This window comes from Ranitomeya variabilis, chromosome 1, assembly GCF_051348905.1.
Source record: "Ranitomeya variabilis isolate aRanVar5 chromosome 1, aRanVar5.hap1, whole genome shotgun sequence".
In the NCBI taxonomy this organism is placed as follows: Eukaryota; Metazoa; Chordata; class Amphibia; order Anura; family Dendrobatidae; genus Ranitomeya; species Ranitomeya variabilis.
Window position 1 is genome coordinate 322,754,242 of NC_135232.1, and position 144,179 is coordinate 322,898,420.

At 42.2% G+C, this 144,179-nt stretch overlaps 1 protein-coding gene across 2 annotated transcripts; it reads right to left on the reverse strand.

Moving 5' to 3' along the window:
- Positions 1-6,428: 6,428 nt before the first annotated feature.
- On the reverse strand, positions 6,429-120,618 carry ADCY4 (adenylate cyclase 4). 2 transcript variants are annotated; one of them, XM_077298198.1, is made up of 26 exons: positions 120,415-120,618; positions 90,067-90,433; positions 48,232-48,429; positions 47,972-48,136; positions 45,118-45,267; positions 44,572-44,717; positions 44,338-44,449; positions 44,088-44,215; positions 34,005-34,163; positions 33,780-33,912; positions 31,682-31,861; positions 31,471-31,514; positions 27,861-27,941; positions 27,706-27,775; positions 19,366-19,463; positions 18,876-18,960; positions 14,545-14,682; positions 14,116-14,205; positions 13,494-13,678; positions 13,184-13,268; positions 12,562-12,720; positions 12,319-12,465; positions 9,752-9,859; positions 9,551-9,665; positions 8,486-8,610; positions 6,429-7,737 (listed from the first exon to the last, which is right to left on the reverse strand). In XM_077298198.1, exons 2-26 carry the CDS (start codon positions 90,247-90,249, stop codon positions 7,585-7,587), a joined length of 3,237 nt encoding a protein of 1,078 aa, XP_077154313.1. In that variant the 5' UTR covers positions 90,250-90,433; positions 120,415-120,618; the 3' UTR covers positions 6,429-7,584. The 2 variants fall into 2 exon arrangements, with proteins under 2 accessions (XP_077154313.1, XP_077154320.1); XM_077298205.1 differs by lacking the exon at positions 120,415-120,618 and adding an exon at positions 102,473-102,769.
- Between the last annotated feature and the right edge of the window lie 23,561 nt (positions 120,619-144,179).

A 144,179-nucleotide genomic window follows, 5' to 3' on the forward strand; every position in this document is an offset into this window, starting at 1 on the left:
CCACTGGCCTTAACCACTGGACCCCTGATGACAAATGCTCTCTTTCTGTCCACCAAGACAGGGAGTCTCCTATTGCCAAAGAGAGATGTAACTTTCCCTCTAAATGCACTTTTAACTACCTCTGTGCCAACAGTACCTCCCATTGTAGCTGCCTCAGGTGAAATTGGGCACATCTTACTGCCGGTATACAAGATGTTAGGGATCATAGCAAGGACACTGCTTTTCTTATTGTCATTTTTGGCTGATGTATTGCAGAGAGTGCCAGGGCCATTATTTTGGGTACTTTGTTCTCTGACAGATCTGGTGTTCGGAGTCCAGAACCAACCCCAGGAAGGATTGTATCCGTTCCGATTTTAGCCTTCATTTGAGAGTATTTACCATCCAGCCCAGCTCCTCCACTTCCCTCATCTGCTCTGCACAGTGATCTTTTGACCTTCCGACTAAACGGAAGTCGTCCAGGTACAGGATGGTAACTGTGTTCTGAGAACGAAGGTAGGCCATCACCTCTGATATTACCTTGGTAAATACTTTCAGAGCAACTGACAGTCTGAATGGAAGGGTAGTATACTGGTAATGCCTGACCGGTCCCTGGACATACAGAGCCACCCTCATGAATTTCTGATGGTCCCAATGGATTGGGATGTGGTAATAGGCATCCTTTAAGTCGATGACCGCCATGAAACAATCCTGGAATAACAGCTGTATATAGCTGTGTTCACTGACTACATCTTGAAGGAATAATTCACAATCCATCGGTTGAGCTTCCTCAGGTTGATGATAGTCCTTGGAGAACCATCCGGCTTCTTTAGCAAAAAGAGGGGGGAATAAAATCCCCTTCCTTTCTTCCACTGGGACTTTGAACAGAACTCGTTTTTGTAAGAGTCCCAAGATCTCTGCCTCCAGGGCCAGCTGTTCCACAGGTGACTTTCTGCGGGGTGTTAATATGAAGGTCTGGCGAGATGGATGGACAAAGTCTATCTTCAGACTGTCTTTGATGACCCTCAAGATCCAGTGACGGGGGAGAAGTTCACTTAGGCAGGAAAAAGAGAGAGGGAAAGCCTCCCCGTACCGCTGACCTGATGTCATTGGGAGGGCTTTTTTTGAAGATGTGGAGGGCCGTATGAACATATATCCGGACCCCTTTGTATCCTTGAAGTCCCAGCTCTTCCTTTCTCCCAGAGGACTTACCCGATTAAACTCCCTCCTCCGAAAAGAAGGCTTCTTAGCTTCCACCGAGAAACGAGGGAATCCTTTCTTCTTAAGAAAAAAGGAATATAGTCAGCTTACCGGTCTTAGACGAAATCCCCAGACCTGCCAACGCCCAGCACGGTTCGGGGTGAGCGCCCACAGCAAATGAAGACAAAAAGAGAAATGATCCAGCTGGAGGTGGAGGCAGTTCAAACTTTGTGAGACTTTATTAGACAACTAAAGCGATAAATAGTTCTTCAAAATGAAAAATCTTTACATAGCAAACACCTGGCACACCAGTGAGGATCAACGCGTTTCAACTATGAAGTCTTACTCATGATCTACCATGATCCTTTCTTCTTGTCGCCTGTCTTCTGCAAAATGTCTTCTAGCTTCTGCTTGATGAGAAACTGGCCATCACATGGGATGGAGCAGAGTCTATTTTTTGAAGGCAGGTCTCCTGGTAACCCCTTCAGCCACATTGGATAGGCTCGCTGACCTAGCTGCTAACCTCACGGAGTCTGCTGAGAAGTCTGGTAGAAAGGCTCCTGCTCACTGCAACAGAGACATATTGGACAAGATCTCATCTTTCAGAACCTTAATCCTATGTTGCTCCTCCATCTGTTGCAGTCAGACCATCAGGGAGTGGGCAGAACAAGTCCCAGCTATTGCCGACTTCAAACTCTGTGCGGCTGCCTCCCAGGTGTGTCTCAGGAACCCATCAGCTTTCTTAGGCTGGGGTCACACATGCGAGTTTTACGGACGTAAGAGCGCAGAAACTACGTCCGTAAAACTCGCATTACATACGGCACAATTATTCTCAATGGGGCTGCTCCTATTAGCCGTATATTACGGTTCAGTATTATACGGCTTTCTACGGCCGTACAAAATCGCAGCATGCTGCGTTTGTCAGCGTACTGCGCAAATAATACGCCAATGAAAGTCTATGGGGGCGCGAAAAATACGGATTCCACACGGACCTGCAGTGTGACTTGCGAGAAATACGCAGCGCTGTTAGTGAAAAGTCGGTAATTCAATTGCCGGCTTTTCATTTCTCCTGCACAAACCCGACAGGATATGAGACATGGTTTTCATACAGTAAACCATCTCATATCCCCTTTTTTGTTGCATATTCCACACTACTAATGTTAGTAGTGTGTATGTGCAAAATTTCAGCGCTGTAGCTGCTGAAATAAAGGGTTAAATGGCGGAAAAAATTGGCGTGGGCTCCCGCGCAATTTTCTCCGCCAGAGTGGTAAAGCCAGTGACTGACGGCAGATATTAATAGCCAGGAGAGGGTCCATGGTTATTGGCCCCCCCGTGGCTAAAAACATCTGCCCCCAGCCACCCCAGAAAAGGCACATCTGGAAGATGCGCCAATTCTGGCACTTGGCCACTCTCTTCCCACTCCCTGTAGCGGTGGGATATGGGGTAATGAAGGGTTAATGCCACCTTGCTATTGTAAGGTGACATTAAGCCAGATTAATAATGGAGAGGCGTCAATTATGACACCTATCCATTATTAATCCAATTGTAGGAAAGGGTTAAAAAACACACACACACATGATTACAAAGTAGTTTAATGAAATAAACACAGCGGTTGTTGTAATAATTTATTGTTCTCCCATTCCATTTCCAGGACCTCGCTTGGCAACATAATAAACGCACAAGATACATACCTTCTGCTGTCAGATCTCGTCCCACGAAGTAATCCATCTGAAGGGGTTAACTAATATTACAGGCAGGAGCCCTGCAAATGCAGCTGTGCTCCGTGCTTGTAATCCCCGGGGAATGAATGAAATGTAGGTCATTGACCTACATTTCCTTCAGTCGCGGTGATGCGCCCCTGCTGGATGTTCTCATGAACTGCAGCCTGGGAACTTTTTCCCACGCTCCAGGTCATATGAGGACATCCACCAGGGGGCGCATCACCGCGACTGAAGGAAATGTAGGTCAATGACCTACATTTCATTCATTCCCCGGGGATTACAAGCACGGAGCACAGCTGCATTTGCAGGGCTCCTGCCTGTAATATTAGTTAACCCCTTCAGATGGATTACTTCGTGGGACGAGATCTGACAGCAGAAGGTATGTATCTTGTGCGTTTATTATGTTGCCAAGCGAGGTCCTGGAAATGGAATGGGAGAACAATAAATTATTACAACAACCGCTGTGTTTATTTCATTAAACTACTTTGTAATCATGTGTGTGTGTGTGTGTTTTTTAACCCTTTCCTACAATTGGATTAATAATGGATAGGTGTCATAATTGACGCCTCTCCATTATTAATCTGGCTTAATGTCACCTTACAATAGCAAGGTGGCATTAACCCTTCATTACCCCATATCCCACCGCTACAGGGAGTGGGAAGAGAGTGGCCAAGTGCCAGAATTGGCGCATCTTCCAGATGTGCCTTTTCTGGGGTGGCTGGGGGCAGATGTTTTTAGCCACGGGGGGGCCAATAACCATGGACCCTCTCCTGGCTATTAATATCTGTCCTCAGTCACTGGCTTTACCACTCTGGCGGAGAAAATTGCGCGGGAGCCCACGCCAATTTTTTCCGCCATTTAACCCTTTATTTCAGCAGCTACAGCGCTGAAATTTTGCACATACACACTACTAACATTAGTAATGTGGAATATGCAAAAAAAAAGGGGATATGAGATGGTTTACTGTATGTAAACCATGTCTCATATCCTGTCGGGTTTGTGCAGGAGAAATGAAAAGCCGGCAATTGAATTAGCGGCTGTTCACAGATATCGCGCTGAATGAAATCTAAATACAGAATATATATATATGTGTCTCAATGACATATATATATATATATACTGTATATATGTTTTCCCTAACATTTGAGCACATAAATCCATTAGATGTCGGTTTTGCAAGCCTGCGCGAAAATCTCGCAGTACGGATGCCATACGGATTACATACGGAGGATGCCATGCGCAAAATACGCTGAAACACCCTGACTACGGATCAATATTTTGGGGACATTTCTCCGTATTACGGCCGTAGTACGGACGTATAATACGTGGCGTATTTTCTTACGCCATGTGTGACCCCAGCCTTATTCAGAGGGTCTAGGTGTGCCGGAATCCTCAATGGGGAGGGATGACTTTTTAGAGGACTTCGCTACTGCCCCGTCAATCTTAGGAATTTTATCCCAACTCTCAGAGTCCTTCTCCTCAAAGGGGTATCTCCTTTTTGAAGATGATGGCAGGCTACCAGATCTCTCCAGCTTCTTCTACTTCTTATCTATGAGCGCCTTTATCCTGAAATTAACAGGAAAAGTGTGCTTCCTCCAGGGCCCCAAACATAAGATCCTCTAGGGATTCAGGTGCTTTTTCCTCCTTTAGGGCTCATACCCCCATATGGGAAGAAAAAAAAACAGTCCGTAATCTGGACTGGAAAACGGACGAGTGACATGCGAGTGTCCTGCAAGTACAATGCGATTTTCACGCCTAGCATCCGATTTACATCTGAGTGCATTGCGATTGCTATCCGATTGCAATGCGTTTTTAACATAAGCTTTTACATACAGCAGTTCTGTCATTTACACATCGTTTTCAAAGGAAATATTAGTCAAAACACACACATACACAGGCTATTAATATCAGCCTGCAGCTGTCTGCATAGCCTTTGCTGGTTATTAATTATAGGGGGACCCCACCATTTTTTTTTTGGGGGGAGGGCTCCCCTATTTTAATAGCCAGTAAAAGCTAAGTATACAGCTGCGAGCTGATAATAATAGCCTGGGAAGCTCCATGGGTATTACCCCCTTCCAGGCTATAAACTTCTGCCCCCAGTCATTGGTTTTCTCTCTACTGGTTACGAAAACTGTGCAGGGAGCACTTCCCCTTTTTTCCCCAAAATAATCTTTTATTAATTAAATACATGTCCAGTAATTTGCACACACACTGTACTAATTGTATTTGTTACTGACATCTATATTTCTACCTATTTTATTTGTATTTACTGTATGTAATCCATCTCTTCTATCCTGTCAGCTCCTGCAGTGATTTTACAGAAGCCAGCAGATGAATTACAGGCTTTTCTTCTACCTAATATTTATATATGTGTGTGTGTGTCACGGACATCTACAGCTCTGGCAAAAATTAAGAGACCACCACATAAAAAAAACCCTGTCATGGGCAGCCCAATTTCCAGACCTGAATCCCATTGAAAGCCTCTGGAATGTAATCAAGAGGATGATAGATAGTCAAAAGCCATCAAACAAAGAAGAACTGCTTACATTTTTGCGCCAGAAGCAGTGTGAAAGACTGGTGGAAAGCATGCCAAGACGCATGAAAGCTGTGATTAAAAATCATGGTTATTCCACAAAATATTGATTTCTGAACTCTTCCTGAGTTAAAACATTAGTATTTTTGTTGGTAAATTATTATGAACTTGTTTTCTTTGCATTATTTGAGGTCTGAAAGCACTGGGTTTTTTTCAATTTCTCCTTTTTCAGAAAAAAATTCAAAATTTATTGCTTGGAAATTCAGAGACATGTTGTCAGAAGTTTAAAGAATAAATGAACAATTTACATTTTACTTAAAAATATACCTATAAAGAGAAAAATCAGACAAACTGAACATTTTGCAGTGGTCTTTTAGACAGGTTTCAGACAGTCACATATATGCTGTATTTAATGTAGACCACTGCTGTTTTATTGAACTGAATTTCATAGAAGATTCTTCATCTGGATCGTGTAGCTATATAATGCCATGCCTCATGCAGGTTACCTGTACATTACATGGGCCACATAATAACATCCAAATTGAGGTGACAAGCAATGCTGGTAATGCACTTCCCAGAACTGGCGGTTGTTCATCATTTTGTCTTTGCACAACTTGTTCTGATTTTTTATTTTGTGTGAGGATATTAACTGATGAACTAGTGTCCAGGGTCTAATGTTCTGTTCAGTTAGCTGACTATATGATTTCTATATAATTATAGACCTGCTTTTGTCTGTGCCCCTCATAAAATAGTCTTCTGGGCGCTGATAAATAGCAAGGAAGACTCAGTCAGTGGCTCTTGCGGAGATCAATAGGAACTTTGCAGCATAGGCGTCACTATTGTATATAGCACTCTCTGTCATATCTTTATTTTGTGAGGTCTGTAGTGTCATGTTAAAAGGATAGGGATAAAGTCTCTGCATAAGTATGTTCATTGAAGTTAATTTTTTTATGGAGTGTTAGGCAATCTTGGAAGCTGTGAGATGAAAATAATACCAATTAGGAAAATACAGTCCTTTATTGTAAATACCAATGAACAGTATTGGCAATGGAATGTAAACAAGAATGTAAGACAACCTGCAAACAGTAATTGGTCCGTACATTGTAGGTAGAGCGTAAACATTATGCCCTGGAATAAGGGATCGCTACATTCAGGGTACATGGGCACACATTTTACAGAAACTTTATTTGAGTTATATTTGCTCGACCAGCTTTTCTGTATGGCATTGTTCACATTTAGGCAGCCTTCCATTCTACATAGGGGAATGGAGACATTTCTACATGGATTCCTTCAAGCCACATGAAGTTATATAGAACAAATGTAATGCAAATAATCTGCATTGATAACAGATATGAAGCTGGTTTGTATGCGGTGATAATTGGGACCTCCTACAATGACACTTTTCCAAAGCCTGGCAGTCCTAAAGTAATATTGTTTTCAATACATTAATACATTTTTGTTCTTTTGGCTGCTCCCAAACATACAAAACAAGGGCTTATTAACAAGAGTTTATTAAGATGAATAAATACAACGGAAATGATGCTGCGGTATATAAATATATCTATGTACAGTGCTGTACTGAATGGTATTACAATACAGTAAACACCTCTCTAGTAGTCAGTAGTGCGCCAGTCCCAGCTCTCTTATTTTCTTTCACATTTCCAGTTATCTAGAAGGGTTGTATCAGAGATGAAGGACAAGGTTTATCTTGTAGCAGTACACTTAGTCCCCACATGGGGGAGTGACAACACTGTCCTTTGGCAGATTCCTAGCAGTTCTAGGTCAGGTTACTCTGCAAGTTACAGCATGTAATGCAAGGTCAATGGAGTTCTGAGAATGCAACATGAGCCTAGTGGTTCTTGGTTTAAGCTATATGGCAGTGCCCGCTGAATCTGTGCTCATATGAAGTTGCACAATTTATCGTTCCTGATCCACAGCTAGGAACTGATCTTGGCTTCCAATGGCACTGACATTTCATGGTTGTCCTATAAGTTTTTTGGTTTCAGTTAGGCATGTTCAGGTCACTTATTTTATCTTTTAGTAGCAGAGGACTAAAAAACAAAACAAAAATAAACAACATACTTTTCTGAGCATTCCTGTTTAGTGCTTTTGCTGTAGATAATTCACTGTGCCGGTCCAATTACATTGCAAAATCTAATTAAGAACATTTCCCTGGGAACTTGAACGTGCCATATCAGTGGAAACAAAATAGGTGCACAGCTGACCCTTGCCTTTAACCTTGATGACGCCTCTGCGGTCACATGTGTAGCCTAGCTTCTGAAGGACTTTGCTGGTTTCTTCAGTGACCTGAGAGAACACGTTTGTTGTTAATAGGGAAAGGTGGTGATATACAATAATTAACAACAGGATTCCTAACCATTTGCATCATTATCTAGGATATGGAAATTCTTCATTGAAACCAGCGCAATAAATAAAGTACAATCCGCCCAGATCTCCATTCTCTCTCTGCTCATGAAGTGCATCCGGTGCTAATGGGAACAGTGAAAACAATACCCCGATGGTGATTAAAAACAGCACCATTAAATAATGCAGCATGCTTTTTAGCACTCAAAAATGGCCGAGACACTATAGCTCACAAAGAAAAATTGCACTCGTAAGCAAAGATAGAGCTAAATGACAACACTTCATTAACAATTAAACTTTTATAAGTGTGATGCAATTTACAGGATAAAAGTGTTTCTCCGGCAGCCAGTGTCAATTAAGAAATTCAGTATAACATGGAATATTAAAATGATTACAAATATTCACTAGAATATCATATGGCGAGTAGATGTGGGCTCAGGTGAGGTGAGTCCTCTATAGAGAGGGCCTGCTGCAGAGGAGGGGTGGTCCTACTGTGATTACTGGAGGACTGGAAGCAGGACATTTTTTGCATACATCAAAAATCACTGACATCTGAATGAATCCTCTAATTCAAGCAACCAATTCCGGGACGGTTTCTGAAAGTGAGGTTTGGAAATTAAATAGAACATCTTCCTACTATAAACATTCTGGTCCCTCTATTCACTGCGGTCAGTACGTATATCTCAATTACCTGAATTTTCCCAAGTATGCCCGTGCTGTCCATTCGGCTTGCCACATTGACTGTATTACCCCAGATGTCATATTGAGGCTTTTGGGCTCCGATAACCCCAGCAACTACAGGTCCATGGTTAATACCTTAATGGTGGGACAGAGAAGGATTGATAGTGAAAATATGTGAAAAGCTGAAAGAATCATTTGAGTAACCGTCATTTTAATTTTTTATGTCATAAATCAACTGTACACATGAAAATAAAAACCTTGTAACATATTGTCTCATCAGAGAAATCCGCTTCTTTCTCCACCAGGACTGATGTTTGATTGTGAAAATTCTAAATTCACAGTTAGAATGTGCATTCAGTGAGGATAAAACATTATGATCACCAAAAAGGGGTGGAGGCGCTCTGCCTCTAGTTCTTCCCCCCTCCTCGCCCTCTAAATAGAACATTATGAGCACCAAGAAGGGGGAGGAGGCGCTCTGCCTCTAGTTCTTCCCCCCTCCTCGCCCTCTAAATAGAACATTATGAGCACCAAGAAGGGGGAGGAGACGCTCTGCCTCTAGTTCTTCCCCCCTCCTCGCCCTCTAAATAGAACATTATGAGCACCAAGAAGGGGGAGGAGGCGCTCTGCCTCTAGTTCTTCCCCCCTCCTCGCCCTCTAAATAGAACATTATGAGCACCAAGAAGGGGGAGGAGGCGCTCTGCCTCTAGTTCTTCCCCCCTCCTCGCCCTCTAAATAGAACATTATGAGCACCAAGAAGGGGGAGGAGACGCTCTGCATCTAGTTCCTCCCCCCTCCTCGTCCCCTCTAAATAGAACGTTATGAGCACCAACCGTCATCTCCTATCTCAGTAATGAACACAGATTTTATCCACGAACCGAGAATTTTTAAAATTAATGATCAGAGGGAAAAAGAAGTAGAATTTCTTGATAAAAATGGGAAATTGTGTAATACATATCATCTTATGTGTACGACTGATTTATTAAATAAATATTACAACCACTGTTACTTTAAGTACAAGGCAGAATGTAGAAAACAAGGAATACAGGGGATGTGTAAGAAGATGTGACTAACTCACCTACACGCAGCTTGAAATTGTTAAAAGAGTGTTTATTGATCAAGTCCAGCTTTCCTATAAGGGCAGTTGCAAATTCTACCATGATGCCAATATGATTATAATTTCTGTCTCCATCCTAAAGAAACAAGGATAATTCAGAAATGTAGGGAGAGGTTTTCATACAAGTTTCTGTGTAAAATGGCTTTAGGGGAGGTTCAATACCTGTGGGTTTTCTTGTCCTGATGTAGCATTTAATCCTGTGGCTGCCATGTACGCACTCCCGATGGTCTTAATTTTTTCAACACTGCTGAATTTTGGTTTTGAAAGAAGCTGGAAAAGAATCAAGTGTATTAAATGCTGACTACTCATCTCTTAGATTTGTCAAATTACACAGCCGCTCCCCCTACTTCTAATAACTATGAATGTGGTCAATGATCCTAGTGACCCAAATTCATACACATCTACCAATTATATTTCATTTCAGACTATTTTCTCTATTTTACAACAGAATAATATCACAAGTTGATGTGTTTTTTTTTAGTGGATGAACAGAGGAAAATATGATATAGGATGAGGTGATCCTAAATTCTGGAATCAGTTTGGCCCATTTGGCCTAGGCAGTATTTTTTTCCTCACATTCTAGGAGCCATCTTTTTTTTTTATGGCGACGTAGCCATATGAGGCTTATTTTTAGCCTGGAGGAGTTACATTTCTTAAATGTCAAGATTTTGGGATGACTATTTTTTTTCTACTCTATGAGGGAGAATGGAAAAAAAACTGCTAATGTGTCTTTTTTAGGTCTTGAATTTTTTGCCATTTATCATCTTAATTTTTGGGGTCAGTATAAGTAGAGCACTTTATATGGTCAGAAAATATTTATATATTTTTTTGTACTACTGCTGCTGCTACTACTGCTACTACTACGATAAACTTTAAAACAATCATTTGTGTTTGAGTCACCATATTCTTAGAGTCATAACCTTTTCATATAATTTTCATATAACATTGTTGTATTATCTCCGATATTTGCTTTGCGATGCTTTCTTTTGACATATGTTGCCCTTTATGGTGCTGTAGGCTAGTATATAGGGTATATGGTGCAGGTGACTTTTTATTTTTCTGTCAACAAAGGTGTGTAAGGGTTTGTATTTTATGGGACAAGCTGTAGGTTATACAGTAGGATTGTGAAAACACATTTATGCAACCATGCTACATGGTATTGTATGATTGAATAAATATATTTGCATCAGGCTGCTAGTTATTTATTGCATGATTAACTGCAGCAACCAAGCCAATCGTAAAAACTGTGGCAGAAGCCCTGGTGTGTAGTACCACCCATCCCTGGTGAGATCACCTTGACGGAAAAGAAAATAAAGTTTACTTCATAGAGTGGGATATAGCAACAAACCATGTTGGCCTTTTTGATTATGGCTTGTCAGGGGGTTAAAGTTTAGTTCCTGTAATAAGTGGGGTTACGATTTATACAGAGCAAAGGCTGGGGGCACTGGATCACTTCCTACACCACCCACTGTGAATAGGTAGTTTAAGCAGGTTATCTGATGAAGAGCAGACATCAGTGTGTATACAGAGTAACAGGTAGCTGTCAATGTTGGATAACCATCTGGGTTGGGGTTTCAGTCCTTTCATCTCGTACAACTGCTCTGTCTGTGCGGCATACTCAAGACAAGGTAGAACAATATTTTAAGGTTTTTTTTTTAATACTAGTTCTACTTTTACAGACTATTGATATATCCATGATTGTGGTATCTATTAACACTTGTGGATAAATCTGCACAAGTTTTGGTGGTGTGTATAGAACGCCTAAAAATGTTCAGTAACAAGAGGTCATATTGGTTCTCCAGGACAGTCTTTCCCAAAATCTGGTCCTCACGGCCCCCAACATGTCATGTTTTCAGGATTTCCTTCATGGTGGAATTATTATCAAGACATCAGAAATTGCCACAAGTTCTCTTACCTGTGCAATACTATGGAAATCCTGAAAACGTGATCTCTTAGGGGCCATGTGGACTGGAGTTTGGAAAATCTTGCTCTAGGAGGCTTAAAGGGTGAAAATATGACCTACAGCAGAAATGAGGGCTAAAACTGGATTAGAATTGAATTTATTCAGCCATCCCCCTCTTACCTCAGCAGAGAGAGAAGTAAGGACTCTGGTAAGACCCTTTATAACGTCATCTAAGTAATATCCGTGTCAGACCCCAGGAGAAGCCAAGTGTATTGCAGATCTGTCCATATTTCCTGCGGCGTTCTCCTCCACCAGAAGCAATCAGACATCCAACCCATAAGATGTATTTTATACCATTTTTGCCTGTATGTATGTCCTTTTATTAGTCCATCTTTTGTAACCTATAAGCACTGTACTTCTGGTTGTATATGAAATAAAAAATGTAATAAGTTTGTCCCTCGTTGCTCTAACGTACCCACGATCTTGAGGAGAGAAAATAGCTTGGTTGTGTTACCTTGTAGCCAGACTGCAAGTAGTGAGCCATTCAGGAGCTTGGGAAAGCTGGGTGTGCATGTGTACTAGTGTATTGCTCAGTGCAGGCGTCTCTCTGGCCTGGTAAAATGGTGGCAGCATAAAGTGTGTCGTATATGTGGGGACCATCTGTGGACTGCGCTTAGCTCATTATTGGCCTATTGTGATAGGTAAGTGGACGCCCCTTTTTAAGGTAGCATCCAAGGCACGTGTTGCAAGTGAGTGGTGTTCATGACCAGACTAAATTCAGATTTTCTAAACAAATCCTAATACAGTACAATCTTTTTTTCTTCACCTCATCAAAATCTGCTATTATTTCATTAAGCAGTCGGAGACATTCCAGGCCTTCGTGGTTTTCATCACATTCTGTGTAAAATTCCTTGAAGTCAGGTATTGATGCAAACATGACACAGACACAGTCATAATACTGGTGATACAGGTCCTACAGGTACAAAAGGCATGATTATAAGATAAATAGATAAACACATACACACTTAAGAGATAAAATAGTAGTTGGAGCAAATGTATTTATTGTTACCTCATTCCTAAGGTTTTGCCCAATAAACTGCTGGGCTACATCAGCTGGAAGGACATTTTCCAGCAGAACACGATTGAGATTCTCCATGGTCTCAATACGTTCACGCTCCATTTTAAACTTCCTCTTCCAAAGAAAGTCAAGTCGACAATAAAATTCATTCTGCAAAAATGTGAACACAAAAAGTAGAGATAACACATAAAGTACTATTAAAGAAACAGAAAAACTTGTGATACAATGAACTTTCATTCCGACAAAATATAATATATATATATTTCTATAAATCTGATATATATTCATATTTATAGAATCATATTTATATATACACACACAGATCTATATCCGCTCTTGAATTCCAGTTTTGTGGCTCAATGTTACATTCATTATTCCCCAATTTGTGGGAGTCACCGTCCTCTGTTTGCAGAATAGGATTTGCCATTGTTTAAACCTCAGTGGTATAAATATACAAATAGGGAAGCTAACAGAACAGAGAAGCCACCACTCTATCTATTAAAACATTTTTAATTCATGAAAACACTCAGCCAATGGATTAGGGATAGTAAAAGCAGAGTGGGTTTCCCATCTGTTTCTCCGTAGCATACTCTACACAATGACGAGGACTCACCTGTCTGGCCAGTGCCAAAAGGGTGGAGAAGAAAATAAACAATGAAACGCTGCCCATAACTTTCGGCTCCTTCAGGATGCCTGGCCTAATGTGCGAAAAGCATACATTTAATATAAAGTATTTTCTGCAAAGTGAACATGAGCATGTTTATTTTGACTTCCTAATCTATAACACCGATCATGTTTCAACATCTCTTATTGACAGAAAAGAAGCAACCTGAACACTGCACTGTATGCGGTGTACTAGATTAGCTGTAATGGCAGAGGCTGCAGATGCCTGCAGTAACATAAGGCCGGCGGCTTCAGCGTACCTGGAAATGTTCTGGTTCACAGCCAGCCAATCAATGTAACAGTCAGATAGCCAGCTGTGAGTGTGCAAGAAGATTATATTGTATATCACCAGGGCAATGCTCAGCAGGATCAGCTTGACTTCAAAGTTCATGAGCAGGAATGCGGAGCAAGCCAGCAGCCCCAGAATACAGCAGTACATGTAATACTAGAAAGGAGGAGAAGGCGATTATTGATGGATTTATCATATGTCACCAACACCAGCACTTTCTAACGATTTCATTACATTCTCACCCATATTCATAACCTCCATTAAGGACTAAAAAGTCTTTGCATTTCATGTAATGCAGCTGTTGGTCTGTTCTCCTAGAAGCCAAAACAGCGTAAAAACAAACCTTTTCTGCCATTTGGCTAATAGGAATACAGCTGTGAGTCAGCCTGTGCAAACAAGAAATTGCGTTATTAAAAAAAAAAAAAAAACTAGGACCCATGGCATACAACAGAGTAGCATTAACCATACAAGGAAATAATGACAATAATTTTACAATAAATGAATAAGCAATAATGACTGTGTATCAATGTGTATACACACACTGTAGAATATCATTAAAGACACACATTTCTGTGTATTGTATTTCTACTGACCGGCAGACTATACAGGATTTGGGTCTCAGTCGCTGAAGTTAGTGATGTATTCATGGAGACATCTGGACACAATTTTTCTGGTAAAAAGAACTGAATGAAAAAGCTCCATAAGTGATCATCTTTATGAAACACAAAAAAAAAGATAATTCTGAATAAAGCCTGTAGACCAAGAGGCTGGCGTGTCACATAGCAGACTGAGGGCACAGAACACCTGGCATGGCTGGTCAGCAATAATGGTACTGCTGGTGTCCCATAGTGCTCTACTTTTGGACACTTCGGTAATCTGCCCACACACATTCTAATGTCTTATTCTTGCAAAAGGTAAGCCTGCCAGGTATTATTTCAATATTTGTATCTAGCTGTATCACAAGTGAAGTGATCTTCCTGCCGATTATTGAAATATACATAAAAACAAAAGTGATCAATTACCAAGTTAAAAACTGCCATAAACAAAACCGTGAGAACGGTAAGGATTCCAAAGGGCACTCGCAACCAGGGCCGGCTGGAGAGAGCGGAGGAGAGGGAAGGAACCCAATGGAGAAGCTGTGGTCCTTTCAGGATACATTTCTGTTGGGAGTAATAAACATAAAAGATCGTTACTGAACACATAATGAAGCACTAAATATTCACTGGCCCTTCTGTGGCCATAGACATGAGGACTTATTTTAGCCGTTGTAATAATTACAACTGGGCTGAAGAGCTTGAATGGTCTAAGTTCATAAGCTGCGATTATCATCATAGAGGTTAATAAACATCAACAATAAAAATCACCGATGGGGCCAATACTCATAGAATTAAAGCATTACTATGACCCAGGAGGAGCGAGAGATCACCAACAGTTAATGAACAATTAGTAGAACTTCTGACTAGGGAACAGTTAATGAACTATTAGTAGAACTTCTGACTAGGGATAATGTTGCTGCCTTACTTTTTTTTTTTTTTCTTATTAGTGGTTTAGATGCTTTCATTTATAATTACTGGTAGTATCCTGGCCGTGAAAGATCTTTATATGTACTGACATCCTGGCGAGTCTGCGCTTATGCCCAGCTTTTTATCTGAACAAGCAGTGCTGCAGTGTAAAGCATGAGAACACTCCAGCAGTCTGAATTCATGATGACATAAGGAGTGTTTACCGGTATATTTGTGGATCAAAGCTACAGTCACTGATCAGAGTTATGCAGTAATGGAACAAACTAAACATCTATACTGCAGACCTGGGCTGGGAAGACACGAGTGCTTAGTAACGCCCAAAGCACTTCAGCCTCATTTGTATATCTAATATATAAAGCTGAATGTGTGTATGTGTGTATGTGTGTATGTATGTATGTCCGGGATTGGCATCTGAACCGTCGCAGCTACAGCCACAAAATTTTGCATAGTCACACGTCTGGACCCCGAGAGCGTCATAGGCTATGTTGTGAGGTGAAATTTTAACCCTGCGCTTTCCAATTCACCAAACAATTTTGCCCCTATCTACATAATGGGGAAAAAGTGAAAGGAAAAGTGTTGGAGGCAAATTAACAGCTGCCAGATGTGAACAAGGGGGACTTAAAGAATGACAGCGATGGCGCCAAAGAGTATATACTGTACAGTTGCTAAGGTGGGGCCCCAACATGGGATAATCACCACACCACCACGGGGATATGAACACACACACAAAATGCGCCACACACTACCACGTGCTCGAACACATATACGACCCTCAGCGCACATTTCACCACACATACACCAACCTCGCCACATAAAAGTCGAAACACAAAAGTCGCCGCTCAAAACTCGCCACGCGCAAAACTCGCCACACGTGCAAAACTCACCTCATGGAAAACTCGCCACACGCAAAACTTGCACACGCGGAAAAATTGCCACATGCACAAAAGTTGCAACACATGCAAAAGTTGCCTCACACAAAACTTGCACATACTCAAAAGGCACCACACATAAAACTCGCCACGCGCAAAACTCGCCATGTGCAAAACTTGCTGCACACAACTTGCTACACTAACCTGTCACATGCAACTCGACACACAAAAAGTTGCTACACGCATGTCGCCACACAAAACTCATCTCACAAAAGTCGCTACATGCATGTCACCACACGCAACTCAACACACACAACTTGACACACGAAACTCGCCCTAAAACACACACAAGTCTGGTATTATCCTTCAAAAATAAAAATCTGATTAATAAGCTGAAAAACTACAAGAGCAACAAATGTACCATATAGGAATCCGGCAGCTGTCAGTCACATGACCAGTCTATTATGTGTATGTGTGAGCTAATATATACTGCCAGGGGGTGGGCTTACTGTTGGCTGGGGATTTATCAGGCTGCCAATTTAGCTTACAAATACTGAGGTTAAAATATTGACCAAATAACGTGTGAACGAGGGCTAATACAGGAGGAGATGACATACAGATATATACTATATACAGGAGGAGATGACACACAGGTATATACTATTTACAGGGGAGATGACACACAGGTATATACTATATACAGGAGATGACACAGATATATACTATATACAGGAGAGATGACACACAGGTATATACTATATAGAGGAGGAGATGACATACAGGTACATACTACATACAGGAGGAGATGACATACAGGTATATACTATATACAGGAGGAGATGACACACAGGTATATACTATATACAGGAGCAGATTACCTACAGGTATATAGTATATACAGGAGGAGATGACATACAGGTATATGCTATGTATAGGAGGAGATGACACACAGATATATACTATATATAGGTGAGATGACACACAGGTATATACTATATACAGGAGATTACATACAGGTATATCTAATATATAAAGCTGAATGTGTGTATGTATGTATGTATGTATGTATGTGTATATGTCCGGGATTGGCATCTGCACCGTCACAGCTACAGCCACAAAATTTTGCACAGTCACACGTCTGGACCCCGAGAGCGTCATAGGCTATGTTGTGAGGTGAAATTTTAACCCCGCGCGTTCCAATTCACCAAACAATTTTGCCCCTATCTACATAATGGGGAAAAAGTGAAGGGAAAAGTGTTGGAGAAAAATTGACAGCTGCCAGATGTGAACAATGGGGACTTAAAGAATGAGAGCGATGGCGCCAAAGAGTATATACCGTACAGTTGCTAAGGTGGGGCCCCGACATGGGATACTCACCACACACGGGGATATGAACACAAACACAAAATGCGCCACACACTACCACGTGCTTGAACACATATACGACCCTCAGCGCACATTTCACCACACATACACCAACCTCGCCACATAAAAGTCGAAACACAAAAGTCACCACTCAAAACTTGCCACGCGCAAAACTCGCTACATGCAAAACTCGCCATATGCAAAACTAGGCTCACGCAAAACTCACCACACGCAAAACTCACCTCATGGAAAACTCACCTCATGCAAAACTTGCACACACAGAAAAATTGCCACATGTACAAAAGTTGCACCACATGCAAAAGTTGCCTCACACAAAACTTGCACATACTCAAAACGCACCACACATAAAACTCGCCACGCGCAAAACTCGCCATGCTCAAAACTTGCTGCACACAACTTACTATACTAACCTGTCACATGCAACTCGACACACAAAATGTTGCTACACGCATGTCACCACACAAAACTCATCTCACAAAAGTCACTACATGCATGTCGCCACACGCAACTCAACACACACAACTTGATACATGAAACTTGCCCTGAAACACACACAAGTCTGGTATTGTCCTTCAAAAATAAAAATCTGATTAATAAGCAGACAAACTACAAGAGCAACAAATGTACCATATAGGAAATACGGCAGCTGTCAGTCACATGACCTGTCTATTATGTGTATGTGTGAGCTAATATATACTGCCAGGGGGTGGGCTTACTGTTGGCTGGGGATTTATCAGGCTGCCAATAGTAACCAATCACAGCTCAGCTTCTATTTTGCTACAGTTAATTAATCTGAGCTCTGATTGGTTAATATAGGCAACAAAGACATTCTCAGTATAACAAAGCTAATATATGTTGTGAAATTCTTCTATTAGCTTAGTTTTTGCCTTTTAATAATTACATTTCTATCTATTTGTTTTGTGGTTTTTGTGTGCAGAATACATTTTTGTTAACACATTCTATTTTGCTAACAGCAGTCATTAACCCGGGCGAAGCCGGGTAGTACAGCTAGTTGACTATAAACGTGATATCTCGGGAACAGAGGAAGTACCGGCTAGCTACAGTTATGGATGGACTTGTCTTTACAAGAGCTGCTGTTTAGGCACATAAACGGTTTAGGTCATGAAATCAATCTGATAGACTTTTGCCACTTTCACGCCAGCTTGGCCAAAATGGGTGGGGTAGAGCATGATGATGCTCAGTCGTTTAGCTCATGACAAGTTATGGCATATCTTATGCTTCTATACATCAGTCCCTTAATTAATCAGGACTCTCTTAAAAGTAAGAGGAGTGTGTTTCTAAATTAATCAGGAGTTTTTGACTTTCTAAGCCTTACTAAGGCTGGAATGAAAATCGGTCTCAATGAATCCAGGCCTAAATGCCCAGTCCTCAGAACTCATTTAAGAAGATCTAAACCATCCTGCCCACACATATACACACGACCCAATTATAGTTTAAATTCAACAAAAATTGCCATCGCAATGCAACGGAATAATCAAATATGATTTTATACATTTACACATTTAAGTAATAGGTAAATAATGTATAACAAAATAAGCCCCATTAGCCACTTACAGAGAGATGTCCAGCAAAGCAGGCAAATAGGAAAAGTAGAAATAAAAAGAATGAAATGCCATATGAGATGCCAAGGGCTGTGTTCCTAAAAAGAGAATACAGGTTAGGGTATGGCAGGGGCAGTGTTGGTCACTGTCCAAAACAAGTTGTCAAAAACTCCTGTAGGACTAGTTTACATCATTCAGCTTTATAAGCAGAAAGGTCTCATTCCACAGGCCCCCATTTTAATGAGCCTGCCTTCTAATAAAGCACACAAATCTTCATCAAAACATGCACATTACCATATAATTACAGAATAAGAAGTATAGCATTAATGTGCATTACCATCATTTATAAATGCCGTGTTCACATGACGTACTGCCTCATACTGTCATATCACTGAAAGGCCTGCATTTATCCAAAACTGTGTAATATCACAAGATATGAGGACCTATTTGATAGAGAATACTGTAGCCCCTTGGAATATAGCAACAATGTAATGATCACTTACTTGGGAGATACCAACATCTGGACTATAAAGTTACAAACGAAGATGAAGAAGCAACAGGCGGTGTAATATTTGAAAGATGGCAGGTCAGAAAGTCGGTACTGTGGAAAATAAGACTTATTACAGGTCAGCAGCTTTCTTAGAAAGCAAAAACATTTTTTTTTTAAACTAGTACATTATATCCTAAACTAGCTTAACTTTTTTTTTTTTTAAAGTTGACACCACACACTGGACAGTGCGGAGGCAGAGAAGAGCATGACTGGTCTCCTTAGGACACACAGAGAAGATTGCTATATAGATGTTTCCATTTTATTTTTAATAAGATAACATTTAAAAGGAAAGGAACAGATTTTGAGAATTGGTGCCATTTTACCATAAATGTACTGAAAATCATGAAAAATAAATAAATGCAGTGAAAACTAGTTAAAAAAAAATAATCATTCCATCATTTGTTTTAAAATAGTTTTTAGGGTATTGTTTGTATGGCATTCAGTGTGCGGTAAAAAAAAACCTGGCAAAATAATTCTTCAGGTCTGTACATTTACTGGGATGCCCAACTAGCATAGTTCTCTTCTTCATATTTCCGTGATTCACAAAAGGTCAGAATGTTGTAAATAACTGTTTATGCCGGAAACACTGAACTTTTTTTTTTTATTGTCATCACTTTGGTGTACATCTGACATTTTGATCACTTAGAAGTGCACTTTTTAGAGGAGTTTTGGAAACAAAAAAAACAGCAATTCTGGAATTGCAATTTTTTTTTGCTTTGTGACATTTATCATACAGGTGATTTTTTTCTTTTTTTCTCCCATTTGGTTTCTTCCCCTAAGGGACATAAGATAATTTTTCAACAAATTCTAGAAACAGCACTCCAAGAAGCACAATGGTGGTGGTAATGTGGGCCTTAAAAATACCCTTGGCTGACATGTCAATCCATCGGCACCAGCAATCACATTGAGGGGTGGGGCAATGAGTACCAGAGTTGACATGCCATCAGGATCAAGAAATCTTGAATGACACGGTCACTCAAAGTGTAATTTAAATGCTGATTTCACTCTGAAAGCATCATTAAAGTGGTTAAACAGCAGCAGTTGGAGGTAGCTCGGTTGCTGCTGTCACGGCAAGTATTTGCCCAATTCATCAAGATGGGGGCATTGCTCATGCCATCTTGATGGGGAGGTGTGCAGGAGTTAGATGCTCTTAATTCATAAAGAGGTGAGTGGCATACACCTCTGTGAGTGCCTCTCCAGAAACCCTACTCCAGTCCTTGCCAGAGTAATATTTTTGACAAGTTCTGATCGCCACACCCCCATCCCACCACATCTCGTCGGAGCAGGGTGAAAAGGACATGAGAACGCCAAAAGTCACATAATTTTAGTGCAGCCTCAAGAACAATACCCCGAAACTCAACATTGCACAGAAGATTCAAGAAATAAATAGGTCTATAATATGTACCGAATATATTACAGCCTGACTTCCCAGTCAGGATGTGGCATCTCTCCTAGTTTTTGCTGGGCGTGAAGTAATAGCTGATCTGAATGAACACTGAATAGTTGCTGCTGCAATAATTGGCTTCAGATATTTTCCACATCTCTGCAAAACCATTCACATTTTCCCGAATGCGAGGAAAAAATACCTCACCGTAATTTAAAAGAAAAAAAATTGTAGCTTCATGTGTCAAATGACTTTAGTAGAGAGTATTGCTGGCACCATATTTACTCTTAATCCTTAGAAACAGCTGCACAATGTAATAATCGGTAAGGAATAAAATCACAAAAACTACCGACAATCATACAGGTTCTGGGGCATTTAGTATATTTCAGACATTTTGGATTTCAGATGGTGTTTCAGAAAAGAGATATTTTACAACTACTATCAATAACATCCTGTGGCTTCTCAGGACTTGTCACTTGCCATAAATATGTAAGTTTTTTCTTTAAAGACACATGCCACGATTAGGAAATAGAATCATACAATGTTAGGGTATGTGCACACGTTGTGGATCCTCTGCGGATCCGCAGCGGTTTTTGCAGTGCAGAAACACTGCAGATCAGCAATTGATTTACAGTACAATGTAAATCAATGAGAAAAAAAAATGCTGTGCACACTTTGCGGAAAATCTGCTGCGGAAACGCTGCGGTTTAAAAGAAGTAGCATGTTACTTCTTTTTTGTGAATCTGCAGCGTTTTTGTACCCATTCCATTATAAAAAACCGCAGGGCTAAAAACCGCAGCAAGTCCGCAAGAGAACCGCAGCAAAAACGCACAAAAAAACGCTGCGGAACCGCACAAAAAACCGCAGGTGCGTTTTCTGCCAGGAGAGACAGAATCCGCACCAGAAATTCCTAAGCCTAATCCGCAACATGTGAACATAGCCTTAAAGTTGGAAGGGACCTCAAAGGTCATTATGTCCAACCCCGTTCTATGCAGTGCAGAATTCACTTTACCATCTCAGATAGATGTCTGTCCAGCCTCTGTTTGAAGACTTCCATTGAAGGAGAACTCACCACCTCTCATGGCAGCCTGTTTCACTCATTGATCACCCTCACTGTCAAAATGTTTTTTCTAATATCTAATCTGCATCTTCTCCCTTTCAATATCATTACATTGCTTTTCATGCTTCATGTGCAAATGAGAACGATGATTTCTCTACACTGTGACATCCCTTCTGATATTTGTAGACAGCTATTAAGTCTCCTCTTAGCCTTCTTTTTTGCAAGCTAAACATTCCCAGATCCTTCAACCGATGCTTGTAGGACATAATTTGCAGTCCGCTCACCATACTAAACCCAATAGCAATGTGTTAAAAACCAATTCTCACTCTCTCATTATTCTGGCATTTGGCAAATATTAATAACTATGGTAATCCTAAAATGAGAAAGGTTTATTGTCATTTCATGTCAGATATTGAGAAAAACATGCAGATGTGTCAGTGTATGTAAACTTCTAGCTTCAACTCTATTCTTGTTAGCTATAGGGTGTGGTCCTCAACTCTTTGTTGATGTCTTCATAAAGGAAAATGTCACCTTGGCTAATCAGACTAGATTTACATCTAAGGAAGAGGTGACCATATCTCAAGAATGGAGATTCAGGAGAACAGTGGCATTTAGGTAATACAATTACATATTTATAGTGAAATGTTTAAGAATTTATGCTGGGTTTTCATATTGGGGAGCCTATACCCCCAATCAAAGCTGAATCAAAGACAGCATGCTACGCACTGATTAAATTTGCTGATGACACAAAGCTAGGAGGGATAGCTAATACTAGGGAAGAGAGAGGATTCAAGAAGATATAAATAAACTGGAGCAGTGGGCAGCAACTAAAAGAATGATTTTTAACAGGGAAAAATGCAAAGTACTACATCTGGGCAATAAAAATGAAAACAGCATATACAGAATGGGAGGAATATGGCTAAGCAACAGCACATGTGAAAAAGACTTGGGTATACGAATAGATCATAAATTGAACATGAGTCAACAGTGAGATGCAGCAGCAAAAAAGGCAAATGCAATTCTGGGATGTATTAACAGAAGCATACAGTCTAGATCATATGAAGTCATTATTGCCTTCTACTCCTCTTTGGTCAGACCTCATCTGGAATACAGTGTCCAGTTTTGGGCACCACATTTTAACCCCTTTCTGCCATTGGACGTACTATTCCGTCCATGTGGGGTGGGCCCTAATTCCCAAGGACGGAATAGTATGTCCAGCACGACCGGTCGCTCTCACGGGGGGAGCGCGGCCGAGTGTCAGCTGCCTATCGCAGCTGACATCCGGCACTATGTGCCAGGAGCGGTCACGGACCGCCCCCGGCACATTAACCCCCGGCACACCACGATCAAACATGATCGCGGTGTGCCGGCGGTACAGGGAAGCATCGCGCAGGGAGGGGGCTCCCTGCGGGCTTTCCTGAGACCCCTGGAGCAACGCGATATAATCGTGTTGCTGCGACGGTCTCTTACCTCCTATCCCTGCAGGCCCCGGATCCAAAATGGCAGCGGGGCTGCATCCGGGTCCTGCAGGGAGTACTTCCGGGTGCCGTGCAGGCGCTGGTAAGCCTGCACGGCTGTATGTCAGATCGGTGATCTGACAGAGTGCTGTGCAAACTGTCAGATCATTGATCTGTGATGTCCCCCCCCCGGGGCAAAGTAAAAAAAGTAAAAAAAAAAAAATTCCCACATGTGTAAAAAAAAAAAAAAAAAAAATCCTAAATAAAGAAAAAAAAAAAATATTATTCCCATAAATACATTTCTATATCTAAAAAAAAAATCAAACAATAAAAGTACACATTTAGTATCGCCGTGTCCGTAACAACCCCACCTATAAAACTGTATCACTAGTTAACCCCTTCAGTGAACACGGTTAAAAAAAAAAAAAAAAGAGGCAAAAAACAACGCTTTATTCTCATACTGCCAAACAAAAAGTGGAATAACACGCGATCAAAAAGGCGGATATAAATAACCATGGTACCGCTGCAAACGTAATCTTGTCCCGCAAAAAACGAGCCGCCATACAGCATCAGCGAAAAAATAAAAAAGTTAGTCCTCAGAATAAAGCGTTGCCAAAATAATTATTTTTTCTATAAAATAGTTTTTATCGTATAAAAGCGCCAAAACATAAACAAAATGATATGAGATATCGCTGTCATCGTACTGACCCGAAGAATAAAACTGCTTTATCCATTTTACCAAACGCGGAACGGTATAAACGCCTCCCCCAAAAGAAATTCATGAATAGCTGGTTTTTGGTCATTCTGCCTCACAAAAATTGGAATAAAAAGCGATCAAAAAATCTCCCGTGCCCGAACATGTTACCAATAAAAACGTCAACTCGTCCCGCAAAAAACAAGACCCCACATGACTCTGTGGACTCAAATATGGAAAAATTATAGCTCTCAAAATGTGGTAACGCAAAAAATATTTTTTGCAATAAAAAGCGTCTTTCAGTGTGTGACGGCTGCCAATCATAAAAATCCGCTAAAAAACCCGCTATAAAAGTAAATCAAACCCCCCTTCATCACCTGCTTAATTAGGGAAAAATTCAAAAATTTAAAAAATGTATTTATTTCTATTTTCCCAATAGGGTTAGGGCTAGGGTTAGGGCTCGGGTTAGGGTTAAGGCTACAGTTAGGGTTGGGGCTAAAGTTAGGGTAAGGGTTTGGATTACATTTACGGTTGGGAATAGGGTTGGGATTAGGGTTAGGGGTGTGTCTGGGTTAGAGGTGTGGTTAGGGTTACCGTTGGGATTAGGGTTAGGGGTGTGTTTGGATTAGGGTTTCAGTTATAATTGTTGGGTTTCCACTGTTTAGGCACATCAGGGGCTCTCCAAACGCGACATGTCGTCCGATCTCAATTTCAGCCAATTCTGCGTTGAAAAAGTAAAACAGTGCTCCTTCCCTTCCGAGCTCTCCCGTGCGCCCAAACAGGGGTTTACCCCAACATATGGGGTATCAGCGTACTCGGAACACATTGGAGAACAACTTTTGAGGTCCAATTTCTCCTGTTACCCTTGGGAAAATACAAAACTGGGGGCTAAAAAATAATTTTTGTGGAAAAAAAAATATTTTTTATTTGCACAGCTCTGCATTATAAACTGTAGTGAAACACTTGGGGGTTCAAAGCTCTCACAACACATCTAGATGAGTTCCTTAGGGGGTCTACTTTCCAAAATGGTGTCACTTGTGGGGGGTTTCTACTGTTTAGGTACATTAGGGCCTCTGCAAACGCAATATGACGCCTGCAGACCATTCCATTTAAGTCTGCATTCCAAATGGCGCTCCTTCCCTTCCGAGCCCTCCCATGCGCCCAAACGGTGGTTCCCCCCCACATATGGGGTATCAGCGTACTCAAGACAAATTGGACAACAACTTTTGGGGTCCAATTTCTCCTGTTACCCTTGGGAAAATACAAAACTGGGGGATAAAAAATATTTTTTTGGGGAAAATTTTTTTTTAATTATTTTCACGGCTCTGCGTTATAAACTGTAGTGAAACACTTGAGAGTTCAAAACTCTCACAACACATCTAGATGAGTTCCTTAGGGGGTCTACTTTCCAAAATGGTGTCACTTGTGGGGGGTTTCAATGTTTAGGCACATTAGTGACACTCCAAACGCAACATGGCGTCCCATCTCAATTCCTGTCAATTTTGCATTGAAAAGTCAAACGGCGCTCCTTCCCTTCCGAGCTCTCCCATGCGCCCAACCAGTGGTTTACCCCCACATATGGGGTATCAGCGCACTCAGGATAAATTGTACAACAACTTTTGGGGTCCAATTTCTTCTCTTACCCTTGTGAAAATAAAAAATTGGGGGCGAAAAAGATAATTTTTGTGAAAAAATATGATTTTTTATTTTTACGGTTCTGCATTATAAACTTCTGTGAAGCACTTGGTGAGTCAAAGTGTTCACCACACCTCTAGATAAACTCCTTAGGGGGTCTACTTTCCAAAATGGTGTCACTTGTGGGGGGTTTCAATGTTTAGGCACATCAGGGGCTCTCCAAATGCAACATGGCGTCCCATCTCAATTCCAGTCAATTTTGCATTGAAAAGTCAAATGGCGCTCCTTCGCTTCCGAGCTCTGTCATGCGCCCAAACAGTGGTTTACCCACACATATGGGGTATCGGCGTACTCAGGACAAATTGTACAACATCTTTTGGGGTCCATTTTCTCCTGTTACCCTTGGTAAAATAAAACAAATTGGAGCTGAAGTAAATTTTGTGTGAAAAAAAGTTAAATGTTCATTTTTATTTAAACATTCCAAAAAAACCTGTGAAACACCTGAAGGGTTAATAAACTTCTTGAATGTGGTTTTGAGCACCTTGAGGGGTGCAGTTTTTAGAATGGTGTCACACTTGGGTATTTTCTATCATATAGACCCCTCAAAATGACTTCAAATGAGATGTGGTCCCTAAAAAAAAATGGTGTTGTAAAAATGAGAAATGGCTGGTCAACTTTTAACCCTTATAACTCCCTAACAAATGTATGTATGATGTATGCTGATGTAAAGTAGACATGTGGGAAATGTTACTTATTAAGTATTTTGTGTGACATATCACTGTGATTTAATTGCATAAAAATTCAAAGTTGGAAAATTGCGAAATTTTCGCCAAATTTCCGTTTTTTTCACAAATAAACGTAGGTAATATCAAAGAAATGTTACCACTATCATGAAGTACAATATGTCACGAGAAAACAGTGTCAGAATCACTGGGATCCGTTGAAGCGTTCCAGAGTTATAACCTCATAAAAGGACAGTGGTCACAATTGTAAAAATTGGCCTGGTCATTAACGTGCAAATCACCCTTGGGGGTGAAGGGGTTAAAAAAGACATCAACAAACTGGAGCAAGTTCAGAGACGAGCGACTAGAATGGTGACCGGACTGCAAACTATATCTTATTAGGAACGGTTACAGGATTTGGGAATGTTTAGCTTGCAATAAAGAAGACTGAGAGGAGACTTAATAGTTGTCTACAAATATCTCAAGGGCTGTAGAAGGATCATCTTTATTCTCATTTACACAAGGAAAGACTAGAAGCAATGGGATGAAACTGAATGGCAGGAGGCACAGATTAGATATTAGAAAAAACTTTTTGACAGTTAGGGTGATCAATGAATGGAATGGGCTGCCATGAGAGGTGGCGAGTTCTCCTTCCATGGAAGTCTTCAAACAGAGGCTGGACAGACATCTGTCTGGGATGATTTAGTGAATCCTGCTTTGAGCAGGGGGTTGGACCAGATGACCCAGGAGGTCCCTTCCAACTCTAACATTGTATAATTCTATGAGACATTCAACATTTCAATAAACTGCTTCTATGGAAAACTGTACATGTAAATCATTTTACCAAACTTTTTTTTTAATTCTTTTCATGAACAGCAGTAGGGATTTTGTAACAAAACACTGAGCGCTGCAATGCTAGAAACCTAAACATTGTAGATTATGTAAAAAATTAAGCAAATAACGCAGGTGAACCCATTGCTAGAACTACAATGCTCTATAATTAACAATAATGAGACTTCATCATCTCTGTAAAAGGTTTGAATTCATAATATGGTGAGAATTGTAGAATGTAAGTCCGCAAGGACAGGGTCCTCTCCCCTCTGTACCAGTCTGTCATTGTAAATGTATTTTCTGTTAACAATATCTATAACCCTGTATGTAACCCCATTCTCATGTACAGCACCATGGAATTAATGGTGCTATATAAATAATAATTGTAAATTTATTAGGGATAGTTTACAACAGCTTGGATTTGTGTGTCCTGCATGATAACGCTTAGATTCTGGCCTGATGAACACTAATAAAATATGTTAGACTAAATAGTAAAGTTTAACATCATACCTCTTTTTCTATGGCTTTCTGGTTGAAATACAGAGTAACTCGATTAAAATCATCAGATTTCTTCCATTGCCTGGTCAGGAACAAACCGTATTTAAAATTAGACTCCGCTACTATTATACAGGCACAGACAAGATAATTTCTCAACATTATTGTACCTCAAGGATTTTAGCTCTTCCAAAATACTGGAAATACTATTATCATTTGAGGTCTCGGTTGTCTCTTTTGGGGAACAAAACCTTAATAAAAAAAAATAGAACTTGATGAAAGGATGTAAGGGAGAATCACAGAAATGTTCATGTATACAGATATTTGAAGTGAGTATGTCTCCAAACATTAGTAAGAACAATCAAAGTAACAACAGTAAAAGGTCTATAACTACTTATAGACAGTAGATATCGAGAAAATGAGGATTTGACATGTTTAATGTTAGATATTGTATTTTGCTTGGAGATAAGCCACTGTCACATGTGCCTTCTCTCATTTTCTTACTGAATATACTTTTTTTTAATTGTGGTCAGACAGGCAACTGACAGCTATCCTATGGCCTTCCTTAGAGAGTTGAATCTGGGGAGTGCAACTAGTGGGATGACCTGGCTTCAGAGCTGTATATCCCCAAAAACCTAGTTTTAGGGTGTAGGACTCGGATATATAGTGTAAGCCACCGAGCATATTGTAAAGAAGTGATGTGAGCAGAGCCTCTTAGACAGGCTGATAATGGGGAACAAGCCTGTCTCAACAGGCCGGCAATTGCGATGAATGAGCAAAATACTCCTTCGCTGGATGAGATGACTTATAGTAAACTTTAACAAACGTACACTTTAAATCAATAGATCAGGTCATATTAAAGAAGTTCCACATTTGGATGTGTTTACAAAAGAAAAGGGAAAAAAAAGTTCTTCTGCAGAGATAAACATAAAGTTGTCCTGTGTAACCAGTGGTGCCTGACCATATAGACAAGCTGCTGCTGGTAGTAGTGCATATACAGCTTCTAGGGAGGAAATATAAGCAAGTATATGGATGCCATCAGCAAGGAGTCTTCCAGCTGCTTCTGTGTGCGAGACAGGGGCGGACATATAGCCAATGCATGTAATAAACTAAAGAACATGGAGCACAAGAACACTAACAAATTTCAAGAATAAAAGGAATAATTTTATTGATACATTATAAAATATGCAAAATACAAAGACAGCCCAAACAATGGGCAATCTACAAATAAGAGGAAAAAGTAAGGAACCTGCTAGCACAGCAGGCAAAGACGGACCAAAAAAGGTAAATATTGCAAGGGCTAGTCTGGCAAAACCAAAACCAAAAGAGGGGGGAGGAGAAAATAAATTCCAAATAAGTCCCAAATAAGACCAAGGACCAGGCTCTGTACATGAGGCCCTATGTATATCACCACCAATGAAACCCCTCAAAACCCCCTGCACACATCAATAGGTTGCCAACACTCACCCATAGTTACAGGTATCCTCGGTCACGCCTGCGGTGACCCCTTGACGCGCGTTTCGCGTAAGTGCTTCTTTAACTCCCCTTCTTGAAGAAGCACTTACGCGAAACGCGCGTCAAGGGGTCACAGCAGGCGTGACCGAGGATACCTGTAACTATGGGTGAGTGTTGGCAACCTATTGATGTGTGCAGGGGGTTTTGAGGGGTTTCATTGGTGGTGATATACATAGGGCCTCATGTACAGAGCCTGGTCCTTGGTCTTATTTGGGACTTATTTGGAATTTATTTTCTCCTCCCCCCTCTTTTGGTTTTGGTTTTGCCAGACTAGCCCTTGCAATATTTACCTTTTTAGGTCCGTCTTTGCCTGCTGTGCTAGCAGGTTCCTTACTTTTTCCTCTTATTTGTAGATTGCCCATTGTTTGGGCTGTCTTTGTATTTTGCATATTTTATAATGTATCAATAAAATTATTCCTTTTATTCTTGAAATTTGTTAGTGTTCTTGTGCTCCATGTTCTTTAGTTTATTACATGCTTTGGGAGTAGTACACGCATGACCAGTGTGGTTTCATTTATGTATATACGGAGAGAGCAGGGCTTCGGCCCCTCTCAGTCTGGATATTTTGTTATATTTGTTGTGATTTCTGTTATAAATATAGCCAATGCAGTTGCGCCAGCGCCTGGAGGTGGAGAGGGGGCCCATGATCAGATTGCCCTCATCATGTGCGGTATGCAGGGTCGGGAGTTATCCTGCAGCTACACTGCTTACAAGAGAAAATGGCAGCGGAGCTGAAGGATCCCATTCTCGGCTTCGTGCCCAGCGCTTTGATGACGTCAGCATGTAGTGCACGCATGTGTCATTTACAAACTTGCCTGCGACGAACAAACGGACGGAGATGTGAGTGTGCTTTTATTCTCTAATACACTGCAATCACTTTTTCATACAGGGCTGTGTAGATTTGGATTTCTTTTTCGATTAATAATAAAGACCTTCATTTCAAAAAACGAATTTTGTGTTTACTTGTGTTATATTTGTCTAACAATTAAAATTGTTTGGTGACCTGAAACATTTAAGTGTGACAAACATGCAAAATAGGAAATTAGGAAGGGGGGGCACTTTTTCACACAACTGTATATGTCTATATTTCTCGTCATAAGGGGAGGGGGTGGGGTGCAGACATTTCTTTCACAGGAGCCCCAAGATGTCAGTGTCTGCTGCTGATTTGGATAAACATTTCTCTGCTGGTTTGATTTAGAGTGAATGAACTACGTTAAACTGCGTGTTCCTTTCATCTGAGAACCAACCGTACATGCCATTTTACCAGACTTTTGACTGGCTCTGTATCTCTGTGGCTGCACTCCGTGACGTCTCAGCTTTCACTGTAATAAGCTGTGCGCTCAGTTTAGGTGTCCAGCCGGTCGCTGAGCTCTTCACTGACTTCATTGATTTAGAGGAGCTTATAGGACCAGTGAAACAACAGATACACTTGCTCCTTTGATAAAACAAACAGTGAAATGTGTTACCTCATACAAAGAAGCAAATGGAAGAGTTCTTGCCCATGGCATCCATATATTCACTTATGCTTCCTCCCCTTGTAGAAGCAGTGCAAACAGGACACAAGAAGCAGATGTGTAAACAGGACATATGCAGCAGATACAATAATGTTCAAGGTGCACAAAAAAGTGGTATTAATGCTTGGTGACCAGTCTAAAGTGGCTATTAAACGTACGCTGATAAGCTGGTATCTAACGGATTGAAAGTCACCTAGTGTATATGGAACTTTTATTTTTAATTATGCAGTCATGGGAGTTTTTTTTAACAGTTAGGGTATGTGTCCACGTTCAGGATTGCATCAGGATTTGGTCAGGATTTTTCATCAGTATTTGTAAGCCAAAACCAGGAGTGGAACAATTAGAGGAAAAGTATAAAAGAAACATATGCACCACTTCTGTATTTATCACCCACTCCTGGTTTTGACTTACAAATACTGATGAAAAATCCTGACCAAATCCTGATGCAATCCTGAACGTGGACACATACCCTTATATACCGAAAACATTAACAAAGCCCCCTCATATTATTTCAAGCAAACGGGATAACATCTCCCAACAGTTCTAAGAATCGAGCACACTGCAGACAAGAGGACAAAGATAGATAGTCTCTTCTCACAAGAAGCTGTGCGGACATCAGACACATGGAAGCCACACGACAGAAGAGCCAAGCAGGTAAACATGGAGCAGATTCTATAAAGAGGGAATCTGACATCACAAGGACATGGAGCAAGCATTAAGCAGCAAAGGAGAAGAAGATTCCTGCTCCTACTTGTCAGGATTTCCAATTTGAGGCATAGCAGACATTGGGAGATCCTAGAAAAGACAAAACAATGATATATCAAAGAAAGGCATTGACTACAGAAAGTAATCTACATGTTCATCTTTGCGTGGCAATATAGGCCTTCTAATAACTGGCAGGTTTCTGGGGCTGCTTCATTTTTCCAGTCTCTTTTACAAGTAACAGATTTATGGACACTTACCATTATGCGGGAGGTGCTGAGGTTTTCTGGTATCAGACTGTCTCTATGATTAAGGTGGGCAAATGGTTTAGCAGCTCCCCAAGATTCCAGATAGCGCGTCATACGGACAGACGCTCTTGTCTTGGTGACCTCAGCAGACCTTGTAGGCAGAATGTCATCTTCCTCACTGTCCTCACTAGCCTGTTGGGAACAGACAGCTGGAGTTTTATTCCCGGTTGTCATTATATTTGAATGGACAAGAAAGCATTTGGATAAAGTAACTATTAGTTTTTCTCAAATGCAAAGGAACAGTTGGGTGAACTGAGGTAGTAAGTTTACTTTACACCGTAAAATAAGCATGATGGACATAACTAGCATGTTTTAATAATACGATTCTTTCACACTAGCTAAACTCAAGGATCAACACAAGCGCTCTTCCAACAATCTGAACAGGCATTACATAACTCCACTCAATATGTCAGCAACTTTAATGGTTATTGTTGGTGATTTCAAACTTCAAATTTAGAAAACCCTTCTTAACTCTTTTACCCCCGAGACGGTTTTCACCTTCATGACAAGGTCAATTTTTTTCAATTCTGACCAGTGACACTTTATGAGGTAATAACACAGGAATAACATCATCAAGACCTGGATAGGAATAAAGGGCGTCCACAATCAGATTCAAGTCCCCCAGATTCATGAGTAGGGGGCTAATAAGGTTGCCCCAAGTTCGCCCTGTCCATGCAGGCAGTTCTGACATATTGCCAAGAAGTCAAGTTCTGCTGGACAAGGATAGTCAAGACAGGTACCTGGCCTTTGGGAATCAACCCTGGCTCAAGACAGGGTGAGGAAATCACCATAGGAAATGGCTAATAGCCTCTTTTCCATAGGTACAAACCTTTCAAAATGAAATCGTAGAAATGTGACACTAAAAAACTACTTTCACACTTGCGTCGGTACGGGGCCGTCGCTATGCGTCGGCCTGATGTACCGACAGACGGTGTGAAATAAATGCACAACGGGGGCAGCGGATGCAGTTTTTCAACGCATCCGCTGCCCCATTGTAATGTCCGGGGAGGAGGGGGGTGGAGTTTTTTTTATGCCGACGGTCCGCCAAAACACGACGCATCCGTCGCACGACGGATGCGACGTGTGGCAATCCGTCGCAATGCGTCGCTAATACAAGTGTATGGAGAAAAAACGCATCCTGCGGGCAACTTTGTAGGATGCGTTTTTTCTCCTAAACGACGCATTGCGACGTACGTCACACGATGCAAGTGTGAAAGTAGCCTAAGGCCTCTTTCACACTAGCGTCATACGACGCACGTTGCAATGCGTCGTTTTGGAAAAAAAACGCATCCTGCAAAATTACTTGCAGAATGCGTTTTTTCTCCATAGACTAACGTTAGCGACGCATTGCCACACGTCGCAACCGTCGTGCGACGATTGCGTCGGACCATCGGCACAAAAAAAAATTGCATGTAACGTTTTTTGGTGCGTCGTGTCCAGCATTTCCGACCGCGCATGCGCGGCCAGAACTCCGCCCCCGCCTCCCCACACATCACAATGGGGCAGCGGATGCGTGGAAAAACTGCATCCGCTGCCCCTGTTGTGCGGCGCTTTCACAGTATGCACGTTACAACGCTAGTGTGAAAGTAGCCTAAGCTAAACTGAATAGCTGGCTGTCAGCTGGCCAGGCTGTTGAGGAGTCAGCTTTTTTTTTTTTTTTCAAAAACATATTCTTCGTGTCAGCCTCCAGGTGGCAGCACATATACCCATGGCTCCTGTGCCCCCCCAATGAATCATCCGAGAAAAGACCATTTAACTACATGGTCAAATAGAGGGTGTAGCCCTGTAAAAAAAATACTTTTAGCTTAATACCTATTGCCTTTGATGTGCACAAAAAGCAGCAAGTTTGATAAGCAAATTAGGTTGTTCGGTGCTCCCTTGGCATGGTGGACAGCGCTCAGTATGATTTAGCTTATTGTTAAGGGACCCTTCTAAGAATTAATATGTAGTTACTCACCGTTTATCACATTACTTATATCGATCATGCACGTATATAATTATACAAATCATTTATAAAACATTTCAAGATGTATCTGTGGAAAAGACTCACTCTGGGGTCTATGACCAAGTATGTTTTTATGTTATTTTCTTTAAGATAAGGATCTCTCTGTCCATGTGTTACGTCTTCAACTTCATAGTCCCCTCTAAGGTGTGATAGAGTAGCTTCCGTAATATGCACTCTCCTAAAGAATGATGCATAAAGCAATAACATTAAGTTGGTGGTATGCACCGTGCATGAAATACGAGGAGAAATGCATTACAATGCCAAGCTTACCCCGGCACTCCTCCTGCTTCCATGTGGTTGGCCAGTGTTACGTCATGTGACCAGACATCATACTGCCATTTCTGGAGCCCAATCACCCCACACAACACATTTCCGGAATGGACCCCAACACGCATATTAATATCCACCCCTGTGGCTTTGCGCAATTTCCTGGAGAAACAGTAAAAACAAGTGTTCAATTCAGTAGATTACGTGTAGTCAGCAAAGCACAGCTGTACATCTGCAGGGCAGAAAAAAATAACTACATTCATTCCACATTTAATAAAATCATGTTTTCAGGCACAGATGGTCATATTATTGTGGGAAATTGCCCATTGGTCTGACATTGGAAAAGCATTATATGTAAAATGATAAGAGGCGTCCTGGAAGAAACTGGGGCGACCGGGCAAAGCGGCACCTTGACTGTGCACATTCCTCACACGACTTTCTTCAGCCAGTGTGATAATATTGTACAAGCAGAACACATTCTTCTTGTGCCATTAGGAATATACATTTCTTTTAAGAATAGTACAAATATGAAAAAATATCCTTTAAGGGAGAATTCGTTATTTTCTGTGTGTTCTGAAACAATTCCATCAAATATGGAGCAGTGCAGTGTTAGCCACACTGTCTAGGAGGTATAATAAAGTCATAGGTAAACCTGTAAAAGGTATTTCTTCTGAGTCTGGCAGGGACTATGAGTCAGTGACAGAATGTATGATGCTCAGCCAGGAAATGCTCACTTTTCCAGCCAGTAAGCGGCTATATTGCATCTACAGTAAGCTAGACATTACCCTTCAACCACAAACTACAGTATAATATTTATTGACAACTATAACGAAACCGTTAATATCACACTTAGTTAGCGCAAAAATACAAACATCTGTCAAAAAACTGTTTTCAAACACCCCATTAAAAACCCATGTAGAACAGTGTGTTCATAAAAGGTCCAGTAGAAAGCGCAATACCAACTTCATCACGCGCAATGTAAAAATCATAGCAATGGATACAGAATATATTATTCACAAAGTCATAAGAGAGTCTTCATTAACAATACATAAACCACTAGAAAGGCCATTACCAAGCACTCTACAAATTAACACACACTCACCACTCTCACACACTGTCCAGTATCCCACATCAGCAGACCACTAGACAATCACTGCACAATACCCCATATGTCTCGAGGTTACCACAACGGAGCGGAGCCAGAAGACAGTAGAGTCTGGTTGCTCCTACTCCAGCGCCGAGAAGAAGCACTTCTCCGGTTTATTAAACTTATTTTTTACTTAAGCTTATTTCTTCCAGCAGAACAGGGGTTAATCGGCCATGTTGGAAATCCCGGTGTTCAGCTGTGTTCGGTTAGCCACTACTTTTCCCTATAAAATCTGGGCTCTCTTACCAAGTCCTTGTCAGAGTTAGCTCTTGCTGCATGACAAAAGGAGGGAGAGAAGTTGGTTTGAGAGCTGGAGGTGTTATAGGCCACTGTTTGGTTTGTACACTTGATAATCCCTTATCTTTCCCGGTTTTGCCTTCTTCCCCTTCCTGGACACCCTGCTGGATCCCTCTGTTATATATGAGTGAATATTTTGTGTGTGTGGAGTTTTCAGTATCCCCTGGCATTTGTTGCCCTGTTTGTCGGGTTGGTGTACTGTGGTGTACACAGTAGCACCCCCTCTTCCCTGGGTGGGGGAAGGAGACAGACGAAGGGCTAACTTAGGAGATAAGGCAAGGGCGGAGGCCCCAGGGTATTCGCCATCTGAAATATCCCGGGGCACAGCGCAAGCTAGGGCGCCGCCCAGTGTTCAGGCCAGGAATGGAGCCCCTGGTCCCAGATCACTTGACAACTGTGTCGTGACGCCATATCAGCGGACCACTAAACACACAATGCCCAATACCCTATATCAGTGGAGCACTAGAGGCACATTGACCAATACCTCTTATCAGCGAACCACTAGAGACACACTGCCCAGTACCCCATATCAGCGGACCACTAAACACACAATACCCATTACCCCATATCAGTGAACCACTAGAGACACACTGCCCAGTACCCCATATCAATGGACCACTAGACACACTGCCCAGTACCCAATATCAGCGGACCACTAAACACACAATGCCCAGTACCCCATATCAGCGGACCACTAAACACACAATGCCCAGTACCCCATATCAGCGGACCACTAGACACATAATGCCCAGTACCCTACATCAGAGGAGCTTAGAGACACACTGTCCAATACCCCATATCAGCGAACCACTAGACACACACTGCCCAGTACCCCATATCAGCGGACCACTAAACACACAATGCCCAGTATCCCATATCAGTGAACCACTAGACACACACCGCTTTGACAGAGGGTGAGGGTCTTTACGTAACTTGAGCACTTGTTGGACACAGGTGGGTTGCAATGGTAACTGGTGGCCTGGAAAAGGCCTAAAGGCCCATCAAGTCTGTGTCAAGTTTACTATCCACATGCTTTGGCCCCAGTCCATCAAGATCGGCATTCTTCGATGTGGTATTAGTAAGGGGACTTGCTGGAGTAAAATGCCTTTTAATTAATCAAGTGCATCAGAAAGATTTGTGGAGTAGGGAAAGCCATTATGAGTTTGACAAGTGGGGTTTGCCATGCTCTGTACTACCTTGACCCACGTTGTTAGAGCCAGGACAAAATGGAGTGAGAATTCTGGTGTAAAAGCTTTCATGAAATAGGCCCAATGTATTTTTTTACTTGAGATAATCCTGGAAACAATTTTTTGATCTGTGTGAATTGAATGTGAACAGGAAGATTCTCACGTGAATGAGCGTTGAGAGCATTCGGTACTATATATATTATGCATACATCTCAGGTGGCCCTTGTCCGAGAGCTTTTTTCTTACTCGGGTTCGTGTAATTAATTGTGCATATGTTCTCAATAGTGGGGAGTAATAAAGTGCTGGAAACCAACAGCCATCTCCCATTTGACTAAAAAGACAGGGCATGTTAACAAATCCAACATGCCAGACACTTCTCCCCACTTTCTGCCTCTCAATGTCAAAAGAGAGCAGGGACACCTCGCTAGACATTTGAAGGGTAGCAGTGTATGGTCCCCTATACACAGTCTATGATTGAAAATTTAGAAGAAAATAGATTTTGTTCGGGAATTAGTTGTGCTGATTTATCGGAGTTTTAGTAAATTAAAAAAAAATAATCCAATACTGTGAAGGAGGGGAGAAAACGAAGGGAAATGCACAGAATTATTCAGTTCCAATTCCTTGAGAGTTGCCATGGTAACACAACTGACCTGCACAAATTGGTGGATTTACACACAGTTACATAATGGCAAAAGTATGAAGCGAAGTGGCCATGCATCCCCTACTTTACAAGAAAGATATTTTTAGATCTTATGCTTAAGTCTAGAAACTACATTGAATTATTGCTAAAAATACAGTTAAATTGGAGGAGATGAATGTTTGCATTATAATAATAATTTTTATTTCTATAGCGCTGACATATTCCGCAGCACTTTACATTCTAGAGGGAACTTGTACAGACAATAGACATAGACAATAGACATTACAGCGTAACAATAAACACTGATCAAAACAGATACAAAGAGGAAGCTTACAATCTATGAGGAAAAGGGGAGACACGAGAGGTGGATGGTAACAATTGCTTTCGTTGTTCGGACCAGCCATAGTGTAAGGCTCGGGTGTTCATGTAAAGCTGTATGAACCGGTTATCAGCCGAAATATGTAACAGCACAGACACAGAGGGCTATAAATGCATAAAGCATGTAAGAACATGATGCGAGGAACCTGGTTATGGTAAAAAAATTGTGAATTGGCAACACAGGGATAGTTAGATTAATGTATTGAAGTGGTAGGCCATTCTGAAGAAATGCGTTTTTAGGACATGCTTAAAACTGTGGGTATTGGGGATTAATCAAATTATTCTGGTGTGAGGTAGCACTCACTGAATGTGTTGGGGGACACTCACTTGGCAACGGGATTAAGGCACACAGGAACGGTTTCTCACAAAAACAGTCCATCCGGTTCATTTACTCAGCATAAACCGCATAAGGTAAAGTCCATTTCATTACATCCACGACCATATCATGACTACCAGTTCATACAGAAGCTACACCTGTCTGCTTTTCTTACAACCCCCTTGTCCAAGGATACCTTCCAGGAGCTCCACTCCACACACTGACTCCTAGTCAGTCCTGACTGGGACCACTGACCCGTACTATGACTTGCTCGACAAGCTCAAACCTGTCAGTTCCAGACTCTCAGAAGGACGGTGTCTACCCCAAGTCAGAGAGCAGTCATGGACTCTGCAGCCACATGACCTCCTCCATGTGCTTCCAGGAAAGCCTGTCCTCTTCAAGGACCTTCCAACACAGAGACCATGTGACCAAGTAACAGTCTCATTATATCTCATGAGACACACCCATTGTTTAGCCCATCCCTCAAACTAAACAAAGCTCCCAGAGAAACATTCAGGCTTACAGCACAGAGGACCTCCGCCTCTGCGACACATACCAGCCATTCACAATAACGCCAGTCACTGTCTCACACTGGGTAGTGCATATGTGCATTATGCAAGTTGTTGGACGACAACACTCCTCAGCGCTATTAAACAGCACCACATCAAAGAATATAGGCATGCAGGGTTTTAACCTTTTAGTGCCATATGTTGTAAAGAGCACATTACATACTGTACGTAAATCTGATCACTCAGTAAAGCTTCTGTCCTGTTGTGATCAGCTGCAGTCAGGCTACTGCGTTCTCTCCAATCTAGCAATTTAACCCCTTGCATGCCACGGTTCTTAGCAACAGCAGCGCATGAGGAGTTTGACAGAGGTAAAGCCTCAGTGTGTGCCACACACTAAGGGTATGTGCACACGTAGAATGGTCCACTGCGGATTTTTCCACAGTGGATTTGATAAATCTGCAGGGCAAAAAAGCTGCGTTTTTGCTGCAGATTTATCGTGGATTTACTGCGGATTTCACTGCGGTTTTACAACTGCAGTTTTCTATTGGAGCAGGTGTAAAACCGCTGCGGAATCTGCAGAAAGTGACATGCTGCGGAATGTAAACCGCTGCGTTTCCGCGCATTTTTTTCCGCAGCATGTGCACAGCGTTTTTTGGTTTACATTGTAATGTAAACTCATGGGAAACTGCTGCGGACCCGCAGCAAAATCCGCAGCGTGTGCACATACCCTAAGGCTAATAAGATACTGCCGAAGGCTGACAGTCAAGAGCTGACAGGACAGTGTAACACACAGCACTGCTAAGGTAGTGTTGTGTATCACCTGTACGAGCACTAAAGAAGGTTTTTAAAAAGGAAAAATCCCTCCCAAAATACAAATCAAAAAAAGGTTTAAATCAGGAAAGAAAAACATGGCTTAACCCGTCAGTGACCAAGCCAATTTGGTACTTAATGACCAAGCCAATTTTTACAATTCTGACCACTGTCACTTTATGAAGTTATAGATCTAGAACGCTTCAATGGATCCCACTGATTCTGAGAATGTTTTTTTCATGACATATTGTACTTCATTTTAGTGGTAAAACTTCTTCGATATAACTTGTGTATATTTATAAAAAAAAACGGAAATTTGGCAAAAATTTTGAACATTTTGCAATTTTCAAACTTTTAATTTTTGTACCCTTAAATCAGAGAGTGGTGTCATACAAATTAGTTAATAAACATTTATTAGGACATTATAAAAGGTTAAAAGTTGACCAGTGATTTCTCATTTTTCCAACAAAATTTACAAAACTATTTCTTTTAGGGACCACCTCACATTTGAAGTGACTTTGGGGGTTCAATATAACAGAAAATACCCCAAAGTGACACCATTCTAAAAACTGCACCCCTCAAGGTGTGCAAAACCACATTCAAGAAGTTTATTAACCCTTAAGGTGCTTCATGAGAACTAAAGCAACGTGGAAGGAAAAAATTAACATTTTACTTTTTTCACAAAAAATTTATTTTCACAAGGGTATCCGGAGAAAATGAACCACAAAATTTGTTGGGCAATTTCTCCTGAGTACGCCGATACCCCGTATGTGGGGAAAAGCCACTGTTTAGGCGCATGGCAGGGCTCAGAAGGGAGGGAGCACCGTTTGACTTTTTGAACGCAAAATTGGCTGGAATCAATGGTGGCACCATGTCGCGTTTGGAGACCCTCTGATGTACCTAAACAGTGAAACTCCCCCAATTCTTACTCCAACCCTAACCCCAACACACTCCTAACCCTAATCCCAATCCTAACCCCAACACACCCCTAACCCTAATCCCACCCCTAACCATAACCCTAACCACAACCCTAACCCCAACACACCCCTAACCCTAATCATAACCCTTACCACAACCCTAACCCCAACACACACCTAACCCTAATCCCAACCCTAACCATAACCCTAACACACCCCTAACCCTAATCCCCACCCTAAACATAACCCTAACCACAAACCTAACCCTAACACACCCCTAACCCTAATCTCAACACTAACTGTAATCCCAACAATAATCACAACCCTGGAAGCCCGACCCTAACTTTATGCACCCCTTCTGAGGAAGATATACATCGAAACATGCGTAAAGGGGTACACTGGATCATCTTTGAACGCTGGATAAATTATGACTATCTCTGGCTCCCTTATTTATGTTCCTATTTAATATACCTTGAGCTATGATGTGCATTCTTTGTCTCTGATCTGTCTTTATTTAAATTTATTTAGATCTATTTTGATCTTACTTGTGGTCATTTGTTTCACTCAGAGGTGATCAGAGACAAACCCCAGCAATGTCCGGCTCTATGATTCATCTATGTGGTCTATATCCTCCTATACAGCACAGTTTTTGCACTATGCACTTTATTTAGTAGAATTAATACGGTGTATTCTCGGTACATACATTTTTAATAAGTATTATCACCTTAGGGATATGTGCAGTGTTGGATGTGTTCTTTCTGCATTTACTGTCCGGACATTGATTTTATGCAGTTCATCTGTCCAGTGTTTTGCTGTTTCCATCTTTTCTGCAAGATTTGCTCTCATCTCCAACTATCCTCTTATGGATTTTTTTTTAAATTGTGTTATTTATGTTGTTTTGCAAAATAATGTTTGTAGGACCTTTGTCTTTTTACATTCGGCTTGTCTCACGGTCATCCGGGTTTTGATGATTAAGGGCTATTTTTGGTGACCCTAACTTTAGCCTGATCCTAACTTTAGCCCAACTCTAACCCTAATGGAAAAATGAAAATAAATTTGTTTTCTTTTATTAATTTTACCTAACTGGGGGGGGGGGTGATAAAGGAGGGTTTGATTTATTATTTTTTTTTAAAATTGGGAAATGGGGACCCCATTTTTCTCTCCTCTGATGTGCGATCACATCAGAGGAGGGAGAAATTACATGGGATATCTGACTTTTTTTTTGCAGTCACCGTTATTCTGTTAATGGCGATCGTAACACTGGGGTCGGTAAAAACTGACCCGAATCATGTTCTCTGGGGACTCAGCTATCCCCAATAGCCGAGACACCGGTGAAATTCTGACTCTGGGGGGTGCTATACACTTATTTCTCAGCACCGTTAAAAAGCAGTGCTGAGGCATAAGTACCCGTAAGTGCTGCCGCTAAAAGGCGTATCGGCGGTCGTTAAGGGGTTAAAAATGGCACATACTTAGTAGTGCTGCATCTGTAACGACATGTACTATAGCACTATGTCACTATTAGTGATGAGCCTATGTGCTTGGGTACTGACCGAGTATCGCGGGTGCCAGAGTGAGATGTTCGCATCCGCATGTTTCGTGGCAGTCAGGCAATCCCCACATGTTTTGTGTCTGCCTAACAGCCCCGAGTACAGTGACACAAAAGGAAATTATTTTTTTCAAACAATGCATTGATCATACAAAAGTAGTAAAACATAAATAAAACTACATCAATTTGGCATCATCATAATTGTACTGACCCACAAAATAAAGGCAGAGAAAATTGCTTTGTCCTAAAGGCCTCAAATGGGCAAGTCATGAAGTGGTTAACAAAGGCTTTGCATTAGTAATTTGCATTAGATCATTTATTAGAAAATAAATATAATTGTTTACTGACAGTGTCCATGTTAAATAATATGTTTCTTTATTAGGCTATGTGCACACGTTGAGTAAATGGATGCAGAAATGTATGCACCATTTCTGCATCTCTTGGCAGGAAAAACGCAGCTACATTAATGCGTGTTTTTTGCCCTGCACTTTTGCCCGATTTGAGTGAAGTTAATGGTGAAAAACGCAAGGCAAAAAGGCACAGAGAATGGACTTAATTCAGATTATGTTCTGCACCAAATCTGCAAGTAATAAATAAGCAACATGTGCATGACACTTCAGGTTTCTCATTCACTTTGCTGGCATTAGGATTGCTTCAGGCTTTGATAGCAAATCTGCATGGCAAAACCTCACCAAATCTGCAACGTGTGCACAAGCCCTTTAGGTTTCATGAATGTATTCTTAGCACTACTGTGGGGCCAGTCCTGGGGATCATTAATACAAATGCTTCTCACAAAATTAGATTATCAAAAAGGTAATTTATTTCAGTTATTCAATACAAAAAGTGAAACTAATATATTATATACAGTCATTACAAACAGAGTGATCTATTTCTTTTAATGTTGATCATTATTGACTTACAGCCAACGAAAACCCAAAAGTCATTATCTCAGTAAATTAGAATACTTTATAACACCAGCTTGAAAAATTATTTTAAATTCAGAAATGTTGGCCTACTGAAAAGTATGTTCAGTAAATGCACTCAATACTTGGTCATTGCTCCTTTTGCATCAATTACTGCATCAATGCGGCTTGGCATGAAGGCGATCAGCCTGTAGCATTGCTGAGGTGTTATGGAAGCCAAGGTTGCTTTGATAGCAGCCTTCAGCTCGTCTGCATTGTTGGGTCTGGTGTCTCATCTTCCTCTTGACAATACACCATAGATTCTCTATGGGGTTAAGGTCAGGCGAGTTGGCTGGCCAATCAAGCACAGTGATACTGTTGTTTTTAAACCAGGTATTGGTACTTTTGGCAGTGTGGACACGTGCCAAGTCCTGATAGAGAATGAAATTTCCATCTTCAAAAAGCTTGTCAGCAGAGAGAAGCATGAAGTGCTCTCTAAATTTCCTGGTAGACGGCTGCACTGACTTTGATCTTGATAAAACACAGGGGATCTACACCAGCAGATGACATGGCTCCCCAAACCATCACTGATTGTGGAAACTTCACACTAGACCTCAAGCAGCATGGATTGTGGCCTCTCCACTCTTCCTCCAGACTCTGGGACTCTGATTTCCAAATGAAATGCAAGATTTACTTCCATCTGAAAACACCTAGGACCACTGAGCAACAGTCTAGTTATTTTTCTCCTTGGCCCAAGTAAGACGCTTCTGGCATTGTCTATTGGTTATGAGTGGCTTGACACAAGGAATGTGACACTTGTAGTCCATGTTCTGCATACGTCTGTGTGTGGTGGCTCTTGAAGCAATGACTCCAGCGGGAGCAGTCCACTCCTTGTGAATCTCCCCAAAAGTTTTGAATGGCCTTTTTTTTACCACACTTTTTCCTTCCACTCAACTTTCCATTAATATGCTTGGATATAGCACTCTGTGAACAGCCAGCTTCTTTTGCAATAACCTTTTGTGGCTTACACTCCTTGTGGAGTGTGTCAATGACTGCCTTCTGGACATCTGTCAAGTGAACAGTCTTCCCCATAATTGTGAAGCCTACTGAAACAGACTAAGGGACATATGTAAACGCTTAGGAAGTCAATGCATGTGTTTTTGTTAATTATTCTAATTTACTGAGATAATGACTTTTGGGTTTTCATTGGCATAAGCCATAATCATCAACATTAACAGTAATAAACACTTGAAATAGATCACTCTGTATACTGTATATATACTCTATATACTATATGAGTTTCACTTTTTATATTGAAGAACAGAAATAAATTAACTTTTTGATGATATTGTAATTTTGTGAGTAGCACCTGTACTTCTAAACTTCCAACTAAAGTGGAAACAAAGAACACTGGAAGAATGTTACAAATGTTCTCACCGTATAGCCTGGCACATATCTAAGCCCATTTGTACGCAGTTTTTGGCATGGTCTGGCAAACATTCTGGTAGTCCTGACACACAGTAATAGCAGTCTCCCAAAATCTTGATGCGCATGCAGTTATTTTCCTGCAGAAGACAAAACATCTCATCAATCTGAACATTTGTGTCTTGTGCAAAAATGAAAACATTCCAAAGACCACCTTATATTGCCGCAAGTTTAAGCACTCATTTACACCTTCATTACTCACCTTTGCAATCTGGTCAAACTTCCCAAAAAGCTCATTCAACATGATTACCAACTCTTTGGGGGAGCATTCACTGGAAAGTAGTGTGAAGCCCACAATATCAGCATACAGGATACTGCAAAACATTAAAGCAGCTTATCTGAACAATGGTTCATCATGTGGACGTGGGAAATATACAAGTCTTCATTGCAGAGACGTATCACAATGTCATTAAGCTGAAGATTTGTTTTTACACACCTTACATCTTTGTGCCGCTTGATATAAAGATTATGGAAGTTGTTGGTATTTTCTTGCTGTGGTCGCTTTTCTTTTAATCTCGCTATGATCTCTTCTTTCATCTCCGTTGCAATATACTGTGGCAGAATTGAAAGCAGCAGCTGCTCCTGAGAAGCGGAAAAATAAGAGTGTAAGATATAAATGCAACTTGATGCTAGTACACCTGCTAAATTGGAGAGGCATGGTCTAATCCAAAAAAGCCTCAGCTGGGAAACAAACTCAATGAAGTTGATGTTGTTGATGGCATTTTGCCTATGATCATTGCCACAATAAATTATCTTACAGTATGTCTCTCCCAGTCTGTTTAGTCAGACTAAAAAAAACACGAACAAAAAAATTCCAATATAGCAACACCAACATGATTTACACAGTAGAATAACTGATTAAAAGCAGGTCTACAACAGAAATGCAAAAAATATGATTAATTGTAGAAAAAAAAAATTTAAAAAGGTCCTCTGTAGGATACATTTAGAAATGACAGATAATAGGAACAAAGCCCTACTGTACCTGCTGCCTCTCCTGCGAGTACAATTTGCGTCGTGATTTAAAGAAGTTGATAGCTTCATGGTAGGTGTCCTTTAATGCACTTTCGGTGACTCGTTTGTGATAACCTCCAACCACATTCCCGCACAGCAAGATAACCACATCTGCTATAATCTGCAGATATGACAGGCAGTGAGCTAAGGTGTTGTTTAGTCTTCTAATTAAATACGCAAGTGCTCTTAATAGAAAAATGTCAAATATTTAATAAAGTTTTGTAATGCCCCCATACATAGGTAGCGGTTGGGTGCACAATCAACTGGCCAATAGCCATCTCTCCTGTCCATCCCAAACCTCCTTCTAAACAGAAGCAAGCAGCCTACCAGAATACTTTGTGTCCTTTGTGAATGATCTGACAGTGACTTACAGGGGTTGTCTGGTATTAAGCCACAAGTCTGAAGTCACTCTCAGTGACTGCAGACTTGTGAATCCTCACAGCTCACAAACTGCACACGATGAGGATTTTCTGTGCCGGCAGCGAGCGGTCATGTGACTGCAATTATGTGATTTGACCCAATCCCTCTTTCCCGAGGAAGGTAAGCGCCGAAATGTGCATAGGGGACCCGGAAAGCATCTCCTGCCTTTGGTGGTTATACTTAACTTTCTCTATATTACGTTGTCACTCCTTGTATGGCTATAGCATTTATGCACATGTATCATAGTGTGGAGGCTGCTTATAGCACTACTCTCTATGGAACGTAAATGATTGCTAAAATCTGGAGGGATCAATCTATCAATTGCAGGCATTGATGCCCCTTTTAGATTTTTTGCTTCAGCGGTTTGTTGAAAACATTTTTTTTTTTTTTCTTTTTTTAATATGACCCAATAAAGATATATTTTTTTAGCATGATGCTAATATTTGCTATTTCTGCACTTTTTATTTTAGGATTTATGCCTAGGCTGTATCCGACATCGCTCAATACACTTGCATTGAGTGAGGCCGGATACAGTCTAATCGGCACATGACCGCCTCCTCTCATGGCGCTGGCCAAAACTCACAGCAAGCAGTGGACGCACTCTGAGGATTCACAAGTTTGTGGTCACAGAGAGTGAATGCAAACTTGTAGATTAAGGCCTCTTTCACACTTCCGTCGTTCTGTGAACGTCGCAATGAGTCATTCTGTGATAAAAACGCATCCTGCAAAGTTGCCCGCAGGATGCGGTTTTTTTCACATAGACTTGTATTACCAACGCATTGCGACGTATGGACACACGTTCCATACGTCGTGCACTGGATGCGTCGGTAATTGGCGTACCGTCGTCACAAAAAACTTCAATGTAACGTTTTCTTGTGCGATGGGTCCGCCATTTTCGACCGCGCATGCGTGGCCGAAACTCCGCCCCCTCCTCCCCGGACTGCAGAATGGGCAGCGGATGCGTCCATCCGCTGCCCACGTAGTGCAGAGAATTCACAACGTCCGTCGGTACGTCAGCCCGACGCATTGCGACGGGCCCGTACCGACGGAAATGTGAAAGAGGCCTAAGGCAGGACAACAGCTTTAACTGCCAGAGAATAAAAATCTAGATCCTTCTATCTCCTGACATCTTTAGGGTGACAGTTGGGAGGCTCCTCTTGATATTAAGAGACATTTACACTGCTAGATTATAGTAAACAACCATTGTTAAAACGTTTGTTTCACGATTATCTTGCCGGGTATACAGGCTGCCGATTACCCAATGCTCATTCATCGGGTGCAATTATCTTTTGTGCAACGCAAAAGAGTATAGTTCTTGGTGATGCATCGTCCTGTGTAAACAAGGCTTGCGATGCCGAGAACCATGGCAACTTATGTGCACTGAGCGATCTAGTACAGATCACTCAGTGTGCATCATTTACTTTGGTCTGCCTGTGTCAGACATTCAAAAGACAGCTGAACAGTAAAAGTTTACTGTCGTATCATGCAGCCAGGTGGTCTGTGTTAAAGGAACACCTTAGGCATACACTGTCAGCCAATGCTCCAAATGCAGGGTTTGGCAGAATTTAGTCTAAAGTCTTTGGGGGACTTAGGGTACTGTCTCACAGTGGCACTTTTGTCGCTACGACGGTACGATCCGTGACGTTCCAGCGATATCCATACGATATCGCGGTGTCTGACACGCAGCAGCGATCAGGGACCCTGCTGTGAATCGTACGTCGTAGCAGATCGTTTGGAACTTTCTTTCGTCGCTGGATCTCCCGCTGTCATCGTTGGATCGGTGTGTGTGACACCGATCCAACGATGCGTTCGCTTGTAACCAGGGTAAACATTGGGTTACTAAGCGCAGGGCCGCGCTTAGTAACCCGATGTTTACCCTGGTTACCATCGTAAAAGTAAAAAAAAAAAAAAACAGTACATACTCACATTCCGGTGTCCGTCAGGTCCTTCGCAGTCTGCTTCCCGCTCTGACTGACTGCCGGCCGTAAAGTAAGAGCAGAGCACAGCGGTGACGTCACCGCTGTGCTGTGCTTTCACTTTACGGCGGCACTCAGTCAGTCCGGGAAGCAGACGGCAAGGGACCTGACGGACACCGGAATGTGAGTTGTACGGTTTGTTTTTTACTTTTACGATGGTAACCAGGGTAAACATCGGGTTACTAAGCGCGGCCCTGCGCTTAGTAACCCAATGTTTACCCTGGTTACCCGGGGCCTTCGGCATCGTTGGTCGCTGGAGAGCTGTCTGTGTGACAGCTCCCCAGCGACCACACAACGACTTTCCAACGATCATGGCCAGGTCGTATCGCTGGTCGTGATCGTTGGAAAGTTGCAGAGTGTGACAGTACCCTTAATGGTTGGCACAGGGAAAATAAACGGTGATTAGTTCTGGACTGAAGCGATTCTTACCTGCAAGGCAAATTCTCCAGCAGACTGCTGACTTGACGAAGATACGTAAACACTGAGAACAATGATATGTGATAGGGAGCAGATAAGCCCAGCAAATATTGCCCCTTTCATACACAAAGGTAGCATGGTGTACAGGCTGACAGTCACAAACAGCGTCCAATAAACCTAAGACAGAACGCAGTGTAGACAGAACGCAGTGTATTAGAAAAAGGAGAAAAGCATTCTGTAGTATATGTGGCCATGTAGATTATTACACGTACCTGATCCCATGGAGTCACAATGCTGCTAGTGAATATAAATGCATAGCCCATGGCGACTAGGCAAACCCAGATGATGACAGCCAACAGTTTCATACCCTTCTGAAGCACACTTTTTATGCACACCAGAATGAAGAGCAAAGTGAAAACTCCCAGGGCGCAGAAAACACTTATCAGGAAGCCCAGGTTGTCCGAGAAGGTCTACAAAGGGAAATACAAAAACATCACAGTCATAACTGTCAGTGGGAATGCTCACTATACCTTGGCGTTATTCTTTCTGTGCAAGAAACCATGCACCCTGACTATTCCCACTGTACTAGAGAAGGATTCTGTGGTTTAAAGTGAAAACATCATACTAAAGTGCATGAATGGTACAGAATTGTTATGTGCATAATGTGTTATGTAAAACAATAAATCTGGACATGTATGATTATTATTATGCTTTGCTTATATAGCACCATTAATTCCACAGCACTTCTCAGACTTTAACATAAAGGTCCCCATTGGAGCGCACAATCTAGATTCCCTATCAGTATGTATTTGCACTGTTGGAAAAAACCTGAGAACCTGCAGGAAACCCACACAAACACGGGGAGAACATACAAACCCCTTGCAGACGTTGTCTTGTCCCACCTTGTTCACTGCAGACACAAGGAGCTAGGGTACTTTCTATGAGTGGTTAGTTACCCGACTTCTTACCTTATGTGTTGGAAACACAAATACGGTAAGTATTATTATTATTGAAGCATAGGTGGGCACTGTGCTCCAGCCTAGTCATAAACTAGTAAGAAAGTAGGTTTACACATCATCTGACAACTACCTGCTCTTTAGTTACATCTATTTTTGCAGCCATCAGAGCCCCTCCTAATGCTACCTTCAGACATTTCTCTGGTGTACGAGAGCATTTACTTGAAACCTGCAGTTTTTTCAGGCAGTAATCAGACATTTGTGTGGCATTTCTTACACAGATTTCGGTCAGATGTTACATGAACATCTTGTTAGATGACTTCTGTTACAAAGTGGTCCCTGAAGGGAGATGTCAGGAGTGCTACTTGCAGCTCAGTTTGTTTCCATATGTCCAGAAGCTCATCGCTCATGCGTATTTAAAGTAACTGGTATTGCAAGTAGCAGCCCAGAAATCCCCCTCAGGGACCACTTTGTAACCTAAGCCTTTGTACAAATGTAGAGCACTATACGTGTTCACTGAACCTACATGTTAGCGTGTCCCTGAGTGCTGCATTTCACGGTCTGTGTGAACCTGGTCTTATAAATCCATAGGCGATCTTAATTACCGTACTTAGCCTGTTTCAGGCAAATCCCCAATTCATCATTAGCCAAGAGATCTTATTGCTGTATGGAAAAAGGAGGAAGACAACTGCAGACTAAAAATGAACGCATGCCTTTGTTTTAGGAAATTCATCTCTACTTGAGCTGATAAGCAGGGGTTAATTGATGTGTATGAATTATTACAGTAGCAGCAATTACTGCCATTTTCCATAATTAACAAGGCGCTTGTAACATCCATTATTCTAGAGGCTGTAGAATTTTCAGATCAGATTCTATACTAAAGCGTTTCACACATGAACTTCCAGATCTGCAGATGCAGCATTTTAGTCTATACAAGCAGCTAATTAGAAGCTAATTGGGCAATTTCTCCAGATAGCGCATATTGTCAGCAATAACTGGCAGAGGAACACAAGATCCATTTTTATCTCATTTAACAGCAGCAAGATCCACATTCCAGAGAATCCAACACATAGGCGATGACATCCATGCCACAAAGGAAACAAGCAAGGCTGTAGACTGGAAGCAGAACTTCTTTATCCAGTTCTTAGAGGCCTGAAGTACAGATTAAAGGGATTTGTCTAGCCTTAAAGGGGTTCTCCACTACTCAGACAACCCTTTTGAATCCTTGTTTGCCCCCCAGAGAAATAACAACAGTAAGGCCAGGGACACACACAACGTATAAAAATACGGTCCGACTTACACGGAAGAGAATCACACAAATGTTTCCAAAACAGTGATCTGTGTGCAGTGCGAGGATGCGATTTCCTCGCATCAAATTATCCGTGTGACATCCGTATGGCATCCCTACGGTGAGATTTTCTCGCCAGCTTGCAAAACGGACATAGAATGGATCCATGGCCTCAAATAATAGTAAAAACATATATATAGTCTTAATAATATATTATAATATATATATATATATATATATATATATATATATATATATATATATATATATATATATATATATACACACACACACACACACAGCATCAATAGTAAAAAGATGTAATGTTAAAAATAATAAAAAAACAAAAAACCTGCTATTCTCACCCTCCGTAGTCCACCGAGGCGCGCGCGGCTCCCGCCATCTTCCGTTCCCAGAGATGCATTGCGAAATTACCCAGAAGACTTAGTGGTCTCGTGAGACCGCTAAGTCATGTGGGTAATTTCGCAATGCATCTCTGGGAACAGAAGATGGCGGCAGCCGCGCTCGCATCTCCAGAGCTTCGCTGGATCCCGGCGGGTGAGTATACGCGTATAACTATTTTTTATTTTAATTATTATTTTAAACAAGGATATGGTGCCCACACTGCTGTATACTACGTGGGCTGTGTTATATACCGCGTGGCTGCTATATACTACCTGGCCAGTGTTAGATACTATGTGGGCTGTGTTTTGTACTGTGTGGGCTGTGCTATATATTACGTGGCCTGTGTTATATACTGCGTGGCTGCTATATACTGCGTCGCCTGTGTTATATACTGAGTGGCTGCTATATACTACGTGGGCTGTGTTATATAGTACGTGGGCTGTGTAATATACTGTTTGGCCTGTGTTATATACTGCGTGGCCAATGTTATATATTGCGTGGCCTGTATTAACGCATCGGGTATTCTACAATATGTATGTATGTACAGTACAGACCAAAAGTTTGGACACACCTACTCATTTAAAGATTTTTCTGTATTTTCATGACAATGAAAATTGTACATTCACACTGAAGGCATCAAAACTATGAATTAACACATGTGAAATTATACTTAACAAAAAAGTGTGAAACAACTGAAATTATGTCTTATATTCTAGGTTCTTCAAAGTAGCCACCTTTTGCTTTGATGACTGCTTTGCACACTCTTGGCATTCTCTTGATGAGCTTCAAGAAGTAGTCACCAGGAATGGTTTTTACTTCACAGGTGTGCCTAGTCAGGTTTAATAAGTGGGATTTCTTGCCTTATAAATGGGGTTGGGACCATCAGTTGTGTTGTGCAGAAGTCTGGTGGATACACAGCTGATAGTCCTACTGAATAGACTGTTAGAATTTGTATTATGGCAAGAAAAAAAGCAGCTAAGTAAAGAAAAACGATTGGCCATCATTATTTTAATAAATGAAGGTGAGTCAGTCCGAAAAATTGGGAAAACTTTCAAAGTGTCCCCAAGTGCAGTGGCAAAAACCATCAAGCGCTACAAAAAAATTGGCTCACATGAGGACCGCCCCAGGAAAGGAAGACCAAGAGTCACCTCTGCTTCTGAGGATAAGTTTATCCGAGTCACCAGTCTCAGAAATCGCAGGTTAATAGCAGCTCAGATTAGAAACCAGGTCAATGCCACACAGAGTTCTAGCAGCAGACACATCTCTACAACAACTGTTAAGAGGAGACTTTGTGCAGCAGGCCTTCATGGTAAAATAGCTGCTAGGAAACCACTGCTAAGGACAGGCAACAAGCAGAAGAGACTTGTTTGGGCTAAAGAACACAAAGAATGGACATTAGACCAGTGGAAATCTGTGCTTTGGTCTGATGAGTCCAAATTTGAGTGCTTTGGTTCCAATCACCGTGTCTTTGTGTGACGCAGAAAAGGTGAACGGATGGACTCTACATGCATAATTTTACAAGCAGGATCCTGCTAATGCAGCCGCCCCTGCCTGTTAAAACTGGGGAATGAATGGGAAGCAGGGGAACGTAGCTACCTAGACTTGCGGTGCTGCGCCCCCTGCTGGCATAAACTCATATGAACTCTAGCGTGGGAATTTTTCGGAATCTTTTCTCACGCTTGAGTTCATATGAGTTTATACCAGCAGGGGGCGCAGCACCGCAAGTCTATGATGCTACATTCCCCTGCTTCCCATTCATTCCCCAGTTTTTACAGGCAGGGGCAGCTGCATTAGCAGGCTCCTGCTTGTAAAATTATTTAACCCCTTCTGATGGATTTACATCGTGGGACTTGACTGTAACCCCGGAGAGGTATGGGATATTGTTGTTTTTTTATTTTAACTTTGTTTCAGGTGACAAGGGTCTTCAATTGGATTGAGCGTTTAATAAACTATTACAACACCCTGTGTCTTTATTTCATTAAAATACTTTATTCCTAATGTGTGTGTTTTTTATTAACCATTTACTACTATTGGATTAATAATGGATAGGTGTCTTATTGACACCTCTCCATTATTAACCTGGCTTAATGTCACCTTACAATAGCAAGGTGACATTAACCCTTTATTACCCCATATCCCACCCCTACAGGGGAGTGGGAAGAGAGAGGCTAAGTGCCAGAAAAGGCGCATCTTACAGATGTGCCTTTTCTGGGGTGGCTGGGGCCAGATGTTTTTAGCCAGGGAGGGCCAATAACCATGGTCCCTCTCTAGGCTATTAATATCTGTCCTCAGTCACTGGTTTTACTACTCTGGCGGAGAAAATTGCGCAGGAGCCCACGCCAGTTTTTCCCGCGATTTAACCCTTTATTTTAACAGCTAGAGTCCCCAAATTTTGCACACCTACACTTCCAACATTAGTAGTGAGGAATATGTAAAAAAATAAGGTATATGAAATGGTTTACTGTATGTAAACCATGTCTCATTTCCTGTCGGGTTTGGGAGGGAGATAGCAAAAGCCGGCAATTGAATTACCGGCTTTTCTGCTATCTAGCATTGTATGAAATAAATATATATATATATATCTATATTATCTGTAGACATTAATTTTATCTGTTCTATTCTAACCTGTCAGTGTGATTTTACTGTACACTGCGCTGAATTGCCGGCTTTTCTATAGAACACCGGTGCGTATTTCTCGCAAGTCACACTGATGGTCGTGTGTAATCCGATTTTTTCTCACCCCCATAGACTTTCATTGGCGATTTTCGGCCGAGATACGCTGACAATCGCAGCATGCTGCGATTTCACTCGGATCCTGAATACGGCCGAGAAACAACGGATAATAGGAGCTGCCCCATAGATTAACATTGAGCCGAGTGCTATGCAATTTTTTATCACATTGCACTCGGCCGTATTACGGTCTAGTGTGACTCCGGCCTTATACCCCCCTCTGGTTGCGGCGCAGTTCCAGCGATGCTGACAATGGCTTGGGCGATATGGTTACGTTACATGATCCCCGCGGCAAATCAGTGCTGGCTTCACTCTCCTACGGATGCACAGCGAAGGAAATTATTATTTGATCCCTTGCTGATTTTGTAAGTTTGCCCACTGACAAAGACATGAACAGTCTATAATTTTAAGGGTATGTTACATTTTAACATTGAGAGATAGAATATCAAAAATAAAATCCAGAAAATAACATTGTATAAATTATATACATTTATTTGCATTTTGCAGTGAGAAAGAAGTATTTGATCCTCTACCAACCATTAAGAATATGTTTCCATGGGCAGGAAACGCTGCGGATTGGACGCTGCATACAGCTGCAGTGTCCAGATGTTACAGAATAGTGGATGGGATTTATGAAACCCTGACCTGTGTATACGTACATGCGGCGCGTCTTTATAGACCGCAGCGTGTATTTATCTTGCGGAGACGCTCAGTCACCACAAGATAAATTACACAGTCTATGTATAGAATGCGGTGATTCCGCATGTGTTCAATGAACTTATGCGGAATCACCGCACATACAAAAGCCGGCAGCGTTTTGGACAGACCGGGTATCTGCGTCCAAAGAACTGCCAATCCGGACCGCGGAAACATACCCTTAGAGTTCTGGCTCCTACAGACCAGTTAGATGCTCCTAATCAACTCGTTACCTGCATTAAAGACAGCTGTCTTATATAGTCACCTTTGTAAAAGGGTCTTGTCCACAGACTAAATTAATCATTCAAACTCTAACCTCATTAACTACATGGGCAAGACCAATGAGCTTTATAAGGATGTCAGGGACAAGATCATAGACCTGCACAAAGCTGGAATGGGCTACAAAACCATACGTAAGATGCTGGGTGAGAAGGAGACAACTGTAGGTGCAACAGTAAGAAAATGGAAGAAATACAAAATGACTGTCCATTGACATCGATCTGGGGCATCTCACCTCGTGGGGTATCCTTGATCATGAGGAAGATGAGAGATCAGCCTAAAATTACATTGGGGGGGGGGGGGACTTGTTAATGATCTCAAGGCAGCTGGGACCACAGTCACCAAGAAAACCACTGATAACACATTACGCCGTAAAGGTTTAAAATCCTGCAGTGCCCAAGAAGGCACATGTGCAGGCCCGTCTGAAATTTGCCAGGTGCTGTGGTCAGATGAGACAAAAATTGAAGTCTTTGGCATTAGCTCAACTCGCCATGTTTGGAGTAAGAGAAATGCTGCTTATGACCCAAAGAACACCGTCCCCACTGTCAAGCATGATGTTTTGGGGGTGTTTCTATGCTAAAGGCACAGGACTACTTCACTGCATCAATGGGAGAATGGATGGAGCCATGTACTGTAAAATCCTGAGTGACAACCTCCTTCCCTCCGCCAGGACAAAAAAAATGGGTCGTGGCTGGGTCTTCCAGCAAGATAAGGATCCAAAACATAAAGCCAAGGCAACAAAGAAGTGGCTCAAAAAGAAGCACATTAAGGTCATGGAGAGGCCAAGCCAGTCTCCAGACCTTAATACCATAGAAAACTTATGGAGAGAGTTGAAGCTCCGAGTTGCCATGCGACAGCCTCAAAATCTTAATGATTCAGAGATGATCTGCAAAGAGGAATGGACCAAAATTCCTCCGGACACGTGCGCAAACCTCATCTTTAACTACAAAAAACGTCTGACTGCTGTGCTTGCCAACAAAGGTTTTGGCACCAAGTATTAAGTCTGGTTTGCCAGAGGGATCAAATATTTCAATGCTAATACAATTACGGTATATACTCTAGCATAATCCAACCCAAGTATAAGCCGAGGCACCTAATTTTGCCACAAAATACTGGGTAAGCTTATTGACTCAAGTATAAGCCGGGTATGCATTGTCCCCTCATCCCCATCCTGGTATGCATGGCTCTCCTGTCCCTGTCATTGTATGCATGGCTTCCCCGTCCCTGTCATTGTATGCATGGCTCCCCCATCACGGAGGAGATGCAGTGCCAGCGAGGGCGCGCCGGTAGGTGAGTAGGATGTCTGCTGGAAGCCGGCGGCTGCGGCTGGCACTGTGCGCTATTACAGCAGCGGTACAGGCTTTAGCCACAGCCGCCGGCTCCTGCCTCTGTGACCCGCTGCTCTCCCTTCCCCCGCTGTAGTCCATGAGCCGGGCCAGATATCGGTACCACCCGGAGTGACTAATTTTCTTTGGTATTTTTAGGTAGATGCATGTCTGTAGTTTATTTTTTGATATGATAGCCCTTACATATACGTAGCTTATTAACCCCTTCAGCCCTAGGCCTATTTGTACCCAAGTGCCTAAGCCAATCTGACCTGTGCCACTTCATGGGCTAATAACTTTGGAACGCTTTCACCTATCCAAGCCATTCTGAGATTGTTTTCTCGTGACATATTGTACTTCACGTCAGTGCTAAATGGGAGTCAATATATTTTACCTTTCTATATAAAAAAATGCTAAATATTCGGAAATTTTGGAAAAATCGGCAATTTTTTAACTTTGAAATTCTCTGCTTTTTACAAAAATACTGATACCCCCCATAATAGTTATTAATTTACACTCCCCACATGTTTACTTCATATTGGCATCATTTTGAAAATGAAACCTTATTGTTTTACGACGTAATAGGGCTTATAGTTTTATGCGCAATTTTTCACATTTACAGCAAAACCCACTTTTCAAAGGACCAAGTCACTTCTGAAGTCACTTTAAGGGGCTTACATAACAGAAACCACCCATAAATTACCCCATTTTGCAAACTACACCCCTCAAGCTGTTCAAAACTCATTTTTAAAAACTGTTAACCCTTTAGGTGTTCCACAGGAATTTTAGCAGAATGAAGGCGAAATTTCAAAATTTCATTTTTTTTCCAGATATTACATTGTAATCCAATTTTACCTGCAACCTAGCAAGGGTTAACGGCAAACCCAAACTTGGTTACCCTAATTCTGCAGTTTATAGAAACACCCCACATGTACTCGTAAACTAAAGTATGGGCACACAGCACAGCTCAACACGGAAGGAGCGCTATGTGGTTTTTGGGTGGCGGATTCACTGGAAGAAATCTAGGGGGCCATGTCACATTTGAAGGCTGCCTGAGGTACCCCCACAGTGGAAACCCCAAAAAGTGACCCTATTTTGGAAACTACACCCCCAAGGAATCTTTTAGGGGGTATAGTGACCACTTTGACCCAACCAGTGTTTCACAGTAGTTGGAAACACTTGGTTGAGAAAATGGAAAAAGTGCATTTTTTACATGAAGGTGTCATTTTAGGCTTCCACACAATCTGTAATCTCCTCTCTATCATAGGGAACAGATTTCAGGATGCAGGCCTTAGAGATCTGTGTGTTGAATCCGGTGTAATCGCTGAAGGATCAGTGTCTGGAGTGATGGACGGCCGGAGGTACAACAGAGCAGTGAGACTACACAAGCTGGTCTATGAAGCACTTATGAGGCTTGCATGGAAAAACTTCCTTCCATGGCTAGAAGAAAACCATGCAAGGGACCTTCACCATCTGGATGAAACACTGAAGAACATCACAAACTTTCGCATCAGTGTGTCGCAGGGATCCTTCGAAAAGCTCTTGGATAATGAATCTTGCACACTTACCCTGAAGCTCTTTCAAGTTTATCTTGAGACCCTCAGAAATGAACAACTCTCAGCATTCTGGATGTCATACTTGGACATGGTCGAGACCATGCTGGCCCTGGTTCGAGCTTCAAGAGAAGGCAACTGGATGCTTCACCTAGGAGCAATCCGACAGATGATACCATGGTGTTTTGCCTATGACAAGGTCAACTATGCCCGATACCTAACCTATTACTATGCCACAATGTCTCGGCTGCCCATAGAACACCCAGAGGTCCATGAATACTTCATGCAAGGTGGCTTTTCGGTCCAGATCGGTAGCAAGAATCCTTTTGGACGAATTCCTGTGGACCAGACCATTGAAGAGACAATCAACAAAGACACCCAGACACCAGGGGGCACAAAAGGCTTCAGCCTCAAAGTTGGAGCTGTTTCCAGGTTCTACCTGACATCAGAGTACCGCAGTATGTACTTGAGGCAGCTGAGGGCCCTGGTAGGCCAACAATATACTGACTTCAGCCATTCAGACCTACAGGTGTCTAGGATTAGAAGAGATGAAGCCGATGTCCAATCTTTCGTTCAACTGCTGGAGACAGGTTGGGTGAACCCCTTCAACAAAGAGCATAATGGTGAACTTATCAGTTTGTCAACAGCGACTGTAGCACCACCAGATGTAGCCAAAGACCTTCAAGGGGCATACAGTATAGGAGAGGATGCATATCAAACATTCAAGGATGAGCGTTTGGGTACCGATAAGCCAACTACATTGTTTCATGACAAGATGACGAAGAACAAACTTAAAACGTTCTCTAACATCCAAATGAAGACACGCAGACAAGGTCTTGGCAAGGAGGTAATTTTGAAGGCTGACAGAAACCTATTTGGCCAGATGATACTTGTAGCTGAGAACAGAAAGCTACAAATGAGTGATGTCTTGACTCATCCCCTGGGTCCATTGCCATGGGCACTTGCCAATGGTGATGGGTCTATCCGCAAGACCAACAAGGCTGCCCTCGCAAGGGAGTTGGAGAGGAATGCTCGTCCTGCAGAAGTGATCCCCGAGCCCTCTGCAACCATCATTGATGGGATGAGCCTGGTTCAGAAACTGAAGGGAAACAATGCAACATTTGGCCAGCTAGCAGGCACAGCAATGAGTCGCGCTATCCATGAGGGTGCTAAGAGCAAGCGCATTGATATTGTCTTTGACGTCTACAAGGAGACATCCATCAAAGATACAGAAAGAGTCAACAGATATGAAGGCACAGGGATCCATTTCAAGAACATTCAACATGGGCACAACATCCAGCAGTGGAAAAAGCTTCTAAGTAGTTCCTCCAACAAGGCAAGTCTCATAAAGTTTCTGGTAGAAGAATGGAAGGCGAAACACCACAGGGAGAAGCTTGAGGAGAAGGAGCTGTATGTCACATGTGAGCAGCTCTGCTTTAAGATCACCAAAGAACAGTGGGAAGAGGCTGCTGACCTTAAGTCAAATCAAGAAGAAGCAGACACACGCCTCCTTCTCCATGCTCTTCATGCAGCAGAATCTGGTTACAAGTCGGTCATCATCACTTCGGAGGATACTGATGTCATGGTCCTGTGTCTGGGCATGTGCCACAAAATCCCATCCCACCTGTTCCAGAAATGCGGTACACAGAACCGGACAAGATTCCTGGATATCACCACTCTGAGCCGAACATTGGGAGGCAGCGTATGTGATTCATTGATTGGTATGCATGCATTTACAGGCTGTGACACCGTCAGTGCATTCGCTGGCCGTGGGAAGATGACGACACTCAAGCAGTTGAAGATGAACAAGACATACCAGGATGCCTTTCAGGAAGTTGGTCGTTCATGGGAAGTGTCTACCGAACTTTTTGAGAAGTTACAGGAAATCACCTGCCACATGTACCTGCCAACTACCCAAACAACTGAGGTAAACAGGCTCCGTTATCAGCTGTTCTGTGCCAGACGTGGAGTGGTAGAGTCAAGTCAACTCCCTCCTTGCCAGGACTGCCTTTTCATGCATGCACTGCGTGCAAACTACCAGGCTGCGATCTGGAGGAGAAGTCTGCAGAGCCAGCCATGGGTTGCAAACCCAACAGACTGCGGTTGGATGATAGATAACGACGGAAAGCTTGTTGTCAAGTGGATGCAAGGGGCACCAGCACCAGAAGCTATTATACAGCTACTGTCCTGCAAGTGTGTGCGGTCATGTGAACTTCCTCAGTGTACTTGCCTCAGCAATGGCCTGAAGTGCACAGACATGTGCAGATTACAGACATGCCAGAACAAGGGTACTGAAGACGAGCCAGTAGAACAACAGTCAGATTCAGAGTCCGATGTTGAAGATATTATGGAGTAACATATATATATATATATATATATATATATATATATATATATATATATATATATATATATATATATATATATGCACATGACATGTTCAGTGTGTATTTACATAACTTGGATTAAATTTTGTTACAAATACTACATCTAGTCACTCCGGGTGGTACCGATATCGTCATATTTGGTTCTTGGCTCATGCTAAAATTCCTGTGGAACACCTAAAGGGTTAACAGTTTTTAAAAATGAGTTTTGAACAGCTTGAGGGGTGTAGTTTGCAAAATGGGGTAATTTATGGGTGGTTTCTGTTATGTAAGCCCCTTAAAGTGACTTCAGAAGTGACTTGGTCCTTTGAAAAGTGGGTTTTGCTGTAAATGTGAAAAATTGCGCATAAAACTATAAGCCCTATTACGTCGTAAAACAATAAGGTTTCATTTTCAAAATGATGCCAATATGAAGTAAACATGTGGGGAGTGTAAATTAATAACTATTATGGGGGGTATCAGTATTTTTGTAAAAAGCAGAGAATTTCAAAGTTAAAAAATTGCCGATTTTTCCAAAATTTCCGAATATTTAGCATTTTTTTATATAGAAAGGTAAAATATATTGACTCCCATTTAGCACTGACGTGAAGTACAATATGTCACGAGAAAACAATCTCAGAATGGCTTGGATAGGTGAAAGCGTTCCAAAGTTATTAGCCCATGAAGTGGCACAGGTCAGATTGGCTTAGGCACTTGGGTACAAATAGGCCTAGGGCTGAAGGGGTTAATAAGCTACGTATATGTAAGGGCTATCATATCAAAAAATAAACTACAGACATGCATCTACCTAAAAATACCAAAGAGAATTAGTCACTCCGCTTGGTACCGATATCGTCAAATTTGGTTCTTGGCTCATGGACTACTGGCTTCTGGGACAATTAACTCGTGTATAAGCTGAGGGGGGCGTTTTTAGCACAAAAAAATGTGCTGAAAAACTCGGCTTATACACAAGTATATATGGTATGTAATTTATACAATGTGATTCTGGATTTTATTTTTAATATTTTCTCAATGTTAAAATTAACCTACCCTTAAAATTATAGACTGTTCATGTCTTTATCAGTGGGCAAACTTACAAAATCAGCAAGGGATCAAATAATTATTTCCTTCACTGTAATTGACACCCAGAGAACGTGAGAGCTATAGCTTCTCCTTCCAGATGTCTTGATTTGTCTGGAGGAGAGTGAAGCCAGCGCTGATTAGCCGCAGCGATGGTGTGATGTAACAATATCACTCAAGCCTCGGGAGAGCCAGTGTCAATACCGCTGGAACAGCTTTGCAATCGGAGGGGAGTATAAGGGTATGTGCACACGTATTCTTGAGGTCTGCGGATTTTTCCACAGCGGATTTGTGAAAACCGCAGGTAAAAGGCACTGCATTTTACCTGCGGATTTTCTGCGGAATTACCGCGGTTTTTGTGCGGATTTCACTGTGGTTTTACACCTGCGGTTTTCTATCATGGAGCAGGTTTAAAAAAGCTGCGGATTCCCCACAAAGAATTGACATGCTGCGGAATGTAAACCGCTGCGCTTCCGCGCGTTGTTTTCCCGCAGCATGTGCACTGCGGATTGCGTTTCCCATAGGTTTACATTGTACTGTAAACGCATGGGAAACTGCTGCAGATCCGCAGCTGCAGAAAAGCTGCGGATCCACAGCTTGTGAACATAGCCTTACTGTTATTATTTCACTGGGGGAAATAGGGATTCAGAAGGGTTGTCTGAGTAGTGGAGAACCCCCTTAAACTACGAATCTGCAGTCACTTTTTGCGACTACAGACTTGTGAATCCTCACATCGCACACGCACTGTGAGGATCCTCCAGTGCCAAGCATTCATGTGTTCTTGAAAGACATATGTTTTTCAAATGGCAGAAAAAGACAAAGGGTATGTGCACACGTTGCGGAAAGGTGTGTGGATTTTTCCGCACTGGTTTTGGTAAATCCGCACTGCTTAATTACCGAGGATTTACCGCGTTTTTTTGTGCGGATTTCACTTGCGGATTCCTATTTAGGAGGTGTAAACCGCTGCGGAATCCGCAAAAACAATTGACATGCAGCAGAATAAACAACGCAGCGTTTCCACACATTTTTTTCTGCAGCATGTGCACTGCGGATTTTGTTTTCCATAGGTTTACATGGTAAGACAGACAGCATGTGAAGATATAAAAAGATCGGTAAGCATACTTACTACAAGGCTGATATTTACCGGCAGGTTGAGGATGGACATTGTTCCCCACTGCGACTGAGAGCACACCGCTCTAGTGTGAATCATCCCCTGTTTATATTCAGATACGTTTTTGTATTTTTATACCTGATGACTATATAAGTAGGTCTCCTGATGAACCGACATAGGGGAAACGCGTCGAGTTAAGCATACTTGGTAGCATGATACCTAATGTCACTGGGAAGCTTTTTTGCACTGTTTTTGCACCTTACCTATGTGTTTGTTTTTTTCCTGCCTTAGTATTTTTTCTGCCATAGGCTTCTCTGTCCACACCTTAGTTTAATAACAGGGTGTATTAGGGTCAGACGACTGGAGCGGGGGCGCCATTTGCGCAGGGTTCTAGGGTGCCAAGCCCCACAAGCAGGTAGTACATATCTAGGTACAGTGCAGGGGTACTGGCCCTATTGCCTAGTATAGGCTAAGGGAAATGTGCAATATATAATATAAGTGTGCAATACTGTTATAATATTTTTTAAGAGAACACACTTTTTGCACAGGCCCTATTTTTTTTGTTCCATCCCAATATTCAGGGATAAGTGCAATATATAACATAAGTGTGCAATATTATTATTATTATTTTTTTCATCTAGCACACTTTTGCACAAGTCTTGAATAGTGACATTTGTATAGCTTGTCTGTCTTGAGAGTATGGTCTGCTGGTTGTTTTCTATTTTTCGCACGATAGGGTTTATCAGGGATAGTTAGGGCGAGCCTACGTGGAGCAGGGGCGCCATTGCGCATGTGTATAGGGTGCCAACCTCTGCTGCAAGGTAGGACACAGATAGTTGGCCCTATAGGGTTTTAGTGCACCCTGTACCTTTCTGGCAGCCATACGTGTTTTTAGGTCATGTATGTTGTATTGTATTGTTTTGGCTTATTTAATTAATAGTAAAAGTTACGTTTTATTGTGGTCATTTACTTTATCGTGTAATAGTGTCATTTGTCGGTGATTTAAATGGTACTGTAAACTCATGGAAAACTGCTGCCAATCCGCAGCAAAATCCGCAACGTGTGAACATACCCAAAGTGTGTACCTACCCTAATGCTAGGGCTAAATAGCAATGCGTCGAGTTGCTATACATTTCAATGCAAGCCACTTGTGACTTCCTTGCGATATGGCTAATTATTATCCTGGAAAATCACAGCTCCACATCCACAGACAAGTAGAACAGATGTTTTTGTGTTACTCGACTTCCCTTAGAACTGCTGTTGCACTGCACATCACTGTAAAGTACCCTATACGACTGCAGATTTGTGAATCCTAGCACAAAGCCTTGTGAGGATTCCCTGGGAGCAGTGGGCGCATGACTGCATGTATGCAATTTGCATACTTCTAATCACATTCTGACTGAACTGTATCCGGCCTTGCTCAATACAATTGCATTGAGCAAGGCCACACCAGTCTAGTTGGCATGTGACCGCATAGATGCAGAAACCATACTTGCTGTAACGCGCCCACTGCTCCCAGGGAATCCTCACAGTGCGTTGTATGCAAGTGCTATGTGAGGATTCACAGGTCTGCAGTTACCGTATATAATCTACTGTGCAGTGGGGTGCCGCGCAACAGCAATTCCAAGAAGAGTCACGTGATAAAAAAAAAAAAAAAAAACGTGTGCAACCTGTCTGACTTGGTCACAACTATTTTGGATGTAGCTGTGCTAGGAAAAAAGTGGCAATAAGGCAGAGAAGTCACAGTCACTTTCATTAAAATCTATAACAAATGAGTATGGTAGTTTGCAACTTGTGACCGGAGACAGAAAATCTAACACATTTGTAAGCATTTACAGCTAACTCGCAACTGCACGAGGTCGCAAAGATTGGAAATCATTAGATGAGATGTTGTAATGTGACATAGATTTCAGTGTCGCGTGACACCTTGCGGTGTAGCCCTGGCATGAGGCTATGTTTGCATTGTGTATTTCTCCACTGTTTAACCTTTAGTGACAAAGCCAATTTGCTGTAATGACCGAGCCAATTTTTACAATTCTGACCACAGTCACTTTATGAGGTTATAACTCTAGAACGCTTCAACGTATCCCACTGATTCACTGTTTTTTTCGTGACATATTGTACTTCATGTTAGTGGTAAAATTTATTCGATTTGACTTGTGTTTATTTATGAAAAAACTGAAATATGGCATTTAGAAAATTTTGCGATATTCAAACTTTGAATTTTATGCCCTTAAATCACAGAGATATGTCACAAAATAATAAATAACATTTCCCACATGTCTACTTTATATCAGCACAATTTTGGAAAAAACGTTTTTTTTGTCAGGAAGTTATAACGGTTAAAAGTTGACCAGCGATTTCTCATTTTTACAACAAAATTTACAAAATGATTTTTTTAGGGACCACATCACATTTGACTTTGACGTGCAATCACATCAGAGAAGAGAGAAACTAAATGGAAAATCAGATTTTTCTTTTTTGCGGTTGCCTTTATAAAAACAGACCCGAATCATGTTCTCTGGGGTCGTTACCCCCGGTAGCCAAGACCCCAGAGAAATTCTGACTCTGGGGGGCGTTATACACTTAAACCTCAGCGCCGTTAAAAAGCGGCGCTGTGGTGTGAGTACCCTTAACTGCCGCCGTTAAGGCAGGCATATTGACGGTCGTTAAGGGGTTAAAAAAAACCCTCTGCCTTTAAAGAAGAAAGCACTTTACAAAACTTTCCTCTTCTCTAGAGTTTTGTAAACCTGAATGGTTTTTCGTTTGCTTTTGGTCATTTACTTTTTTTTGAGTATTTTTTCCATTTATTTTTTTTTTAAACTCCAGAAAGCAATAAAGAAATTGCTAGCAGTTTTTCTAATGGAATTGATAAAAAAAAAACTCCAGGGAATTTATTTTAAGCCTTCCCATTTACTTGTAATCCAAGTATTGAGCATCTTCCTAGTAAAAAACCCAGAAGACTGTACAGGTTACTTCTTGTAAAAGCTTGGCGTCTTTGAAACCTGAGGCCTAGTCACCTGCATAAAAATGAATATGTTCATTCTTTTCAATGTTTTTTACAGCGCAAAAGATGAATCATGAACAGGTGTATGAAGGGGTTTTCTTTTACAGAGCCATGAAGGGTGCAGTAAAGAGTTAGTGAGGCCCCCATTATACCCCGATAAATTAAAGGCATCACCCATTAGACTGACTTACAAAAGTATTCACCTGTAAGAGCACTGCTTATATATGTGAGAAAACAGATTATCACAAAGAAAAATGTCAAGCTGTACTCTTATCTACATGCATAATAACAGTATCTAACTGCATAGATATCCGGTTCTAAAAAAAAACCCTGTTTATTTTTAAAAAATACCTTTCACCAAATTTTTCATGTTGCATTGGACAGATGATGCAATAGTGGCTGCAGCACAAGGGTATATGCGCAAAATTAATATTTACTTGCAGAAATGTCTGCAAGGTTTCTGCATCTCTTGGCAGCAAAAACGCTCAAAACAATCAAAAATATTAACCATATAGTCTCCTATCTGACGTAGTCCACATAATCCAGAGTGTCACATGGCGATCTCACTTGTAGTACAGCAAATTGGGAGATGTGCCTGCTGTCTGGCCGCCGGCTACAGACTGACAGGAGGTAATCGCTCCAGCAGTGTATAGCGCTGAGCTGCCGTGAGAAGTCACATAAGTTCATCAGCTGATGAGCGCCGGGGATCTCATTTACGGCACCACCACTGCATGAGAAACACAGATGACAGAATGGGAAATACCATAGGAAGTCGGTAAAAACGCAAGCAAAAACTCATCAAATCTGCAAACACTGCTTTTTTGCTGCAGATATGACTCACTCAATTGAAGTCAGTGGGTGAATAACGCTAAACATTCACACAAAGACATGCTGCAGAATAAAACACGCTGCAAATACTCAAAGGGAAATTACTCATGTGCACAGCACTTCAGGATTCTCATTGAATTACAGTAGTTGGCATATGGCATGATTCCCTAGCATTTTTGGCCCAATTCCGCATGGCAAAAAGCTGCAAAAACACACAGTGTTCACACAGCCTTATGTTTTTGCTGCTGTTTTTTTAAACTCCTTCATCCCTGAGATATTTTCCGCTTTTTCCTCCCCTTGTTCCATGAGCCTTAACTTTTTTATATTTCCATCAATATAGCCATACGAGGGCTTGCTTTTTGCAGGATGAGTTGGACTGGAAAATGAGAAAAAAAAAATCCAAATGTGGTGAAAAAAATAAAAAATAAAAAATTGTGAAATTGCATTTTTTTGGCTATTTTTTTTTTTTATTTACCATGTTCACTAAACGCTAAAACTGACCTGGCAATATAATTTCCCAGGTCTGTACAGGTATGCAGATACCAAACAGGTTTAGTTTACTTTTTATTTTAAGTGGTAAAAAACAAATTCTGAAATTTGTACGAAAAAAGTTTTCACTTTTTTCGCCATATTAGAGACCCGTAACGTTTTCATTTTTCAGGATCTGGGATTTTTTGTGCTTGTATTGGTACTATCTCGGGGTAGATATTAGGCTTTGATCACCTCTTATTGCAATGTTATGGCAACAGAGGAAAAAAAAAAAAAACTCTGGCGCTTTGATTTTTTTTTACTCGTTTTAATCGCTGTTTACTGATCGGAATAATTTTAGATTTATATAAAAAGATGAACTCCGGCACTCATATGTTCTTTAGACAAAAAATGCTTTCAGGCAAAAGAATTATTTTTGAGCCAAAAAAGAATTTATTTAAAGTTCCAAAATAATGTATTGATCAGAATAGGACGGTAAGTACAGACATCAATATTTACAACGTTTCGGCTAGCATGCCTTTCTCAAGTTAAGTCTGTTTCTTCAAGACAAAATACAACTATTATCATAATATAGATAATTTTTCAAAGAAAATCAATCAGACCGTCTGGTCGATATTTACTATAACCTTATATTTTGTGACAAAAGCATAGTACATGTGGCATGAAAGGAAGACATCCCTAATAGAAGGAAGTCTGAACCAAGCAAGAGAAACACCAGTATATTATTGGACGTGAGGTTGATGAGGTGCAGAAGGAAAAAATACGTATATAGAAAAAAGTATATATAACTAGAAGAATACGGAAAAATTTATAGAAAAATATAGAAAAAAAGAAAAAAGGTGACAAAGAAAAAAAAGAAACCAAAGAAAAGAAAAACGGGAAACAATTTATTTTTGTTAGGAAGTTAGAAGGATTAAAAGTCGACGAGCGATTTCTCATTTTTCCAACAAAATTTACACTTAATTTTTTTATTTTTAGGGACCACATCACATTTGAAGTGACTTTGAGGGGTCTATATGGCAGAAAATAACCAAAAGTCATACCGTTCTAAAAACTGCACCCCTCAAGGTGCTCAAAACCACATTCAAGAAGTTTATTAACCCTTCAGCTGCTTCACAGGAAATGAAGCAATGTGGAATGGAAAAATAAATTACATTTTAGTTTTTTCACAATTTCATTTAGACCCAAACTTTTTTTATTTTTACAAGGGTAATAAGAGAAAATGGACCACAAAATCTGTTGTGCAATTTCTCCCGAGTACGCAGATTCCACAAAATGTGGGGGAAATCTGTTTGGGCTTGCTACTCGAGTTTGCATCGGGTGCTTGGGTATGCACCGAGTATACCCAAGCAGTGCACAGGCACCGGGAAAGGTCAGAGAGACCCGGCGCCTGCGCACTGCAGTACTTGGCTCTGCCCTCAACAGGGCAGACAAAGTACGCCTGCGCCGGAGCTGCAATGTGAAGACAAGAAGAGGACGTCATCGTAAGAAGATAGGAGGCCCCGGACCGGACCGCGACGCCCATCGGACATCTTTTTCTCATCTTTCAGGATACATTGGGGGCTTATGTACAGCATTACAGAATGCTGTAGATAAGCCCCTGATGCCGGTGGCCGCAGCTCATCTTCGATTTATTTTTGGGGTGACAGGTTCCCTTTAAAGCAAAAATCTATTTTTATGACTTTCAAGCATTTTTACATTTTATTACAAAGCCTATGGGACAATGAATACAACTTAACCCCTTAGTGACAGCCAATACGTCTTTTAACTGACCTGAAATATAAGAGAATAGCCTCCCCATACAGGTGACAATCCTGCAGCTGTCGGTTGTGCACTATAGCTGACAACTTGCTGTATCAGCCACGATCAGTATTTGCACCATCCAAATCTGTTTAACCCCTTAGATGCTGCTGTCAATAGTGACTACATCATTATAAATAGTTAACAGAGAGTGGGCGCTTCCTATTTATCCAAACTGGTGCCCTCAGACCATGATTTTGTGGTCCTGATGTTTGCCATAGCAATTCACGTCAAAATAGTGGCCTTACAGTCTGACAGCTCTAGTAATCTGTTCAGAAGTTAGAGGCATTTAGGTGGTAAAAATACACATTTTAATTTCTGTCATAACACTTTGCATTAATTCCCGTAAAGCACCTGAAGGGTTAATAAACTACCTGACAGCAGTTTTCAATATGTCTAGGGGTGCTGTTTTTAAAATAGTATAAGTTTTGGGGGTTTCCCAATATATGGGACCCCTAAAGTCACTTCAAACATGGATAAGTCCCTAAAAAATTTTTTTTGTAAATTTCCTTGAAAAAATGAAAAATTGCTGATACATTTTTAAACCTCCTAAAATGGTAACAAAATAAAATAACATTTTACAAATGGTGCTGATGTAAAGCAGACATGTGGGAAATGTTATTTATTAATGGTTTGCTGTGGTATGACCATCTGGATTAAAGGGATAATCATTCAAATTTAGAAAATTGCTAATTTTTTAACATTTTTCTCAAATTTTTGATATTTTTTATAAAATAAACACAAAACATATTGACCTAAATTTACCATTATTATAAAGTATAATGTGTCACGAAAAAACAATCTGAAAATCACTGGGATTTGTTGAAGCATTGCAGAGTTATTACCACATAAAGTGACACTGGTCACTAAGGGGTTAAAGCACACTTAAAAACATGCCACAGGTGAAAAAAATAGCTTGGGACCCAAAACACCATCCCCCACGCCCGAAAAGAAATGCACTTTGGCAGGCAGCATAGGTCTTGATTACACAGTACGATATGCTGCCAAGAATGATGATCTTTTGTACAAACTAATAGATTATTTCAACCGATGAACAAGCGTTTTTCTTCTTTGCAGGATGATCGGCAGTCTGTTTAGACTACACAAATAGCGTGAACGAGTGCCGCCATAATATTGCAGCGTAAATGCACATTAAGGGTATACAGATTCATGCATTATAGGTCGGATGCACAACTGAACTTTTGTCTATAACGTTTTCCATCACTTCCTGTCTTAGTGACCACAAGTCTACTTTTCTAACACCCATCCCAGGCAGCCATAGTGAGGACAGAGCAGGGAGACTCTGACAATAAAGTCAGAAAAGGGCTGGGTTAGAACATGTGCTTGTAAAAGGAAAGAAAGGCAGACAGATAAAAAGAGGAGTGGCTGCATAGATCAGAGGTTTTCTTAGATCAGTAGAGACACTTGTTGCAGATCATCAATGCAGCTATTCACACCCCCATTTTACACCTATACATCAAATAACAGAAAAGTGTGAGCACTGTCCTGATACAGTCAGTGATCCATCCAGCATACTTTGTATCAGAAAGAGATTTGGCCAAATAGAATGGACTGTGAACTTTGTCTCCCCGGTCTGCTGTCATGTTCAGCCTGGCCATGTGCCTTCAGTGTTATATTAAACCAGGGTTCCCTAGACAGTATGATGAAGCCATGTTAACCAATTCCACACTGCGGACAGAGTTATAACTGTGAGAGCTCTATCTGTAATCAAGAATACTCATTTCTTTTATTTAACTGTTAAGACATATTTACGCAATTTTTATAGGAGCCTGAATTATGTAAATATGTTTCATGAAACTAATTTCATAATTTACTATGTCATTTGTATTGAGGACACAATAATAATATGTAAAATGTACTCAATGTTACAAAACAGGACAGTACAGCCCAGAGAACAACGTCAGGTTTCATGGATACCATCCTCTAATAAAAACCTGCCCTATATCATTAAAGGATTAAATCTCTGCTGTATTTGTCTATGGGTAATATTAAACCAGGTATAATTCATGTTTTGGATACAGTCACAAGGGAGCTTGATATTATCTATCTTTCTTCGTAAACAGAATTTTTAGATTTGTCAATCAAACCCCACCATTATGTCTGCACAGATCATAGGATGTCTCTCATACTCTCTCATAAAAGTCAACTAATATCTCTACATTAGTGCCATCTCTCTACAAAAAAAAAATCAGCACTTTAAAAATTAAATTCACAGTGTTTTTGGACAAAGATTTACGAATAGATTCTGCTCCTAAATCCACAAAAAAAAAAGCTTCAAATACGCTTTAAATAATTTTATGATTGATTATAATGAGAAAATCTCCTTTAGTGCACACAGTACTGTTTTTCATGGTTTTTTTTGAAAATTTGCCAGTAAAACTAATAAACTGCCTCTCTGACCTTTCCAGGCGCCTGCGCACTGCAGTACTTTGCTCTGCCCTCAACAGGAGCCGCGGCAAGAAGGCAAGAAGAGGACGACATCATATGAAGATGGGAGGCACCGGACCCAGATCGCGACACCCATCGGACCAGATCGCGACACCCATCGGACCAGACCGCAGCGGGAGCGCCCCTGGGTGAGTATAATCTAACCTCTTTTTCTCATCTTTCAGGATACATCGGGGGCTTATCTACAGCATTATAGAATGCTGTAGATAAGCCCCTGATGCCGGTGGCCTTAGTTTATAGGCAATTTTTGGGGTGACAGATTCCCTTTAAATGTGAATTTGCAGAAAAATCTGCTGCTACATCCTCGCAAAAGAAATGCGTGAAAAAAAGGAAAAAGGTCATGCATGCAAATGGCTCTCTACAGTAGATTATGGGATTTCTGTTTACGGTTTCAGAATTCCCATAAAATACAGTGGCGCAAGGCACAGACACTAAAGGCCACATGTCTAACTCACATACAGCTTCCTGTGTGAGGCATCCAGAAATGGCTACACTGTGCACCAATAATTCTTCCAGGGCCTGCTCCTCAGCTGCAGCCACTACTCTTCTGTGTGCGGCTGCTCACATATATGTCAGACAAGCATCTTTCTGTACATATAGTTGGGGACCATACAGAATGGCATCGGGGGCCGCATGTGGACTCCACGCTGCAGGTTGTGCATGAGTGAACTTAAAAGCAAGGGCAAAGATTACATCACATGGTACCATTTGTAAACTGAAATGTCGACACTTTCTAGGTACATTTATATTCAGCATATAGGAACCCTCCTGCAAAAGAACCACACACCAGAGTCATGCTAACTAGAAGCCGTCTTTAACCTGAGGTCAGAAGTGTGATGACCACAAATCCTTCTACTCTCCCACTGAGACGTGACAAACGCTAGGCCTGCACATGGCAACAAATACCCGTCACCTTAGGCCTCTTTCACATTTCAGTCTTTTGGCGTCAGTTTGAATCCGCCGTTTTCATCAAATAGCGGATCCGCCATTTTTTTGGGGCGGATCCGCTATTTTCCCATAGACTTTCATTAGCGACGGATTGTGGCGGATGGTCGTCCGTTCCATCCGCCATGTGACGGATCCGTCGAAATTTGGCGGACGTCATCTAGACATAGACGGACATTATAACTTTTTTGTCTGCGCCGAAATGGCGGTTCGCGATGGATCCATCGCGTCCGCCATTCCATAGAATGGGCGCCTATGGGCGACGGATCCGTCACGACCGTCATTTCGGCGGATCCGTCGCCCCAATCCGCTTTTTCAATTGCGCATGCTCCAAAAAGTATATACTTTTCCCAGACAACCCCCAAGTAACGGATCCGTCAAAAAAACGGATCCGTTAGAACAGTTTTCTCAACAATTGTGACAGATCCGTCTGAAGTGATCACTGAAGTGTGAAAGAAGCCTTAAGGTACCTTCACACGAAGCGACGCTGCAGCGATAGCGACAACGATGCCGATCGCTGCAGCGTCGCTGTTTGATCGCTGGGGAGCTGTCACACAGACCGCTCTCCAGCGACCAACGATGCCGAGGTCCCCGGGTAACCAGGGTAAACATCGGGTTGCTAAGCGCAGGGCCGCGCTTAGTAACCTGATGTTTACCCTGGTTACCAGCGTAAAAGTAAAAAAAACAAACAGTACATACTCACCTGCGCGTCCCCCAGCGTCTGCTTCCTGACACTGACTGAGCTCTGGCCCTAACAGCACAGCGGTGACGTCACCGCTGTGCTTTCACTTTCACTTTAGGGCCGGCGCTCAGTAAGTGTCAGGAAGCAGATGCTGGGGGATGCGCAGGTGAGTATGTACTGTTTGTTTTTTTTACTTTTACGCTGGTAACCAGGGTAAACATCTGGTTACTAAGCGCGGCCCTGCGCTTGGTAACCCGATGTTTACCCTGGTTACCAGTGTAAAACATCGCTGGTATCGTTGCTTTTGCTTTCAAACACAACGATACACGGCGATCGGACGACCAAATAAAGTTCTGGACTTTATTCAGCGACCAGCGACATCACAGCAGGATCCTGAACGCTGCTGCGTGTCAAACTAAACGATATCGCTAGCGAGGACGCTGCAACGTCACGGATCGCTAGCGATATCGTTACAAAGTCGTTTCGTGTGAAGGTACCTTTACTGTACTGCATGATCAGAGGCAAGAACAAGAGGCAGATCTTGGTCTGTACTTCCAGCAGTCTCCACCACCTGATCTTTATTGTCCTTTGAGACTGGGATATATACTTTGAAGATCCATGTTACAATGTTTATAAAATCCTGTTTAAAAAGTTTGTCTGATAATAAAATTAGCATGTAATGGAATCCAGTGCCAGCTGGCTATTTCTGGGTATAAATAACATTTTAACTTTATTCATTGCATCATTATGAATGTGGTGATGCAAATTTTTATTTGCTTTATATGAGGGTTTTTAGAGAAAAAAAATGAGTCTTTGTAAAATTGTTTAACAATTTTTTTTTATTCCACATTGAGACTTGACTTAGCAATCCCCTGATCACTTTGGAAATAAACAGCAATACTCTATGCTGCAAAGTAACTGTACAGCAAACTGTGTAAAGTTGGAGCAAACCTCAACATACAACTAAGTCCTTGTTGCATGAGGCAGATAACTGAAATTCCACCTTTGATTAAAGATAATCCTACCCACTGCTTTACCTACGACATAGACAAGTGCAATTCGAGTGAAAGGACAAGAATGTGTATCCTGAAGCAACATTTCCTGAAGGAAGCAGCCAAAATGCATCTAAGGTTACTAAGGATGGCTTCAAGAGAGCGTCCCAGAACAAATGTTAGACCTCTAATAGTAATGGACATTATGTAAATTGCACTGATCGCTTTATTAGTGAATGATTCGCTATATTCTAGTCCTTACATTGTCCTGTAGAGCCACTTTTTCTATGTACCCCTATGAGACACCTGAATGCTAGGGCTAAATCCTAGCACTACAGGCTCTGATTAGGTTCCCCTGGGCAGCTATGACTTGTGTGACCGAACCGAGAGTAGTTCTGCAGTGTGTGTATTGTTTAGTTAGTGCCTGGACAAGGCTAGGGATTTATGTGTGGGTTTGTTTTGGTACTGGACAACCAGTAGAAATGAACATTATTCGGTGTGCAATTAAAAAAAAAAACAGAAAAACACAACAACCCTGTGGCTTCGTGTTTCAAGCGGCTACTTGAGAGTGAACTCCTACCAGATTCCCATAGGAATACATATAAAACTTCAGGTCTACACAGAAGATTCTATAGTGTTCAGTAAAGAAACTTACTCCACTGCCATTTACAGAGGCATGCGGACAAATGGAAAGATGGATCTAAAATTGTGCTGCCAAGCTCCCACCAGATGATGAAGGAACAGTGAAAGGTATTTGGAAGCAGTTTTAGAAGTTTGGGCATGCCTGGTCAAAATTACTGTTATTATGAACAGTTAAGCAAGTTGAAGATTAATTTATCTCTAACAGGCCTAAAGTTAAAGATGACACATTTCCTTTGTATTTTAGGAAGAAAAAAAATGTAATTTTTTACATATTAAAAATTACAGAAAGGAAAATGGACCGATGCAAAATTTTGGACAGCCCTGGAGTTTTGTGAGCTCAAATAACTTTGACCAAGGTTTCAGACCTTAATTACCCTGTTAGGGTATGTTTCCACGTTCAGGAAACGCTGCGTGTTTGACGCTGCGTTGAGCCGCAGCGTCAAACACGCAGCGTCCAGATGTTACAGCATAGTGGAGGGGATTTAATGGAATCCTGTCTCCACTATGCATTAAAAGACGCATTCGGCAGACCCGCGAAAACGGACATGTGGAGCGTCTTTTAAGAACGCAGCATGTCCTTACAATGAGCAAAACATGGAAGAACACCGCAGGTGACCTGCCAGTGACCTCAGGTGCAGATTTGGTCAGGATTTTACCTGCATAAAATCCTGATGAAATCCTGAACATGGACACATACCCTAAGGCTACTTTCACACTAGCGTCGGGAACAACCCGTCGCTGCGCGTCGGGCCGACGTTCCCGACGCTAGTGTGGTCTCCGCCGCACAACGGGGGCAGCGGATGCATATTTCCCACGCATCCGCTGCCCCATTGTGATGTGCGGGGAAGTGCGGGGAGGTGGGGGCGGAGTTCCGACTGCGCATGCGCGGTCGGAAAAAGCGGACCGTCGGGAGCAAAAAACGTTACATGTAACGTTTTTTTCTCCCGACGGACCGCTACCATACGCCCAAACGCCGCCAAACGCATTCACCGTTTGGAAATGCGTCGCAAATGCGTCGCAAATGCGTCGCTAATGTTACTCTATGACGAAACAACGTATCCAGCAAAAACTTTTGCTGGATGCGGCGTTTCGCAAAAACGACGCATTTGCGACGTATTGCAGTTAACGCTAGTGTGAAACTAGCCTTAGGGTGATGAGTTGTTCACTATCATGGTTAGGAAAGGCCAGGTGATGCAAATTTCCCAGCTTTATAAAAACACGGCATCCTCTATCCTTGTGCCAAAAAACAGCAGCCATGGGTTCTTCTAGACAGCTGTCTTAGGCTACTTTCACACTAGCGTCTCTTGTCCTCCGTCACAATGCATCGTTTTGGAGAAAAAACGCATCCTGCAAAAGTGCGTTTTTTCTCCATTGACTTGCATTAGCGACGCATTGCGACGGATTGCCACACGTTGCATCCGTCTTGCGACGGATGCGTCGTGTTGCGTTGGACCGTCGGCACAAAAAAACACATGTAACATTTTTTTGTGCGACGCGGCCGGAACTCTGCCCCCTCCTCCTCGGACCTTACAATGGGGCAGCGGATGCGTTGAAAAACTGCATCCGCTGCCCCTGTTGTGCGGCGCTTTCAACGCTAGCGTCGTTACGTCGCATTGCGACGTGCAGTGCACGACGCTAGTGTGAAAGTAGCCTAACACTCTGAAAATGAAAATGGTGGAGGCCCTGAAAGCAGGAGAAGGCTATAAGAAGATAGCAAAGCGTTTTCAAGTTGCTCTTTCCACTGTTAGAAATGTAATTAAGAAATGTCAATTAACATGAACAGTGGAGGTCAAGATAAGGTCTGGAAGATTTCAGTGAGAGCTGCATGTAAAATTCTGGGGTTAAAACAAACTTTTATAAAAATGTAGTTATTTTTTCTTCACTGCCCAATGGTATAAAATTTCTGTGACACACCCATGGTGTCAATATGATCACTGCACCCCTAGATGAATTAATTGAGAGGTGTAGTTTATAAAATGGGGTCACTTATGGGGGGGGGGGCGTTCTACAGTTCTGGCACCTCATGGGCTCTCCCAGTGGGTCATGGCAGCTTAAAACCATAGACCTAAAAATCTGGCGCTTCTGGTCTTTTGAGCTTTGCACTGTGTCTGAAAAATATTTCCCGATTACAAGTAGGGTATTGGCGCAAAAAAAATAGACCTCAGTTTGTTGTAAAATAGTTTCCTATTAGCCCTTAGAAAAATTAAAAACTTGGGGCTAAAACAACATTTTTTTTTTCTTTCTTCACTACTCAGTGGTATGAAATTTAAGGAGGCATCTATTAGATGCGCCAATTCTGGTGCTTTGCCCGACTCTTCCCACTTGCCCTGTAGTGGTGGCAAGCAGAGTAATTAGGGGTTAATGTCACCTTCCTATTGTAAGGTGACATTAAGCCGGCTTAGTAAAGGAGAGGTGTCAGTAAGACACCTATCCATTACTAATCCTATATTAAAGGGTTAAATAAAGACACACACAGTAAGAATAAAGTCTTTTAATGAAATAAAACACACAGTTTTGACAATTCTTTTATTATTCTGCCATCCCATAGCGAAGCCCTCGATCTTCTGTAATAAAAATAAAATAAAAAAGCAAAAGCATACTCCCTGATCCGTCGTAGTCCAATATAAACGAGTGTCCCACGCAGAATCTGGTGGAGATTAAGCTTACAACCAGGAGCGATGCTAATGCGACTGCTCCCGGCTGTAAGCAACTAGGGAATGAAGGAGACGGAGCGGGCGCAGGCTCAGTAACGAGCGGTGACGTCACCGAGCCTGCGCTCCCTCACCACCTGACCTGAAGTTACCTCTACACCGTGGGAAAAGGCCAGGGAAGAGGATACCGCAGATAATGTACGGTATCTATTCTATTCAATCTATCTATTCTATCAATCTATCTGTTCATTCTATTCTGTTCATTCTAATCTATTCTATCAATGTATCTATCTATTCAAATCTATTCTATCTACAAGAAATAGTTTTTTTATCTCTGTGTGCTTTCAACTTTATTGGCATGCACAAAGAGAAAAAAAAAAAAACACATGAAAAAAACACACCAAAAACGCAGCAAAAAAACGCACGAAAAACCGCACCCAAAACTGCGTTTTTGGCGCAGCTTCTTTCCTGCCAAGATTATCAGGTTTTGCTGCAGAAAAAAAAGCAAAAATGCCCTGTGTGAACTTACCCTTAAATGTGCACGAGCAGTATTTAAAGTAGAAGGCAGGCCTGTCATTTTAGTCCATAAGGATGACAAAATTGGATGAGTTTTTAAAAAAAATGTTCCTGTGCCGAGATAATCTTATAAATGTGCCTCTGCTGTGTACGGTGTAATGGCTGTGTCTCACTGTGCTAGAACATGGTCTGATCATACCACAGCTCTTGGCCAGGGGAGGAAGGAAAATAGTATACTGTACAGACATTACAGCACAGGATCACAGCTGTTTTTTTTGTGAGGTAAAACATTTCTCTGTTTTTAAAAAAATGGTTTACCTCAAAGAATCAGCTGTGATTCCATGCAGTAATGTCTGTATACTATTTTGCTTCCTCCCTGCCCAGGAGCTGTGGTAAGATCAGACCATGTTCCTGTACAGTCAGACACAGTCATTACCCACTACACAGCAGGGGTTTATTTATGAGATTATATCAGAACAGGATTTTTTTTAAAAAACACATCTAATTGTGGAAATTATTATTATTCCAAGATCTACTGAATGAAATCAACTTTGCCGATGACACTCAGATCTACCTCTCTGGCCCAGCTGTCACCTCTCTGCTTTCCAGAATCCCAGAGTGTCTATCAGCCATATCCTCCTCCTTCTCCTCTCGCTTCCTCAAACTCAATGTGGACAAAAATGAACTAATTATCTTTCCTCCATCTCGCACACTTTCCCTACCTGATCTATCTATCACAATAAATGAATTCACACTTTCCCCTGTCCCGGTAATCCGCTGCCTCAGAGTTACCCTGGACTCTGCCCTGTCCTTTAAACCGCACATCCAAGCTCTCGCCACCTCCTGCCGCATCCAGCTCCAAAATATTTCCAGAATCCGTCCTTTCCTCAACTCTCACTCTACCAAAATGCTTGTGCATGCCCTAATCGTCTCCAGCCTCGACTACTGCAACATCCTCTTTTGTGGCCTACCCTCTAACACTCTCGCACCCCTCCAGTCCGTCCTTAACTCTGCTGCCCGACTAATTAATCTCTCCTCGCTACAGTCCTGCTTCCCCTCCTTGCAAATCCCTTTACTGGCTCCCAATTTCCCAGCGTATCCAGTTTAAACTACTAACACTGACCTACAAAGCCATCCATAACCTTTCTCCTCCCTATATTTCCAAACTAATCTCTCAATATCTTTCCTCACGTAATCTCCGGTTCTCCCAACACCTCCTTCTCTCCTCCACGCTTATTCGCTCCTCACCCAATCGCCTCCAAGACTTCTCCCGAATATCCCCCATCCTCTGGAATTCTGTGCCCCAACACTTCTGGTTATCCACCACATTTGGATCCTTCAAACAGAACCTGAAAACCCATCTCTTCAAAGAAGCTTACAACCTGTAATGACCACACGACCACCTCAACACCATCGGAGCTACCACAACCTTGACCTACTGTCTCCTTCCCCATATTCCTGTAGAATGTAAGCCCGCAAGGGTCCTCTTCCCTCTGTATCAGTCTGTCATTGTTAGTTTGTTTACTGTAAGTGATATTTGTATTTTGATGTAACCCCGTCTTATGTACAGCATAATTAATGGTGCTATATAAATAAATAATAATAATAACAACAACTTTGTTCATTGGAGGACCCCTTTAACTGTTCACAATGGCAGTAATTTTGAACAGGAGTGCCCAAACTTTTACATGCCACTGTACACAGGTTACATTATGATCAGATGAAAGGATAATATTTTTTTCCGGAACTGTTCCTTCAGTGAGCAAAATGATTAAAAAAAAAAAGCTTCATCACATTTTCATGTAAAATTCTACAATATGTGGCTGCCTTATGTGGGGCCATTATAGAGCGGTCACAGAAGTGTATTAGCATTTTTCTGTCTGTCTATAAGCCTTCAATTTAAGAATAAAGTCTCCATAAGATGCCATATGTACATAAGTACTCTCACTCACGAGCTTTGCTGTCCAAGCTCTGTGTACAGGGCTATATGCACAAAACCACAGGCATTAGGGGCAGCTATACAGATCAGTCCTACCATCTGTATTGCTCACTATTGTACACCACCTTCAAGACCAACTATATGTCACACAGCCAAGGACTAAAGCCATTTTTCATATATAGTACCTGGTTTGCAATGCAGTTTTTGCTTTTAAAGCTACATTCACACAATGAGTTTTTGATGTTGCAGATTTTCATGTTACTAGCATTTTTGAGTGCGTTTTGAGTCTGCGTTAATTGCCTCTTGTTGGTATGTCATGATTTAAACAAAGCCAATTTATGCAGTACAATCCGATTTCTCACACCTAGCATCTGATTTACATCCGAATGCAGTGCGATTCGTATCTGATTGCAATGCGATTTTAACATGAGCTTTTACATAGAGCAATTCTCTGTCGTTTTACACATCATTTTCAAAGGAAATAATCCTCAAAACACAAACACACACGCATATATACAGTAATTTTTGCAAATTTATTAACAAAGAAAAACTGAAATATCTCATGGTCATAAGTATTCAGACCCTTTGCTCAGTATTGAGTAGAAGCATCCTTTTGAGCTAGTACAACTTTGAGTCTTAGGCCATGTTCACACTCTGCGGCGTGCTGTGCGGGTTCTCCCGCAGCGGAATTGATAAATCTGCAGGGCAAAACCGCTGCGGTTATCCCTGCAGATTTATCGCGGTTTGTTCCGCGGTTTCCGCTGCGGGATTACTCCTATACTATGGATGCTGCATATGCAGCAATATGCAGCATCAATAGTAATGATAAAAATAATAAAAATTGGTTATACTCACCCTCCGATGTCGGATCTCCTGGGCGCTGCAAGCGGCGCTCCGGTTCCAAAGATGCTGCGCCGAGAAGGACCTTCGTGACGTCACGGTCATGTGACCGCGGCGTCATCACGGTCATGTGACCGCGACGTCACCACAGGTCCTGCTCGAACAGCAACTGAGACCGGCCGGCCGCGTGCAGCGCTGAGAGGTGAGTGTAGCATTATTTTTTATTTTATTTCTTTTTTTTACACTATTATGCTTCCCAGGGCCTGGAGGAGAGTCTCCTCTCCTCCACCCAGGGTAGCATCCGTACATTAGCCGCTTACTTCCCGCAACGTGGGCACAGCCCCATGCGGGAAGTAAGCGGTTCAATGCTTTCCTATGGGTGCAGAATCGCAGCGATTCTGCACAAAGAAGTGACATGCTGCGGGTTTTAAACCGCTGCGTTTCTGCGCGGTTTTTCCCACAGCATGTGCACTGCGGTTTGCGGTTTCCATAGGGTTTACATGTTAATGTAAACGCTATGGAAACTGCTGCGGACCCGCAGCATCAAAATCGCCGCGGATCCGCGGGAAAAACCGCAAAGTGTGAACGTGGCCTTAGGGTATGTGCACACGTTGCGGATTTGCTGCGGATCCGCAGCGATATTTTGAGGTGCAGAAACGCTGCAGATCCGCAATTGATTTACAGTACAATGTAAATCAATGAGAAAAGAAAAATGCTGTGTACACTTTCTGGAAAATCCGCTGCGGAAACGCTGCGGTTTAAAAGAAGTAGCATGTCACTTATTTTTTGTGAATCTGCAGCGTTTTTGTACCCACTCCATTATAGAAAACCGCAGGGGTAAAAACCGCAGCAAATCCGCAAGAAAAACGCACAAAAAACGCTGCGGAACCGCAAAAAAAAACCGCAGGTGCGTTTTCTGCCAGGAGAGGCAGAATCCGCACCAGAAATTCCTAAGCCTAATCCGCAACGTGTGCACATAGCCTTATTGAGAATGATGCAACAAGTTTTCACACCTGGATTTGGGGATCCTCGGCCATTCTTCCTTGCAGATCCTCTCTAGTTCCATCAAGTTGGATGGTGAACGTTGGTGGACAGCCATTTTCAGGTCTCTCCAGAGATGCTCAATTAGGTTTATGTCAGGGCTCTGGCTGGGCCAGTCAAGAATGGTCACAGAGTTGTTCTGAAGCCACTCCTTTGTTATTTTAGCTGTGTGTTTGGGGTCATTGTATTGTTGGAAGGTGAACCTTCGGCCAAGTCTGAAGTCCAGAGCACTCTGGAAGAGGTTTTCATTCAGGATATCTCTATACTTGGCCGTATTCATGCTTCCTTCGATGACAACCAGTCGTCTTGTCCCGCAGCTGAAAAACACCCCCATAGCATGATGCTGCCACCACCATGTTTCACTGTTGGGATTGTATTGGGCAGGTGATGAGCAGTGCCTGGTTTTCTTCACACATACCGCTTAGAATTATCACCAGAAAGGTCTATCTTTGTCTCATCAGACAAGAGAATCTTATTTCTCATAGTCTAGGAGTCCTTCATGTGGTTTTTTTGCAAACTGTATGCAGGTTTTCATATGTCTTGCACTGAGGAGAGGCTTCCGTCGGGCCACTCTGCCATAAAAGCCCGACTGGTGAAGGGCTGCAGTGATAGTTGACTTTGTGGAACTTTCTCCCATCTCCCTACTGCATCTCTGTAGCTCAGCCACAGTGATCTTGGGGTTCTTCTGTTCCTCTCTCACCAAGGCTCTTCTCCCATGATTGCTCGGTTTGGCTGGACGGCCAGGTCTAGGAAGACTTCTGGTGGTCCCAAACTTTTTTCCCATTTAAGGATTATGGCGGTCACTGTGTTCTTAGGAACCTTGAGTACTGCAGAAATTCTGTTGTAACCTTGGCCAGATCTGTGCCTTGCCACAATTCTATCTCTGAGCTCCTTGGCCAGTTTCTTTGACCTCATGATTCTCATTTGGTCTGACATGCACTGTGAGGGTATGTGCACACGATGCGGAAAGCGCTGCGGATCCGCAGCGTTTCCGCAGCAGTTTCCCATGAGTTTACAATACAATGTAAACCTATGGGAAACAAAAAATGCTGTGCACATGCTGCGGAAAAAAACGCGTGGAAACGCAGCGGTTTACATTCTGCAGCATGTCACTTCTTTATGCGGATTCCGTAGCAGTTTTACAGCTCCTCCTATAGAAAACCGCAGTTGTAAAACCGCAGTGAAATCCGCAGAAAAACCGCGGTAAATCTGCGATAAATCTGCAGCAAAAACGCATAGTTTTTGCCCTACAGATTTATCAAATCCGCTGCGGAAAAATCCACAGTGGCCTTATACGTGTGCACATAGCCTGAGCTGTGAGGTCTTATATAGACAGGTGTGAGCCCTTCCAAATCAAGTCCTATCAGTTTAATTAACCCCTTCACCTCCAAGGGTGGTTTGCACGTTAATGACCAGGCCAATTTTTACAATTCTGACCACTGTCCCTTTATGAGGTTATAACTCTGGAACGCTTCAACGGATCCTGGTGATTCTGACACTGTTTTCTCGTGACATATTGTACTTCATGATAGTGGTAACATTTCTTTGATATTACCTGCGTTTATTTGTGAAAAAAACGGAAATTTGGCGAAAATTTTGAAAATTTCACAATTTTCCAACTTTGAATTTTTATGCAATTAAATCACAGAGATATGTCACGCAAAATACTTAATAAGTAACATTTCCCACATGTCTACTTTACATCAGCACAATTTTTGAACCAACATTTTTTTTTTGTTAGGGAGTTATAAGGGTTAAAAGTTGACCAGCAATTTCTCATTTTTACAACACCATTTTTTGTAGGGAACACATCTCATTTGAAGTAGTTTTGAGGGGTCTATATGATAGAAAATACCCAAGTGTGACACCATTCTAAAAACTGCACCCCTCAAGGTGCTCAAAATCACATTCAAGAAGTTTATTAACCCTTCAGGTGTTTCACAGGAATTTTTGGAATGTTTAAATAAAAATGAACATTTAACTTTTTTTTCACACAAAATTTACTTCAGCTCCAATTTGTTTTATTTTACCAAGGGTAACAGGAGAAAATTGACCCCAAAAGGTGTTGTACAATTTGTCCTGAGTACGCTGATACCCCATATGTGGGGGTAAACCACTGTTTGGGCGCATGGGAGAGCTCGGAAGGGAAGGAGTGCCGTTTGACTGCAAAATTTACAGGAATTGAGATGGGACGCCATGTTGCGTTTGGAGAGCCACTGATGTGCCTAAACATTGAAAACCCCCCACAAGTGACACCATTTTGGAAAGTAGACCCCCTAAGGAACTTATCTAGAGGTGTGGTGAGCACTTTGACCCACCAAGTGCTTCACAGAAGTTTATAATGCAGAGCCGTAAAAATGAAACAAAAAATTTTTCCCACAAAAATTATTTTTTAGCCCCCAGCTTTGTATTTTCCTGAGGGTAACAGGAGAAATTGGACCCTAAATATTGTTGTCCAATTTGTCCTGAGTACGCTCATACCTGATATGTGGGGGGGAAACACCGTTTGAGCGCATGGCAGAGCTCAGAAGGGAAGGAGCATCATTTGGAATGCAGACTTAGATGGATTGGTCTGCAGGTGTCACATTGCGTTTGCAGAGCCCCTAATGTACCTAAACAGTAGAAACCCCCCACAAGTGACCCAATATTGGAAACTAGACCCCCCAAGGAACTTATCTAGTTGTGTTGTGAGAACTTTGAACCCCCAAGTGTTTCACTACAGTTTATAACGCAGAGCCGTGAAAATTAAAAAAAAAAATTTCCCCCAAAAATTATTTTTTAGCCCCCAGTTTTGTATTTTCCCAAGGGTCACAGGAGAAATTGGACCCCAAAAGTTGTTCTCCAATGTGTTCCGAGTACGCTGATACCCCATATGTTGGGGTAAACCCCGTTTGGGTGCACGGGAGAGCTCGGAAGGGAAGGAGCACTGTTTTACTTTTTCAATGCAGAATTGGCTGGAATTGAGATCGGACGCCATGTCGCGTTTGGAGAGCCCCTGATGTGCCTAAACAGTGGAAACCCCCCAATTATAACTGAAACCCTAATCCAAACACACCCCTAACCCTAACCCCAATGGTAACCCTAACCACACCTCTAACCCAGACACACCCCTAACCCTAATCCCAACCCTATTCCCAACCGTAAATGTAATCCAAACCCTAACTATAACTTTAGCCCCAACCCTAACTGTAGCCTTAACCCTAGCCCCAACCCTAACCCTAGCCCTAACCCTAACCCTAACCCTAGCCCTAACCCTAACCCTAGCCCTAACCCTAACCCTAGCCCTCATGGGAAAATGGAAATAAATACATTTTTTAAATTTTTTTAATTCTTCCCTAACTAAGCGAGTGATGAAGGGGGGTTTGATTTACTTTTATAGCGGGTTTTTTAGCGGATTTTTATGATTGGCAGCCGTCACACACTGAAAGACGCTTTTTATTGCAAAAAATATTTTTTGCGTTACCACATTTTGAGAGCTATAATTTTTCCATATTTTGGTCCACAGAGTCATGTGAGGTCTTGTTTTTTGCGGGACGAGTTGACGTTTTTATTGGTAACATGTTCGGGCACGGGAGATTTTTTGATCGCTTTTTATTCCGATTTTTGTGAGGCAGAATGACCAAAAACCAGCTATTCATGAATTTCTTTTGGGGGAGGCGTTTATACCGTTCCGCGTTTGGTAAAATTGATAAAGCAGTTTTATTCTTTGGGTCAGTACGATTACAGCGATGCCTCATTTATATCATTTTTTTTATGTTTTGGCGCTTTTATACGATAAAAACTATTTTATAGAAAAAATAATTATTTTGTCATCGCTTTATTCTGAGGACTATAACTTTTTTATTTTTTCGCTGATGATGCTGTATGGCGGCTCGTTTTTTGCGGGACAAGATGACGTTTTCAGCGGTCCATGGTTATTTATATCCGTCTTTTTGATCGCGTGGTATTCCACTTTTTGTTTGGCGGTATGAGAATAAAGCGTTGTTTTTTGCCTTTTTTTTTTTTTTTTAACGGTGTTCACTGAAGGGGTTAACTAGTGATGTAGTTTTATAGGTGGGGTCGTTACGGACGCGGCGATACTAAATATGTGTACTTTTATGGTTTGATTTTTTTATTTAAAGAAATGTATTTATGGGAATATTTTTTTTTTTTATTATTATTTATTTATTTATTTATTTATTTTTTACACACATGGAAATTTTTTTTTTTACTTTTTTACTTTGTCCCGGGGGGACATCACAGATCGGTGATCTGACAGTTTGCACAGCACTCTGTCAGATCACCGATCTGAGTTCCAGTGCTGCAGGCTTACCAGCGCCTGCACTGGACCCGGAAGTAATCCCTGCAGGACCCGGATGTAGCCCCGCGGCCATTTTGGATCCGGGGCCTGCAGGGATAGGAGGTAAGAGACCCTCGCAGCAACGCGATTACATCGCGTTGCTCCGGGGGTCTCAGGGAAGCCTGCAGGGAGCCCCCTCATGTTTGATCGCGGTGTGCGGGGGGTTAATGTCCCGGGGGCGGTCCGTGACCGCTCCTGGCACATAGTGCCGGATGTCAGCTGTGATGTCAGCTGTGATAATCAGCTGACACCCGGCCGCGATCGGCCGCGCTCCCCCTCGTGAGCGCGGCCGATCGCGCTGGACGTACTATTGCGTCCTTGGGAATTCGGGCCCACCCCACATGGACGGAATAGTACGTCCAATGGCAGAAAGGGGTTAAACATACATGGACTCCAATGAAGGAGTAGAACCATCTCAAGGAAGATCACAAGGAAACGGACAGCATGTGACTTAAATATGAGTGTCTGAGCAAAGGGTCTGAATACTTATGACCATGTGATATTTCAGTTTTTCTTTTTTATTACATTCAAATCATCTGCCGCGTACATTATAATCAAAGAGCGACAAGTTACAATGGACCAGATATATATATATATATATATATATATATATATATATATATATATATATATATTTTTTTTTTTCTATCTGTGCATGTCACGTGGGTCACTATTGGGAAAATCCACACATAAAACTCAGCGTACCCACAAGAGAAAACAACATGATTGAGATTTCAAAATGCACCACAGGTTCGTTTTATGCTGCATAAAAAAAAGTGGGTGTGAGTTTTGTATAAATCCCATCCACTTTGCTGGAACTGTAAGATGCTGCATTTTTTTGTGCAGCTAAAAAATACGCAGCGTCACAAACACACTAAAAACTCAACATGGGTAAAAAAGTACCATTCCAGCGTTTGTTTGTTTTTTTATATTTCAGCACTGGAGCGGTGCCATTTATCTGAGTTCCATAACCCTAGTATTATACTCACCAGCCACCATCTTCTCCCAGAGCCGCTCTGGTCCTGTGCCGCAATCTTGTGAGCAGCTCTTTACTGACTGGAAGTCAAAGGTAACAGTCACAATCTTTCAATGTAAGTCTATGAGAGCCTTGTTCTGGCTCTCACAGACTTACATTTAGGCCGGAGTCACACTACCGTAGAATACGGACGAGTGCTATGCCAGAAAACATCACATAGCACTCGGACCAGTGTTAATCTATGGGGAAGCTCACATCACCGTATTTTTTTCTCCAGCGTAAGCTGCACACACACACTGTACTAGTTGTATTTGTCACTGACATACAGTTGTGCTCAAAAGTTTACATACCCCGGCATACCCCAGGGTATGTAAACTTTTGATCAGGGACATTTGGATGTTTTGGGCTGTCATTATGATTTCAAGTGAGAAAACACGGTAGTTTGACAATAAATGGCTTCACCCAACCACTAACTATGAGTGGAAAAAAAGTTTTGGTGTTAACATTCATCTCTTCTATCCTGTCGGATACCAGAAACAAAACAAACAAAAACACAAGTAAACTAATTTATCTAACAGGTGCAGAAAATCTGCATTACCAAAAGCTCCCTAAATACTCACTGTTGGAATGCAGCCTTTCAGTTCCTACAAAAAGCATGAATGGATCTCAAAAATGTTGGAAAGAAAATTCATTAATCCTTCTTTTGGCAATGAATAAACTACTTTGCACACCATCAAGACACATTTCATCATTGCTCCTAATGATTGTCAACGTGGTTGAAATGTGAGCACAGCTGTAGCTAAATATCCATTCCTGCTGAGTTTTTGGTTGCAGGCGTACTGCATGTTTGCCATTGTAGACTACAGTGCAAGTCACGTGTAACTAGGGGCCGCTTGTGACCTGTTGTGCAACAGCAAATTGCAGAGAAACTGCACAAATGTTTTGAACACACAAATTTATCTGAAACAGGATGCTGCATGACCAAAGTGTGACACTGTGTAGCCCCAGGCTAAATCTTTGGGTCCCATTTGTACTTTTCCTAAAATCACAATTTAAAACGGTGTTAAAAAGGTATTATTGCCACAGCACTACGATTATATTATAGTATCCATCACACCTCTGAGGAGTCAATTCTAAAAAGGGACCTAAGGGATCATGACAGATGATCCCATACCGTGCATCAGATTTGTTTGAGGTTTGTAAGAAAATATCATAATAAAATAAGAACATTGCTGCAGACAATGCTATTCTTGCCATCAAGATGTAATGGAAAACAAATGTGAACAGAGTCTGACAAAAGGGGAAAACCTGTTCTAACAAAAGTGTCAAAATCTGAAAGGTTGCTGAATCTTAACCCTTTTCTGACATGGCCAAATTCCATTTTTTTGCATTTTTATTTTTAACTCCCCTTCCTCCAAGAACCATAACTTTTTTAATACACAGACACGAGGATTTTTTTCTTGCTGGACGAGTTGTACTTTTGAAAAACACCATTTATTCTACCACGTACTGTACTTGAAAACGGGAAAAAATTCCGTGTGGTGAAATTGCAAAAAACATGCAATTCTAATATTGTTTTTTTTTGGGATCTATTGCAGCCAAATTTGCGCTCCAAAAGTGTACGGCTATGTGCACACGTTGTGTATTTACTGCGGACCCCCAGAGTTTTTTTCGCGCAGAAACGCTGCAGAACCGCAAGTGATTTACAGCACAATGTAAATCAATGGGGAAAAAACGCTGCGCAAGTGGTGTGGAAAATTCAGCATGGAATCCACAGTGGATTAAAAAAAGGACCATGTCAATTCTTTGTGCGTTTCTGCAGCGTTTCCATTATGGTATGTGCACACGTTGCGGATTTTGCTGTGGATCCGCAGCGGATTGGCCATTTTCCCTGAGTTTACAGTACCATGTAAACCTATGGAAAACAAAATCCGCAACGCACATGCTGCGGAAAAAAATGAGCGGAAAAGTAGCGTTGTTTATTCCGCAGCATGTCAATTCTTTGTGCGGATTCCGCAGCGGTTTACACCTGCTCCATAATAGGAATCTGCAGGTGTAAAACCGCAGGTGGAATCCGCAAAAAAAAAAAAAAATTGCAGTAATTCCGCAGTGCGGTTTATCTGCGGATTTACCAAAATCAGTCTGGAAAAATCCGCAGAGTAATCCACAACGTGTGCACATACCCTTATAGGAAAAAGCAGGAGTAAAAACGCAAGAAATCTGCACAGAATCTGCAGGAAAAACACACAAAATCCGCATAAAAAACGCGCAGATTTTGCCATGCGTTTTCTGCCAAGAGATGCAGAATCCGCACGGAAAATTCCACAGGCAAATCCGCACCGTGCGCACATAGCCTAATAGAGCTCTTTCCTTCATGAGCCCTGTCGTGCTCAAGCCTTATAACATGGGCAATGATCATGTCGCAATGCTCGGACTGGTCGGTGGTTCTCCTGACCAGAGCGTCACAGCTTCATGTATTTCTAGCAGCTGTCACGCTCAGGACAGGAGAGCCGACAGCCAGTCTGTGCACAGCGCCCTAACAAATTATCTCCTGTTGCCCTTTGAGAAAATTACAAATTAAGGGCTAAAACAACATTTCAGTGGAAACTTTTTTTTCCATGTTCAAATGTTTTTTTCCAATGAAATGTTGTTCTACCCTAAATTTATAATTTTCATAAGGGGTAAAATTGATTCCATAATTTGTTAATAATATCTGGGAGAAATTGCTTATGTCCCATACGGGGTCAAAAACTAATGTCTGGGAACATGGCAGGGCTCAGAAAGGAAATCACACCATTCAATTTTTGGTGCGCAACCTTTGAACACCATGTTGCATTTGCAGATCTCCTAAACTGTCCAAAAAGCATTAACCGCCCAAGTGGCCCAATTTTTGGAAACTAAACCACACAAACAAATTACTTTAGGGGTGTGCCAAGCACTGTTATCCCACAAACTACATTTGAATTTTATAACACTGAGCCACAGAAATAAAGATTAAAAAAAAAAAAATATTTACCACCAAAACATTATAACTACTGCAAATTTTTCATTTACACTAAAGTAATAGGACAACGTTATGAGATTTCTCCTGAATGTAATGATGTCCGATATGTCTTAGGAAACTACTGATTGCCAGACAGCAGGGCTAAGAGTGAAGCCTCTTTCCCACATCTGTGTCTCTGGTACATGTGGTGACAGTTTTCTCACATACCGGAGACACTGACACACGTAGACCCATTCAAATTAATGGGTCTGTGCACATGTCAGTGTGTTTCCATGGAGCGTGTGTCCCACACGTAGATATGTCCGTTTTTTTACCGTCAGTACGGGCGGCAAAACGTCCCACACACGTGCACACGGAGAACACAAATTGATGTAATCTGTGTGACACACATCGTAAGCGCTGTTCCCCGGCGGCGTGTGCTGAAGACGTTCTCATCATTCTCCCCTGCTCTGCCGGCGATCGGCGCGAGCAGAGGAGAATGATGAGTTATGATATAGTCCGAATGATGACAGCAGGTGGAGGCTTTTGGGACTCTTACTCCCATCATCAAACACCTGCTGCCGCTAATAACAGTGGCAGCAGGAGCGAATGATCAGGGTGTTCCTCAGCCGCCGCCTGCGATATAACAAAATAACTGAATGAAAAACCCAGCGTGGGTCCCCACCTATTTTCTTGAACCAACCAGGCAAAACTCACAGCCGGTGGCTGCAACTCTCAGCTGTTAGCTTCAGCAAGTTTGGCTATCAAGAATAGGAGGGGGTCCCCACGCTGTTTTTTTAATTATTTAAATAAATAAAAGAGATAAAGTTTTAATTTTTTGTTCACTGACAATTGCTTTGGTTACATTGGTGTTCTCCTGAAAACCGGAAACAAGAAAACCCCTTTAAATTAGAAGAAATCTGACACTTTCTTTATTGTGTCCGCTACCTAGTATTTTTTTTTATGAATTTTAACCAGGAAGACACATATTTGATATTACACAACATCATCAGATGCATTTCATAGTCTAATACACATAAAAAGCTGCAGGTAGTCAGGGTTGAATGAGTTCTTTGAAAGTAATCCCTGGGAAATAATCGCACATATATGAATCGAGTGTTTGTTCATTCCAAGGCTATGACTTAGTAGTACTATTGATAGAAAGTCTAATGCTCTACTCACCCGGCCAGTGCCAAAGGTAACAGCTATGAGTGCGCAGCATATTGCCAAAACTATGAGCAGCAGGAGCAGGATTACTGGGTACTGCTGGCTCAGGCGATAGTGTGACTCATAGGAATGACCATCTTTCCCACTTTTCCATTGCGGTGGATAAGGGCCCAAATGAGCCCTGCTATTCTCTGGCATCTGTATCAATTATTTTCGTCTTTAGTTCCAGGAAAAAAAAAGTGCAAGGTAAAACTGGTAGAAGAACAAGAAACATAATTTAAGGTCCTTTACAAAGTTCTCGGAAGAGAGGGGTAAAATCTCCATAAATGGCCCATGATGGTGTACAGATTTTGCAGAAAATGGCCTCACGGGAAAAAAGGATCTAAAAGAAAAGAAAATAATAGTTAGAAAACAATAATCAAAATTGTATCCTCATCACTCAACCCTTTATTACTGCCTAACATACAACTGCCCTGCACACTCTAAGGGTATGTGCACACGCTGCAGATTTTGCTGTGGATCCGCAGTGGATTGGCCGCTGCAGATTCTCAGCAGTTTTCCATGCATTTACAGTACCATGTAAACCTATGGAAAACAAAATCCGCAGTGCACATGCTGCGGAAAAAAAGTGCCGAAACGTTGCGTTGTTTATTCTGCAGCATGTCAATTCTTTGTGCGGATTCCACAGCGGTTTACACCTGCTCCACAATAGGAATCCGCAGGTGTAAAACCGCAGGTGAAATCCGCACAAAAATGAAAAAAAAAAAAAGCGGTAATTCTGCAGGAAATCCTCAGTGCGGATTACCTGCGGATTTCCCAAAATCAGTCCGGAAAAAATCTGTAGAGTAATCCGCAGCGTGTGCACATAGCCTAAGACATGGCTTGCGTAACCTTTCTAAATTCTTCCTCCTTCCTCATACAAATTATGCAGTACAGAACTGATCATGAACAGGATCATATCAACACGTTTGGTGGCATTTTTCTTTTGACGAAGCAACAACACAGACTTTTGGCCACAGATTGCTCGCTCCTTCTACATCGCAATTGAGGCTTCACACTGCAATTCATTTCTTCCATATAACAGAGAAGCATATTTTACTAGGAACAAACACTGCATATCATTCCGCAATCCAGTGCTCTAGCCCAACAGATGGGTTCCAGTCATTATTGGGATTCAATAAGGCAACTCTATTGCTTTGCTCTCCAATACCAAGACAAGATTTTTTCAGGATCACTGGCATTATACAGCGACAGTCATCTTAACTCCTTAGTGACCACCAATTCGTCTTTTTACTGACCTGCGTTATAAGAGAATAGCATCTGCCTATGGGTGACAATACTTTAAAACCTACAAGGGAAAAAAAAATAAGCAAAAACCCTGATATAACTAGTTATATCTGGGTTTTTGCTTATTTTTTTTTCTCTTGTAGGTTTTAATGTTTTGTGGCCAATGTGAACATGCGTTTAACCTCTGCATGTGTGCCAACTCAAGTTAGGCTAAATTTTTGTGTTTTTTTCTGGGTGACAATACTGTAGCACTAAGGCTTCTTTCACACTTACGTTGTTTGGCCTCCGTCGCAATGCATAGTTTTGGGAAAAAAATGCATCCTGCAAATGTGCCCGCAGGATGCGTTTTTTTTCCATAGACTTGTATTGCCGACAGATCGCGACGTATGGCCATACGTTGCGTCCGTCGTGCACTGGATGCGTCGTGTTTTGGCGGCCCGTCGGCACGAAAAACGTTCAAGGGAACGTTTTTTCGTACGTCGGTCCTGCATTTCCTATCGCTCATGCGCGGCCGGAACTCCGCTCCCTTCTCCCCGGGACTTTAGAATGGGCAGCGGATGCGTTGAAAAACTGCATCCGCTGCCCACTTTGTGCCGAATTTTCACAACGTCCGTCGGTACGTCGCGCCGACGCTTAGCGAAGGACCCGTACCGACGGAAGTGTGAAAGAAGCCTAAGCTGTACAATATAGCTGACAACTTTCTGCATCAGCCACGATTAGTGCTGGTACTGACTATAATCGTTTATCCCCTTAAATGCTGCTGTCAATAATAACTACAGAATCTAGGTGGTTAACAGTGTGTGTGGGGCTCCCTCTTTAACCCCATCAGCTCCCTGAGATCTTGATCATGTGGTCCTGATGTTTGTCATGGCTTAATAATGACCTTAAAGTCTTCACAAGTTATCAACATTTTGATGGTAAAACTAAACTTCTTCATTCCTGTAATGCCACTTTGCATTAAATTCCTAAAAGGTTAATAAATGACCTGAAAGCATTTTTGAATATGTTCAGGGGTGCTCTCTTTATAAAATGGGGTTTTCCAATATACAGCTCTGGCAAAAATTAAGAGACCACCACATCAAAACCCTGTCATGGGCAGCCCAATCTCCAGACCTGAACCCCATTGAAAACCTTTGGAATGTAATTAAGAGGATGCTGGATAGTCACAAGCCATCAAACAAAGAAGAAATGCTTACATTTTTGCGCCAGAAGCAGTGTGAAAGACTGGTGGAAAGCATGCCAAGACGCATGAAAGCTCTGATTAAAAATCATGGTTACTCCACAAAATATTGATTTCCGAACTCTTCATGAGTTAAAACATTAGTATTGTTCTTTCTAAATTATTAGGAACTTTTTTTTTGCATTATTTGTGGTCTACAAAATATGCATTTTTTGGTTATTTTGACCATTTCTCATTTTCACAAAATAAGTACAAAATGTATTGCTTGGAAATTTGGAGACATGTTGTCAGAAGTTTATAGAATAAAAGAACAATTTACATTTTACTCCAAAATATACCTATAAAGAGAAAAAACAGACAAACTGAACATTTTGAAGTGGTCTCTTAATTTTTGCCAAAGCTGTATAGCACCCCAAAGTCACTTCAAAACTTAATAAGTCCCTAAAAACATAAGTTTTGTAAATTTCCTTGAAAAAATGAAAAATTAATGCTACATTTTTAAAACCTTCTAAAATGCAAACAAATTAAAATAAAAGCAGACATGAGGGAAATGTTATTTATTAATGTTTTTGTGTGATATGACTATCTGTATTAAAGGGATAATCAGTCTAAGCTTGAAAATTGCAAACTTGTTGACATTTTTGTCAAATTTCTGATATTTTTATAAATAAAAGCAGAAAATATAGACATAAATTTACCATTATCATAAAGTACAATGTGTCACAAACAAAACCAATGTCAGAGTCAGTGGGATCCGCTGAAGCGTTTCAGATTTATTACCACATAAAGTGACACTGGTCAGATTTGAAACATTTTGGCAAGACATGAAGGGGTTAATAAGCCAAGGGAGCTTAGTCTGATAGCAGGGGTTTGGGGTTGCTTTTACTAAAGGTACTGTTTTGAATTGTGGCTGCCATGCAGTGCTGCACCCAATAGAGTAGAGACCCACTTAACCCTTTAATGACCATCAATACGTCTTTTTATTGACCTGCGATAAGAGAATAGCATCCTCCGACAGGTGACAATCCAGCAGCTGTCAGCTGTACACTATAGCTGACATCTTGCTGCATCAGCCAAGATCAGTGTTGGAGCCGACCATGGCCATTTAACCCCTTAGATGCTGCTGTCAATAGTGACAAAGATTGATGGGGCTCCCTCTACAACCCCACTCCCCACTGGCACCCTGAGATCTTGATCATGAGGTCCTGATGTTTGTAATGGCAGTTCATGGCCAAATAAGGGTCTTAAAGTTTGTCAGCTATAGCGGTTTAAAGGGAACCTGTCACCCCCAAAAGCGACGATGAGCTAAGCCCACCAGCATCAGGGGCTTATCTACAGCATTCTGTAATGCTGTAGATAAGCCCCCGATGTAACCTGAAAGATGGGAAAAAGAGGTTAGATTATACTCACCTAGGGGCGGTCCCGCTGCGGTCCGGTCCGATGGGCGTCGCGGTCCAGGGCCTCCCATCTTCTTACGATGACGTCCTCTTCTTGTCTTCACGCTGCGGCTCTGCTGCAGGCGTACTTTGTCTGCCCTGTTGAGGGCAGAGCAAAGTACTGCAGTGCGCAGGCGCCGGGTCTCTCTGATCTATCCCGGCGCCTGCGCACTGCAGTACTTTGCTCTGCCCTCAACAGGGCAGACAAAGTACGCCTGCGCCGGAGCCGTGGCAGGAAGGCAAGAAGAGGACGTCATCGTAAGAAGATGGGAGGCCCCGGACTGCGACACCCATCGGACCAGACCGCCCCCCAGGTGAGTATAATCTAACCTCTTTTTCTCATCTTTCAGGATACATCGGGGGCTTATCTACAGCATTACAGAATGCTGTAGATAAGCCCCTGATGCTGGTGGGCTTAGCTCATCTTCGATTTTGGGGGTGAGAGGTTCCCTTTTAAAAAAAAATCTAAAATTTGTAAAAAAAAAAACCCACACTTTTTTCATTGTGTACCATCTTCAGAGATACAATTTGGAGGTATGACATTTGGTTTTTTTTTGTTTAGGGTATTTATTGAATCATTTTTTATAATTTTTATATTTTGATAGATTGGACTTACTTGTACGAGGCAATACCACATCGGTATATTTTTTTATTTGCAATTGTCTGATCACTTGTACTATATAACACAACACCACAGTATTTCTACACATAGTAATAGTAAACATCACTGTCTCCTTTGATGCAGAGCCACACGCTTGGTATCAAAGGAGCTCCATGATGACAGATATGGAGGTCTTCAACAGACCCCTGGTTGTCAGAGCAACCAATTGGTGCCCTATGATGGCATCATGGGTGCGCTAATGGGTGTATAAAAGGATGTGCCCCCATGTTGGCGCTCTGTTATTGCCGCTATTAGAGTTTGATAGCAGCATTCAACAGGTGAACAGTTGCAGGCGGAGCTCTGCTCCACCTTTGGTTGTTGTAGATAGGTCCTGGCTGTGTGTCATAGCCAATATCTGCTGGGTATGGGGCTGACTCACCTCGTGATTCTTAATGGGAGCGTCGTAGATTGCTGAACGCAGCACTAGGTTGATCTTTGGCGCTCTTATTAGAATGACTTGAAGCAGGGTGCATGTTTGACCTCTGCTCCTTTTAGCAGGGGCATTCTCAGGATCGGTGGGGGCCACAGTGGCGAGATTCCAGTGATTTGAAAGTTATCAGCTATCCCAAGTATAGAGGATAACTTTTAGGCCGGCGTCACATTGGCATATTGCATCCGATGCGAGAGCATCGGATGCGATATGCTAATGACACTCGGCTCCTGCTCGCAGCAGAGCAGGAGCCGAGTGTCATGCGTCTGTGCTCCGATTCTCTCGCACAGGTAGGATCGGAGCACAGCTGCGGAGGAGGCGGAGAAATGAATTTCTCCATCTCCTCCATTGCTGGGGTCCGCTTATGACGCACATCACTCGGATGATATCCAAGTGATGTGCGTTGTCTCACTCGCACCGATAGGCTTATATGGGTGCAAGTGAGCCGAGAGTGTTCCTCGGTCCGAGACAATCGCAGCATGCTGCGATTGTCTCGGACCGAAGAAAACGGCAGACAAAAAGTCGGCTGCTGGGAGCTGTCCCATATGTTAACATTGGTCCGAGTGCAATGCGATTTTTTATCGCATTGCACTCGGCCGTTTAAAACGCCAGTATGACGCCGGCCTTAAACTTGAGAACACCCCTTTAATCATGTATTATAATTTAGCCAGTTGAAGGTTGATTTTCCTATGCTGCTTGCCCCAAATCAATTACACATGCAACATGTGCTTTTCTAAAGTCATTTTGCTTTTAAATTGCAATTAGTAAAAGGGAAAAAAACAACTCAAAGGGTGAAGAAAAGACCTTTGAAGCCATTGTTATGACATTTTTTCACTGATACTCTGAAACTTGTCATAATCAGGGAGGTGCTGGGTTTACTTCTGCTTCATTCATTGTCAAACTGGTGTGTCAAGTGCCCACCAGTAACCAATTCCTAAGTCCCACTTTTTAGCTATATGCAAATGTGACATTATCCTCAATCACAAATGTATATAACAAAGAGTGGTAGATTGATAGATGAATAAGAAGCCACCTTTGTCTGTACATAGTGATTCAAGGATATTGTGCCAAGTACTGTTCATATAAGAGGGAGGTGGCACACCAGAGGATTCTCCTGTGGGCCAGTCCAAGCATGGCTTCCTTCATGGCCTAGATTCTCAATCCTTGATATGTATATTCTACCGGATACATGAATATCTATAGAACAGGGGTCCCCAACCTGTGGCTCACGGTCCCATGAATTGTGGCTCGCGGCTGTCTGCCAGCTTGGTGCATTAGCTGCAGGTCTAGCAAACAGGTATGAGGAGAAAATCTAAAATGGTGATTTTTGTGCGTAGCCCTGCACAGAAGAGCAGATCTGAGGCACATATACTGGTCTTAGGGGTTGAGAGATAATTTAAGTATGGTATGCTGGAGACAGAATGATACTACCTGTCGGAAAAGGTGCCTGAAGCTGGATGTGACAATGTGTTGAGAGTGCTGGATGCTAGAATACTGAATGGTGTCTTCCCCTCATCCTTCAAGCATGCCAAGATCACACCCATCCTCAAAAAGCCCTCCCTCGACCTATCCTCTGTGTCTAGCTATCGCCCGATATCTCTTCTCCCTTAAGCCTCCAAATTACTGGAACAACACGTCCATCTTGAACTGTCCTCCCACCTCTCCTCCTGCTCCCTCTTTGACCAGTTGCAATCTGGCTTCCGACCCCATCACTCAACCGAAACTGCCCTTACTGAAGTCACCAATGACCTACTAACTGCCAAGGGCAAGCGACACTACTCTGTCCTCCTTCTCCTGGACCTGTCTTCTGCCTCTGACACTGTGGACCACTCCCTTCTACTTCAGATCCTCTCATCTCTTGGCATCACAGACTTGGCCCTATCCTGGATCTCATCATATCTGACAGACCGAACATTCAGTGTCTCCCTTCCCCACGCCACCTCCTCACTTCGCCCCTTGTCTGTCGGTGTTCCTCAAGGCTCTGTTCTAGAACACCTACTCTTCTCCATCTACACCTTCGGTCTGGGACAACTCACAGAATCCCATGGTATGCAGTACCATCTCTACGCCGATGACATGCAGATCTACCTATCCGGACCTGACCCTGACCTCACCTCCTTACTTACCAAAATACCACACTGTCTGTCTGCTATTTCAACCTTCTTTTCCGCTCGCTTTCTAAAACTGAACATGGACAAAACAGAATTCATCATCTTTCCCCCATCTCACTCTACCCCTCCACCAGACCTATCCGTCAATGTCAATGGCTGCTCCCTTTCCCCAGTTCCACACGCCCGATGCCTCGGAGTGATCCTAGACTCTGCCCTCTCTTTCAAGCCACATATCCAAGCCTTTGCCTCCTCCTGCCATCTCAAACTCAAAAACATTTCCCGGATCCCCACATTCCTTGACCGCGACACCACAAAAACACTAGTGCATGCCCTTATCTCCCGCCTTGACTACTTCAACCTCCTACTCTCTAGCCTCCCCTCTAGCACCACTACAATCCATCCTACACTCTGCTGCCCGACTAATCTACCTGTCTCCCCGCTACTCCCCAGCCTCTCCCCTATGCAAAGCCCTTCACTGGCTTCCTATCGCCCAGAGACTCCAGTTCAAAACCCTCACAATGACATACAAAGCCATCCACAATCTATCTCCTCCATACATCTCCGACATGGTCTCCCAGTACCTACCTTCACGCAACCTCCAATCCTCTCAAGATCTCCTTCTCTACTCCCCTCTCATCTCTTCTTCCCACAACCGCATCCAATACTTCTCCCGTGCTTCCCCCATACTCTGGAACTCTCTACCCCAACACATCAGACTCTCGCCTACCACAGAAACCTTCAAAAAGAACCTGAAGCCTCACCTCTTCCAACAAGCCTACAGCCTGCAATGATCCTCAACCTACTGAACCGCCGCACAACCAGCGCTACTATCTCCTAGTGTATCCTCACCCACCCCCTGCAGACAGTGAGCCCTCGCGGGCAGGGTCCTCCCTCCTTATGTACCGGTGTGCCTTGTTTTTTTTTTTTGCTCATGTTTAATGTACTTGTCTATATTTGCTCCCTATTCACATGTAAAGCGCCATGGAATAAATGGTGCTATATAAATGTATAATAATAATAATAATAATAATAATAATAATGGGAGTATTGTGGGGACCACTGGATCTTGTTATACTGCTTCGTGGTGATTTCTGTGGGAAATCTATAGTTATAATTATACCCGTAATGGGGGCGCTGGTGGCCACTACTGTGAGGGGGAGGGAGCTAGATGTGGCTCGCGACGCTCTCATAGAGCGGACTGTGGCTCTCTAGGTCAGAAAGGTAGGGGACCACTGCTATAGATAATACTCGCAATGGTCTCATGTTCTGCGCTTCATAGGTAATCTGTATAATCGTAACCTTGTAAATGCTTTTAAGTCATTAATTTGAAAATGGGCAATTTGGCTTTGGAACCTTTAAAATCACTGCCCTATTGTATACCCAGCACCCACTGTGCCATTTGGCTGCTGGTCACCTGAGCTATGGCTGCACCATTTTCTGCAGTGAGAAGAAACGGAACAGCGGTCGAGCATGTGCGCTGCTGCACCATTCAGATATGGGACGATAGTGCATCACCTTGCTGATCGGCGGGGATCTCTGGTCAAAATCCCACAGATCAAGAAGAAATCCCGTAGGTAAGCGATAGCTCCTTGTTACAGGAATACCCCTTTAATGGGCTTTTTATCCCACCCATGCAAGTCAGCATGCTATTTGAGGGACATGCTGGATTCTTTTCTTTCTTTAAGTTACCATTTTGGAGTACATAGAAATAGACATTTAGTTTTTAATATAGCGAAAATGTAAAAATTTTATATATATATATATATATATATATATATATATATATATATATATATATATATATATATATATATATAGCAATTTCCTCACTGTTTATATTTTTTTCATCTCAAGACTAACTATTTGGAAGTACATATGTACATATGAATATACAAAAACTCTGAAATATACCTTATGAGTGATACTCTCAAGATAGAGTAGCAGCCTCCATAAGCCTGCAGTTAACCTTACACGTGTTCAAACACATCTCCACTACCTGCTCCCCCATCCCCTACTCAACCCAACCCTCGTCCACAATAAAACATATAGTACAGTACATACATGGGCAAGAAAGATGCAGCTTCTAATTTGCAGGAGCTGGGCCTCACAGTACATACCAGAAGTATTTAAAAAGAACCTGTCAGCTGATTCATGCTGCCAAAATTATGAATCACAGACCAGCTCCTGCAGTAAACATAGTAGACAGCGTGGCTGGGGTCCAGGTAATTAGTCCAAAGAGGTGGTCCTAGTCATCATCTCCCTACTTGCACAGCTAGACTGCCAGTGTTCTCTCCTTATATAAATATAGGAAGAGACCTGTCAGCCTAGTTCAGCATTCAGGGAGAAGCCTCACGGGACCCGTCTCTTGGACTAGACCTTGTCCCCAGAGGTTTAGAATGCAGGAGCTGAATCATGCTACTAGAGATTTGGACAACACCAGTCAGCCAACAGGTTCCTTTTGAAGAAACCAGTGGATGAAACAGCAAAGACAAAAATATTCAGGTTATGCAAATTTCTGACTACATCCAAGGGGGTCACTTTTTTTCAAAATAGATATTAAAGGCGTTGTCCAGCCTGGGGCTCAAGTCTGTACTCTATGTGAACCTGACAGCTGATACATGCTGCATAACCAGGGCCTGGGAGCTTACTTTTCACAAACAATTATAATTACAATGTTGTGCATTTTTCATATCTTACTTTGCAATTTTGAAATAAACTTGTAAAAGTTATTTATTTATTTGAGTTCCTCCATATGACTGGCACAAGGGTAGGCCCGGGTAATGTGAAAGTGTATATTTCAGAGGTCACGCATTCTAGGGTTAGGCCGGGGTCACACTTGTGAGTTCAATGCGAGAGACTCACGCCAGTCTCTCGCTTCAAGTCCCGGCACTGCTGCCGACACTCGGGACCGGAGCGTGCAGCTGCATGTATCAGGTCACTGGTAGTGTGATATCAGCCAGGTGAGAAAACCATACTTTATTACTGGCTGGGGTCTGAGACCGCCCTGGAAACTAGTTGGACAGGCAGGTCCCTGGTGGCTTTTCCCCATTTGCTGCCCTTGATTGACACATCTCTGCCTACATGTGTGTATGGGGAAAGACCTGTCAATACAAGGCAGTGGGTGGTGAGAAGCCGCCAGGGGCCTGCCTGTCCGACTAGTCTACAGCGCGGTTCAATCCCCAGCGGGTATTAAAAGTATGTTTTTTTCTTAAACGCTGCATTGTTTTAGAGTCAAACATCCATAACCGTGCTCAAACAGCCAGTGTCTGATCCATACCGCACACACATAGGGCAGTATGGATCAGTGGTCAGGTTCATTTTAGAAGGGTTGTTTGGGACTTACGGATGACCTATGAATGCCAGATTGGAGTGGTCTGACACAGTCACCTGAACAGCTGATATCTGCTCTGGTAGCTGCCAGTCTGCAGCAAGGAGAGGTACGGGGTTGCATGTTTCACCCTGTACTTTGCTTGTATCCGAACAACTCATTTAAAAAGGTCCAATTTATCATTTGTGAGGGGTTTTTAAGTCACTTCTTTGCCTTGTGGTATTTGTTGTTGTACTGTGCACCAAATTCTTCAAACTGGTGCACAAATTTCATTAATTTTTTGCAAAGTCAAAAATGTTCTTTATTTTTCTTTTTGACTTGTTTTCAGCTCTTTAGCCAAGAACTTGCACATTTTTGCAAATTTTGTGCAAAAATAACTACAGGTAGAAAAGCACATTTTGCTATAACATTTTCAGAATACGTTAAATGTTGCATTTTTGGGTCCAGCTCATCAGTTTTGCAGTAGAAACTGGTGAAAAATCTGGTGACAACTGATGCCATTAAAATGTCAATATTTGAGGCACAAATAAATGATTAGGATGTCCCGAATAAATGGAAACGTGGTCTTAGGATGTAAGGGATATACAGATTCAGTATCTACCATATCTGGTCCAAGGAAGAACAACTGATGAACTGGTGGCGGCTTATGGGAGCTCAAGGCTCATTGATACACATGGGGAGTGAAGGCTAGCCTGGTCGGATTCTCCAGACTGCCTACAGTAGCAGAGAAAGGTGTCCGTGCACACAGGGCATTGCCGCCTGCTTTGGGAGGCACTACATAAATTCATTGCTGAAAGCGCCTACAATACACTATTTGGGCATTAGAACTGAAGCATGGGGCAATGGAAGAAGGTGGAATGGTCTGATAACTCACGTTTTCTTTGACATCATGTTGGTGGTCAGTTGGAGAGATGTCACCAGGGTACACTATGACACAAAGCGTTATGCCAGTCTGCAGAGGTGGCAGAATGCAGTGGGCTGATATTCCGTTGGGCATCACCAGTCCTGGCATTCATGTGGCACGTACCACCTACATAAATGTCGCTAAAGACCAAGGACACCATTTCATGGCATTTTTCTTCATGGCGGTGCCCTCTGCTGCCAATTCTGTGTAGAAGTTCAATGCCAGGGCTTAACACAACGCCTCCCACAACCTCGTGAATGGTGGTACACAGCTATTAGTAAGATTTGTCATCGAACGCCTCTTTTCTTCACATGTCGACGACATACATGCCGCACAGACCAAGTAACAGGCACTACAAGAGCTGTCCCAGGACGGCACTGAACTCATGGCCATATATATGGACGGCTCGTAGCTCCCTACAGACATATATCCCCCCCATGGACGAGCGAGCGCAATAACTGCATCCTGTCAGAAAACTGGAGCGCGTCCGCTCCGCCACGCGTGCTATAAATATATTTATTCCCGGAGAAGCCCTACAAATAATCCCACAAGTTGTGGAAATGAAGCAATTTCCATATTTGCAGAGGAGGAATAATAGCAGCGCTGGGAATGAAAGGAGGACATGTCAGGGCTGATGTACAGACCATGGCTGCTGCCCACATTACAGGGAGGCACATGGAGGGGCCACACAGGGGTCCCACAATCACTGCCCTGGCACCTCAGGATTACTCACACAGCTAGAACTTTCCCCGCCAGGACCACCCACCTCAGCGCCCTCACATACTCGCCTCCATTAGTGGGGTCCTCGCCCGCTCCCGTCAGTACGCGGCACCTGACTGCTCTTTGCCTCCTGGGACTGAGCTTTACCCCACAGGACAGTCAGTCCGTGCGTGTCGTGATAAGATAAAGTTCTAACCCACGGGCTGAGACTCCGAGTTCCCGCCCAGTGCCAGGCTCTAATTACTCCCCGGCCGCACAGGGGAGGAAGCCGGTTACTGGCCGCCGGACGGAAGGGGACTTTGGTCTGTCAGTGCGGGGTAATGAGGGGGCAGCCCGGTGTACGGTGCCATAGGTGCCCGCTTACCCTGGTGCCTCGTTACCGGCCGTGCAGGAAGCCAAGCTCAGCCCGCAGCTGCGAGCAATGGAGGCGGCTGAGGGGATTAGTGCTGTGTGGAGGCTGCAGGTTATCCCCGGTCAGCCCTTCACCGACTAAAACCCAAACTTTCCTCCCCGGTCAGTTTTCTGTACTTCTTCGCTGGGAGATTTTTTTAGTACATGGAAATGTAACTCTTTTTCTAGTTGGGGATACAAATGTCCCCGGGCCAGTGACCGCCCGCCAGCCTAACTATTCCACAGCTGTAAATCGGCCATATTGCATATCATTTGCCCCTTGGCGGTAACTTCCATTGAAATCTATGGAAAGTGAGTCATGTGCGACCAATGGAGAATCACGTATTTTTGGAAACGTTGCGGAAGATCGCATTGTGATACGTCAGAGGTCATTAGATGCGCCCCCGCGATTTCAGTGTAGCCGTAACCTTTGGGCCTGGGTCAACAAAGAGTTTAAAACACTTCAAAAAGACCCCACATTTTTGTGCAGCTGAAAGGTTGACTTTTTTGCCAGTTTTGCCCAGCTCCACCAAGATGGGAAGACTCGGGGCATGACAGTGCAGCCAGGCTAATTCATGACGAGCCATGGCACAAACACCAGAAATCTTACTCCAGTCTCGGGTGCCTCTGACTCCAGCGCACCCCCCAGAAAGACCGGCGTGAACAACATCTGTCTTGAGGAATCTGGGCCAGAGTGTTTTTCATTTTTAGACACACAAAAATGTATTTTTACTAGTTATATTTTTAGTAGTTGGAGGGCTCGCGCCTGGTTGTCGGAGATTGTGTTATCTCATATTTGCTAAGTTTCACAGAACCTTCTGGAGACTCCCAGAAAAATGGGACAGTGCTTCCATGTTTCTGGTGCATCACATTGGGATGCTGTGTGCGATGATGGAGCATGGGTTCTGGCGCACATTTAGGGAACATGGAAGTGACTTTGGATAATGGGGCACCTCTACATGGAGAACCTCCCCTAAGGAAATGTTCCCTGCCTGAAGGGCATCACTGAAAGTATGCCTTGTATATGCTCTCAGGGGCCATGATGAGTAGGTGATGGGTTCAGGGTCATAGGACGATGCAAGTCCTGATTTAAGTGGTTACCTTTCTGCTAAATAGGCTGGCTGTGCGCATGCTGACAAGCTGGTCATGGCTACCAAGCATGTTCCATGAAGTAATTTGGGTCAGAGAGTCGGGTGCCACGACTTTTGAGAACTGTGAGTTTTGACTCTGGCATCACAGTGCTTGTCTTGAAGAGGTACTACCTAATTGGTGTCCTGATGCCCCTGGGGTTTGGGTTGGGACAACATTAATACATTTTTTTTATTTTACAACTGTGCAGCAAAAAGTGAAACAAAAATTTAGGGCTCACGAAGAAGTCCATATTGGAGCCATAGTAGGTCCTCCACAGAGGTACTTGAGCTGCACAGCCACGTGCCTCTGATTTCTAGAAAGCTGCTAAAAGATATCTGCATGTTTGTTTCACTGGTCACATACAGTACAGACCAAAAGTTTGGACACACCTTTTCATTTTAAGATTTTTCTGTATTTTCATGACTATGAAAATTGTACATTCACATTGAAGGCATCAAAACTATGAATTAACACATGTGAAATTATATACTTAACAAAAAAGTGTGAAACAATTGAAATTATGTCTTATATTCTAGGTTCTTCAAAGTAGCCACCTTTTGCTTTGATGACTGCTTTGCACACTCTTGGCATTCTCTTGATGAGCTTCAAGAGGTAGTTTCCAGGAATGGTCTTCCAACAATCTTGATGGAGTCCCAGAGATGCTTAGCACTTGTTGGCCCGTTTGCCTTCACTCTGCGGTCCAGCTCACCCCAAACCATCTCGATTGGGTTCAGGTCTGGTGACTGTGGAGGCCAGGTCATCTGGCGTAGCACCCCATCACTTTCCTTCTTGGTCAAATAGCCCTTACACAGCCTGGAGGTGTGTTTGGGGTCATTGTCCTGTTGAAAAATAAATGATGGTCAAACTAAACACAAACCGGATGGAATAGCATGCCGCTGCAAGATGCTGTGATAGCCATGCTGGTTCAGTATGCCTTCAATTTTGAATAAATTCCCAATAGTGTCACCAGCAAAGCACCCCCACACCATCACACCTCCTCCTCCATGCTTCACAAAGGGAACCAGGCATGTAGAGTCCATCCGTTCACGTTTTCTGCGTCGCACAAAGACACGGTGGTTGGAACCAAAGATCTCAAATTTGGACTCATCAGACCTAAGCACAGATTTCCACTGGTCTAATGTCCATTCCTTGTGTTCTTTAGCCCAAACAAGTCTCTTCTGCTTGTTGCCTGTCCTTAGCAGTGGTTTCCTAGCAGCTATTTTACCATGAAGGCCTGCTGCACAAAGTCTCCTCTTAACATTTGTTGTAGAGATGTGTCTACTGCTAGAACTCTGTATGGCAGTGACCTGGTCTCTAATCTGAGCTGCTGTTAACCTGCAATTTCTGAGGCTGGTGACTAGGATAAACCATTCCCAGTGACTACCTCTTGAAGCTCTTCAAGAGAATGCCAAGAGTGTGCAAAGCAGTCATCAAAGCAAAAGGTGGCTACTTAGAAGAACCTAGAATATAAGACATAATTTCAGTTGTTTTACACTTTTTTGTTGAGTATATAAATTCCACATGTGTTAATTCATAGTTTTGATGCCTTCAGTGTGAATGTACAATATTCATAGTCATGAAAATACAGAAAAATCTTTAAATGAGAAGGTGTGTCCAAACTTTCGGTCTGTACTGTATGTGTGGAGGTATTCGCTAAAAACATTATTTCGAGGTGAAAACCTCTCCGTACATGGAGTCCAAGAAATCCGCCACGGCGCTACATGAAGGCTGCACAGCTCCATAGTAAAGGGGTCTTGCGGGCTTTGTGCGCATGAGTCTTTATAGTGACGTTCATCTGAATGCGGGGCTTGCAGAGATCCGTACAGATGCCTCGTCTGAGAGTGAGAGACGGTATAACATCTGTATGTGTTATCATTGTCTCAGTTCTGCCCATGCGCAGTAACGTTTGGTGGGCTTGTTCTGGCTTCACCGCTGCCAGCCTGTCATAAGAGATTTGGGATCAGTTTGAGATGATGTACCATGTTCTCAGAGATATCAGACAAGTTTTTTTTTTTATATATCCTACTCCTAATATTACATGCAATGACCGCTTTAATAAGCAAAAAAGCAAATGTAACTGCAACGTAGGTTACATTACCCATTATCATTACCAGCGTCAAGGTTGTGGGTTTTCAACGTCATCATTTTCTGCATTTTGTAATGTGCCATATAGATATGCTATTGCTTAAAAGTATCCTGCATGTTTTTAGAGGTGGCAAGTATATAGGGGCTTGTCCAACTATAACTTTTGGGTTTTCATTGGCTGTAAGCCATAATCATCATTAACAGAAATATAATAGATCACTCTGCTTGTAAAAACTATCTAATATATGAGTTTCACTTTTTGTATTGAAGAGCGGAAATAAATTAAGTTTTTGATGATATTCTAATTTTGTGAGATGCACCTGTATCTGGCCACAAAAGTGCAGTGCTCGGATGCGTGTAAGGATATTTTCAGACTCTGTCTAGTGGCATTAGACCGCTAATGAGATCTGGGCGCCTAATCTCCCCCTTGTCACTAATGAGAGGCTTCTGCATAGCATTGCTGGAGGACTTTCATCATGGTTGTTGACCCATTCTAGAACCAGTATATAGCAGAGCTGTCACAGTACACGTCCAGCACACGACCGTCATCCCTGACTCCTAATAAGACAGTTTATTTGCATTATTTTTTCTATTCAACTAACAAGCACTTAAATGAAATGGTAGGGGCAGACTTACCGCATGAGTCTGAAACTAGACCCTTTTACGAATACGTCCCTGTAGTACTAAAGCCCTTTCTATAAATGAACCATTCCAGAAATAAGCTGACACCATTGTGTCACTACAATGCGAGATCATTGTAATAGTGACATTCCAGTTATCGTAGAGCCAAAGCAGGGTTTAACCACAGAAATGCCACAGTAGTTTCCTGCATCGTGCCCCATTACAAAATCAGTCTTGTGACTTTAATTTTACATTGCGCACTCTTCATATTGTGCTTTACTAATTAACCTTCAGCGTCTAAATAACAAGCTTCGGAGTATAGACAGTCACACCTCCAGGCTGGCGAGGAACCACATTGATCTGAGCTGGCATATAATCCAGTGTTCCTAATGCTTCGTCTATTCATTCGCTGGCGTTCAGCTTTACGTAGAGGATATAAAATAGATTTCTAGACAGAGGCGTACCAACACTTTGGGTTGAGGTTTGTGCATATAAACAGCTTATAATGGCACAGGAAACATTGGTATTATTGTGAAAGCTGCAGCTGGTACAAATGCAGACACACAAAATATTGTAATGAAATTCACAAATAAATAAAGCTTCCTTCCTACTATCATTATCTATATACTGTATATATGACTGAATTCAATTAAAAGAGCTATTTGAATCCGGGTAATCACATGCATTATATTGCCTTTTATGCATTTATGTTTCTCTGTATTAAGTTCTATTGAACTCTATTAGGTGGGGAAAATAGTATGATGTCCATATTCAGTGTTATTTTGTCTGTTAACCCTAAAGGCTATAAGTGGGGAGAGCTGTCTGTTAGTGATATGTTTACGTGTCATGTTTTTTTGTTGCATGTTTTTGCCCCGAAAAATGCCACATTTTACTGTCCCAGCAAAGTGAAAAAGATTACTAAGATCTCATACACACGTTGCTTATTTTTTTTTCTTACAGATTTTAAGCAGGTCCTAAATCTGTAGCATGTCAATTCTTTTAGATTTTTGCAGCATTTTTCACTAATTCTAATGAATGGTAATGCCTGCAGCAAATACTTAACGTGTGCACATGTGCGCACAACATGGTTTACACTCGGGCAAGCCCGACAAATTTTTTTTTAAGCAGAATCCAGTTCAGGAAGCGTGTGCGCTTTTAAAATGCTAAAAAAGACAGGCATCTTCTGTAAGTCTTTTTGGGCTCCCCATAGATTTTTTAGCTTGTGGTGTCTTCCAAGCAGAAAACGCCTGAAGAATATTCAGACATGTTACTTCTTTTAACCTCTTGACATCTTTTGAAAGCTGAAGAGGTTAAAAGACTACTTAAAGACTGAACATATGCCCTGCAAGTCATTTTGACATAAAATGCATATGCTCAATCTGTTGAGTATTTTTCGGGCACATTTTCAGGCAGGTTTGACAGCAGATCCACCAGAAAAAGATGTCATGTGTATGTGCATGCAAAGATTTTTAGAAGCTTTTGAGCAAGTCCACTGGAAAAATAACCCAACAGACTCTTCCTATTCATTTCTATTGTAAAACCATTTCACTATTCACATGACCAAAAAAAAGGCTCACCAGCGCTGCTAGCCATATAGTTGCTGTTCGTGCTATATTGAACTACCAGAGAGTACTGTATTCAGCTGGCAGAGTCAGCGCAAACAGGAAAGTGAAGGCAAATCCAGCACAACCATCCGTCGATAAAAAATTATTTAATTTTATTGATAGACCATTAAAATTAACGGAAAGAGAAAATTTGTGAGAATGAACTTCTTAAAAACTGATGCGTTTCAAGCGGAGAAACCGCCCTTAATCATAGCATGCTCCAGTGTTATGAGCTTTTTTCCCACTTCAGGCTTTGAAAAATACCAGAAAGCGTGGCAAACACTGTATTGTCGGGACCCCATTAAGTGAATGGTGTTTTGGTTCCGCTGCTCATGTCTCTGCTGGATTACAGGCTGTATGGCCGCATCATGCAACCATTCAGCCTGCCATCTACACTGTGTGCAGAATTATTAGGCAAGTTGTATTTTGATCACATGATACTTTTTATGTTTAATCTGGTTTTTATTGAAAAGAACTTCAAAACAAACAAGGAACAAAGGATTCAACAACATAAAAAGTATTGAGTACAAAAAGAAATCTCATATACAACTGTATATCAAGACCTGTAACCAACAAGTCCCGAAATAGTATAACTTTCAGGTCAAAATCATTTTCAATCAAGTCCAACAAGATCTGAAAAGAAAAAAAAAATCCATGGCGGATGTAGGTATCCCCTATCCAGGGAGACTGTAGGACCTTTGGTGATACATATGAGGTATCCTCTGAAAGAGAGCGACCCAAACAAGAGGAGCTGGGTCACTCCAAGTAATAATGGTATAAACACGAACGGAAAGAATGAGACTAAGAAGAGGAATATGGAGGAGGAGAGAGGATGAAAAAAAAAAAAGGGGGGGAGGGGGTGGACCATGGAGTCTGATATAGAAGGGGGCAACTTGCACCCCTGTAATGACGTCCATCTAACCCGTATTGTTCAATCTATCTTCCTTATAGCTTAGAAAAGAGGGATTGAAAGTCCTGAGAGTCAATAAACAAAATCCAAGGACTCCAGACCTGCTGATATTTCTCCATTGAACCGTTAACCTCAGCGGACAATTCCTCCATACTTTGAAGGCTGGTCATCTCCTTGACCCATTCAGACACACTAGGAGATTGGGAGGATTTCCAATGTCTCGGGATCACAGTGCGCGCAGCAGTTAAGCAGAATCTTAGGAGCCCCTTTTTCTGGAAGCGAAATGAGCCCGGGAGGATAGATAATAAAGCCACCTGGGGGAGTTGGTCACCAAATGACCACTAATGGCTTGATAAGCGGAAAAGACAGAATCCCAAAATGGTTTAATAAGCTTACATCCCCACCAAATGTGTAGCATGGTACCTCTGTCTACTCCACAATGCCAGCACCTATCGGAGACGGAGGGAAAAGCGGCGTGTAAGACATCAGGACAGCGATACCACCTGGTGAGAATTTTGTAATTCTTTTCCTGTGCGGCACAGGCAATAGAGAATTTATGTGAATATACGAACGCCTTCCTCCTCCGACATGGCAACTCCCAACTCACCCCGCCACCTCTCCACATACTTGGGGAACTTGTCTTTGGTATTTTGGTTCAAAAGAGCATATATTAAGGAGACAGCATGTGCAGGCTGCGACCACAACAGGAAAAGCTTTTCAAACGGCGTAGGAAGGGAGGAGTATGAGCCTGCACCCTCCGGAGACGAGAGGAAGGATTTTAGTTGGAGGTATTCCAACCAATCAGAAGTACCCCCTCCCTCTAACGGCTGCACTGATTCGAAAGCGGGCATGGCCGAACCCTTGAGGACATGAAAGCATCTGGTATTGTCCCCTCTCTCCCACCCAAGAAAATTATCCCTCTCCACCCCCAGGGAAAACTCCGGATTAGAGAAGAGAGACGTAAGCGGTCCACTGCCTAAGGACAGAGAACCTCTGCGGGTCTCCAGATCCCATCCTCTAAGTGTATCTTTAAGGAGGTCAGCTTCAGAACTGAATTGACCTCTACTTTTAGGGCTGATCCAGGGAAGGTTATGGAGTGGAATTGTAGAGCTAATTTGTTCTATTCCCACCCATTGTTTGTCTGAACTGTGGAACTGCCAGTCTAGCATGCGTGTACATGATACTTTTTATACATGTTGTCCTACTCCAAGCTATTCAGGCTTGAGAGCCAACTACCAATTAAGTAAATCAGGTGATGTGCATCTCTGTAATGAGGAGGGGTGTTGTCTAATGACATCAAAACCCTATATAAGGTGTGCTTAATTATTAGGCAACTTCCTTTCCTTTGGCAAAATGGGTCAGAAGAGAGATTTGACGGGCTCTGAAAAGTCCAAAATTGTGAGATGTCTTGCAGAGGGATGCAGTAGTCTTGAAATTGCCAAACTTTTGAAGCGTGATCACCGAACAATCAAGCGTTTCATGGCAAATAACCAACAGGGTCGCAAGAAGCGTGTTGGGCAAAAAAGGCGCAAAATAACTGCCCATGAATTGAGGAAAATCAAGCGTGAAGCTGCCAAGATGCCATTTGCCACCAGTTTTGCCATATTTCAGAGCTGCAACATTACACTGTGTTCCAAATTATTATGCAAATTGGATTGGTGTCGTAAAGGTTTAATTGTTTTGTTTTTCAAATAAACTCATGGATGGTATTGTGTCTCAGGGCTCAATGGATCACTGAAATCAATCTTAAACACATGTGATAATTAGTTTTCCAGGTGATTCTAATTAAAGGAAAACTACTTAAAAATTATGTTCCACATTATTAAGCAGGCCACAGTTTTCAAGTAACATGGGAAAGAAAAAGGATCTCTCTGCTGCCGAAAAGCAAATAGGGCAATGCCTTGGTCAAGGGATGAAAACATTAGATGTTTCCCGAAAACTTAAGCATGATCATCGTACTGTTAAGAGATTTGTGGCTGAATATGAGCACAGATATGTTCGTGTTGATAAAGGCATAATGAGGAAGGTTTCTGCCAGGCAAGTTAATCGGATTAAGAGAGCAGCTGCTAAAAAGCCATTACAAACCAGCAAACAGATATTTGAAGCTGCTGGTACGTCTGGAGTACCTCGAACCTCAAGGTGTAGGATCCTTCAAAGGCTTTCTTTGGTTCATAAACCTACTATTCAGCCACCCCTAAACAGTGTTCACAAGCAGAAATGGTTGTATTGGGCCCAGACATACATAAAGACTAATTTACAAACAGTCTTGTTAACTGATGAGTGTCGAGCAACCCTGGATGGTCCAGATGGATAGAGTAGTGGATGGCCACCATGTCCCAACAAGGCTGTGACGTCAGCAAGGAGGTGGAGGAGTCATGTTTTGGGCCAGAATCATGGAGAAACAGCTGGTGGGGCCCTTTAAGGTTCCTGAAGGTGTGAAAATGACCTCTGCAAAGTATATAGAGTTTCTGACTGACAACTTTCTTCCATGGTATAAAAAGCAGAAGCGTGTCTTCAGGAGCAAAATCATCTTCATGCATGACAATGCACCATCTCATGCTGCAAAAAATCCCTCTGAGTCATTGGCTGCTATGGGCATAAAAGGAGATAAACTCATGGTGTGGCCACCATCTTCCCCTGACCTCAACCCTATAGAGAACCTTTGGAGTATCATCAAGCAAAAGATCTATGAGGGTGGGAGGCAGTTCACATCAAAACAGCAGCTCTGGGAGGCTATTCTGACTTCATGCAAAGAAATACAAGCAGAAACTCTCCAAAAACTCACAAGTTCAATGGATGCAAGAATTGTGAAGGTGATATCATAGAAGGGGTCATATGTTACCATGTAACTTCGCCGGTTAGGATGTTTTGTAGTTAAATAGCTTTTTTGTTCAGCAAATGTGACCTCCTAATGCTACAAATTCAACACATGAGCATTTTCAGTTCTTTAAAACATATCAAATGTTTAGAAATTCTACTGTGCGTAATAATTTGGAACAGTGCATTTTGAGTTTTTATTCATTTTGGAGATTATACTGTTATCATTGTGAGGTTTCTTCAATAAAATTCGATGTATACTCTAATGGGTGATGACTTTTATTAGACTGCCTGTCATTTGCACTGACCATTTAGGAAAACCCGAGAAAAATATAATTTGCATAATAATTTGGAACATAGTGTACTGGAGTAACAAAAAGCACAAGGTGTGCGATACTCAGGGACATGGCCAAGGTAAGGAAGGCTGAAAAACGACCACCTTTGAGCAAGAAACATAAGATAAAACATCAAGACTGGGCCAAGAAATATCTTAAGACTGATTTTTCAAAGGTTTTATGGACTGATGAAATGAGAGTGACTCTTGATGGGCAAGATGGATGGGCCAGAGGCTGGATCAGTAAAGGGCAGAGAGCTCCACTCCGACTCAGACGCCAGCAAGGTGGAGGTGGGGTACTGGTATGGGCTGGTATCATCAAAGATGAACTTGTGGGACCTTTTTGGGTTGAGGATGGAATGAAGCTCAACTCCCAGACCTACTGCCAGTTTCTGGAAGACAACTTCTTCAAGCAGTGGTACAGGAAGAAGTTGGTATTGTTCAAGAAAAACATGATTTTCATGCAGGACAATGCTCCATCACATGCCTCCAACTACTCCACAGCGTGGCTGGCCAGTAAAGGTCTCAAAGAAGAAAAAATAATGACATGGCCCCCTTGTTCACCTGATCTGATCCCCATAGAGAACCTGTGGTCCTTCATAAAATGTGAGATATACAGGGTGTCTGGGAGGCTGTGGTGGCTGCTGCGCGCAATGTTGATCGTAAACAGATCAAGCAACTGACAGAACCTATGGATGGAAGGCTGTTGAGTGTCATCAAAGAAAGGTGGCTATATTGGTCACTAATTTTTTGGGGTTTTGTTTTTGCATATCAGAAATGTTTATTTCTAAATTTTGTGCAGTTATATTGGTTTACCTGGTCAAAAGAGTGAGATGGGAATATATTTGTTTTTTTATTAAGTTGCCTAATAATTCTGCATAGTAATACTTACCTGCACAAACAGATATCCTCCTAAGATAGCCAAATCTAAAAAAAAACCACTCCAACTTCCAAAAATATTAAGCCTTGTTATTTATGAGTCTTTTGGGTTGATTGAGAACATAGTTGTTGATCAATAATAAAAATAATCTTCTAAAATACAACTTGCCTAATAATTCTGCACACAGTGTAGATGTAACAGAGCTGACAGTGAGGTCGCACCCTGCTGTCCTTGACTTTTCTGCAGCAAATACGCAGGTTGACTTTTATTGCAGAGTATTTGTAGCATTTTTTCACCATCCTTTCAATTCTCTACTCTGTCCCCAAGAACCTCCTCCCTCTCCTCTCATTTCTGCTGAAGACTTTGCCTCTTTCTTTAAGCAGAAGATCGATAACATCAGACAAAGCTTTGGCCCGCAGCTCCCAATGCCCCTCCTCTTGACTACTCAGCCCTGTTCTTCCAAAACCAGCTTCTCCACCATGACAGATGATCAGCTCTCCACCCTTCTGTCAAGATCACATCTCACCACTTGCACACTTGACCCGCTCCCGTCCCACCTCATCCCTAACCTTGCCAAAGTCTTCATCCCAACCCTAACAAAATTCTTCAACCTCTCACTTACAAATGGTGTCTTCCCCTCATCCCCCATGCATCAATCACACCTATCTTCAAAAAACCCTCCCTCGACCCATCCTCTGTGTCCAGCTATCGCCCGATATCCCTTCTCCCTTATGCCTCAAAACTACTGGAACAGCATGTCCATCTTGAACTGTCCTCCCACCTCTTCTCCTGCTCACTCTTTGACCGGTTACAATCTGGCTTCCGACCACATCACTCAACTGAAACTGCCCTAACTGAAGTGACCAACGACCTACTAACTGCCAAGAGCAAGTGGCACTACTCTGTCCTCCTTCTCCTGGACCTGTCTTCTACCTTTGACACTGTGGACCATTCCCTCCTGTTACAGATTTTCTCATTTCTTGGCATCACAGACATGGCCCTATCCTGGATCTCATCCTAACAGACCGGACATTCAGTATCTCTCCCACACCACCTCCTCATCTCGCCCCTGTCTGTCGGTGTTCCCCAAGGCTCAGTTCTAGGGGCCCTGCTCTTCACCATCTACACCTTTGGCCTGGGACAGCTCATAGAATCCCACGGTTTACAATATCATCTCTACGCCGATGACACACAGATCTACCTATCTGGACCTGACCTCCCTTACTGACTAAAATCCCACAAAGTTTGTCTGCTATTTCACCTTTCTTTTCTGCTCGCTTTCTAAAGCTGAACATGGACAAAACAGAATTCATCTTTCCCCCACCTCACTCTACCCCTCCACCCGACCTATCCATCAATGTCAATGGTTGCTCACTTTCCCCAGTCCGCTCGGTGCCTCGGGGTGATCCTTGACTCTGCCCTCTCTTTCAAGCCACATATCCAAGCCCTTGCCTCCTCCTGCCAATTCCAACTCAAAAACATTTCCCGGATCCGTTCATTCCATGATCATAAAACCACAAAAACACTAGTGCATGCCCTTAACATCTCCCGCCTTGACTACTGCAACCTCCTACTCTCTGGCCTCCCCTCTAGCTGTAAGGAGGTGAAGCACAAGAAGAGTCCGGGAGCGGTTACCTTCTCGGCTCTGTGCCTGGAACCATTGAGCTGTGCTACAGGTTCCCCAGGGGGCAGACTTAGAGACCGGGACAGAAAGGAAGCCGGGTTGAGAGCGGTTAGAGCAGCGGTCAGAGCAGGACGCAGCTGCACTCCGGGAAAGAGAGAGAGCTCCCGGTCAGAGGACAAATACTGGGAGATCGCCCAAAAAGACTGCATCTTGTGAGTACATGAAAGCAGACTCTGCTGTGACTGGAGAGGGGCGCCTTGACACCCATGCGGAGACTGTGACCCTTGGTACCCACGGTACCAGTGCAGAGCCCTTGATTTCTGTTAAGAGACTTATTAATAGACTGACCATCGTTTTCCCGGGATAGGCTGTGCTGTAAAAGTTAAAGACTCAGCCGGTGTATATCACATTAACTCTCGAAACTCCAGGCAGCGGGTTCCTACAGACTACTCAGCCCATGGACAACAGAGGGACGACAAGTGCCGCTGTATCTCGCCGCATTCGTTGGCGAAGACGACCCTTCAAGCAAGTCCTCATCAGTCTGATAAGTGTTCTTTTTCCCAAGAAATTCCGTTTTCTACTATTACACTGTTTGACTCCCATATTTTTGCACTGTTATATTGTTAGTTATATTCCACTTCTTCCTCCCTGCGAGGAGAACCTAATTCCTGTTAATAAACCCCTCAACTGTTGGTCTGTCTGTTCCGTGGTGACACACTCAGTACCTGCATCCTATTACATAGCACTCTGGCACCACTCCAATCCATCCTAAACTCTGCTGCCTGACTAATTCACCTGTCTCCCCATTATTCCCCAGCTTCTCCTCTCTGCCAGGCCCTTCATTGGCTTCCTATTGCCCAGAGGCTACAGTTTAAAACACTAACAATGACATACAAAGCCATTCACAACCTGTCTCCTCCATACATCTGTGACATGGTCTCCCGGTAGCTACCTACACGCAACCTTCGATCCTTCTCTCTTCTCCTCTACTCATCTCTTCCTCCCACAACCGCAAGCAAGACTTCTCCCGTTCTTCCCCTATACTCTGGAACTCTCTACCACAACACATCAGGCTCTCGCCTACCACGGAAACCTTCAAAAGAAACCTGAAGACCCAACTCTTCCATCAAGCCTACAACCTGCAGCGATCCTCTGCTGAACCGCCGCATGTCCAACTCTACCCTCTCCTAGTGTATCCTCACCCATCCCCTGTAGACTGTGGGCCCTCGCGGGCAGGGTCCTTCCTCCTCGTGTACTTGTGTGTGCCTTGTTTTACTCATGTTTATTGTACTTGTCTATATTTGCCCTGTTCACATGTAAAGCGCCGTGGAATAAATGGCGCTATAAAAATGTATAATAATAACAAAAATGCTGAAAAAACGCTGAAAGAAGTGACATGTTGTATGTAAAAAAAAAAAACGCTGCAAAGCACAAAATCATAGGCTTTGCTGGTACTGTAAAAAGCAAACATATAAATGGGCATTAACATGAGCAGATTTCAGCTCATAACGAGTGTTGATTGATTATAACAGTTGATCGGTGCTTGTTTATTGTCCCCTTTACACAGGCCAATACAAGCTGCATGGGGATAATAGTTAATGCAGTTGTTCTGTCCCCATACAGTGTGCATATGGGTGGCAGCAAATCCCCTCATTTCCTTATGTGATACGCTGTCGACAACGATGATATTTAGTATTCAATGAGCTTTTAGCGCATTGGTTGGCTGATCGGCAGAACAATTACAAGGGCCAATTATTGGGAACGAGCATTTAAACAGAACGCTGTTGGACTTTGTAAAATAGCCTATAGTTGGCCAAACACATTAGATAGTGTTTGGCCGACAACTATATCTACCCCCATACACATGCGTGCTTAACTCGCCCAAGTGTGCATGAGTTCAGAATGAGAAGAAAGGGTTTAAGCCACTGCCAGATACCTTTAGCATTGCCTTATCTCCATGGGAGCAACCGAAAAGGTCATTGAAAAAGAGCAACCTGTGTTACATTTCATAGTCACTTAACTCCACCAAAACAGTTTAGCTCAGCTGACATTAAAGTGATTTCCAAGACTGATCAACTGATGACCTCTCCGACGCATAGATCAACAATATGAGATTAGTGGGGCCGACATATAACACCTCCCGATCACCTGATATCTGCTCCAGTATTGGCCAAACTGTCGAGTATTTTATCTCCCTTTCACTTGAATAGAAGGTTAGGTGCAGTATCTGGCAACAGCTACTAAATGACGTAGAGATCTGCGGTGTCCTAGCATTGCTTACACGCGGTTGCTGCTACATTAGATAACGCTGATTGGTGGGATGATGGGTGTCAACAGCTACAGATCTCATATCGCTGACCTATCCTTTGGATCAGCCATCATTTATTCAGTCTCTTACAAATCTAAAGGTACCGTCACACTAAACGATATCGCTAGCGATCCGTGACGTTGCAGCGTCCTCGCTAGCGATATCGTTTAGTTTGACAGGCAGCAGCGATCAGGATCCTGCTGTGATGTCGCTGGTCGCTGAATAAAGTCCAGAACTTTATTTGGTCGTCCGATCGCTGTGTATCGTTGTGTTTGACACCAAAAGCAACGATACCAGCGATGTTTTACACTGGTAACCAGGGTAAACATCGGGTTACCAAGCGCAGGGCCGCGCTTAGTAACCCGATGTTTACCCTGGTTACCAGCGTAAAAGTAAAAAAAACAAACAGTACATACTCACCCAGCGTCATACCTCCCCCAGCGTCTGCTTCCTGACACTGACTGAGCGCCGGCACTAAAGTGAAAGTGAAAGCCGCTGTGCTGTTAGGGCCGGAGCTCAGTCAGTGTCAGGAAGCAGACGCTGGGGGAGGTATCACGCTGGGTGAGTATGTAGTGTTTGTTTTTTTTACTATTACGCTGGTAACCAGGGTAAACATCGGGTTACTAAGCGCGGCCCTGCGCTTAGCAACCCGATGTTTACCCTGGTTACCCGGGGACCTCGGCATCGTTGGTCGCTGGAGAGCGGTCTGTGTGACAGCTCTCCAGCGATCAAACAGCGACGCTGCAGCGATGGGCATCGCTGTCGCTATCGCTGCAGCGTCGCTTATGTGACGGTACCTAAGGAGTATGACCAGCTTTGCTCTGAAGAGAGCGGGAGGTTTCTTAGGGGACCAGGTGACAAAAAAGCAACCCACTCACCAGCTTATATGGATGGCGTTGGTAATAATTCATAAAGTGATGCAGCTGTTTTGATTTATTTAAACTTTTCCATTTATGACAATGAAAATCGGTATAAACTCTCTGCTTATGGTTGGAAACCTTTTAAGTTATTGAATAATTAATTTACATGAACACTCGATGTTATACTAAAATACTAATGATGTATTATTCTGTAAAGCCAAATCATTCCTAAAAGCTAGCTCGCCAGCACTGATATGATGCAAAAAATGGAAAGCATAGCGTGTCAGTTCTGTTTGCTCTGACATCATTTACAGTATCTCCCAATCAATATCCCACAATGTGTATTTCTGCTGCCTAGGAAACTAACGGCTATCGTACAAGGTCTGGTTTTCCAAAGTTATCAGTGATGTAACACAGAATGCTCTCTATTTCATATATGCCGCTCTCAAAATCCATTCCCTCAGCACATGATCCTGAAACAGACCCTTGTTCTCTTTTCCCTAATGCAAGCGTGCCTTTATTTTTAATAAAATGCTACCATTCCAGTCTTTATCCTTGAAAACAACTATTTTATAGACACATGTATAATATACAACACCATGAAACTGATCCACCTAAACAAATTACGAATCATTTACGGGGCGTAATGTAAAACATAGCAGACTCTAGAAATCAATGAAACTCTGTGCTGAGGTCCCCATGAGCCTGCTGTGTGATCTGATGTATCCATTTTATCATTTCTGCTCCTGATGCAACCCTTCATTTAGCTCCTTGTTCAATTTCACACACACTGGCGGATTCTTTACGCTACCTCTAAAGGTAATTTGGTCTCCTAACCCAATTTCCTTCTCTTTTATCATCTGCTGGCCTACTTTCTGCGGAAAGGAGAGCTTAGAAAGCTTCTATTCTATATCGTGTAAGATAATCTTTACCATTTTATGTTCACCATCCTATAAGTATAAAATCAATAACGCGTTTTCATAATTGTCATTATTGCTCTGCAAACTTGATCTGCTTAATATGTATGACTATATAATATTCACATGCTGATTTTGTAGAATTTATCATAGGCATTAGATTTTTAACAGTAGATGCATGTCTGTGTGGCGGCCAAAAAATAATTGGACAGGCTGCATATCACTTTCTAATTATTGGCATCTGATGCATTTGGCAACTACCTGTCTACACTCTGTAATGGACTATTATATGGACTTGGCTGAGCTTGGTCATTGTGGTGACTTCTATCTATTGTGTGGCACTGCAAAATTACTTAAGAGTTCCAGCTATAACAAGTAGACGGCTATAGCAAGCAAACCAAGGTGGCTGTTCTAATATTAAGTTATCATCGCCAGTATACCATAAGGGTATGTACACACAGCGTATTTTCAGGTACATTCTGCTAAATAAAAAAAAACACCTGAAAAGCGCTAAACACTTGAAAGAATGTACATATGGATTTCTATCTAAAAATTACCCGCTGTTCATGTATTCAAGTCTTTTGAGTGTCTTTTAACCACTTTAGGTTTCTAAAAACGCCAAGCAGTAAAAGAAGTGAGCAGGCCATTCTCCGGCCATTTTCTGCTCTGAAGACACTGTACACTTTATAAAGAAGACAATAAGAAAGTGAGAAGGCTCGGAACACGTCTGAGTGTCATTTTGATTATTTTGCCAGCGTTTTTACTTGGAAAAATCAATAGGGGATTCTTCATTGTTGAATGGAGTTAATAACAAAATCCAGAAAAGAAAAGTACAAAAGACGCCCCAAAAGCACTGGAAAAATGCTCAAAAAGCCCACCAGTCGTCAAAAACTTTTTTGGAAAAAAACGTAAAATAGATGCTTCAGGAAACAAAACGCCGATGTTTTCTGAAGTGTCTTCCTCTAGAAAACTTCAATTTGTCTGCCTGAAAAAGGTGTTGTGTGCACATACCCTAAAAATTTCAAACCGTTACCAGATATTTTTCTCATGTATTTTTCTGAAAATCATACCGAGTACTTTACCACTCAGGCACAAGGCACAGATATGCATTTCAATTTTATTCTGACACCTTATAACAGGAGACGGTCTCTGAAGGACACATCTATTAAACAGTTAGAAACATTCTCAAGTACACAAATACTTGCCACATGTGTGAGCTATTCCTGATCCACCATGAAACATTATTGTATACAGTATATCACATGGCCGAGATAGAAACTGAACTACTGAAAGACTAAGTTTCCAGCATCAGTGTAAACCCATCTCCCCAGAAATCTGCTAGACCAGAACGACTCCTCTGCTTCTCCAGTGATCCCGTCCTTCAGCTGAGTAGTTAGTAACTGTTCCAGAGGAAATGCTCACAAATGAAGCAGGAGGGTGAGCTCTGCTGAGAAATCTACAGATCCTCACAAACTTCAGCATTCATCTGGCTTCACCATCAAATTCCTGCCCTTCTTTCTGCTGTTTTTCAGACCTTTTATTTATAAAGCCCTAACACATTTCAAATACTTTACAATGAAGCAGAGAAAACAACAACCAAAGTCAAGTGAAAGGAACAAGGCAGCAAAATGTAATGCAGACGCTGTTTGCAGGAACCTACAATCTAATTACACTTCATCCCTACTCCAGGTCTGTCCTGTATACGACAGAAGCTAATTTCTTGCCATCCTTTGGAATACAATCCACAGCCCAAATGAATCATCATTCCCTCAAACACCACAGAGCTTCATTAGTTTCCAACACCTCTTTCCCGCTCCCTTCTCACCAGTTAGGAGCTGCCAGCCCTTGTCCTCTCAGCATCAGCTTGGTCCCTCGCACACCAGCTAGAGATAGATCTCAGTCAGATGCTTTTCTTTCTCTTCCCTCTCTTCCCAGATTGCCTCCAGGTTGCCTCTAGACTGAATCTTCAAAGCCGAGAGTCCCTCCCTAATCCTCATCCCTCCTTCTGCCTTCCTAAACCTTCTCTCTCACATAGCTCTGGGTGGCAACTCTCTTTTCCTTTTTTGTATGTCTCTCAATGTTGACTGTACGTCTCCGTTTGTGTGTCCCTGACACTCTTTGTTTCCCTTCCTTGCTTCGCCAGCCCCCCTTCCCTTCCACAGCTAATTAGTTGTCATTAGCAGAGTTTATTAGTATTTTCCATCTTTGTTTCTTGTTGTCTGATGTCTGACCCACCCTGTGGTTTCCTGTGTATCCTTTAACTCTTCCTGCTGTGTCGTCCTAGAGAACACTCTAATGTTCCAGGTTCAATCCTTTGCAATCAAGGCTCGGTTGATCTACCTCCTTTGCGTTTTGAGGTCCAATCTGCTATTTCTGTGCTGATAGACTCCTTCCTGTCTCACATCACAATCTATTCCAGTGCTGACTGATACCTTCATCCTGTCGAGCACTTTCTACGCCATCTGCTTGTAAACAGGTCATTTTCCTCAATTGTAGTTTTCTACTTCTCCAAATATATTTTGCCCTTAGTAAAGTTTTATCGTCATTTCAGCATGCAGGTCGGCTCTTTTTACATTTTCCTATGTGAACCTGTTGAGCATATCCACAAAGAAAGCCCCATGTACATACACAAAACTTAGCCATAGATCCCTATTGACCCAACAATGGCCAAAAAGTGTCCTTTTTGCCTCTCTCGGACCAGTCTGTACCACAATACTGTTTTTTACTATATAGGAAAGCTCATCTTTCTTCTCTGGGAATATTAATGTCACTTTCTGCTATTTTAACACTAGTTCTAGAGCAGGCTAGAACTAGGCATTGGCGTAGCAAAACAGAAAAGCACAAATAATAATTACATTGTTTTGTCAGCACACAATGTCAGCGGATGTGCTACAGCTGGTATGGCAGCAGAACACTGTGTCAGAATGCCCAATGACGCCAGTCATGTAATGCCATTAAAGAAAAAAAATCTGTTGATTGCCAGGAAAACCGGCCAAGTAATGGTCAGGAGACCTTTTTCTACCATGGAGAGGGTTAAAGGACGCCAATTTTTAAAGTGCAATGCAGCTAAGTGTGTCTGGTCATGTGCTTCCGAGTAATTAAGGTGTGATGCTGTGCAGGCCCCTCAATAGGAATCCATAATTATCTTCCTATCTGTGGCATTTGATTTTGTTTTAATTAGATGTCATGAAAAGCAGAAGATATAGAGGCAGACAAGCAACCACAGAGATGGAAAGCATAGGCTCAGACAGGTAAGATGAAGATGAATGGGGAAGCACAGGTATAACATGGAGGATAAGAGGGCAGACAGATGAGAACCTCAGTTTCACTGCTGTCAGTGGATCTCGTAGAAGTGATACCTTTAATGGCTGACAAGCAAAAAAGCAATGACGTTACAACGTGAGCTTTCGATGTAGATATCTTACCTTTGTAACCTCATCTCCTTTATTTGTTAGCCATTAAAAGGAATCATATCTACAAGAGTATTATTTTGTTTCTTTGACAATCAACACAGTACCAAAACCTTTTTTTCTGAGAACTTCAAAGCCATGCATGAGCTGGGGATGGAGATGGAGCACACAGGCAGAGGTGTGAGCTGATGATTACACTCATGTAGTGATGAGACAGTCGTGGCACAGCGCCACAAGATGCAGCCAATTTATCTCTGCTGATTTTTAATTACCAGATTCATTTGGAAATGAGCCCAAAGGAGAATGACAGCAGCTCCCTGCCTTTCTGCTATCTCCCTCCTGTTCTCTCCTCAGTTTCCTCCTTCCACTGTCTTATCTTGGCTCGCTTGTCCACTGTTCCCAGAACTATTTAACTTGAGTTTGTCTGTTTGCCCATCTCCATTACACATCTGAAGCGCCTTCTCTGTCCTACTTTCTCTTCTCCAATCCCTGCCATTTTCTATTTGTTAAGTCGGATAATTTTAGGATTACCTGTCATGGAGAATAAGTCTATTCTTCATTCTTCACCATCTCTCTCCAGGTTACCTGCTCTCTCGCTCTCACCTACGCAGGACGGAAGGAGTCAGCCTAGATTCAGAACTTTATGTGAGGGTGTCAGAAAAATCATCTGCTGTACACCTGAGAGGCAGAGGCCTATGGAATGAGGTAAAACCAGTCACTGCTTTAGAGAAGACAGACTATAGCGCCTCTCTGGTATCTATTTTTAACCCTTTGTCAGTCAAAAAGAATTCATTAAAAGGTCAGCAGTTGTGGTGAGGCAACAAGGAACTATGAGTATTGGGTTACCACAGATTACAGGAGAAGCTGCTTCAATGATGTAGATAGAGCTTGTTGTTGTGCGGAGTTAACCCCTTTCAATCTGCAGCGTATCTTGAAGACACAGGTTAATTCTGTATACAAACCAGAGGGCAATAGACTCATAAGAAAACCTATTGCCTTTAAGCTCTTTACCTGTACACGTATAAATTGGAAAGAAATCAAGCATCGGCTGGATTTTGGTTACTGATAAAATACAATGTGACATTGTTTGGGAAACAGGATGATACATGACTGGCAGAATTTAATTATATGTCTTTGTTTTGTCTAATGTCACAAAACATTTCGTAGTATTTACATGTTCCTCCATGCCCACGATATAAAGGAATGGAAAATAGGCAGACTTCCGTTCTAGTTAGTGACATGATAAGACAGTGAACTTAGAATAGTGTAGCATAATGTGAATTGTAGGAGAGAAAAAGATGAATAAATTATGGATGATGAACATTGTATCCTTAATTTAAGGTACAAGTATGTATTCTGCTCTGAAGACATTTACTATATCACATATCATGATAACATTTTTAACAACAGATGCTTGAATTAAAAGTACTGGATGTTCTTTTAATTGTAGTATATGTCATCATTACCTTTTAAGTTTTTAGAAAGGTAGCCAGCCATACATCTAAGAAAGCAGTCTACTGAACACCCATATTCCTGCACACTTGGCATATGTTCTTAACAGGCAGAGAAGAATAAGTTGCTGCCATCTCTGGTGGCGCCTTTTCTCCTATGAAAACAAAGAATAACTCATGTTGCTATCCAACATAGCCAGCCATTCATTTATCCCCTTAACAACTGCCGATACTCCTTTTAACGGCAGCCATTAAGGGGCCTTTTTCTTCAGCGACACTTTTTAACCGCCCTAAGGAATAAGATTATAACACCGCCCTGCGGCTGAAATTCCCGCGGTTGTCAGCTGTACATGACAGCTGACGCTCTGCGTGATCGGCCCCGGCTGGTTTTGGAGCTGTTAGGGATCAATTAACTCCTTAGATACTGCTGTCAATGGCAACAGTATTATTTAATTGGTTACAAGGGGGTGCAAGACCCTCTTTGTAACCATTGGACCCCACAATGGCAATCATGGGTACCGATAGTTACCATGGTACACTGAGGTCATATGATGACCCCAGGGTGCGGTTGCCCGTGAGATAATCTAAAAGCTGGGTCTCAAAGGCTATGTCACTGAGATACTGACAGTCTCCTACACTGTACGAGTACTGTAGTGTATGAGACCGGAGATGAAAATCAAAATTATACATGTCCCACAGTGGAAATAAGGCTGGTTTCACACTTGCGTTTTGATCTGCAGCGCTTTTAAAAAAAACGCATGTGGTGAAAAAACGCATGTGCCGCGTTTTTTTAACGCATGCGTTTTTGCGCCCCCAAAAAAAATTTGCGGCAAAACGCGGCATTTTCCCGCGTTTACATGCGTTTTTTCCCGCGTTTGCGTTTTTGAAACGCATGCTGAGAAGTGTGTGACAGCTGCCAAACATCAAAATCAACTAGAAAACACACTATTAATAGAATTAGCTAGGGTTAGGGTTAGGATCCCTAGGGTTAGGGGTAGCTTTTTATTAGAATGTCCTGGTCACCAGGTCACTGATAAGCCACCCCCCACCATCAAGGTGATAAAGGGATCCAAACTCTAACCCTAACCCCACCCCTAACCTGAAATACATGGCACTGAAATACGTTTATATACGTATATACGTATATAAGTGCCACGATATTTCAGTGGCCACGTATTTAAGTGCCACGTATTTACGTGCCACGTATTTACGTGCCACGCATTTAAGTGCCACGCATTTAAGTGCCACGTGTATAAGTGCCACGTATATAAGTGCCACGTATTTAAGTGCCACGTATTTAAGTGCCACGTGTATAAGTGCCACGTGTATAAGTGCCACGTGTGTAAATGCCACGTATTTAAGTGCCACGTATATAAGTGCCACGTATTTAAGTGCCACGTATTTCACGTAAATGCCACGATATTTAAGTGCCACGTATTTAAGTGCCACGTATTTAAGTGCAACGTATTTAAGTGCCACGTATATAAGTGCCACGTAAAAACGCATGCATTTTTTCGCGGCAAAAAAACGCCGCAAGAAAATACTACAGGTAGCATTTCTGCAAATGAACGCACACGTCAAACAACGCATGCGTTGCCGAAAACGCGTCAAAACGCATGCGAAAAAACGCATGCGTTTTTAATGTTAAGTATAGGGGGAAAACGCATGCTTTTTTTGCGTTTTTTAGCGCTAAAACGCAGCTTACAAAAACGCAAGTGTGAAACCAGCCTTAGTGAAAAAGTAAAAAAAAAAAATTGAAATAAAATATGTAAAAAAAACACAAAAAGCGCACAAATCACTAAAAGCCATTTCGCAGCGTTTGTGATAAAACAAAAACAAAAAAAAAGGACATATAATCGGTATCGCTGTATCTGTTATGACCCAATATATAAAACCAGCAAATTATTTATTCCATATAACGAACGCTGTAAAAAAAAAAAAAGTATGTAAAAATTTAATTTTTTTATCACACTGACTCACAAAAAAGTCATATGTAATTTTTTTCTAGAAATAAGAACGCCAAACCGTCCTGCAAAAAATGAAGCCCTAACATTGCTCATTCAGCAAAAAATTAAAAAGATACAGCTTTCAGAATATGACGATGCAAAAACAAATGAATTTTTGTAAAATATTTTTTTAGTGTGAAAAAAAATAGCAAAGCATAAAAAACTGTATAAATCTGGTATAGTTGTAATTGTACAAACCCGACGAACAAATCGGTCTTATTACTTTTGTCGCATGGCTAAGGGCGCAAAAAATAAAAACAATAACTGAATTGCTGCGTTTTGCTCATTCTGTGTCTGAAAAATCTGAATAAAAAAGCTATCAAAAATATTATGTACTCAAAAATGATACCAAAAAAATCTGCAACTCGTATCACAAAAAATAGGCCCTCATGCAGCTCTATTCGCCAAAAAATAAAGTTACAGCTCTCAGAATATGGCTGGGAAAAAAATAATATTTATTTAAAAAAAATCATTTTTTGTATAGCAGATAACAGAAAAACCACTGGTATCGCTGTAATTGCACCAACCCGAAGAATAAATCCGCCTTATCACTTATACCGCACAAAGAACAGCACAAAAGTAAAAATGAGAACTATTATTGTACTGCTGTCTACTTATTTATTCTACCTCTCAAACATCTGAACAAGGCTCGGCTCACATTTATCCTGCACTCTCCTCTGAGAACTTACATCGGGGTTTCCATGTAAATTCCCCCAAACCGCGATAAAGGAAAAAAACCCGATGGAAACACACACTTATGAGCCAGGTGGAGTCCCTTTGGACTGGTCTGTGTTCTGTGTTTCTCATCCTTTTTGGCGTCTTATTAGTGCACAAGTGTGGACGACTACAATTCTGTGCACTCCTAAAAAGATGATACCATCGGAGCAGACGCCAAACAGACTCCAAAGTGTCTCCATCTGCCTCATGGTGGGTGGTTCTGTTGAGGGTTTCGTCTGAATCATATTTTTGTAGGATTTACATGGAAACCCCAATGTAAGTGCTTCGCGTGGAATACAAGAATGTGAGTTCAGCTTTGTTCTGGAAGCAATCGAAAAATATTATGCACCACAAAATGTTACCAATAAAAACCCTAATTTATCCTGCACAAAACCAGCCCCCACTCAAGTCCATCATTTGTCACTGGATATATAGGGGGTTCCCACATTACTGGTAGAACAAAAATTCTTGAAAAGTGAAACAGCTCTCACTCTCTCAAATAAAATCCAGCGAATTCTGCTCTCCCAAATCCAAATCCTTTTGAGCCCCACTGTGCCTAAACCACAGTACACATTTCCACACGTTTGCCATTATTGTAGTGGGGAGAGAGCACTTAATAATTTACCGGGTGCCTGTCACAAAAAAGCTGGCACAATCTGGGACAATGTATGGAGGCGCTACAATATATGGGGCTCTAAACTTTATGGGGGCACAATGTATGGGCACTAAACTGGCATATTTGCATGATTAAGGATTACAATCCGAAACGCATTTGCTCATTTTGCTCATTTATGTAACCCCATGCAAATAGTTGCAACTTTTATGGATTTTTATACTTCTTAATAAAGTTTCTATTTTGCTTGATATTCCTCTATTTTCTTCATGTACTTCATCCTGCAGCACTGCAGGCATCCTTGTGTTGGATCTTCTAAGTGGTGAACTGACTTTTTTCTTTCATTTTACATTCCCCCATTTCCTTATTGCTTGTAAGCTGGTGAGCAGAGACATCTCTCGTCTTGTAACTGTTGAACTATGTGTTACTTTGTAATTTCTTTATATGTCCTGTAGTGCAGCACTTACTGCATGTGTTGGGGTACACTCGCTTGGCAACGGGATGAAGGCACACAGGAACGTTTTCTCGCTTAAAACAGTCTATGCTGTTTATTATTCACTCATAAACCGCTGTAGGCCATATACATCACAGAACCTCACATAACTTCACACCAGTCCATAGCACTTCTTAGTGCACAGCTTTAAATCACAGTCCCTAAACACGCCGGACCTTCCTGTGTCCAGTTTCCATGGGCAACTGCACGCCGTGACAAAGTCTCTTACACCCCGATTCAGTTCATTAGTTTGCAGTCTCTAAACACGCTGGACCTCATTTCATCCAGTTACCGTGAGGGACCGCACAGTTCATTAACTTTTACAGAGCACAACAAGCACCAACAGTCTGTTCCACTGGCTGCCCTTACTATAACCCTATCAGGACTCTGAACATTTTTTATTACCTTTTTGTGCATTACTGCCCTTTTCCAAAATGGCGTCTTTGGTCTCATGTGCACTGTGTCTTCCTGCTATAAAACTCCACCCCAGCCTTCAGTCTGTGCTAGAGTATTCTGCCTTGCATCCAGCTCCTGACCTCTGGTGACTCCCTGGCTATATACCTGCTCCTGTGAACCTGTGTGGTGATCCTGCTACTCTGCTCTGAGTTCCTGCTGCATACACCAGTTCCAGTAATCCTCCTTCATCTGTTGCTCGTGTTTACTTCCACCCGCATTTGCTGGACATAAGCTGTTTCTGCTTTGCAAGAACCTGAGACTATTACCCAGACCTCCCTGGTTGAGCTAAGATATTATTTGAACTGCCTTATAAGCATATCTATCTGTGTTTTGGACTAAGCAAGGACTTATTCGTGTCAAGTATCCTCAAGAATAATTCTGCTTCATAGACTTTCTGCATGATTGCATTTTCCTCTGAAGTTTCCTATACACTGCTGAGCTGCATTTGATATTTGCACCAAGTGTTGTGGACTTGAGTTTCTCTCTGCACCTGTTTGAATCACCATGTGATAATATAGACTTTACCACTTATAAAACTGTGTCCTGTAGTTGTCTTGTTCCACGCAAAGAGTCTCCTGAGTTATCCCCTATAATTATTACAAACCCCCTTGTCTGGAGTTTCCTTACTGGAGCTCCTGCTCCACTCATTGACTCCTCGTCAGTCTTGGCTTCTAGGGAAGCTGCCTTACTGGGATCACCGTCTCATCCGATGCCTTGGGACAAGGACACTTCCCACCAGTCCAGACCCTCAGAAGGTCCGTAGCTTCCCCAACACAGTGTTGTCACAGACTCTGCGAGTACATGGTCTCACACTGTGCTATTCAGGAATCCAGTCCACCCTCAGGACCTTTCAACACAGTGACCATCCAGGTCCATGGTCTCCATGTGCTATTCAGGAATCCGGTCCTACTCGCAGGACCTTCCAACACCGTAACCATCAAGGTCCACGGTCTCTCCATGTGCTATTCGGGAATCCGGTCCTACTCTCAGGACCTTCCAACACAGAGATCTTCCAGGTACACGGCCTCACCATGTGCTCTTCAGGAAGTCCATCCACCCATAGGACCTTCCAACACACAGACCTGACCTCATACAGGACCTTACAACCTCGAACATGTGACCCAAACCAAGGTCACATTATGTAGCTAAAACCACCCCCATAGGTGGGAGGTGTGTGTGGTTAGCTAGTCCCACCCAGCTCTCCAACTAACCCTGTAAGCCCTTCTTTATAAACATAAACAAAGCTCGTAGAACTACAGGTCCCAGAGCAACATTTCAGGCTTACGGCACAGAGGACCTCCTCCTCTGCGACACATAACGGTCATTTCCAACAATGACGGTGACTGTCTCACAGTCTCCACTTAATTGTAAAGTGCTGTGGAATATGCTGGCACTATATAAATCAAATTATTAAATTATTATTACATTATTATTATTATGGTAGCAAGACATTCACTAAGGTTAATAACTGTTAAGATGAGGGAATGCTAGAGAACAAATTTATCCCCTTCCAGACATATGACATACTGGTACATCATTTGTTGTCTTCCTCCCGTCTTTGAAGCAGGCTCAGTAGCTGAGCCTGCATCATTGACGGTAGATAATGGCTATTATTCACTCATCGGTTGCCTCTCACAGTGAGTAGAGCTCACCAAACTCCTTAAATGTCACTGTCGATCTCTGACAGCGGCATTAACAGATCGCACCCATCGGCCCTTCCCCCTAAACTGGATTGAGAGCTACCAACGTGCTATGGCAGCCAGGGGTCTGCTGAAGACCTCTGTGTCAACCATGTCAGTGCTCCTATGAAAACCAGTGGCTAGTATTAATAGGAGACCTTGATTTTAACTATATAATGCGATACAGTGGTAACAGTATGCATTATAAGTGATCACATGATCACAGGTTTAAGTCCCCTACGGAACCAAGATATAAAACTAAGATGTAAAAAAAAAAAAAGTTTTAAAAAATATATTAAAATTTGAGTCACCCTTCCTGTTATGCCATCAAAGATAAAGAAATAAAAAAAAACATATTTGGTATCTCCACATCTGTAAAATACCATTCTGTAAAAATATAACATTAATTAACCCAACTGGTAACCGACATATTGAGAAAAAAATCTAAATGACACAAATGTGGTTTTTTATGCACCGCATAAACATGCAATAAGTGGTGATCAAAACATCATATCTACCCCAAAATGGTGTCAATAAAATGTCTGTTCAGGCTGTAAAACAAGTCTCCAAATAGAATCATTGAGCGAAAAATGAAAATGTTATGGGTCTCAGAACATTTGCGACACAAGCAAAACCTATTTTTCTACGAATATCCACATTTTTCTTCGCCACTGAAATAAAAACAAAACATACAAGTTTAGTATTGCTGCAATCATGCAAACCTGGAGAATATTATATTTTACCATACAATGATTGCTGGAAAAAGAAAACGCAAAAAACTCTTGGGAAATTGCTTTTTTTGCACAATCTCACCAGACTTAATAATAATAATAATAATAATAATAATAATAATGATAATTATTTTCCAGTACACTGTGGTAAAAAGAATGGTGACATTCAAAACTAAAACACATCCTGCAAAAAAAAAACAAACCCTCCTATGGCTACTTCTTGTAAGGTCTTGGAAGAAGGGGAGTGAAAAACGAAAGCACTGCACTTGGAAGAATTTTGGAAGGAGGGGAAAAAAAATGAAAGCGCAAAAATCAAACAAAAAAACAAGGAAAGGATTATTGGATAAACACCTAAAACATAGCGTGATAGCCAAAAATGTATTCCTAGAGGATGCCTTTTTCCCATCATGCCCGAAAGAAAACGAAGATTTCTGCTTACTTGGCATGGCTGTTGCTCCCTGAATATTAATGAGTGTCACACCAGGTGAAATACTGACAGCCTCAGGGTTTTCTGTAATGGTGGGGAATGCAATAAAAATGTATTTTACTTCATAAGCAGAGTAGGTAGTGACGGGAGAGAGGTTATTCCTTAGCTCTGGAGGCGACAGCGATGAATGGAGAGTTATGTGAGTACATGTATATGTATTATATTCACGTCAATAGTCAAAGTGCACTTTTCCTGGACTAGACTGGGTTACGCCAGCTCAAAGTGGCTGTGTACAGACGAATGGACATTTTATGCAGCATTCCAAACGAGAGGATTATGGTGCACACAGCATATTTGGGAGATGTTTAACTAGCATGGAGACATATAGGCGGTATTCACATGGGGCGCTCATAGCATTACAACTTGTGAAGACCGCCTTACATCTCTGAGTACTTCCCTGTTTACTCTGCCGCAGAGTACAGACTGTTCCGAAGTTCAAAGCACCCGGCTGATGGATAGAAGGTGACCTATGGGGAAATTGAATTCCCTCCATTGTTCTCCAGTCTCCTGTTGTACTTGCCGATCCAGCTAGGAAGAACAATTTTCTGTGGTTGCAGTTTCATTATTATATTCTGTAAATTGATGGAGAGTTTAAAGCTTGTAGCAGCCCGAAGTGTGCCGCCTGCTGATATGTCGATATATGCCCAAGTCTTGAACCTGAAGAAGGCTGGATTGTCAGTGATAAAAGCGCACAATAAAATAATTTTCGTTCTACGAGTCCCTATGATATTTACTGAAATGAAATCTTGTCATATTGCTGAAGAAGCCAAAACGTGTCACTCCGAGGCTGGTTTTCACATCATATCCAAGTCACCTGTTTGTGCTGAGTAGGTATAAAATATACATCACCATGTCACTTGATTTGTGTGCATTCTGTAGCACCTCATCTATCTCGTAAATGTAATTTCATCACGCACAAAAGCTCTGCGCCACCTCTGTCCCTGACTTTTCTGTTTCCTTCCACTTACCATGGGAGCTTGCTTTTCTATTCCATCACTGCTGGAATTGTCACTAATTAAAGTCCCTCCACACATGGATGCCTGGGAAGTTTCCCAGAATACTTTGCTAGGCTCCGTTTGCTAATGAATATAGGAGCAGCGGTAACTGTACGGTGCAAGGACAGGGCAGGGCACAGTGAGTGCTGTGGTGTACTGTAGGTGGGTGGAGGTGAACTAGTAAGGGAGAGTCGTGACGGGAGACAGGTTGAATGTTCTATTTTTGACGACTTCCAACATTGTAAGGGATTTCTGTGTTAAACACTTTCTATTGTTCCTGAAATGTGGTTAGTTTTTTTTTAGCATCTAACTCCTGGATTTATTTTATTAATTGATAAAAAAAAAGCCATACAAACATTACAGCATGGTAGATATCCGAGAGAAGTTGCAGTCATGCAGAGCAACATAACCTTGTCACTGTATGTGGCACATGACACTCGTAAGCCACTGTCAGTGGTCACCTGCAGACTTTGAAGCATGAACAAAATTAAATCTGATACATTTAGTTTCCGCTATTTTTTTGCCAGTTATTATAAGGTCATACACAATTGTGTGCTATTTAAAGTGGTATTAAGTCAACTTTAATTTTAGAAAATATATCAAAGCAAATAGTTCATTACTTTAAAATAACCAACCATAGAAAACAACCAACCATGTTACCATAGAGCAGACGTGGGCCGAGACAGTTGAGGGGCTAGAAAACAGAGGCCCACGGGCCGCACCGTGCCTGTCCGCTTGATGACTCCATGTGCGCTGACTTCATTGATGATGTCATTTCATCGCGTCAGCTTTGTGCTGCAGAGAGTCAGCGCACCGGAAACAGGAACAGAAGCAGAGCACTGGGGAATGGGACCGAGGTGAGTATGTGGTGTTCTTTTTTTCATGTATATGGGATGTTTCGGTGGGCATGGGGAGGCTATGGGGGCATCATGCTGCACATGGGGAGGCTATGGGGTATCATGCTGCACATGGGGAGGCTATGGGGGTGTGATGCTGCACATGTGTGGCTATGGGGGTGTGATGCAGCACATGGGGAGGCTATGGGGGTGTCATGCTGCACATGGGGAGGCTATGGGGGTGTGATGCTGCACGTGTGTGGCTATGGGGGTGTCATGCAGCACATGGGAAGGCTATGGGGGTGTCATGCTGCACATGGGGAGGCTATGGGAGTGTCATGCTGCACATGGGGAGGCTATGGGGGTGTCATGATGCACATGGGGAGGTTGTGGGTGTCATGCTGCACATGGGGAAGCTATGGGGGTGTCACGATCCACATGGGGTGGCTGTGGGTGCCATGCTGCACATGGGGAGGCTGTGGGGGCCTCATGTAGTATATGTGGGGCATTGGGGCCTCATGCAGTGTATGGGCAGGCTATGGGGGCCTCATGCAGTATATGGGAAGGCTATGGGGCCGTATGCAGTATATAGGGAGACTGTGTGGAGTTCATGCGGTATAAATAGGGAGGCTGTGTGGGACTCATGCAGTTTATATAGGGAGGCTGTGTGGGGCTCATGCAGTGTATATAGGGAGGCTGTGTGGGCCTCATGCAGTATATAGGAAGGCTGTGTGGGGCTCATGCTACATATGGGGGAGGCTCTTTGGAGCTCATGCTGCATATGGGGGAGGCTGTTTGGGGCTCATGCTGCATTTGGGGAAAGCTGTGTGGGGCTCATGCTGCATATGGGGGAGGCTGTGTGGGGCTCATGCTATATTTAGGGAGGCTGTGTAGGGCTCATGCTGTATATAGAGAGGCTGTGTGGGGCTCATGCTGTATATGGGGAGGCTGTGTGGTGCTCATGCTGTATATGGGGAGGCTCTCTGGAGCTCATGCTGTATATGGGGAGGCTGCGTAGGGCTCATGCTGTATATAGGGAGGCCGTGTGGGGGCTCTTACAGTATATAAGGAGCTGTGGAGGGCTCATACAATATATAGAAAGGGCTGTACTCTGGTTCAAATTATATATATATATATATATATATATATATATATATATATATATATAGGGGGATGTCAGCATAATTAATTCTGCTCAATAGTAACCCTTTTCTGACATCGGACATACTATCCCGTCGAGGTGGGGTGGGCCCGTATGACCACCAACGGGATAGTACGTCATATGCGATCGGCCGCGCTCACGGGGGGAGCGCGGCCGATCGCGGCCGGGTTTCAGCTGACTATCGCAGCTGACATCCGGCACTATGTGCCAGGAGCAGTCACGGACAAACATGATCGCAGTGTTACGGCGGTATAGGGAAGCATCGCGCAGGGAGGGGGCTCCCTGCGTGCTTCCCTGAGACCCTCGGAGCAACGCGATGTGATCCTATCCCTGCAGGCCCCGGATCCAAAATGGCCGCGGGGCTGCATCTGGGTCCTGCAGGGACTACATCCGGGTCCAGAGCAGGCGCTGGTAAGCCTGCAGCGCTGTAAGTCAGATCGCTGATCTGACAGAGTGCTGTGAAAACTGTCAGATCAGCGATCTGTGATGTCCCCCCGGGACAAAGTAAAAAAGTTAAAAAAAAAAAATTCCACATGTGTAAAAAAAAAATAAAAATTCCTAAAAAAAAATATATTATTCCCATAAATACATTTCTTTTCTTTATCTAAATAATAAAAAAAACAATAAAAGTACACATATTTAGTATCGCCGCGTCCGTAACGACCCGACCTATAAAACTGTCCCACTAGTTAACCCCTTCAGTGAACACCGTAAGAAAAAAAAAAAAACGAGGCAAAAAACAACGCTTTATTATCATACCGCCAAACAAAAAGTGGAATAACATGCGATCAAAAAGACGAATATAAATAACCATGGTACCGCTGAAAACGTCATCTTGTCCCGCAAAAAACGAGCCGCAATACAGCATCATAAGCAAAAAAATAAAAAAGTTATAGTCCTCAGAATAAAGCGATGCCAAAATAATTATTTTTTCTATAAAATAGCTTTTATCGTATAAAAGCGCCAAAACATAAAAAAATGATATAAATGAGATATAGCTGTAATCGTACTGACCCGAAGAATAAAACTGCTTTATCAATTTTACCAAACGTGGAACGGTATAAACGCCTCCCCCAAAAGAGATTCATGAATAGCTGGTTTTTGGTCATTCTGCCTCACAAAAATCGGAATAAAAAGCGATCAAAAACTGTCACGTGTCCGAAAATGTTACCAATAAAAATGTCAACTCGTCCCGCAAAAAACAAGACCTCACACCTCACATGATTCTGTGGACCAAAATATGGAAAAATTATAGGTCTCAAAATGTGGAGACGCAAAAACTTTTTTGCTATAAAAAGCGTCTTTTAGTGTGTGACAGCTGCCAATCATAAAAATCCGCTATAAAAAACGCTATAAAAGTAAATCAAACCCCCCTTCATCACCCCCTTAGTTAGGGAAAAATAATAAAATTTCCATTTTCCCATTAGGGTTAGGGTTAGGGCTAGGGTTAGGGTTAGGGCTAAGGTTAAGGTTAGGGCTAGGGTTAGGGCTAGGGTTAGGGCTAGGGTTAGGGCTAGGGTTAGGGCTAGGGTTGGAGCTAAAGTTAGGGTTAGGGTTGGGGCTAAAGTTAGGGTTAGGGTTGGGGCTAAAGTTAGGGTTAGGGTTGGGGCTAAAGTTAGGGTTAGGGTTTGGATTACATTTATGGTTGGGATTAGGGTTGGGATTAGAGTTAGGGGTGTGTCAGGGTTAGGGGTGTGGTTAGGGTTACCTTTGGGATTAGGGTTAGGGGTGTGTTTGGATTAGGGTTTCAGGTAGAATTGGGGAGTTTCCACTGTTCAGGCACATCAGGGGCTCTCCAAACGCGACATGGCGTCCGATCTCAATTCCAGACAATTCTGCGTTGAAAAAGTAAAACAGTGCTCCTTTCCTACCGAGCTCTCCCGTGCGCCCAAACAGGGGTTTACCCCAACATATGGGGTATCAGCGTACTCGGGACAAATTGGACAATAACGTTTGGGGTCCAAGTTATCTTGTTATCCTTGGGAAAATAAAAATTTTGGGGGCTAAAAATCATTTTTGTGGCAAAAAAAGGATTTTTTATTTTCACGGCTCTGCGTTGTAAACTGTAGTGAAACACTTGGGGGTTCAAAGTTCTCACAACACATCTAGATAAGTTCCTTGGGAGGTCTAGTCTCCAATATGAGGTCACTTGTGGGGGGTTTCTACTGTTTGGGTACATCAGGGGCTCTGCAAATGCAACGTGACGCCTGCAGACCAATCCATCTAAGTCTGCATTCCAAATGGCGCTCCTTCCCTTCCGAGCTCTGCCATGCGCCCAAACAGTGGTTCCCCCCCACATACGGGGTATCAGCGTACTCAGAACAAATTGGACAACAACTTTTGGGGTCCAATTTCTCCTGTTACCCTTGGGAAAATACAAAACTGGGGGCTAAAAAAATCATTTTTGTGAAAAAAAAGGAATTTTTACTTTCACGGCTCTGCGTTATAAACTGTAGTGAAACACTTGGGGGTTCAAAGTTCTCACAACACATCTAGATAAGTTCCTTGGGAGGTCTAGTTTCCAATATGAGGTCACTTGTGGGGGGTTTCTACTGTTTGGGTACATCAGGGGCTCTGAAAATGCAACGTGACGCCTGCAGACCAATCCATCTAAGTCTGCATTCCAAATGGCGCTCCTTCCCTTCCGAGCTCTGCCATGCGCCCAAACAGTGGTTCCCCCCCACATACGGGGTATCAGCGTACTCAGGACAAATTGGACAACAACTACTGGGGTCCAATTTATCCTGTTACCCTTGTGAAAATACAAAACTGGGGGCTAAAAAATCATTTTTGTGAATACAAATTTTTTTTTTAATTTTCACGGCTCTGCGTTATAATCTGTAGTGAAAGACTTGGGGGTTCAAAGCTCTCAAAACACATCTAGATAAGTTCCTTAGGGGGTCTATTTTCCAAAATGGTGTCACTTGTTTGGGGTTTTAATGTTTAGGCACATCAGGGGCTCTCCAAACGCGACATGGTGTCCCATCTCAATTCCAGTCAATTTTGCATTGAAAAGTCAAACAGCGCTCCTTCCCTTCCGACCTCTGCCATGGGCCCAAACAGTCGTTTACCCCCACATATGGGGTATCAGCGTACTCAGGACAAATTGTACAACAACTTTTGGGGTCCAATTTCTTCTCTTACCCTTGGGAAAATAAAAAATTGGGGGCAAAAAGATCATTTTTGTGAAAAAATATGATTTTTTATTTGTACGGCTCTGCATTATAAACTTCTGTGAAGCACTTGTTTGGTCAAAGTGCTCACCACACATCTAGATAAGTTCCTTAAGGGGTCTACTTTCCAAAATGGTGTCACATGGGGGGTTTCAATGTTTAGGCACATCGGGGGCTCTCCAAACGCAACATGGCGTCCCATCTTAATTCCAGTCAATTTTGCATTGAAAAGTAAAATGGCGCTCCTTCCCTTCCGAGCTCTGCTATGCGCCCAAACAGTGGTTTACCCCCACATATGGGGTATCGTCGTACTCAGGACAAATTGCACAACAACTTTTGTGGTATAATTTCTTCTCTTACCCTTGGGAAAATAAAAAATTAGGGGCGAAAAGATCATTTTTGTGAAAAAATATGATTTTTTATTTTTACGGCTCTGCATTATAAACTTCTGTGAAGCACTTGTTGGGTCAAAGTGCTCACCACACATCTAGATAAGTTCCTTAAGGGGTCTACTTTCCAAAATGGAGTCACTTGGGGGTTTCAATGTTTACGCACATCAGGGGCTCTCCAAACACAACGTGGCGTCCCATCTCAATTCCAGTCAATTTTGCATTGAAAAGTCAAATGGCGCTCCTTCCCTTCCGAGCTCTGCCATGCGCCCAAACAGTGCTTTACACCCACATATGGGGTATCAGCGTACTCAGGACAAATTGCACAACAATTTTTGGGGTCCAATTTCTTCTCTTACCCTTGGGAAAATAAAAAATTGGGGGCGAAAAGATCATTTTTTTGTGAAAAAATATGATTTTTTTTATTTTTATGGCTCTGCATTATAAATTTCTGTGAAGCACTTGGTGGGTCAAAGTGCTCACCCCACATCTAGATAAGTTCCTCTGGGGATCTACTTTCCAAAATGGTGTCACTTGTAGGGGGTTTCAATGTTTAGGCACATCAGGGGCTCTCCAAACGCAACATGGCATCCCATCTCAATTCCAGTCAATTTTGCATTGAAAAGTAAAATGGCGCTCCTTTCCTTCCGAGCTCTGCCATGCGCCCAAACAGTGGTTTACCCCCACATATGTGGTATCAGCATACTCAGGACAAATTGTACAACAACTTTTGGGGTCCATTTTCTCTTGTTACCCTTGGTAAAATAAAACAAATTGGAGCTGAAATAAATTTTGTGTGAAAAAAAGTTAAATGTTCATTTTATTTTAACATTCCAAAAATTCCTGTGAAACACCTGAAGGGTTAATAAACTTCTTGAATGTGGTTTTGAGCACCTTGAGGGGTGCAGTTTTTAGAATGGTGTCACACTTGGGTATTTTCTATCATATAGACCCCTCAAAATGACTTCAAATGAGATGTGGTCCCTAAAAAAAATGGTGTTGTAAAAATGAGAAACTTCTGGTCAACATTTAACCCTTATAACTCCCTAACAAAAGATTTTGGTTCCAAAATTGTGCTGATGTAAAGTAGACATGTGGGAAATGTTACTTATTAAGTATTTTGCGTGACATATCTCTGTGATTTAAGGGCATAAAAATTCCAAGTTGGAAAATTGCAAAATTTTCAAAATTTTCGCCAAATGTCCATTTTTTTCACAAATAAACGCAGGTAATATCAAAGAAATTTTACCACTATCATGAAGTACAATATGTCATGAGAAAACAATGTCAGAATCACCAGGATCCGTTGAAGCGTTCCAGAGTTATAACCTCATAAAGGGACAGTGGACAGAATTGTAAAAATTGGCCTGGTCATTAACGTGCAAACCACCCTTGGGGGTAAAGTGATATAATTATTATATTATTGATAATTATATTAATATTAATTGTAATATATTGATATTAATATTGAGTAGAATTAATTTCAGCCTATTGGTTCGGCCCTCCACAACAGTTATGATCTCTCATGTGGCCCCTTGGGAAAATTCATTGCCCACCCCTGCCATAGAGGATCAGGTAGAAAATTAACAACCATGTTACCATTGCTTTATAATAACCAACCATAGATAATAACCAACCATGTTACCATAGAGGATCAGGTAGAAAGTAACCAACCATGTAACCATAGAAGATCATGTAAAAAAAAAAACAACAATGTTACCATAGAGGATCAGGTAAACAATTACCAACCATGTTACCATAGAGAATCAGGTAGAACATAACCAACCATGTTACCATAGAGGATCAGGTAAAAAAAATAACCAACCATATTACCATAGAGAAACAGGTAGAAAATAACCAACCATGTTACCATAGAGGATCAGGTAAAAATACCCAACCATGTTACCATAGAGGATCAGGTAGAAAATAACCAACCATGCAGGGCTGGTGTCAGCACCTGCTCAAGTGCCGGGGCCCTGAGCAGGCGGGTGGGGCCCACTCGCCGCTTGCTCAGGGCTTCGGTACTTGCAATACTCACCTCTTCCCGTCCCTGTGCTGCTGTGTCTTCCGCGTCTTCTGACTCTGACGTTTCAGGTCAGGGGGTGCAATGATGTCAGGTCTGTACGCCCTCTGCCTGAACAGTTCGTGCAGAAAGCCGGCAACACTGAAGAGTCTGGAGCAGAGCACCTGCCAGCGAGGAGAGGTGAGTATTTCATTTTTTTCTTTTAGGGTATGTGCACACGTAGGTGGGATCTCTGCGGATTTTTCTGCACCTGTTTTTGTAAATCCGCAGGTAAAACGCACTGCGGATTACCTGCGGATTTACTGCGGAATTACCGCGGTTTTACCGCGTTTTTTGTGCGGATTCCAACTGCGGTTTTAAACCTGCAGATTCTTATTATGGAGCAGGTGTAAACCGCAGCGGAATCCGCACAAAGAATTGACATGCTGCGGAATAAACAATGCAGCGTTTCCACGCGTTTTTTTCCGCAGCATGTGCACTGCGGATTTTGTTTTCCATAGGTTTACATGGTACTGTAAACTCATGGAAAACAGCTGCGAATCCGCAGCGTCAAAAACGCTGCGGATCCGCAGCAAAATCCACAACGTGTGCACATGCCCTTAATGTATGGACCATTATATGGGGCCCATTATTCTGTATGGAGCACTACATTATATGGGAACCATGATACTGTATGGAGCATTAGATGCGGCCCATTATACTATATGGAGCATTATATGTAGCACATTATACTGTATGGAGCAATATATGTGGCTCATTCTGTATGGAGCACTATGTGGTCCCATAATACTGAATGGAGGACTAAACTGTCCGGTTTCTGAGTTATAGATATCACTCATGTAATGTTATAGGTAAGTGAAATCTTTGGCATTGTACTATACCTATATTTCTCTGCCGTATCTGTGCATCATGAATTGTGGTACGTGTTAAGGGGGGGGGCACTGAGACTCTTTCGCCCGGGGGTCACGAAAACCTGGAGACGGCCCTCCAACCATGTTACCATGGAGGATCAAACAGAAACTAAACAACCATTTTACTATAGAGGATCAAATAGAAAATAACTGACCGTGTTACCATGGGGGATTAAGTAGAAATACCAAACATGTTACCAATGAGAATCGAGGAGAAAATAACTGATTGTGTTCCCATGGTGGATCAGGTAGAAGTGACCCCACTGTATTATCTCGAAGGATCAGGTAGAAAAAAAACAACCATGTTGCAAATGTAGAATCAAGTAGAAAATAACTAACTATATTACCATGAAGGATTAGGTAGAAAATAACTGATCATGTTACCATGAACAATAAGATAGACAATAACCAACCTTGTAAACATGGAGTGTAAAGCAGAAATTAACCAACTATATTACTTTGGAGGACTAGGTAGAAAAAACAACCATGTTGCCATGGAAGATCAGTTGGAAAATAACTGACTATATTACCATGCAGAATCAAGTAGAAATCACCGACCATGTTATCATGGAGGGTAGAGTAGAAATTAACCGACTACATTACCATGGAGTATTAGGTAGAAATACCAACCATGTTACTATGGAGGATTGAGTAGAAAATAACCGACCTTGTTACCATAGAGCATTAACTGGCCGTACAACTTTCTATTAATTTATGAACTGCCTAAACCCAAAAAACCTGATGCCACAATACTTATGGCATTTCCTCATCTCACCCTGTACCCTCCTAGTAAAGGTGGCATCTGACCTTTACCCCTCTTTTACAATGATTAAAGCCTGGTGCGGAGCGGAGGGGTTCTTTCCTGTTTAAAGGAACATCAGACAACAGGCTATGATGGTAACATAGATTACGAAAGTTATTATTAGTATGCCAAGCCTGGTATCAGCTGAACAATAGTAGGATAATTGGCATCATTTATAATGTGCCAGCGCTGTGGAGACTGAAACAAACCTCCTGTTCAGGATCCGTCTCTGAAACCAGAATGTAAATGTGTTTAATCCTTCATTTTACTAAGCAGATTAACCATTTAATCATCAGAAATGATACCCATTTTGTCAAGCCTTGTACAGAACAAATGCCCCCAAAAGTGTCTAAAAACTTATTATAGCTTTTTCTACTTGTGCTTGAAAAATATTTTAAGGTCTCCAGTAGGGGATAATGACTTCCATCAATATTTAAGTGTAGACTTAACAAGTGATATTAATAAACAAAAAAAAGGTGCAGCAATCTGCATATTTAAAGTTTGACCATCCCAGCCCTCCCTCACGTCTCTACTATAGATGATGGTTCAGCAGGGAGTGGGGGCTTGTGGACCCCTGTGTCCTTCCTGTCATTGTGTGTGATCAGTACACGCCTGTCCTGCAGCGCTGCCGCTTCCCCTGCCAGTACTCATTAACCTTTGCACGCCTAAAGCTAGTGAAAATATTGAAAATACTAGATCTATTTTATGTATTCCGTATTAAAGGTAGACTTGGAGGTTTTCCTGATTGCCCGTTCAATTGCCTGTTATGTAGTGTATTGTTCTTGTAATGATGAGGTATTGATGCTTTTCAGATGTGTAGTCATAGCCATGGATCCATTATACAATGAAGTACTAAGAACGGAGAGAACAATTACGTTTCTGAGCAGGATCTTTAGAATAATCTGCAGATATTTGACAAGATGGAAAAAGCATTACTCTGCACGTCTCGAAACCACAAAAAAGTTCAGTTTCAGTCCATCAGAAATATCACTCCGCATTGAAAGATTGTGAGTTTCCTGTTTTGGGTCAGTGCCATAGGTCAGTTCCTGTAGCACTGTTATTTTAGGTATTGTCGTTTTGTACAGGAGTTACATGATGACTTTTGAGTGCAGGAATTATCATGCCAGGTCTGATTGCACCAGGTATGTGACTCAATGACACTGTGATGTATCGCCTATGAGGGAAGCTGACCACTACTTTTTGGAACCTCTCACAATTCAACATATCGTAAATTGTTTTTTTACGTGAGTTGTTCCATTTAGGAGAACGTCTGTATGTAAATGTCTAGATCTAACCTTCTAGTACTTTATAAAAAAATATGTGCTTATTCTCACTGTCACAAAACAAGGTAAACTGCCAGTACGAATCTACTATGAATTATTCCTATGGCTGTATAGGCTTAAAAGAAGAATACAAATGATACTTGTGTAGTAATCTGATGTACCAGTGATGAAAAATCAAGCTCTGAAGTCACATGCAAGTTTGCCTGGAATTGAATTGGGGGCATGTCCATGTACCCCGGGCATATCAACAAGCCCCCAATGCACTTTCAGCCTAATTTACATGTGGATTCAAACTATGATTTCTCAGCGCTGGTAAGACATGTATCATTTTTATTGTTGTACCAGTTTCTATATAGCCCTACCCACATTCGGACTTGGGTGCTAAGGGCCCACAAGTGACATTAACTCTGGGGATCCACTATTAAGATACAAGCAAATATTACCTTCTTTCACAAATGTATATACAGTAGTAATACACTGGGAAGTTTGTCAAATACATGATGAGATGCTGTACATAGAGGATCAAATGAATTGTGCCCGCCTGTTACCCAACAGGCCAGTCCGAGCCTACTGGTCATACCACTAATTTCAGTAGTCAAATCATACTGACAGATTCCCTCTACCATATGACAGGAAAGCAACAAGGTCCTCCAATACCAATAGTTTCTTAATATAAAGAGATTTTATTCAAAAAGACAATTTTTTTTATAAAAACACATTTAAAAAAAAATAGGAGATGCAAGTACACCATACGGTTAATGGCAAAACAGCAAACGCTGGACATAAGGTACCGTAAATAGAGTTATACCAAAATTTGGAACGTATATATGTACATAAATAGGGGATGTCCCATCTTAAAGTAACCACATAGCCAATCTGAGTAGGGATATTAGTAAAGCTAAATGCAAAACATAAAGTGCATAGTGCAAAACAGGTTGTCATTTTAAGTATGTAGCTGTATTTAGAGATATAAGGTGATGCATAGCAGAACTAAGTCGGTTATATTGTCAGCATGATGTCAGGCTAAGTAGCCAATAATAATGTGCACACCATAACATGAAAGTAACCACTTATAAAGAAACAAATATCAAATACCCAGAAATGTTAGAGTTACCCTATGTAGGTACAGGTCCAGCGAACCCCTTAACGGGCGTTTCGATTCCATATCTTCCTCAGAAGGGGTGCATCCCTCTACCATATGTCCTGATAATGCACTGCTTGGTAGCATAGGCATGCACTGCATACTTTTCATGCTCCCACTTTCAGGTAAAAATTATCTGGGTAGCTATGATTTATTATAATGAGTTGAATAATGTTATCATAATAATAATAATAAGAATTTCCATAATCTCTTACATGAGATTTTTGGGAATAGGTGTGAGCTAATTATTGCAGAACAATTCTCCTCCGGACTCTTAGTAAATTATTTTCTGCTATATAAGTTAGAATAAAATATTTTGCTTCTAAGAAAAAATGTCAAACAGCCCCAGTCACTCACGGCATCGGTACATCCCCGTGCCTAATAATATGGTCACTGCATATTGTGCTGCATGGGTTATGTTTTATGATTCCCTATGCGCTAATGACCATAGATGAAGGTAACAGCCCATGAAGAAGCAGTATGTTCCTTACTAACGAGTATAAGGATCTGCCTTTATATTCAAGGCATTCTGCAGATTGGATGTGCTAGTGTAATCAGGAATTACATCCTAGCATCGTTACAATCAACGTTTTGGCTTCTTCTGAAGGCACTTTAACAATGACATTGACAGTGAATTGTTGGGTTTTCAGTTGTTAACTCCTTAGTAGTAACGCCACGTTTTGGACTTTAGTGAATTCCCATAATCTTTTCTAACAAATACCAATACTTGTTTTTGGAGTGCTGCTTTATTGACATACATTTACCTATTGTAAGTAAGGATATGTCAGTTCTTTGTGGTGGATCTATAGCAATTTCCTTAGCTCAGGCTGGA

Coding starts and splice junctions, on each gene's coding strand:
- ADCY4 (XM_077298198.1), bottom strand. CDS start 90,249: ATGCCAGAGAATAGCAGGGCTCATTTGGGCCCTTATCCACCGCAATGG. Junction 27,942..31,470: donor CAAATTGGAAATCCTGACAA/GTAGGAGCAGGA, acceptor TTTTTTATTAAG/GTTTTGTTCCCCAAAAGAGA. Junction 9,860..12,318: donor TAATAGCAGATTTTGATGAG/GTGAAGAAAAAA, acceptor ATTCTTTTCCAG/CTTCTTTCAAAACCAAAATT.